Source organism: Vicia villosa, linkage group LG4, assembly GCF_029867415.1.
Source record: "Vicia villosa cultivar HV-30 ecotype Madison, WI linkage group LG4, Vvil1.0, whole genome shotgun sequence".
In the NCBI taxonomy this organism is placed as follows: Eukaryota; Viridiplantae; Streptophyta; class Magnoliopsida; order Fabales; family Fabaceae; genus Vicia; species Vicia villosa.
In genome coordinates, this window is record NC_081183.1 from 20,573,616 (window position 1) to 20,717,794 (window position 144,179).

The following is a 144,179-nucleotide window of genomic DNA, read 5'->3' on the forward strand; positions in this document are numbered from 1 at the left end:
ATTAGCAGAGCCTACGTTACTTCCGGCGTTGGTCTTGACACTAGCATCATCTACTTCTTCATCGTCTTTGAGGATTTCAGCTTCTTCAGCCTTTTTGGGAGGGCCTTTGAATCTTCTTCCCAGGTTGATCACAGCTACCGGTTTCTTGGTCTTCTTATTCTTCTTATTTAGAAGAGTTTTCAGTTCATTTTGTCCCTTAGACAAATTCAGGATCAAAGCTTGGAATTCAGTATTCCGAGCTTGGAGACTCTTGAAAGATTGTTCGAGATCCATTTTCTCACTGAAATAAACAGCAGAAAGATGAGACACTTTTTTTATAAATACCTGTGACGCTATGTTATGGATGATATGTTTATGAGTATGCAATGTTTTCAAGGACCTTGGAATTCAAATTTGTTTAAACCAAACAAGAAAAAAACTTTATTAATAACGCTTAAAGAAAAAATTGTAAATTGTTTTATTATCCTCTTTTACAAAAAAGAAGCCATAAAAATAAAAATAAAAATAAAATAATAACACAAAGTCTTCAAGTCTCCCATGGACGCTTCCTTTTTGAACCAATGTAAGCGTTGACCTTCTGTTCGTCTTGAAGTTGCCTCGTAAGCTCCAACACTTTCTTCTCTTTAGCGCGGAATTGCACTTCAAAAGTATATCTTTCTTCTTTTAGTTGGATCCAAGATCTCTTTAGTTCCTCGATATCAGTTGGCATGTCTGGACGAGAAATAACTTGAAGAACCTTTTCTTCGCACTCGATTCCACAAACACAGGTCGGACATATGGATAAGGCATGATGAAGCGTTGAGCACGAGTGCGCACCCATCTGAGGTAAGGCCCTAAAGGAATGGAGTTCCTTTTCCCCAAGCTCTTGCTATCAATTCTGTTTACCATATCCCATGCTCGTATAAATTTCCGGCGGTGACCTTGAGTATCATCTTCATAATCAAACACAACCCCTTGTATAAGCATCTGATGAGGACCATCTCTTCGAGCGTAACCAAACTGACGTAGGGCCAAGCAAGGATTATAATTAATACCCCCTCTTATGCCAAGTAAAGGCATATTAGGATATTGTCCACAGCAGTCGATGATAGTAATATTCTCCTCGGATAAGGAAAGCCAACGGATATCAGAATGAGAAAGTGACATTATCCTTTTATGCCATTTCAGCCCTTGGTCATTCCTCATTACTGAGTGAGGGAAGTGCGAAATAAACCACTTAGATAGCACAGGTATGCAACACATAAGAGTCCCTCGTTTCTTTATAGTACGAGTGTGAAGAGAGTGTAGGATGTCTCCAAGCAAAGTAGGCACTGGGTTGCGTGTCAGAAATATCTTTATAGCATGCACATCTATAAACTGATCAGGATTAGGAAATAGTACCAAACCATAAATGAGTAAAGCCAATATGTCTTTGAAAGCTTGATAACTCATGGTCTTCAAAAACATACGAGCTTTTCCGAATAAGAACTTAGTGAGGAAACCCTTGACTCCACTTCTGGTTTCCCAATGACCTTCAATTTCATATTTCTTAAGATGTAGAGCAGCGGCAATGACTTCCAGCTTCGGAGTCTCTTCCAAACCAGTGAACGGAATCTGATTTCGGATAGGGAGGCCAAGTATGTCAAGAAACTCCTCCATAGTAGGTACTAGCTGATAATCTGGGAAAGTAAAACATTGGTGTTCGGGGTCAAAGAATTGAAACATTACACTCACCATCTCTTCTTCGAAGCCTGATGTAACCAAACAAGGCAAGAGACCATGTCTTTCAGTGAAGCGGGAACCTCCAAGAATATCTAATACCAACTCTTTCAGCTCGGAAGGTATCTTCACAAAGTTAACTTGAATGGTGTTCCTAGTCTCCATGACCTACAAAATAGAACAAAGATGAATTCCTTGGTCCTTGCAACGGTTAGTGAAATGATATGTCATGATGTCATGATGCTTTATGATGTTATGATGTCAGGTAGATAACAAACACAAACAAGTCACACAATTGCCTTAGGGTTTAGGCTTGCATGTAGTCCAAAGGTACATACCCTCCCACTGAAGTTTAGTTGGTTCAACCTGTCCTATATAAAGATCGGGTTCTAGGAAGCTCATATCATTGACCTTTCTCGAAGGCGCTTATCTCAGTTCAGCAATTGAATCACCGACCGAAAATGTCCTGAAAGTCCAATCCATATGAGTGTAGCTTCGAGTATCAACCAACTTCAATCGGAACCAAAGCCAGCCATCTCGCTACTTTCTAATAGGCCAAAGTCAAGTTCAACTAGGGTTCTAAGGGAAAATTAGTGCTTAATGACACGACGCGGCAACCAAGTGTTTCCTCAAGCCGGATCCCAAGGAACACCAGGACAAACCAATGTGTCACACTAACGATGGTCACCATACCAACCACATTAGTATACGCTGTGCAGTCTCCTTGGTCTCATGCCATTTACCTAAGGTACTCAGATCCGGGTTAGGATCTTTCACACAAGTAAACCCAAACGGGCCCACAAATATAAAGCAAACAATACAAATAATTGAAAACATTTAAAGTGAATCCTAAACTTTAAGGTAACCCCTTTTTTATTCGAAAAATCCCCAACAGAGTCGCCAGTTCTGTAATACGGTGAACTGACTTTAAATATTTAAGCAAACAAATGTTGCGGTGAGCAAGAGTCGCCACCGACTTTTATTTTATCCAATTTAATAGAAAGGCTAAAAGAAAAGAAAAAAACATTTTAAAAATATTTTGAGTTCGGGGGGTAATTTATACAAAGGGAAGGTTTAAAGCACCCTTTGTATCCATGATTTTCCATGGGCTCTTAATTTCTTAGCTCATTTGTTTTCAAAAGTTTAGAAATGTATAGAAAAAAACATTTGAATAAGAACTTTAGCTTGTAAATAAGCGTAGCCTTTTTGAAGGTTTTTGATAAAAGGGTAAACTTAAATTTAAACCAGAGCAAGTAATTAGGAGGTAATTACCTTAAAGTTATAAAAATATTCTTTTAGTCTTTCAGGGCTATCCATACCATAGGAGGGTAGGAAGTCCTTGTATTGGATGTGAAGGGTCATCGAGGTTATCGTTCGCCATAAGACTGTCCCTGCCATGAAGAGTACGGGTAGTCAAAGGGAAGGATATAATAGTCATTAACTTTTCTTAGGCATCATGCGAGGATACCTTAGCAATGGGGACAAAATCATCACTTACCGAGGCAACGTCAAGGGACAAACTTGATGATGAATGAACTAAGGGCAACATTTGCTTTAGGTATCCTCGGAATCGATGGACTTGACTATTTTCACAAATTAAGGAAACAGTAATAAGGCAACAAGGCAACAATATAAGGCAACAAGGCAACAAGAGGGGTTACCCAAAAGTGTGTGTGTGTGACACAATCAGGTGGTTCAATTCAAATAATTTATCTTGTAATTAGTGAGCTACGTTAATTCAAGGCTTGCACTCCCTAAGATTACTAAACACGCGGTTAATATTAAGGCAAAACAAATAAAAGGCAGAATTTAAAATCCTACACTATTACAATAAACACCTGCGGGAAAGGGGAGAGAAAAGTAAAGGCAAAAAACATAAGAGGCAAACCAAATGCCAAAGCCTCGAGCCTTCGTCAGATTCCTGATTAACCCTGAAAAAGAAGAGAAATGTTAGTGCATTAAAGATTGTCAAGCCTAATTTATCGGGATAAATTAGGGTTGACAAAATAAAAAAAAATTAAAATTTAATATTTAACATGACCACTTAAAGGATAAAAAAACTAAGGTTCGATTAAATTTAATCAATTAAATAATTATTGGATTAATCCTAATTATTTAATTGATTAAAAATATATTTGAAAATTTATATTGAAAATAAAAAACAATTATTAATGGAATTATGAAAAAAAATTGAGTTTTTGATAAACAATAAATAATTATAAATTTATTATAAAAACCAATTTATTAGAATAAGTAAAAATAAATAAATAGAAAGCATTATAATTAAAATGAGAGAAAAGAAATAACCAAAATATTTATGTAATTAAAAAAATAAATTTTTTTGGAAAACTTAGCTTTTAATCTGGTGTGACATGACTGAGGGCGCATGATATGGTTGCAAGCTCCTGGGACGTCAGATCTGGAACGGATTAGATCATGTGGTTGGAGAGCGAGGATGTATGATACCCATGTGAGTCATAAAGCACTGAATCCATCTGATCCATAAATGACACGCGCGCGCCCTTTTTTGAATTGGGCCAATGGCTGGCTGCCACGCATTCATCCCTGACCTCCAGACGTTGCCAAAAGTCCAGCTTTTACCTACGATTTGCGCTTCCATGGCTATAGACCCTGCAATTTTACGAATACGCAAAAACACAAGAAAAATATTTCGCAAGGCCATGAACACGATCGTCCAGACCTCACGAATCCAACTATGCCTTTAATTGGGTCTAATTTCACCTGTAGTGAAAAACCCTAAAACAAACCCTAATATTCAACAATGGCATATCAATGTATATTCACGCAAACATCAAAACAACGACCCAGAAACGTTCCAAATAGCATGAGGATCAATAATACGCAATCAAATTTCAAGAATGATGCATGAATTAGCGTAATCGAATCCAAAAAAGTAACGACTTACCTTGCTAAAACAGAGGTAATTTTGGGGGTGTTGCTCGTGTGTGAGGATTGGAACAACTTCAGTGATCTCCTGAGAATCGTTTGGAACACTCACAATGCTTTGAATTGGCCTCAAACTCCAAAAACGATATTGAGATTTCTTGACTTTTGAATGTTCAAATTAGGGCTTTCTGATGCTGTAAAAACGTATCCTAGGGGTCTGAATTTGTTCACTACTTGTAGTAGTGTGAATTAGGTTAATAAAACAAGAAGAAATCTTATTGAATCATGGATTTGCAATCTTGAAAATTTGATTGGAATTTGGTTCATAATCTTTCTATTTTTGTCCAATATTTGATTCAATTGTTCCAAATAAGATATGCACGAAGTTTGATTGGTATTTTGGTGTGAATGGTGATTGGATTTGATTCCCATATGATTCCAAATCAAATATTTGATTTTCTATAATTTATATGAATTATTTATCATTTTTAATTAACTAATAATTCATAAAACATCAAATAAAAATCCATAATTCGTGGCAATCATGTTTGGGGCCTTGGATACCTTGGGGATCAAGCTTGGGCCAAAAAAGATTGGGTCTCTTTGCAAAAAGATTCATTTTGGAGCCTTTTATTTCACATTTTCCCCTTAAATTTGTCCAACTTTGACAAGGCATATCTTCCTCAATTTTTAAGGTATGGAGGAGTTCTATGACTTTTTGGAAACCTCAAGATGTCCTCTATGATCCACTTTGGAAGCTTTTTTCCATTTGAGGATTTTATCTTGATGATATTGGCTTTGACAAAATACTGCTTTTGGTTGACTTTCAAAAAGGACCTGTAATGTTTTAATCCATATCGCTCCAATGAAGCATTTTTAAACTTGGCTTGGAGAGACAAAGTTGTAGAGAATTTAATTTCCTTCAAAATGAGCTTTGGATGGGAAATTTCTGATGTTCCATGCGAAAGTTATGGCTGGTCAAAGTTTAGTTGTCTTTTAGTCAAAAAACCCTAATTTAGAAACTTTAGGTTTTGTTGATTTCTGGACTTTCCTTGATGAATCATGATCAATCCTTGATCAAATGATGAATGATACTTCAAAATAAGGATGTTGACACAAAATCAAGAGTTTTGACTGTACTTTGACCACAGTTGACTTTTAGGTAAAACTAGTCGACTGTTGACTTTCTGATCATTTGACTAGGCAATCCTTATAATTGAAGCTTATACTTTGCCATAGAGATAGTTTGAAGTATCATAGACCATATGAAATCCATTGGAGACTTTGATTCATTGATTTTCTTCAGAGAAATCAAAACCCTAGTTCATTGAGCCATTGTTTAGGAGGATGTGTCTTTGAGCCTTGAACTTTGGTACGAGCTTGAATAGGAGAAATGAGATGGGTAAATTTTGGGGTTGTCGCGGGTCAAAAAACCATCGCCACAAAATTGTATCGAACAGAGTCGCCACCAAATTTTATTTATTCCAATGGGAATGGGAAAATATTGATAAAACCCACAAATGAAATGAAATGGACAAAGATGGTCTTCGCAACCAAATTTGGATTCGGGAGTCGGTTAAGCAAGGGGAAGGTGTTAGCACCCCTTTACTTCCATCATTCTCGATGGGACCCATTTAGTTATTCTTGTGATTTATTGTTAGCTTATTATTTACTTGCGTTCTAATTATTATATGAGACACAAAAAGAAACGGGGTTTGGGTTTTTTATTATTGTGCTCGCCAAGATATTTGAATCTTGCGTCTACGTATTCCCTATGGGGAAAGTCAGAGCGTTCGTAGTTCAAGGCTACGAAATTATATTTTTTGTTAGTGTGCTCGCCAAGACATTTGAGTCTTGTGCCTACATATCTTCAATGGATGAATCAGAGCGATTGTAGTTCTAAAGAACTACGAATTTGTTGATAGATTTTATGTGTCTAATCGCACTTGGGCGGAAAAGACGAGTTTTTGAATGTGGTTCGCACTTGGGCGAGATTTTCACTTGGGCAAAGAAAAGGTGAGTTTGAAATAGGCGTTCTTATGAAAAAGTGGAATTCAAGTACTTAAACAATGGCTTAACGGTCATCGCCTAAAATACTTGAAGGAGCATTTGCTAAATTGAGCTGGATGAAGTTATTAATGGGATACAAGCATTCAAACAAAGGCTTAACGGCCATCGCCTAAATGCTTGAAAGAGCAACTTGTACAAGTACGTACAAACCCATCTTGGGTAGTGAGAGAGATTGGAGTGACTTGAGTTTTAGAGAAGTCCTTAATGAGATACAAACATTCAAACAAAGGCTTAACGGCCATCGCCTAAATGTTTTAGAACAACTTGTACAAGTACGTACAAACCCTTATAATTTCATACATTGTGGACTCAACTCAATTCGATTGTTTTTAAAAAAGCATTTTGATTGAAAAAGGAACTTGGTATTGACTAATGTTTATTTTGAAAAGATTCGCACTTGGGCAATGAAAGGAATTTGATGAGTTGAAATTTAATCGAGTTTGAAGGGAATCTTTAATGGAATTCAAGTATTCGAATAAAAGCTTAACGACCATCACCCAAATACTTTTAGGACAACTCGTACAAGTACGTACGAACCTTCCTTGGTTCATCCATTATCGACTAAACTCGATTTAACTAATGGAAGCTTTTTTTGAAGTTTTTGATTGTGACAAAAGAAATTTGAAAAAAAGAAAAAGATACTTGGTATTGACCAAAAATTATTATGAAATTATTTAAAGCGAGCTCGATGTTGGATCGAGAAAGTTTATTTGAATGAAAATTGTTTGTGAAAATGAATTGATTTTATTATGGTATTATCTTAATTAAACCAATTGAAATTATCTTTAATTAATTAAAATCAACTAACATCATTAATTAATTTTAATCAATTAACAATTTAATTAAAATTAAACAACATTAATTAAGAAAATATTTTAACTAGTTAAAGAAATAAAAGAGTGTGCATAGTTTTTGTAGAAAAGAAAATTTAAAAGGGCCAAAGGGGGTGCTAGATAGCCAAATGGGGTAAGGCCCAAACAACAACAAAACAAAACAAAAAAAAAAAGAGGTTAAAGGGCCGGTCGGGTAGTTTTATAGGGAAAAAACCGGATCCACCCATGTTTTTTATGCAAGGTTTGGTTGCAATGTAAAAAGCCCTACTTTTCCTTTTCAGCGGCTACTAGCAGAAAACGAAAACGAATCTCTCGCTTCTATTCTGTTTCCATGGCTTCGATCTACTACAAATATCTTTCACTTCAAAAAAACAAAACAAATCTCTGCTCAGCTTCTCCTCTAAACAATATCTCACCTCTCTACTCTCTCAGCGCTCACTCTCCGATATCTCTATCTCTCTCGGTTAAGCTCTCACGACACTACTCTCTCACGCTCCCATTTGCTCACGTCGCTCCGCTTCTCACTCGGTGTTCAACGGATCAAGCAAAAAAATACAAACAAGCAGTGGATCGATGAATCCACCATTCAATGGAATACATGTGCACAATGGAAATCGAAAACAGAATACAAGGAAAAACTTGCAAGAAAAAGATGAAGAAAAATTAACGAACAACAGATGATTTGCAGGTATGCGCTTTACTGTTCTCTCGATTTCGTCTCTTTGCTTTGTCCGCTACTTGCCTCTTTGTTTCTTTTTCTGAATAGTTTTTGTTGCTTCTGTGCGTATGCTTCTTTTTCTGTAGATCTGTGTGTTGTTATTCTGAGCTTTGGTCGTGTGTGGTTGATGAAGGTTGAGGGGCGGGTTTGAAGGGTGATTCAGTTATGTGGTTTGTAGTGAATGAAGGGAGGTTAGTGTTGCAAGAATGATTGAGTTAGGGTAGGGGTGACAATTGGATCCATTAAGCTAAAATCCATCCAATCCATCCACCAAAAAATTCATCCAATCCATCCACCAAATAAAAAATAAGTTAATGGATGGAATAAATCCATCCATTTATATACATGGATGGATCCAATCCATCCAACACATTTTGATAATCCAATGGATTATTTTTATTTTATACTTTAAATTGTTTAAATTATTAACGAGTTTTTTCAGAAAATTGAAAAATCGAGTTTTTTTCCGAAAAAACGAGAAAATCGTGTTTTTACGAAAAAAGAAAAAAATCAGTTTTTTCGGGAAGACAAAAAAATCGTGTTTTTTCAGAAAAACGAAAAATCGAATTTTTTCAAAAAAAACGAAAAAAACCGAGTTTTTTCCAAAAAACGAAAAAAAATAAGGTTTTTTCGAAAAAACAATAACGCCGGGTTTTTTTTCAGAAAACGGAAAAATTGAGTCTGTTTCGAAAAAACGAAAAAAGTCGAGATTTTTTGGGGAAAACAAAAAAACTCGAGTTTTTTTTCAGAAAAACGAAAAAACTCGAGTTTTTTCGAAAAACGGAAAAATCGAGTTTTTTTTCGAAAAAATAAAAAAAGTCGAGATTTTTTGGGGGAAACGAAAAAAATCGAGTTTTTTTCGGAAAAACAAAAAAAGTCGAGTTTTTTTCGAAAAACGGAAAAATCGAGATTTTTTGGGGAAAACGAAAAAAATCGAGTTTTTTTTCGAAAAAATGAAAAAGTCGAGATCTTTTGGGGGAAACGAAAAAAATCGAGTTTTTTCGGAAAAGGGAAAAATCGAGTTTTTTTCGAAAAAATGAAAAAATCGAGTTTTTTTGGGTAAAACGAAAAAATCGAATTTTTTTGGAAAAATGAAAAAAGTCGAGTTTTTTTGGGGAAAACGAAAAAATCGAGTTTATTTCCGGAAAAACGAAAAAAGTTGAGTTTTATTTCGAAAAACAAAAAAAATCGAGTTTTTTTCTCAGAAAAACGAAAAAAGTCGAGATTTTTTCGAAAAACGAAAAAATCAAGTTTTTTTTTCAGAAAAACGAAAAATCGAGTTTTTTTTAGAAAAACGGAAAAATGAAAAAATCGAGTTTTTTTCGGAAAAACGAGAAATCCAGTTTTTTTTTAAAAACAAAAATTCAAATTTTTTCGGAAGAACCAAAAATCAATTACTTTTCAAAAAAACGAAAAAACTATTTTAAAATATGTAAATTATTATTTTTATGAAAATTTTAAAACAATAAAATATTTTTAATTATCTTTTGGATGGATGGATATCCATCCATTAGACATTTGTTAATGGATGGATTAGGTGGATTTTATTCCTTAATGGATGGATTGGATTGAATTTTTATTTAGAGAGTTTAATGGATTGTAATGGATTAATTGATTAGTTTGATCCATCTATTAAAGATCCAATCCATATCCATCCAATCCATCCATTTTGCCACCCCTAAGTTAGGGTATCGATTTGAGGCTATGCGTGTGAGAGGTTTGTGTTTGGCTATGCTGTGTTGCTATGGTGTTTATTGTTTTTTCGTCTTTGCCCTCTCCTCCCTTTTGTTGATGATTTTTGTCTATTTTATAGAGGGATTTGAGGTGGTTCTGGGGGGAGTTTTGAGATCAATTTTGAACACTTATGGTTAACTATTCTTATGCTTTTGATTGCAAGTTTTTTTATGGATCAATTAGTGTAAATATTGGACATATTGGAGCAGGGTTTTGGACTGATTTGTTTGTTGTTTTGGTACAGGGCATATGTTGTGTGAAGGATGGTGCAGAGAAGCAAATTTGAAATCTTTTTTGGACTGGTTCGGTGAACTGGTGGTGACGGAAATGTTACCACTTTTTGTCTTGATCTGTATAATAATTGTTATTTTTTTAATTCTTTTTGTTATAGTGAATGCACTACATATTATGACTAAAGTTCTTTTGTTTTTTCCCTTTTATACTAAGTAACAGAATTAAAAAACTACATATCTATATAGACAAAAATATTCTCTAATTTTAATAAAAGAAAAAAAGAAATAAAAACATTCTTATTAAAGATAACAAAAATAAGAATACTAAATGCCAAAAGATTTGTCTTCTTATTTTATTATTCAATTTAATAAAACTACTTAATGACATTTAATCATTAAGTAATTGCAAGTTAAATCTCGTAATTAAGAGTAAAAGACTCAAATGTAGATCGACTAATTGATCATAAAAAAATGACAATGCAACTACGATTAAAACAACTTTGATGCAAGGATTTGACTTGACGTGCAAAAGTGATTGAAACGATTTTCGATTCAAAAAGGACTACTACATAAACAAATGAGAAATCAAAAGTGAATTCAATGCTATAGTGCAACGCGACATGGAAATGAGTGAAACAATTAACAATGAAGCCAATGCAAATGATTTACAAATATAGATGAATTGATTAAAAAATGAAAAAAAACTAGGGGGCAAAATTAGGGTATGACAAGTTTGAATACAAAAAATTCCGGTGTTTGATGGAAAGAATTATAATCGGTGGATGATTCATATATGTATGTTATTGTTTACGGTGATTTCCGCTAAACAACCGCTAGTCTTCCAAACTATAATAAATATGATTTGGTTACTCGCAGGATCGACTAGATTGATCCTAAGACACATAGTCAAAAAGATTGTTATCAATGTTCATTCGAATCATATTCATGATTCGTCCTCTTCAATAAGCGTTGTTCGATTAAAGAACCAATAATCTTGATAATCACTTTATTATATGTAATTGTGACTTCAACGAAAAGATAAGTAACATAACATATGAAACTAAAAGGGCTGTTAAAACATAAAGAATCTTAAACTGCAGAAACGTTAAAGATTTTGACAGTAAATAGCATGAAAGTAAATTCGAAAGTAAATGACATCAAAATAAGGATACAGAAATGTAAATGGCAAGAAGTAAATGGAATGCAGTAATTCTGAAATATATTCGAAAACGAAAGATAATACACATGTATTAAAATGGTGGTGTCATACGTACATTTTCTCAGCGAACTCTTTCTCTTAACGCTTGATACTTGAGTAAATATGTGAGTAATTTGTACAAAATGAACACACAGAATCCTAACATTAAGACTCCTATTTATACTAGTTTCGACCTTAACGGTCCTACACTAATCTGCTGCCACGTTTCTCATAAGAACTTCCAGCGATGCCATCTGATATTGGACAGTTACGAAACCGTCTTCGAATTTTAAATCTTCCCGCCTGAGTCCGTCTTCGACGCGTGGCAGTGTATTAAAAAACACTACGAAAACACGCTAAGTAGTAATACTTAAATATTTATAAATTTCGTCTAAGTCCCCGAAGACACATATTTTCACTAGCTTTCAGTATTCACTATCTTCATCGAACTTAGAAGTCTTTTATTCTCGAAGCATGACCATCAGTAGCCATTCTTTTTTCCTTAAGGGATGGCCATCAGTAACCATCTTTCCTTCGATTTTCTTCTTCTTCGAAGGACAAACACTACAAAACGAAATCTTCAGCTAACAGTTATTTGGTGCTCAAGATGTGCTTGATCTCGTCAACGACGGTTACACGTCGATTTCTGCGAATGCAGCGAAAGCACAAAGAAACGTGCAACGAATGACAAGGAAGAAGGGTAAAAAATGTCGTTCTATATCCATCAATGTGTGGATTCAAATGTGTTTGAGAAGATCTCTAATTCGACAATGGTGAAGGCTAGTACATGGAGAAGCTAAACTTCAGAAGCTTCAAACATTCGAGTTCTAAGAAGCTAGTATATGGTATTCCAAAGATTATGAAGCCTAAGAATTCATGTGAGGTGTGCATGAAAGGTAAACAACCTAGATTTCCATTTGCATTAGAAGTGGTTCCAAGAGCAAAGCATGATTTGGGAGTTGTGCATTCTGATGTGTGTCAAGTTGTATAGTTGCTGAATTTGTTGCAGGATTTGAAGATCAATATGAAGAAGCCTATGAAGTTGATGATTTAAAAAAAATCATCTATAAGCCTTTCTAAGAACCCATTACTGCATAGGAGAAGCAAGTACATTGACATAAAGTTCATTTTCTAAGGAATCAAATCAAGAATTGAGTGCTAGAAGTTGTTCTCTGTAGCATCCAGAAGCAACTTGTAGATGTTATGTTGAAAGTTGTCAAGACTGAACACTTCATCAATTTGAGGAATGGAATGGTGTTGTTGATTTTAGATCTAAATGTGAATTAAGGGATGGTGTTAAAGTGTAACTGCACATTCAGAGTATTTGTTGTTAGTTTGCTTTAGGCCTTGTGTCGGGATTAATTAGTTTGGCCCAATATGAGTTTAGTATATATAACATTTTTGTTTGTAATTGTAATAGAGTAGAATCATTCATTGTAGCCGTTTTTCAATTGAGTAAAAGTTAGTTACAATTTTTCTCTCTTTTTCTCTCTTCTTCCATGTTCATCTTGTTCATTATGTAGCGATAAATTGTAATTTGGGTTATTTATAGTGTGCTCTAAATGTTTAGTAGCTTTCATCATGACATCTAAGATTCACATCATTGGGTTTTATTTTTTCATTTTATTTATCTTTTCTTTCCGTGTAGGGCGTCTGAGGTAATATGCCACTAAACTTTATTTAAAGATTGATACATATTGCACAATAAATCTGCAATGCTGAATTTTTTATTTTCCAAGAAGAATGCTTACAGAGGCTTTAGAGTCGTATAAATGTTTCATATGATAGTTCTATCCCCGAACACTAGGTACCATTTCTATAAAAAAAACTTCAAGTCTAAGTATTGTGAGTTGTGATGTAAAATAAATATGAAGTCCATCAAAGAATTCAAGCCGCGTGCCTATAGTTTTAGGTTCAACTTATGGCCTATTATCATATGTACAAACTTATATTTCTTAGAGTCTTAAGAATATAACTTGCTTATTTTTATTTATTATCCTAGGACTCCCTAAGGGCTTTATGGAATGCTTCATTTCCTGAAGAAGAGTTCAAAGGCTCGATTTCATAGCAGTGAAAGACATGTGATGGCAATGGGAAGGGTTTCATCAAAAAAATTAGGTAGACATTATTCTTGTCAATTTCATCCCTTGTCTTCATTCTAATTTCTTGTCACTAATGATTTCTATATCTGCATATCATTGGCAGAGGTGGTGGTTACATATCCATATACCACAAGTGCACACAAAGTTTTACCTAACTAAATATCATTTAATGGCTGGAATCATAGAATGAAGTTGATCATGTTAGAGTGTATGAGGTAATTGGTTAAAAAGTTGTTTGAATTTGTAATTGTCTCAAGAATCAGACCATCATGTGGCCCCTCCTTTCTCTTAGGTTGCATATAAATTGAAGGGTCATCATATCACGTATTACGGGTTTATTTTTCTCAACTCATCTAAACATCTTGATTAGTTGACTTTTGAAGTTTGACTTTAGCGTGGGTTAGGCCCACACTAATAAATTTTTGTTGATTTTTGGAATTTTTATTTTTAAGGTTTTCTTCAATTTAGCCTAGGCATAGACTCGACCTAACCTTGGCTACCCTAGACACAACTCTTTTTGGTCGCCACTAAGTTGATACCTCTGAGCCATTTAACCTGCCCCGATATTGATACTAGGCCGACGCTAAAGTTGATTTAGCAACGATTTTCCTACTTATAATGTCGATAAACAACCGACGCTAAATAATTTCTTTTGAAGCTATACATGTTACTGTTGTGTGGAAAAGAGACTCGTTCTCGTTGTTGTATAGCTTGTGTGCTATTTCTATACGTCTCGTTATTATGAGGGATTTTAATTGTGTGGAAAAGAGACTTGTTCTCGTTGTTGTATAGCTTCTTAGGGGAAGGTTACTTGGGGTTGTGTGTGTTGAAATATGGTAGATTGATTTATTTAATAAACATTTATACTTCTTGCGATCATAAGGTGCGGAAGAGAACTTGGAAGAAGTTCGTTGATTTCAAAATTAACAATTTACCGGGCTTTTGGTGTGTGGGGGGATTTCAATTCTATATCTAGCGTTGATGAAAGAATTGGTATATCTAAAAGGAGTTACACAAAGGAGATTTTTTATTTCAAGGGGATCATGGAGGAGATGGAATTGGTGGTCGTTCCTACCATAGGAGGCAAGTTCACTTGATTTAATAGCAATGGTAGAGCCATGAGCAGAATTGATAGATTCTTGTTATTAGATAGTTTCATTGATGATTGGAATGTCACGGGGAAAGTTATAGGTGGGAGAGACATTTCTGATCATGCACCTATTTGGATAAAAAATAACAAGAAGGATTGGGGCCCTAAACCGTTTAAGTTCAAAAATTACTGGCTGAAACACAAAGATTTTAGTAAGTTTGTGGAAGAGGAGTGGGCCAAGATTCATGTGAAAGGGAGGGGAGATTTTTGTTTGGTGGAAAAGTTAAAAATTCTAAAAGGAAGACTTAGTTGGTGGAATAAAGTGGTGTATGGTTGGTTGGACCTCAACATTGACAATGCAAGTGAAGAGATGCAATTTTTAGAAAGAGGACAAAGGCGATGGAGGAGTTTTGGGTTAATCTAAATAAGAAAGAAGGTCTTCTTCGTTTAAAATTGAGACAAATGTGGCTATCGAAGGAGATCGAAACTCTCGTTTCTTTCATGATTCCCTTAGGAATAGAAAAGGTAGAACAGACTTTGCTCTATTTCTACAAGGAGGGGTAGGTTGGAGGAAGTTACCGAGATTAAAGATTTCATTTTTGATCATTTTAAGGGGTTTTTTAAGGAAAAGAAGGAGTGTAGACCAGAACCTTTGGATTTGGGATGGGGGAGTATTTCAAATACGGAGAGTATGGAAATGGATAATCCGTTTTAGGAATCAGAAGTGAAGGAGGCTACATGGTTTTGTGATGGGAATAAGAGTCCCGGACCGGATGGGTTTTCGCTTGAGTTTTTCAAGAGTTTTTGGACGCTTCTAAAAGAGGGTATTATGCAGTTTTGCTCCGATTTTCATTCTAAAGGGAAGCTTGTGAAATCAATCACCTCGTCCTTTATTGCTTTAATTCCCAAGACCAAGAATCCATAAGATTTGTTTGGGTATCGCCCTATTTTCTTTGTGGGAAGCCTATACAATATTATCGCAAAGTTGTTGGCCGCTAGAATCAAAAAGGTTATTGGCAATTTGGTCTCCTCAAATCAAACCGCGTTCGTCCAGGGAAGAAATATGATGGATGGTGTTTTGTTGGTGAATGAGTTATTAGATTGGTCTAAAAGAATGAAAAATATTGTTTTTTGCTCAAGGTTGACTTTGAAAAGGCATACGATTCTGTTTCTTGGAATTATCTTAGACTTGTGTTGAAGAACATGGGGTTTGGAGAGAAATGGATGAAGTAGATGGAAGCTTGTGTTTTCACTAGTCATATGTCCGTTTTGGTGAACGGTAGTGCTACTAGTGACTTCAAAGTGCAAAAGGGTTTACCACAACACTGCCAGCGGAGAAACCAAAAACCAGTGGCCGCAGCTTTCCACCATGCTGGCCGCGGTCAGCCCAAAGAAGGAGGAGAATGACCTCTTCATTTGGAGCTCCAATTTTGACAGTTAATTCTCGGTTGCAAGTATATCAGCCATGGTGTCGAACTTCAAAGAATTTACGTGGTTGCCTTTGACAGTGTTAATGTTGAATTCTTTGTGGAAGACATTAGTTCCGAGTAGAATAAAGATTTTTATATGGAGTTTGTCTATATTTAGATTACCAACTAAAGATATGTTGTTTACAAGAAGTGTTGTATTCAAGCCACCAAATTTTCTTTTTGAGTTTTGTGGGAATCATTCGGAGAATTCGACTCATTTGTTCTTCTCTTGTGATGTGTCGAAGCAAATTTGGGGTAAGATTTTTGTGTGGATGGGGGGACGATCTTCCTCTTACTTTCGAGGAGTTTTTGGATTTTGCTACTATCCAAGAGAAGGTGAAGAATATAAATGCTAAGATAAAGATCAATACCATTTGGATTGCTACCACATGGAGCTTTTGGATGATGAGAAACACTATGATATTTGAGAGAGATTCTTGTAGTTTTGATGTGGTATGTTCAAATGTTATGTTTTTTCTTGGAGTTGGTTGGTTAGTTGCAATCCTGTGTATTTTCATAGTTCTTATGATTGGCTTAAAATACCATTGAAATGTTTTAAATCTTTGTAACTATTCTGTGTTGTAAGGGTTGCACCCCTAGTGCGATTTCTTATATCAAATGGCTTATTGAAAGAAAAGAAAAGAAATAGTACACAAGATACAATGGCCCAAAAAATGCGCGACAACTTCTACTATTCATAAATTAATCCACAACGACTATATTCCCAACAAATATCTGCTACAACAATTCAACCAATGAAACACTAGTGGAAAAAACACTTTTTAAGTCGGTTAAGAATGACTTTTTAAGACGGTTCCGAACCTGACCTAAGAATTGCCGACATAAGAAGTTTTGACTTCTTAAGTCGGCTTTGGACCTGACTTAAGAAAATGTTGTTAGGTCGGTTAAATAGCACCCGACTTAATAAGTTTAGACTTTCAGAACCCCTTATGCCATTTGTGCCCGACTTAAGAAGTTTATATCTTAAATCGGATATATTTAACCGACCTAACAAGTTAAATTTTCATGCAATTTTTTTTTCATAAAAACCTAGAAATACAAATATTGTCTTATCAATTTTATTTTTTATAAAGACCTAGAAATACAAATATTATCTTATCAATTTTATTTTTTATAAAGACCTAGAAATACAAATATTATCTTATCAAATATTATGCAAAATGTCTAACCATATATAACAAGTAAAAAAAAGGGTACTGCAAATAATTGTCTAAAGATCATAGATAGAAACAAATCATAGTGTAAGACCTAAATTAAGGTTGAAATTAACTATGCCTAACCCAACAGCTAACTATTTGTCACTGTAGAAAACTAATTAGTACAAATCCCGACAGCAAAAATAAAAGAATATATCAGCAAAATTATACCATTATATTATAATAAATTAAAACTCATGAAGAGTAAAGACTACATAAGGAAAAAGATGCGAGCTAAGTTAAAAATATTTTATTACATGATAAAAATCATGTGAATACAAAAGCTTCAGTACAAGACATTCTAACCCAATCAACATGAAAATGGATTGCAGGAAGTTAGAAGTGGGGAGAACATGACTTAATTCCACAATTACTAGGAATAATACACTTCCTAACTTGTATATACCTACAGCAAAGAGAAATCATTGGTTATAAACAAACTTTCAGGATATATGCCACTTGAGCTCTATTATTTCTATTGATTACCTTAAGTGAGGCAAGTCTAGAGGCTATAATTGACAATTATTGACAATTATCAAATGGACCATCTTGTTTGTACATACTCCCTTGGCTCCAATGTATTGACTGCATTCGTTTTTTAGAGCAGCTTCATAGAAAGGGAGAAAACTGTTATGTCGCGACCAGATCGCAGTCATACCTTAATTTAAAACTGTGACAAAAAGGTTTGAAAATTATTTTACCTACTGTGACAAGGGAAGATTTAATTGCGGCGGGGCTCTAAGTTGGGTAGATAGTCTTTGCAGCAAATGCGACAATATCAGATATGTGGGGGCATGGCGTTGAAGTTACTGATTCAATTGTGAAGTTAATAGCAGATACACATCTTGACTTGAATAAGATTTTAGGCTAGAATAAGCAGGTGACAAGGCAGCCAGAATATTAACCCCACGAGCAACAATGTCAGGCTGCAATGCAACAATATGATGAATCATAAAAAGTTATATTTTTGTCAAAAGAAAATAACTCTATGTTGGAGGAATGTGACTAGAACCTATAAACTGAAGGAGAAAGAGAACTCAGTCCACGTGATGAAGAAGAATGTGACATCAGGAGACATTTGTTGCCCCACAACAGTTCTGATTAAACTTGATTACAAGATTCCTACAACAAGCAAGATTATATTATGAAAATAAAACTGCATTATTTAATATTTTATAGACTAAGCACAAAAAAATAGATGTTGGTTTTCAAAAGTATTTACCTAGTAGCTTCCAGGCATGATATAATTTTTGTTCCTGCTATGAAATCAACTTTGACAGAGGCTATATATCCCAACACATACAACATCTTTAGTATAGAAAAAAATGAAAAGGGGTATTATGAAGCTTAGCAAGAGCAACTAATAACAGGGGAATTTCAACATGAAGAAGGGTAGTTTCAAGCTCTATGTAATGTAATTTCACCATACATTTTCAAGCTCTTTCTCACAAGTGTTGTCACATAGTTTAGGTTTTTCTTCTGGTGGCAAACCAGCTCCATTGGCAGCATCAAATGAATGGATGAAAAGTGTATAGGCTCCTCCTAATGCTAATCCAAGAAAGTCTTTACGTGAATTAGTATTAAGCATGGCATTATCATTAGCATTATAACTGCATTGTCTTGTCTTTGAGGACTTCACTGTAAGAACAAACCTTCTAATAGAAATGCCTTCAGGAGCAGTAAGAGAAGGAATTTTACCACAAGTAGAATCTATCAAAAAGGAACAAATTAAATATAAAGTAAGAGTTAAATTGAAGAGTTGAAGCAAGCTATGTAAGAATAAAACTTGATTACAACAATCACATATATTTGCCTAGATGGAACCATTGTGAGAGAATATACTTATCCAATATGACACAAATACTATCAACATCAAGTTTTATGAACAAGCATTTTGAATCAAACTCTTTAATATTTGTTCAGGTTCGAAAATAACAATTTAATTGCCTTTACTGTTATACAAGTTTCGCAATAGTAGGATTATTTATTTTTAACTCTAACTCTACATCCATATTAGAGTTTATATTTTAACTCTAACTCTACACCTATACCAAAACATAGCAGAAATGCAATTTTAAAGTAACAATAAACCCAATTCCCTTATAATGGGATTCAAAGTTCGGGAGAGACGGACAAGCTAAGATTTCAACAAAATTGGTCCATCTACTTTTCAAAGTTTAAACTAAGGAATTTATGAAAGGAAGACACTCACCTGTTCATAGAGATATGAGAAACTCCGACGCGGTGGCTTTACTCCATCAGTTTCGCAACAGAGATGATGAAAGGGTGTCGACGGTAGTCCCAAACCGATGATTTCAATCCAGATGAAGGCTTAGGCGATGAAGATTATGAATTTCATCTTCATCTCTGTTGGAGGATTAAATGGCGGCTAGGATTCAATAAAATAAATATTTATACACATAATTGTTGAATCCTAACCTAAATTCTTAAATCAAACCTCAAATCTGTTTCTCACTGAAATCAAACCCTTTTACTATTCTGTAATTCTTCAATTAAGAGAGAAACTGGGATTTGTATGAAGGTTTGAGAAGAAGGAGTTTTAGGATTGAGTGAAACCCTAAATATTTATTAGAGAAGAGATAAAGAAGGATAAGCTTACCTTAACGAGAAAGACAATCTAAGTACAAGACAGTCGAGCAACCGGTGGTGGAAGGCCAACGACGGTGAATAACGAGCAGCAAGCGCACAGTGGTTTGTGAGTAGAGAGCAGCGAGAGGCGAGAAGCAGGAATATGTTTGTTTGGAGATTTCACGAGAAGATAGAAAATAGAAAAGTTTTGTTTCTTATTTATTAATTCTTTATACAAATAAATATAATTATATGTTTATAATTATAATATTATTATATTATATATAAAACTTTTGTTATGTGAAGGTTGGGAGTTCGATTCCTTCATAATATATGTTAGAATTTAATTTATTATAAGTAAAGTAAACTTCTTAAGTCAGTTGGGAAATACCTGACTTAAAAAAACGATTTCTTAAGTCAGTTAATGAATAAAGGCGACTTAAGAAATTTAATGTGAATTATATTATTTTTATTTAATGTTTGTTAAGTCGGTTTTAAATGCAACCGACCTAACTAAGTTACAAATATTTACGAAATTGCCACCGCGTCACTTCTTAAGTCAGGTGGCAGGTGAACTGACTTAACAACCTATGCTAAAAAGGTATTTTTGTACTAGTGAAATTACATAAATCAAAGGATGACTCAAGATTTATTTATTTTTCATATAGAATAATTCTTGAGAAAAATTGTAAAATGCAGTTTTTAAGCAAAGCTTATGAAAACTAGTTCCACACAAATCAAAAAGAAAGAAAAAAACGTTCAACGCATTTATTGATGAAGGATAGATACTTTGAATGAATGAATGAATATAAGCTTTTTTTACATTATTTGTTTGAGAGCAAACCAAACCAAGTTGATCCTGACGAACTCATAAGTGTGGGTAATATGACCAAAATATTTTTTTTAAGAGTTTTAAAGGTAGTGTACTGACAGTGTAAATTAATTTTATATATATAACAAATTAAAATTATTACACTTGTCATGTCATATTAATTTTTTTAAAGTAAACTAATTTTATACATACAACCAATTAAAATCATTACAATTGCCACGTCATATTAATTTTTTTAAATTAAAATTGTGTTTTAATTGGATATATGATTGTGATTTGTTGATAGTGTAAAAATTAAACTTTACATGTAGATTTTAAGATAGTATGTATTTTTCATTTTTATCAATTTTTTAAAAAGGTTGGTGGTACCTATTTAATTTTTTCATTTTTACCGTATTTTTTAAAATCTAGTAAAAACAAATACTTTTAAAAAAAATTCGACATTATGCATATTTTAATTGTTTGATTTTACTCTTTCGAAATTTTTGCTTCAAATTGTAAAATAAATTCTTTAAAAAAATGTCATTTGTGAATTTTTCTGATTTCTGAATAGATGTTGGAATGTAGACATAAACTGATAATCACTATGATAATCACTTTATCACTTTACCATTTCGTTAAGACGTTAAAAGTTAAGTATGTTATTAGTTTCTAAAATATCTCAATTTTGACTTTTAGTCTCTATAAAAAATATTAATTTTTAATTCCTATAGAATTACTTTTACACGCAGTTTTAGTCTTTTTAGAGGGATTAAAATTGCATGTAAAAATAATTTTATAGAAAATAAAAATTAATATTTTTTATAAGAACTAAAATAAAAAATAATAATTTTATAGGAACTAAAAACATATTTAACTTTTTGATAATTATAATTTTCCTAAATGACTAAGTTATAGCCATATTATTTAAGATGAAAGACTAAGATGTATTTTCTTAATTGTGTGGAGAAATCTAAGGCACACGTAAATTTTGGCCTAGAAAATATCTTACTAAATTTTTAATCAGTTGAATTATGGTAAAAGTCTATCAAGCGTGAGAAGGTAACAATGAATTATATAGTGAATTAAAATAATTATTTTCTTTTATTTCTACTATCTCCCCCCTCCCCCCCTTAACAATTTTGTTAAAACTTTTTATATTAAACCGACGATTAAAAAAAGTTTTCAACACAATTCAAACCATTTTTGTTCACACCTATGTATCATCATTTATGCTCTCCATCGTGCATGAACAATTCTTATATAGACACAACCATAATACATGACTTACACACAATAAATTATATTTTTTTATTAATTAAAAAATTAAAATAAAATTGTCTCTCTCCTCCATTAAACCCGCGACTCTCCATGATAGCAATTAAAAACGAAATTAAATTTTTAATAGAGGTCAATTTTCTCACTTTTAATTGGTTGTGCGTAAAAATATGGATTTAGATTCGTATCCATGCAAGTATTTCTCCTGAAGGAGTGTCTTGAAATTTTAATATTTAATATAATATGATTAATTAGGATCCTTGGAAATTACGAAGGTTTTGCAATCTAATTTTAATTATACCTCTCAACAATTGTTTGTTTCAAACGTTTCCTTTATAATAAAGATGTTTATATTCTCAAGTAAGAAAAAACTCAAGTTCAACCTTTGGTGCATGTGTAGTAAAATTATGTAATTTTAAAATAGAACAAACAATTTCTTGTGCGTGTGAAAATATAGAAATTAAGAGTTTAATTATAACAAGGAATAAGAGAGAAACTGAAATAATATATTACTGAAATATTAGAATGAATTCTAACAACCATCAAGAGACATTTGAAGAAATTTAAATTTTCACAGTATAAAATAAACATATAAATGTATACTTCAAAATGCATAAGATCAGAGAACATATGGCACAAATTCTTAAGTTTGTTAGTGTCATAATTATTCTTCTTTTCGAATTCGTTGTTGTAATGGATGGTATCATTGTAACAGATGGTAAATTCAATTTTTCAATTTATTTTCAAAAATTATTTTAATTTTAGGGTTAAATATGTTGTTGGTCCTCCTACATATCTTATATTTCTTTTATATTTTTAGCCGCTCCTGCAAATATTGTCGCTAATTCAGTCATTAAATAATAAATTGTCACTAAACCGTCGCTACAATTGTCGTTAATTTTGTCAATAAATTGTAAAAACCGTCACTAAATTGTAGGAGAGACTAAAAATATAGATGAAAAATTTTAAAAAGACTATTTTTCAAAAACTAAAACTAAAATATAAATATTTATGAGGACCACTAAATATTTAATCGTTAATTTCATATACAATGTTTCATTATTATTATTATTATTATTAATATTATTATTATTATTATTATTATTATTATTATTATTATTATTAATTTGACATCACACAGGAGCTGTTAAATGCTGGTCTGATGGAGAATGTCGTGAAGCAATGCCTGATTGCACTCTTCCTAAAGTTCCAAGGTGTATATCAGGGATATGTTATTGTGTGTGGTCTGTGTATAAATAAAATAATGGGTTCGAAATCCGCTAGGTCCAAATTGCTTATTAAAAAAAAGGAATAAAGTTCAAAATAATTAATTCTATAAAGTTATCTCGACCCGTAAAAAATGTATAGTTTAGTTCAAATATAAATAAAATAATTAATTAGTCATCTACCCGTGTGTTGGTACGGGTCGCACAATATCGTCAGAAATATTAAATAAATATAGTACTTATATGGATTGAAAAACTTATATTTTGTCGGCCCGTTACAACATATGATATATAATATCTGTTCAGTTAAAGTAAATATTTTGTCGGCCCGTTAGAAAAATAGGTTCGGCCCGTCGGACATGCCTATAATTTTTACATTTTTCTGAATGGTAAATTTATGGATTCTATTGATATTATATGATTTTATGATCGTATATTAATTAAATATTTAATGATATGTTTTAAAAATAATCATAATGAATGTGAGAATGAATTTAATTTATATATAATGATCGTTAATAAATATATATAAAAGATATGCAAATTAAAAAGAAAAAAATATTTAAAATTATAATTTTCATATAAATATTAATTTAATCTAATTAAAAATATATACTTTAGTAGAAAAATAAGTGAAAAATAATTAAGCAGTCATTTACCTGTGCATTCGCATGAATCATACAGTGTCGTTATAAATCTACCATGAGTAATTAATCACCTACCAGTGCATACGCACAAATTGTGCAATGTTATAAATAATAAATAAATATAATATATGTGATTATATTTATTTAATTTGGTAACAGGTACTAAATGATCTGATTTTTTAAATATAAAAAAAAATTGTCATCGTTAAAAATAAATATACTATCTTTCCCAAAATAATATATTATACTTATAATTATTAAAAGTCAAGATATTTTAAATCATAGGCTAGTTTATATATTAATAAGTGTAAATATGATTTGCATATTGTTAATACCAAATCAAAATATAAAATTAAATATTAAAAAGTAATTTGAATAAAATTATTTGAATAAAGTAATTGGAATAAATTAATTTGAATAAAATAACATACTACATATTTTATTCGTCAGAAGAAGCATTTGGGACTGTACATAATGATGGTAAAAAAAAATTTTAAAATATTCAAAACATTCAAATCAATTTGAATTAAGAAAATTAATGCCGCAATTTTATTTGTTATTTTAATCGATTTTAAAAATTCCAAAAACTAAATATTAATAATATTAATAATAATATATTATTATCCTTGAATAATAAGGATTAATAGTAATAAAAAATAGATATAATAAGGTTTAATATATATTATTAAACTTGATTAATAAAAAATAGAAAATAACTTAATATAAGTTTTCGATTTTTATAGAGGTTATAGTTCATTTAAAATCACGCCTAATTTTAATTAACCTCTCTAAATAGGTTTTATAGAGGTTTTTTATAGAGGTTATATAGTACATTTAAAACAGTCAAGATATTTTAAATCGTGGACTATTTTATATATTAATAAGTGTAAATATGATTCGCATATTGTTAAGAAATTGATGGCTTTAGTTCCAAATTTACCATATTAAATATTAAAAAGTAACTTGAATAAAGTATTTTGAATAACCATATTGTATAAAGAAATTGATGGCTTTAGTCCCAAATTTACCATATGTTGTAAAACAATCTCAGCTTCCTTCAATTTTTCATCCTTGCAAAGAAGACCTATGGTAGAACAAATTTTTTTTATGGATCAACATTAAATTTTCCTGTATATAAAAAATTGTTTATAAAAATATTTTACCTCATCAATGTATATCAATTAAATTATATAAATAATTAGTGAAACACCATCAACTTCTCATTTAGCACACATACAATAAACTCAATCAACAATGTTTAAAAATATGATTAAATTGCACTTCTACAATCTTTGTGTTTCCTATAAGCCAAATTGTAGAATGTCAAGTGACACGTTTTCAAGTTTGTTTTCTTCGACAATAGCTGCAACATTGTTCATAACATATGTTAATAAGAATTTGCACTCTGTCAAAGGAATACAAAATCAAGATATATGCCACTTTCAAATCAAAGTCAACATTAAAAAATTGAACACCTTTTTAAACAAATATGCATTAAAACTAATATGAATTAAAGTTTATAGAATCAATTCAAATAAATTGTAATAAAAGAAAATACATCAAAATAGTCTGGAAAACAAAATCAAATTCATGAATGCCATCAATATTTTACCTTTCAAAGCTATCAATAAATTTGTACAAACTTGTATATGACACACCGTAAAATCTTAAACAATTATATAAAAGTAATGAATATTGGGTAAATCAATAGTCTAAAATATTAATAAAATCTGATAATTAATATACACTATTAATTATACTGCAATTCAGATGAATATTATAATAAAAGAGTTTTAAAATAAAGAGAATAAAATTTATGTAATTGAAATGAATATTATAATTAAAAAAATTATATTAAATAAATCACTTATCTTAATCTTTATTAAAAATAAGATAATTATTTTATAATAAAAAGTACATATTTTTTCATTTTTTTTAAAATAGTTGAAAAATAGTAGTGCTAATGAATAGTCTAATCTAATTTTTAGATTAAAAATTATATAATAACACATAAAATTAACTCTCTTAAAGCATAGTTTTTTTTTTTGTAAGCAAATTGTATTGATAAGAACCAAAGTTCTAAGGGACTTGATTACAAGAGACAATATCAATAGCACCTCAAAAAAGAAGGCCACAAGCTACCCAACAAAAGAAAATTACCCTACCAATCGTTAGTTGGTCCAGTGGTGATTGGCGCTGGACTTGGTAGGGAGAACCACGGTTCGATCCCCCGCAACTGCGATCGGGAGGGGGATGGAACCACTTGATGCCAGAACTCGCCCCCGAACCGGACTAAACCGGTGGTATAAAGCCAAAAAAAAAAATTACCCTACCAAAAAGAACCTAACTTAAGTAAAACAAAGGGTTTTTGCTAAATAAGAACTCCATTCCCAAAAGCTCTCTTTGAAATCGAGCGTGACTTTAAAATTCATCCCAATCCAATCCGCCATATCTTTCCACACCTCCATCACCGAACGACAAGATAGGAAAGAATGGATTAAAGATTCACCTTCCTCATTACAAAAAGCACAAGAGATTTGAAGAAGAGTTAAGAATACCTCTTAGTTGAAGAGAGTCTTTTGTAGGAATTCTATTTAAGAAACATCTCCATCCAAAAGCCTTAACTTTAAGAGGAACATCCACTCTCCAAATAGTCTTCAAAACTCCATCAAATCTATTTTCCAGTCCACACGTATACAAGACCTTGCGCAGCTCTTCAAAACACGAAGAAACGGAGAAATCCCGACCCTCCGACGGCTTCCAAAACGCTGAGACAGCCGCTGCCCCACCACTCAAGGGCGCTGGCAGCAGCTCTGTTAATGTTGCCCTGTCAGTTTCAGCCCCCGAATAAGCACCGGGAACAACTCCGAAATCACCCCAATGCCATTCCCCTTCCAACCAACCTCCCATACCCGACACCGAGACCTCCTGCAAATGAGAAATAACATATAAATCCGGAAAAGAATTTTTAATTATTCCCACATTCGACCAATTAGCATGCCAAAAAGGAATTGTATGGCCTACTCCCACACTAAAATTGATATTCTCAACAAGAAAATCCTCCGGAATATTTTTCTCCATCGAAGTGATGTCCGCCCACCATATAGATTTATTATTACTATTTCCCGACTTCTTTTCACCGATTAAAGCTTTAGAATTAATATCACCGTATCTTGCTTTCAAGACCCTGTACCACAAAGAATCCGTAGCCTCTATTATTCTCCACCTCCACTTCAAAAGAAGCGCTATGTTAAACTCTTCCAAACTTCTTATGCCAAGACCACCTTTCTCCTCCGGAAGACACACATCTTTCCAACTCACCCAATGAATTTTCTTCTTATCTTCCAACCCTCCCCACAAGAAATTGCTTTGAAGTTTATTAATTTCGGTGATTATTTTCTTAGGGGCTTTATAAAAGGAAAGAGTGAAAATCGCTAAGCTACTCAACACGGACTTCAAAAGGGTGATCCTCCCACCGAAGCTAAGCCACCTCGTTTTCCAAGAATCCAATTTTTTTCTAAAACTATCCAATAGCGGTCTCCAAGATGAAACCCTTCTCGGATTCGAACCTATATAGATACCAAGGAATTTGAATTCTTTTGCCTCCGTGCTACACAAAAGGAAAGTTGTTGCCACTTCCAAACAATGCGGGTTTATGTTAATACCAATGATCTTACTTTTGTTGAAGTTAATGCCTATACCCGACACCATCTCGAAGCCTTTCAAAACCGACCTAATAGCCCAAAGGTGGTTCCAACTACCATCCCCCACCAAAAGAGTGTCATCCGCGAATTGGAGAATGTCGATGAAACACCTACCATTCAAATTGCATCCCTTAAAAACTCCGATTTGAACCGCCTTATTAACCAACGCTCTCAATCCTTCCACCACTACAACAAAGAGGAAAGGTGAAATGGGGTCACCTTGACGAAGACCCTTTTCCACTTCGAATTTCGTCGTGGGACTACCATTGACGAGAACCAACATCTTGCTAGAAAACACCAAAGCTTCCATCCAATTTATCCACAAAGAACCAAACCCCATTCTCCTCATCATATATCTAAGAAAATTCCAACTAACTTTGTCATAAGATTTCTCAAAATCCACTTTAAAAAGTAGACATTCCTTCTCTTCCCTAGTTGCATAGTCCACCAATTCGTTAGCCACTAGAACTCCATCCAACATTTGTCTTCCCGGAACAAAAGAACTTTGAAAATTAGAAATGATAGAAGAAAGAACACTCTTGATTCTACTAGCCAAAACTTTCGAAATAATTTTATGGATGCTACCCACAAGACAAATAGGGCGATACTCATCGAGTCCCATAGGGTTAGAGGACTTCGGAATTAAAGTAAGGAACGATGAGATGATAGATTTTGAAAGCTTTGCTCCATGATGAAAATCTCTAAAGCACTTTAGAACATCATCCTTAATGAAATCCCAACATCTCTTGAAAAATAAGAGAGAGAAACCATCCGGACCCGGACTCTTAGTACCATCACAATTCCACACCGCCTCCTTGACCTCCAATTCCGAAAAAGGAACCTCCAAACCGCTCCTTTCTTCCATACTCAACGAACTAAGAAAAACTCCGTCTGAGGTTGGTATATCAAAAATCTCTTCTTTAAATTTTTCTTCAAAATGTGTTTTAACCGCCTCCTTGACCTCCTTGACCGATTCCACCAAACCTCCGCTAGTACTTATGTTGCTTATATGATTCCTATTCCTCCTATCTTTCAAAACTCTATGAAAGTACTTGCTATTGTTATCACCATCATTTAACCACTTTAGTTTAGCCTTTTGAATAAGCATATTCTCCTTAATCTTAAGATTCAACCATATCTTCTTACTAGCCATTGATTTTCTAGCTTGCTCCTCTTCATCCCATCCCTCATTATCATCCGAAGTGTTCAAGAGCCTAACACCTTCCCCTACTTCCAAATAATACTTACCAAAGATATTTTTATTCCACCATCTCAACCTATCCTTAATAAGCCGAAGTTTCTCCTTCAAAACAAAGTCCCCTCTCCCATTTAACTTCAAAGCCAACCATTCTTTTTTCACAAAAGGGATAAAATATTTATCGGAGAACCACTCATTGTTGAACAAAAACGGTTTAGGTCCCCAATCCTCTTTATTAATGATCAACCAAACCGGACAATGGTCCGAAATATCCCTCGAACCAATCATTTGACCAACGACTCCCCAAGATGAAGCAATGATGTTGGATATAAGGAACCTATCTATTCTACTCTTTGATTTACCATTACCACAAAACCAACTATACTTCTTCCCTTTGCAAGGGACATCCAACAAACCACTATCATCTATAAATTCTGAAAATTCCCTCCATTCCACATTGTTTCCTCCTGAAAAAACACCAACTCTCTCGCTCCTTTTCTTAACCGCATTAAAGTCTCCCCCAAAGATCCACTCCCCATCTATGTGACATTGTTTCAATTCCAGTAATCTAGCCCATAAAGTACGTTTATCACGTAATGTACATGCAGAGTAGATGTTAACAATATAGTAAATACCTCCCTCCCACATAACTTTATTGCCGAGGTAGCCTTCTCCGGAAAAACTCGAAACAGCCGATAGTTTTTTTAAATAAATAAAACTTTGTAAAATTATTTTATTGTTATTGAAATAATTTTCTTGTTTTTTGTTGAATAGTATTTTATTTTTGAAGAATATAAAAAACAAATTTACCTAATAATTTTATAACATCATGGTCTTTGAAGATTAATTTCAGTAATTACGTAAATTGGTAGTATACTATTAATCATTAATTATTAGGTAAATTTGTTTGAAGACTAATAATTTACCTAATAATTTTTAGTATTTTATCTTTGAAGATTTGATATAATAATAAAATATTAATTATTAGTTTTTCATAAATATTAAGTACATAATAAAATATAGAATATAATTTATGCAATTCAAATGAATCATTATTGTTGTGTAAATAAAAATTATATATTTAATGAAAAAATGGGATAAGTCATTAATATTATGCAATTCAAATGAATCATTATTACATTATAAACCAAATATATATTAGGCGGGTATAGGAAACATCTGAAAAATTGGGCAAGTCCAGCCATAAAATTATGAAATTGTGTTTTAGAAAATCATGTTTTTCTATTTATAAAACATATATTTATTTACGACACATATTATATAGGAAATCACATTTAAAAACATATTTTTATTAAAAAAACATTTTTTTAATTATAAACAACATATCATAACCAAAACATTTTTTTAATCATAATTTCATCATTTAAAAATACATAAGTGAAATGTAGTTAATTCGAATTTGCACTTTTTCAATCACATAAGTGCAACGGCTAGTATGATTCATTGGAAGCTGTAAAAAATTGATTTTGGGAGGTGGAAAGAAGGAAAATACGCGCATGGGATATCTGAAAGAAGGTTGGGTATTGGAAAAGCCTATGTGATGATTGTATTAGGATTAATAATTAATAATAACATAAATAATTAATTAAAATGTAATTAACCCGTAATGACTGTTTTAACCTTAAAATATCATTAATCTACGGATTAGAATGGGATTTAAATGTAAATAAATGAGGCATTAGAATTCTTAATATTGTAGTTGATACACTAGACCTGTATATAATCGAGAAAAATCCATAAAAACCTTCTGCATTACTTCGGAAATGAGCTTTAACTTCCAGTTGAATTAGAACTTTAGCTTCAGTTGGATGGGAGAGGTAATATTGGGTGTAATGGAAAATGCGCTATTCTTTTCATAGACAACTGTGAATCGAATTGAAAAGTAAATTTGGTTATGGGTTTGATTTCTAATAATAACATTTTTAAGATGACATGTTAGACTTTTTCCCTCGGTTGAAAATTCCAATAACAGTCAAATACAACGCCCCACTTTTCCTCTCGATTGAAACTTTTAATTGAGAGAATAAGTGTTACGGAATCACTTTTTCTCAAGGTGACAAATTTTAATCGAGAGAAAATCCAATTAATCTTCTTTAAGTATTGTGTTCTTCCGATTTTGAGCTGAATGAAATTTATTTTAAACCATAAGTATTTGATTTTTTAAATTAAACTATGTATTTCATAAAAATGTAACAATTTGTTAAATAAAGAAGGAATTGCACCAAAAAGAAAATGGTGCATGATATAAAAGATTGAAAAAGAAGCAACACAATGTCTTGTTTCCTTTTCATTTTCTTATCATTCGCTATTTTCTTTTTGGGTTGTAACATCTTTATGTTGGGCCAGGAACGCGGATACATATGAGACTAGAGAGAAATTCGCAAAAGTTTTGTTCATGTAATTCAATCAAATTACCTATGTGTGTGACTATAGAGCATATATAGTTTCATCTTATTAATTTGTTCTGAATTACACAAATTAAGGTTTTAGTGTTACAAAAATATATAAGGATACTTATTATCCATATTAGAGTAATACCCGTACACATCTCCGCAACTCCGCCCGTTGCCCACTTGACATTACTTATGAGTCAAACTCAACACTTCACTATATGGTGCAATATCTTTTTTGTTAAGTGTTGAAGCAGGCATAGCGGCAAGCAACAAAAGTTTTGGAAATATTTATCCGAGATTTATCGTGTCCACGGAGATGGTGAGAATGCCATTCAACAGTTTCTACGGTTTCGAGCTCAGGTTTGGATGACAAAAGTATAAGAACGGAAAAGTAAAATATATGAACATAAAAGAATTCATTCTTCGGAAAGATAAAACTTATCAAGCTTTGCATATGATCTACTTATTACAAATTTAAACTTGTCGACCAGTTATACTCAACCCACGATATCTGCCTATGTTATAACGTATCTCTCACTTAAGTATTCATCTCTGAATCACCTACGAGACAATTCACAACTAAGATTACCTCTAACGCAAAGTTGCGAGAACATCTGTATTCTCGCTGCTCAAACACCAAAGCATTAAGTACAGATACCCACAGAGATTGTTAGCTCCAAATTTATCTCTAGAGTTCAAAAACTAACATTTAAGTATCCTATATAAGGATTCATGAAGTTTATCTCTAAAACAACCCAAATCCAAAGCACAAAGAAAAAATCTAAGACAACAATCAACACAGATTTATAAAGCAAGTTTTATATAATGCCATGGGCGACAAATATACACGAGCTCAAAGTAAATACATACACAAAACCCAACTATAAAAGAAAACACAAAGAGGAAGAGAAATGAACCGAAAATATCACTACGCCAAAATTAAGCTGTAGCAGCGCAGCTACTAAAGCGCTTTTAGCAAAAAGCGCTCTCGTAGGGTTCGCTAAAAACAAAATTAATAAACAAAGGGAAAATGATGAAAATAAGCGCTCTGGTAGGGGGGGGGGGGTATGAGAGCGCTTTTAAAAAGCGCTCTGGTAGGGGGGTGTATGAGAGCGCTTTTGAAAAGCGCTTTGTTAAGGGGGGGGGGGGGGGGGGGTATGAGAGCGCTTTTCAAAGCGCTGCTATAGGGGAGTTTAATGAGAGCGCTTTTTGCTAAAAAGCGCTGGTATAGACCAGGCTATGAGAGCGCTTTTCAGAAGCGCTTTAGTAGCCTTTATTACTAAAAATTAAAAACTAAAACACGCTTCTCACTAATTACTGTTTCTCACTTTCTCTCTTTCGTTTTCTGTTCTGCAACCGAAAAACCCTCCGTATCATCCTCCATTGCCCTTCCGTCCACCACCATCGGTGCCAGCCACCACCGTCGGCGTCCCTCCGTCAATCGTTCTCTCCTCCGTCGGCGTCCCTCCGTCACTCGTTTTCTCCACCGCCGGTTAGTTTAGTTTAGTTTATATTTCCATTAGTTTTATAAACTGACTGTGCAAGGTAAAGAAAAACAACTAAGGGTTTACATTCTCAAACATGTAATATGATTTATGGGTTTAGTTTTAAGGGTTTCAACTAAGGGTTGCACTACAATTTGAGAATGAAGCATATTACATGTTTGATTAAATGTCTTTAGAGTGTATTGTCTTTAGAGTGTTTAATTTTCATTGAATATTTTCTTACTTTTATGATATTTTCTTACTTGAGATTGTGATTGTGTGAGAGGTGGAGCCATTTTTTGAAGGGCTAGTGTAAATATGAATGAAGAAGAAAATCAAATGATGTTTATATATATAATGCTATGTATGAATATAAGTTGATAATTTCTTTATTGCTTTGGGAATTTCTTGCATAAACTCAAGAGATCTATGAGATTCTTGATGCTAAGAGATTGTTCTTTACTTGAGATTCAAGTGTCAGTCACAAAAAAAATTGGTAACATACTATTGCAAGTTATATAGGTGTCGGTATAAAGTGTCAATTTTATTTATTGAAATGGAAATTTATAATATATTTTCCTTTTTTGAGTCCTTATTATCGGTAAAGTGAGAGTATCTAATTTGGATGGGCCTTATCATGATGGATGAGAAAAGTCATGTTGTCCACAAATTTGCAAAGATGATGCTTTTCTTGCTTGTGTTATGAAGGTTGAACCCAAACTAATAAAAGTAAAAGAATGTTTCTTAATTGAAAAAAAAATAAAGAGGGTGGATTGAGAATACAATCTAACTACTTAATGTGTATAAAGTAAAGGATTAAAAATTTCATATGAAATATTTTCTCACTTTTATGATATTTGTATTTAACTGCATCGTGTGTGTGTGTTTAATTTCACAGTTACTTTGAAGTCTCTGGTTTCTACTTGTACAACGCCGATTCAAACCTACCATCTCCCACATCAAGTCTAACTCAGGTTACTATCCCTTTCTTCTTGCTTATAGTTTGTTATTTTCTGCTTATAGTTTATTGTTTATGGTTCTATTTAATATCAATTTAGTGTCTCTCAACCAATTTTTTGGTTTGTGGACTTATATTACCTTGAAATAAGGTAATGTCTTCTTTAAGAATTCGGGTATTCTGATTAGGTATTCTGACTAGGTATTCTATTATGATGATAGCTATTTATTATCTTGACAGAATTCCTTAGTACCTGATAGAGAAACCAAGAAGCATTTGTTTAGCTTAATTAAGACATGGATAAGACATGGATGAATTCAAACCGATTGTCGAAAGAGTACGAGAAAGGGGTATGGGAATTCGTTGAGTTTGCGGTTGCATACTCCAAAGACCCGCTTCGATGTCATGTCCTTGCTTGGGTTGCTGTTATGGGGGTAAGTTTGACGGGAATAAGTTGGCATCCCATTTACTACGGTTTGGAATTGATAGAAGTTATACATGTTGGACAATGCATGGTGAGAAAAGTAACGGGAATGCTGAGTCGAGTTGTAATAAGAAGTATGCTTCAAACGACGATTGCATAGACACATACGATTGCGATCGAGTCGAAGAGATTGCAGAAGCGCTTGAAGAAGATCTTGCGGATTGTCCCAAAATGTTTGAGAGGTTGGTAAGCGATGCAGAGAAACCGTTGTATGATGGTTGTTCAAAATTCACAAGATTGTCTGCGGTGTTAAAGTTGTACAACTTAAAGGCGGACAATGGATGGTCGGATAAAAGTTTCACAGAGTTATTAGCCCTTATGAAAGATATGCTACCAGAGGATAATGTTCTTCCCAATCGAACGTATGAAGCCAAAAAGATGTTGTCCTCTATTGGCATGAGCTATGATAAGATACATGCATGTCCAAACGATTGCGTTTTGTTTCGAAACGAGTATGCAGCGTTGAATGAGTGTCCTAAATGTGGTGCCCCTCGATATAAGAAAAAGTTGTCTCCTGCTAAAGTTTTATGGTATTTTCCTATAATTCCGAGATTTAGACGCATGTATCGTAGTGAGACCGATTCAAGACACTTGACTTGGCATGCAGATGAAAGAATTATTGATGGAAAGTTGCGACATCCGGCAGACTCACCATAATGGATGAAAGTTGATACTGATTATCCTGAATTTGGAAAAGAAGCAAGAAACCTTCGGTTGTCATTGTCTACTGATGGAATGAACCCGCATGGTATTCAAAGTATCTCGCATAGCACATGGCCTGTGATTCTTATGATCTATAACCTACCTCCGTGGCTATGTATGAAGCGCAAGTACATGATGTTATCTATGCTAATTTCTGGGCCTAAACAACCAGGGAATGCCATAGACGTATACTTGGCACCGTTAATCGAAGATTTAAAGTTTTTGTGGGATAACGGTGTGGAGGTTTACGATGGGTATAGGAAGGAAAGTTTCAACTTGAGGGCGATGTTGTTTGGAACAATTAATGATTTTCCAGCATACGGAAATCTATCCGGGTACAGCAATAAAGGTCAAAAGGCGTGTCCCATTTGTGAAGATGAAACCGATACGACACGATTGGAGCTTTGTCAGAAGAATGTCTTTCTCGGCCATCGTAGATTCTTAAATTCTAATCATCACTACCGTGGGTGGTGTAGCGGGGAAAATCTGATATCGAAGCCATTATATTGACTCGACTCAATATTCCGTTTGAAATCGCCACCGCGCTTTATTTTTTCAAAGGAAAAGGGAAAAGAACGTAAAACCCAAAGTTTTGTTTTTAAAACAAGAAAGAGATCTCAGGTACGGGTGTTGATTATATGAGGGGAAGGTTTTAAGCACCCCTCATATCCGTGGTACTCCACGGGAACCTTTTTGAAAATCTGTGTGTGTGTGCTAAAAACGGTTTGTTTTATTTTTAAAATAAGCTCGGCAAAGCGTTAAGCTTTGGGCCTACATACCTCCTCGGTGCAATGGAGAAGTCAGAGCTAATGTAGTTCCGCTTTTGGGAAAAGCGTTTTAAAACGAATAAACACTTTGTTGTCGTTAGAGAGAAATACTCAGCCATTGATCTTGAGCATGAGAACAAACAAGTTCTTTGCATCGCAAATGAAAGAAGGGCTCCAACTCGGATAAAATCAACGAGTATGCCACTAGCTCTCTCACGCGGAAAAGATCTCATTATTATCAATCAATTTCAAAATCGTGGGGTATAACCACTCGTTTCGACAATTAACGGTGTCTAAGCTTTTGAAGAAAAGCCACTAAGGGCGAAATATATTTTTTGAGAAAAGGTTTTGAAAAGGTTTGCAAACATAAGAATATTTTGGAAAAAGGGAGAAGATTTTGAAAATCTAAGAAGTGGGAGGAGATGAAGAGGCTAACCTAGTGCATAAAATAAAAGCTAAGGAAAGAAACGGTCTAACCAAATAAGAAGCCAACACTTGACATTAAGAGTCAATGTAGTTTTCCCATCCTTTGGAATTATCAATACCAACACATTAACACTTGGGGATCCAGATGAACTTATTGTCTTAGCACCACCTTGCATTAAGCACATTAAAATTCTGACGAAAATCGGGCAGAGTAACGGCTGTTTTCGGGTAAAATCCTTATATCAATGCCTTGGAATTAACCATCAAGGGCTTTCAAGGAAATACCTGCACACATAAGCATACAACAGAACAATGCCAGACAGACAGAACAATCACCGGATAGTAATAGAATGAGTCCAGAGGTACTAGGTCCATAAGTCCGAATCTCCAAAGTGCTAGGGATAGTAACCGATAGTCCAAAGAGAACCTTATGTATTTTTTAGATTTTCGGTTGTTTATTAGTGTTTTAGCAAAAAAAGTAAAGTATGGTCCAAGTGGACAAAAGAAAAAATAACGGAAGCATAAACATATGTCCAAGTGGACAAAGAGAAAATGACGGAAAGTAAATATGATGAAATGATAAAATAAAGCGATAAAGTGAGAAATATAAAGAGCGGTATAGTAAAGGTGCGGAAATTAAAGTTAGTTGTTAAATGTTAAAGATAACCATCTTGAAACTTGTCAAGTATGTTATCAAAGTTAGTAGGAAGATCTATGGTGAGTGAATGATGTACTCGGATTTAAATTCAATGGGGTTTATCAGAAGCTTGATAAAATCATAGCGACTACACGATAAAAACCTCCACAAGTCTTAAATCAACCGCATATAATTCTCTTCCATATTGGATCTTTTTATTCGGGACACGAAATATTGCGCTATGTTAAGCAGATCGCCAAGTGATTTATGTAGAAATCACCCTACAACGAGGCCGGTCAAAACTTTATGTGCTAATGCATGCGAGAAGAACGATATGTAGATCGCCTTCCGAAAGCAATACCGCACGAAAAGAAAATAGGTAACGATCTAGTCTTTACTAAGAATCCATAAGAATTCTCAAAGTATTAAGACTTTCATCGATCAAAAGAAAAAAGGGAGAAGGAGAAGATAAAATGCATAAAGATAATCAACTCACACTATCATTAATATCATTCATCTAATATTATGGATTTGGTTCTTTCAAACCCATCAACATCCTAGATCCAATGATATTAATGAAATGGAGGAATAAGAATAAAATTCACAAAAGATAATCAACTCACACTATCATTAATATCATTCATCTAATATTATGGATTAGGTCATTTCAAACCTATCAACATCCTAGATCCAATGATATTAATGAAGTGGAGGAAGTAGGAAGCCAAAACAAACATAAAAAAGGCAAAAAAACACATTCTGCCAGCAGGAAATCGATTTACCTCTGTAGGAAATCGATTTCCTGAGTGCAGAGTTCAAATTTTGAAAAAAAATAAGGTGGAAATCGATTTCCTACAGAGGGAAATCGATTTCCTGCACGCAGCATTCAAAAAATCAGCATTAGGAGGCATAAAACTTGACTTAAGCAAACATACAAACACCTTATGATCACACATCAATTGGAGCACGAATTTTCCATCAATTCACCATCAAATAGGACCAATATAGCATCAAAGATGCATCACACACAAGCACAAAAGAATCACATTATGATAGATGAAAAAGGATGAAGAAAATTACCAAATCTTGAACAAAACTTAGATCTACTTCAAGAATCACCAACACAAATCTTGATCTCTGAACAATTGAAGAAAAAAGAGTGAAATGGATGGTGGTTTAGCTCAAAGTTTGTGAGGTTCAAGGTGTGACTCACAAACTTTATGAAAGAACAAAGAGCTTTGGTGAATTTGGTAGGGATGAGGAGAGAAATTGCAAGGGGTTTTTTGGCTCTCAAAGCTTCAGAAATGAGAGAGGCAAGGCCTCTATTTATAGGATGGGAGCAAGAGTAGTGGCAATTTGGTCATCTTGTGTTTGGTAATTAGCTTGTGTTTAATTGGTGATTAAAGTGGTATTTAAATGGTAAGAAGTGGTAAAATGAGGTTTAAGTGGGTTTAATGAATGAGTTAATTTTGATGAGGTGGAAAATTGATAAAATGATCAAAGAAAAAGGTGTCAAAATGATGTCAAGCTTCCCTCCTTATATTTTTTGAATTTTGCCTTAAGGAAATCGATTTACCCAGGAGGGAAATCGATTTCACTCTGTTCCAGAAGAGAAATTGGCGCAAAATACACTAGGGAAATCGATTTACCCAGGAGGGAAATCGATTTCATGCTGTCGAGAATGTGATTTTGGTGAAGATTGCTGCAGGGAAATCGATTTACCCAGTAGGGAAATCGATTTCATCAGTCAAAAATGTGAAAAATGCCTTGTTTATTGCATGTCTTGGCTTGGTACCTACAAAACAAAAGCCTACAAAGAAACAAAGCAATATTTTTGGTATTTGGGTTAGTAAAATATGCAAACAAGATAAACAATCATTGGTGCTTGATGATCCCTCTCATTGATGAGGTGAGTGCAACACCACAAACAAAACTTCCAAGTGAAGCTCTTGATTAATGATTGAGATGCAAATGATGTATGATCTTAGGGTCAAAAATTGGGGTATGACAGATGCCCCTATTTAAGTTTCTTCTATCCGGAGATGTGAGGGTTAAAATCCTCAGCTCGACGTAATTGAAGAGACTTAAATATAAAACACACAATTTTTGAACCTAAGGTATAATGCGATGCTAATGGATGCATCAAGTATGATTATGGAATAGAGAGGAGTATAACACCACTGGGGAGATAAGAAAGGATTCCACTGGGGGAAAGGTATACGTCATCTAGGAATAGAATCGGACTTCACAAAAGAAAGAAACTCTCGACAGAAGCTTTCAAGATAAAACATGATTGAACTTCGAGAAGAGAATATCTGAGGCCTACATGAATGTGGCTACATCAAAATGAATATCAAGGTAAAACATGATTGGACAACATCAAATGACAACCAAGGTAAAACGTGATTGGATATCGTCAAAGGATAATCAAGGTAAAACATGATTGGATAATCATCGATGGACAATCAAGGTACAACATGATTAGGTAACCATCACATGTCCATCAAGGTAAAACATGATTAGATAATCATCACAGGTCCATCAAGGTAAAACATGATTGGATGTCATTAAGGGATAATCAAGGTAAAACATGATTGGATAACATCAAATGACAATCAAGGTAAAACATGATTGAAAAATACCAAATGACAATCAAGGTAAAACATGATTAGATAACCAAGATAAAACATGGTCGAAGGCGATCAGGATAAAGCATGATTGGAGACAATCAAGATAAAACATGATTGAAGGGAACCAAGATAAAACATGGTGCAAGCGATCAGGATAAAGCATGATCAGAGACAATCAAGATAAAACATGATTGAAGGGGACCAAGATAAAACACGGTCGAAAGTGATCAGGATAAAGCATGATTAGAGACAATCAAGATAAAACATGATTGAAGGGAACCAAGATAAAACATGGTGTAAGCGATCAGGTGCCAAGTAAGTTGGACTTTGATCTCAAGGTGAAGATGTTGACAGCAACAGAACCTCGAAAAATGCAAATGAGTATGAAATTTGCTTCAATGCATGATGTTGAATTTTTCTATGCATGATATATGATTAATGCAATGCAAATGTTTGTTACAACTGAGGGAGACTCTTTTGTGAGGCACGATAGGAACTCGATTCCTCAACACGGGAACTCTGCCAATTCTGCTTACGAAGAAGATGCTTGGACATACTTCTATTACACTGGTAACTGTATCAAAACAATGATCCTTTGAGAAGGGCTGATAAAACTGCTTGGGGATTGCTGAAGAAGATTTCCCCTGATTCACTAATTGTTGCAAGTTAACTGATCATGGCTTCAGTTCTTGAAATGCATGTTGGGATGGCTTGCCCCAGTACAAGTATTGAAATGATATTCTGATCAACAAATCTTGAATTGAACATCTGAAAAACAGAATCTTGAAATAACGTGCCCCTGATAGGATCACTGATCAAGTTTCTCGACTGTTTGAACTTCCTGAAAGGTGAGTGCTTACTTGCAAATAAAATGTTCATTCAAGAATGGTAATTTTAATGCAATGCTCAAAGAATATTTTTGAAATCAAAATCATTTTTGGAAAGATGTTATTGATGTAAAGCAAATGGAATCATTGGTAAAAACAAAGGGTTAAGACATTCAAAGTGAAAGATAAAGCAAAGGCATGATATCAAAACAAATGATTGGAGAATCTCATGGGAGTCAGCTTACGCAACCTTGTTGTAGTATGCTTTCAAACAAACCTTGCTTCAATTAGGTCTTTTAAAGGTTGTAACGTGGCCTGGTTCACGGTTTCAGAAATAAAGGATATAAGGCTCAAAATTTGATTGTTCCCACCCCTTCGTGATGATCTCCAGTCCTACAACTCAGTTAATTCAACTTATGCATTCAGGTTCCAAGAGGCTTCTGGAATTGTACCTTTCATAATGATGATAGTTCACAAGCAAAGAGAACTTTTGAGATTGCACTCACTTCTTCCTTTTGATATCACAACATTTTGTTGTTTAGGAATTATTGACTTCTCTTTTTTTTCATCTTTTCTTTTTATATATCCCTAACTTTTGCCTGAACTGTTTATTTTTGAACTTACAGTCAGCGGGATGCCTTGATTCTTGCCTAAGTCGTTTTTGGTTTTGACTTAGCAGGCTTTTCTTTGTATATATATATTTTTTTTTGATACATTTTTTTTTTGAAAGATAGTGACTGCCTTGCTTAATGATTAATGAACCATCATTGGCTTTTGATTGACATCTCCAACATTTCTTTGATGTATGCGGAGGAAAGCTTGCGATTGAAGCACTTGTTGAAAGGTGTACTGAATGATTCTCTTAAAATAGAATGCACTACCAAATTAACTGAGAACTACCCTGCCCCAGGTTAAAAATGCGGGTTTTTTCATACAGAAAGAAACACCAACTTCGAAGGCTCAAAGGGGTTGACAAGGGATTAACTTCCTTATTTCTCTAGTGTTTGGGAATTGAAACAATGCCTGTACATCATCAGCAGAGTTTTATTTGAAAGCATACAGTTCAACAACTTGGGTATTTCGTTGTCATCATCCTCCCTCCAATCTTTGCATAAAACACAAGTTTGATAGAGAAAGAAAATGGAAGAAAAAGTTTTGTAAAAGAAAGCATGAACATAAACAGTGTGGATGTTAATGAATTCAAAATATGCAATGTTCATTTCATTACAATTACCATTCAGAAACAAACAAAGTCTAAAAGTAAACAGAACAATAAAGGAAATGCAAACAGTAAAGAAACAAGGCCCAGTGACTAATCAGCAACAAAGATGAGCTATCTCGTCTGAAACACTTGGCTTTAGGAAAATCGGGCTTTGACTTGTCTTCAGCCACTCTGATCTGGTAAAGGATTAGTGAAAACATTAGGACCCATATCCTTGAAAGAGAGCATCTTTGATCTCACCAACTCTTGCACTAAGGCCTTCAAAGCATAGTAACCTTCTAAATCATGGCCAGCACCACCCTGATGAAACTCACAATGAAGATCAGATCTGAAACCATCAGGGAGAGAATTTCGAGGAGGCGGCATAGCTCTTGTTGTAATCAACCCTTTCTGGACCAAAGCAGGATATAGTTCAGTATAAGTCATGGGGATAGGATCAAAGTCGACCCTATTACGGTTCTGATCTTGTTTTTGCTTTTTGTTACCTTGAGAAGGAACAGACAATGGATGTTGATGCAGATTCCTATGAAGCACTGATTGAGAAAAGCAAACAGGTGTTTCCTTCTCTACTTCAAAATATGAATTACATGACATAACAGATGGTTGCCCTTGAGTTGGAGTAGCAACGGAAAAGGCTAAAGGAGTACCCACTTTCTTTGTAACAATCGGAGGAATGTTGCATTCTTTCTTCAACAAGACTTGCAGGATTTCCATAATCTGATCCATCTGGCTTTTCAACTGGCTAACCTCTGCTCTTAGCAACTCTTGGTCTTGTTAAAGTTCTTCCATACTCTTTAGATACATGTTTCTAGTTCAATGTGTCGAGGAATCAGCTTGACAGATAAGCAAACCACTTTGAAGATGGAGACAGACGGGAATAAGTTTTCTGGACAACCTGGATGTATGTATGAAGATGATGCAATTGTTGTTGTCTCTTTTTATTTTATTTGATTTTCAAGGAATTCAAGTTATTAATTTGTAAACATGAAAACATGAAGGAGGTAAATCCTATATTGGATCAAAGCTTTGATCAAGTTATCATCAAGATCAATCATCCATTTTGGTGGATTAAGGTTTTCACCCCATCAACACCCAAGATCCATTGAGTTTGATGAAACTTATGATGTTTACAAAGAAAGACCTATGAGTTCCTTGGAAATCAAATGAATGCATGGATGCATGGTTTATGCATCAATCACAATCAAGATCACACATGGTCGCACAAACAGGGTTCAAAGGTTCGACGTCACGAGCATGGAGTCAAAGTTAAGAACCACCCATAAAGGTATGTACTAGGGAATTTTGTACCTGCCGAACGGGTTCTACAAAGGTTCCCAGAGTTTTCAATCTTCTATCGGATACTACCGGCACGCACAATTGCTCATGGGCGCCAATAATATGCCTAAAAAGACCTCGTCTGAGCGTAGCATCGCATGACAACAAGCTCAAATTGGTACTTGATCTTGTTTCTGCACTACATCCTAAAAAGGCTTAGATTGGTTAAAAAGGTTCTAGGCCATTCAGCTTCTACGGACACTCACTATTGAAAGTAATAGCGTTATCACGATGATTCGTAACAACATTTACTACCTTCCATGAGGCCTCCACTGATTGGGGTTCCACCATATGACGCTCATGGTAAGGATTGCTCCTGACATGCGACTATTGGTCTTACCACCTCCTATCTCAAGTTACTCACCAAAGTTCGGGTTAGAACTTTATCTCATCACAGAAGAACCATCGAGCACAAAAAAGAAAAAGAAAATAAACAAACAAAGCACACAATAATATATACAAACACACAGATAAACAAAAATAGGCTTAACACACTTAAAACTGGATCCCCAGTGAAGTCGCCATTTTTTCTGTGGCGGGGAAAATCTGATATCGAAGCCATGGGATTGACTCGAATCAATATTCCGTTTTGAAATCGCCACCGCGCTTTATTTTTTCAAAGGAAAAGGGAAAAGAACGTAAAACCCAAAGTTTTGTTTTTAAAACAAGAAAGAGATCTCAGGTACGGGTGTTGATTATATGAGGGGGAGGTTTTAAGCACCCCTCATATCCGTGGTACTCCACGGGAACCTTTTTGAAAATCTGTGTGTGTGTGCTAAAAACGGTTTGTTTTATTTTTAAAATAAGCTCGGCAAAGCGTTAAGCTTTGGGCCTACATACCTCCTCGGTGCAATGGAGAAGTCAGAGCTAATGTAGTTCCGCTTTTGGGAAAAGCGTTTTAAAACGAATAAACACTTTGTTGTCGTTAGAGAGAAATACTCAGCCATTGATCTTGAGCATGAGAACAAACAAGTTCTTTGCATCGCAAATGAAAGAAGGGCTCCAACTCGGATAAAATCAACGAGTATGCCACTAGCTCTCTCACGCGGAAAAGATCTCATTATTATCAATCAATTTCAAAATCGTGGGGTATAACCACTCGTTTCGACAATTAACGGTGTCTAAGCTTTTGAAGAAAAGCCACTAAGGGCGAAATATATTTTTTGAGAAAAGGTTTTGAAAAGGTTTGCAAACATAAGAATATTTTGGAAAAAGGGAGAAGATTTTGAAAATCTAAGAAGTGGGAGGAGATGAAGAGGCTAACCTAGTGCATAAAATAAAAGCTAAGGAAAGAAACGGTCTAACCAAATAAGAAGCCAACACTTGACATTAAGAGTCAATGTAGTTTTCCCATCCTTTGGAATTATCAATACCAACACATTAACACTTGGGGATCCAGATGAACTTATTGTCTTAGCACCACCTTGCATTAAGCACATTAAAATTCTGACGAAAATCGGGCAGAGTAACGGCTGTTTTCGGGTAAAATCCTTATATCAATGCCTTGGAATTAACCATCAAGGGCTTTCAAGGAAATACCTGCACACATAAGCATACAACAGAACAATGCCAGACAGACAGAACAATCACCGGATAGTAATAGAATGAGTCCAGAGGTACTAGGTCCATAAGTCCGAATCTCCAAAGTGCTAGGGATAGTAACCGATAGTCCAAAGAGAACCTTATGTATTTTTTAGATTTTCGGTTGTTTATTAGTGTTTTAGCAAAAAAAGTAAAGTATGGTCCAAGTGGACAAAAGAAAAAATAACGGAAGCATAAACATATGTCCAAGTGGACAAAGAGAAAATGACGGAAAGTAAATATGATGAAATGATAAAATAAAGCGATAAAGTGAGAAATATAAAGAGCGGTATAGTAAAGGTGCGGAAATTAAAGTTAGTTGTTAAATGTTAAAGATAACCATCTTGAAACTTGTCAAGTATGTTATCAAAGTTAGTAGGAAGATCTATGGTGAGTGAATGATGTACTCGGATTTAAATTCAATGGGGTTTATCAGAAGCTTGATAAAATCATAGCGACTACACGATAAAAACCTCCACAAGTCTTAAATCAACCGCATATAATTCTCTTCCATATTGGATCTTTTTATTCGGGACACGAAATATTGCGCTATGTTAAGCAGATCGCCAAGTGATTTATGTAGAAATCACCCTACAACGAGGCCGGTCAAAACTTTATGTGCTAATGCATGCGAGAAGAACGATATGTAGATCGCCTTCCGAAAGCAATACCGCACGAAAAGAAAATAGGTAACGATCTAGTCTTTACTAAGAATCCATAAGAATTCTCAAAGTATTAAGACTTTCATCGATCAAAAGAAAAAAGGGAGAAGGAGAAGATAAAATGCATAAAGATAATCAACTCACACTATCATTAATATCATTCATCTAATATTATGGATTTGGTTCTTTCAAACCCATCAACATCCTAGATCCAATGATATTAATGAAATGGAGGAATAAGAATAAAATTCACAAAAGATAATCAACTCACACTATCATTAATATCATTCATCTAATATTATGGATTAGGTCATTTCAAACCTATCAACATCCTAGATCCAATGATATTAATGAAGTGGAGGAAGTAGGAAGCCAAAACAAACATAAAAAAGGCAAAAAAAACACATTCTGCCAGCAGGAAATCGATTTACCTCTGTAGGAAATCGATTTCCTGAGTGCAGAGTTCAAATTTTGAAAAAAAATAAGGTGGAAATCGATTTCCTACAGAGGGAAATCGATTTCCTGCACGCAGCATTCAAAAAATCAGCATTAGGAGGCATAAAACTTGACTTAAGCAAACATACAAACACCTTATGATCACACATCAATTGGAGCACGAATTTTCCATCAATTCACCATCAAATAGGACCAATATAGCATCAAAGATGCATCACACACAAGCACAAAAGAATCACATTATGATAGATGAAAAAGGATGAAGAAAATTACCAAATCTTGAACAAAACTTAGATCTACTTCAAGAATCACCAACACAAATCTTGATCTCTCAACAATTGAAGAAAAAAGAGTGAAATGGATGGTGGTTTAGCTCAAAGTTTGTGAGGTTCAAGGTGTGACTCACAAACTTTATGAAAGAACAAAGAGCTTTGGTGAATTTGGTAGGGATGAGGAGAGAAATTGCAAGGGGTTTTTTGGCTCTCAAAGCTTCAGAAATGAGAGAGGCAAGGCCTCTATTTATAGGATGGGAGCAAGAGTAGTGGCAATTTGGTCATCTTGTGTTTGGTAATTAGCTTGTGTTTAATTGGTGATTAAAGTGGTATTTAAATGGTAAGAAGTGGTAAAATGAGGTTTAAGTGGGTTTAATGAATGAGTTAATTTTGATGAGGTGGAAAATTGATAAAATGATCAAAGAAAAAGGTGTCAAAATGATGTCAAGCTTCCCTCCTTATATTTTTTGAATTTTGCCTTAAGGAAATCGATTTACCCAGGAGGGAAATCGATTTCACTCTGTTCCAGAAGAGAAATTGGCGCAAAATACACTAGGGAAATCGATTTACCCAGGAGGGAAATCGATTTCATGCTGTCCAGAATGTGATTTTGGTGAAGATTGCTGCAGGGAAATCGATTTACCCAGTAGGGAAATCGATTTCATCAGTCAAAAATGTGAAAAATGCCTTGTTTATTGCATGTCTTGGCTTGGTACCTACAAAACAAAAGCCTACAAAGAAACAAAGCAATATTTTTGGTATTTGGGTTAGTAAAATATGCAAACAAGATAAACAATCATTGGTGCTTGATGATCCCTCTCATTGATGAGGTGAGTGCAACACCACAAACAAAACTTCCAAGTGAAGCTCTTGATTAATGATTGAGATGCAAATGATGTATGATCTTAGGGTCAAAAATTGGGGTATGACAGGTGGAGAAAAGCATTCAACGGAAAGGCCGAACATGGTACAGTCCCGCCTTTTTTGTCAGGTGATCAAATTTTTGAAAAGGTGAAAGATGTGAGCACTCAGTTTGGCAAGCCTTTTGCACATTCACTTGTCAAGGGTGGGTGGAAGAAGAAGTCCATTTTTTTTGAACTTCCATATTGGAAGTCGTTGTACGTAAGACATTTCCTAGATGTTATGCATATTGAAAAAAATGTATTTGACAGCGTCATAGGTACGTCACTCAATATACAAGGAAAGTCTAAGGATGGCCTTAACATAAGGAAGGACATGGTAAACATGGGAATGAGAACTGAATTGGGACACGTGACGAAAGGAAGACGAACATATCTGCCACCTGCTGTTTACACTCTATCTAGAAAGGAGAAGAAAACATTGTGTAAGTTCCTCAGTGAAGATAAAGTTCCAGAAGGCTACTCTTCAGATATTAGAAGACTTGTGTCCATGAAAGACCTCAAGTTAAAGAGTTTGAAGACGCATGATTGTCATGTTATAATGGAACATTTTTTACCAATAGGTATACGTTCTATTCTGCCAGAAAAAGTAAGAAGCGCAATAACTAAGTTGTGTTTCTTCTTCAGGTCAATTTGCAGTAAGGTGGTCGATCCCGCGATCTTACCAACATTGCAAAAATAGATAGTTGTTACTTTATGTGATCTTGAAATGTATTTTCCTCCCTCGTTTTTTGACATAATGGTTCATCTAGTCGTTCATCTTGTGAAAGAGACACAATTGTGCGGACCAGCTTATATGAGATGGATGTACCCTGCTGAACGTTATATGAAAATATTAAAAGGGTACGTGAAAAACAGAAGTCGACCGGAGGGTTGTATTGCCGAACGATACGTTGTTGAAGAAGCGGTTGAGTTTTGTACTGAATATCTGTCAAATGTTCAATCAATTGGACTCCCCAAATCTCATATTGTCGAAAAAAAGAAGGAAAAAGGATAATTGGAAATAAAGTTGTGACAGTATCAATGGTCGAACGGGATCAAGCGCACTTGTATGTTCTGCACAATGAGATTGAGGTTGAGCCGTATGTTGAAATGCACAAGGTTGTTCTCCGAGATTTAAATCCAAATAGAAATGAGAACTGGATAGTACGAGAGCACAATCGAAGTTTCATACAGTGGTTTAGGGATCATATTTATTCAAAGTATCGTTCAGATCCTGCTTCAGTAACAGAAAGGTTGAGATGTTTAGCCTATGGTCCAACTGTAATTGTGCTTTCTTATAGCGCATACGCTATTAATGGATACACATTTTATACCAAAGAACAGGATGATAAAAGTACTATGCAAAATAGTGGTGTTACCTTGGTAGCTGAAGCAATGCACATATCAAGTGCGAATGACTTAAATCCGAAATTTGCAAATTTGTCATATTTTGGGCTTATCGAGCGCATTTTGGTGTTTGATTACGCGAAGTTTCAGATTCCTGTATTTAGTTGCAAGTGGGTTGAAAATAATAGTAGAATACGAATGGATAAGTCAGGATTTTTGCAAGTGGATCTCAATAGGGTAGGGTACAAAGATGAGCCTTTCATTCTAGCCTCTCAAGCTAAACAAGTGTTCTATGTCAATGATCCGACAAGTACGAAATGGTCTATAGTGCTTTTGTCTAACAAAATAGTTGATGAAAACATTGAAGATCAAGGTGATATTGGTGTTGGCATTGAATCTTGTACAAGAAACGATCATAATGAGAATGAATCTTGTACTAGAAATGATCATAATGAGGGTATTTGGATCAATCCAACCGTCCGCGTTGTTAAGAGACGCGTAGAACACAATCCTACCAAGAAAAGAAAGAGACGTTAGTGATAAAGGTAATAGTATACATATTCCGACTAATTTGTTTTATTCAATTTGTACCGATTGTTTTAATCAATAGTATAGTACTTATTCAATTTTGGTGCATATTCTCGTTTTGTACATAACTTTTGAACATGCATGGTTTGACTTCCATTTGACTTGTATAGATTGTTAGCTTATTAATAGTGTACTAATGTGCTTTAGTTTGTTTGATACAGGTTAAATGGCTCCGGATAGAGATGCTCCACCTGAAAACTCACAAGAAAGAGATAATCAAGAAAGAGATGCTCCAGATACAAATGCTCCACCTGATACTGAAGCAAAAGAAGTTGCACGAGGCATCACCATTATGAAGGGAATCATTCGACATAGAGACCAAGGATTAGTATACCCTTTGAAATGGAATTCTGAATTACAGCCAATTGGTCCTAATTCTGCAAAGTTGACAAGCTACATTGGTACACTTGTTCGTATGCATATTCCAGTCTCCGTAGCTAAATGGAATCTAAAAAGCGAAGACTTGGATGCAAAAAAAAAAGCGATTTGGGAAGAGCTTCAGGTATATACCATATATGGTTGTTGTTATTATCTTGACGATAAATTGTTTACATTACTTATACTAACACACTATGCGTATGTTTTTTTGCAGAGGACTTTTGACATACCAGATGAGCATGGACGCTACATACTTAGTTTAGCCGGAAAAAGATATAAATGGTGGAAAGCTTTTTTGACAAATAACTATCTTAAGGATAAAGATGGAAACTTTCTTGAAGAGGCGCCGGGACGGCCAAAAACGTATGAGATCTTCATTGATGAAGAAGATTGGGTTAAGTTTGTAAATCAAAGAGATGAAGATTTTCGGAAAAGGAGTGTCACAAATAGCGCGAGAGCATCAAAACCCACATATCCATACAAAAAAGGGCGTTTGGGATATGCACGCTTGGAGGATAAAATTGTAAGTAAATAGAAATGCATTTTAATTAATTGTCTAAATGTGTTTTATTTGACGATTTTATCATTTGTGTCAATGCATAGTTAGAGGAGACTAAAAGTGAGGAAACCTCACTTCCTGTACATGTGTTGTGGAGGGAAGCTCGTGTGGGCAAGAATCAAGCTGTCGATCCCGAAGTTCAGAGAGTTTTTACTGAATGTGTAAGTATAATACTGTGTCTTTAATTAAATCAAATGTTTTTTAATATATAAATGATTTTTTAATGTAAATGAATTACAGGAGACCTTGTCGCAATCGGCATCCACCGGTGAGGGGAGCGTACTTAGTAGAGCACTAGATGCTCCTGAGTATCCCGGTCGGGTGAGGGGTAAGGGTCATGGTGTGACTCCAACCTCTTTTTACAAGAGTCCTAGGAGAAGAAATCCTACCAATGAAGAAGTGTTGCAAATGTTGCAGGAATTGCAAGCACAAGTCTCTGAATTGCAAAGAGATAAAGAGATGTATATGAGAGAAAAGTGCAACACTTCATCGGTGAAAGAAACTAGTGATAAGGCTAGTATCAACTATCAAAGGAAATTTCCCGAGGTAATTATAATTTTTCTTCCTTTTAAATTGTTCTATTTTATTAATGATAATGACTTATATTTACTATTGGTTTAGGGCATTTCATCTTGCCAACTATACTTATCGGAACCGAATTATCGACTAGTTGGCTAGGGAAAAGTGCACAACACTTTGGGAGATTTACTTCATCATAGACCGCTCCTGGATGGACACCTGAAAGTATCGGTGGATGTTGTAGTAGATCATGATGCGATGCTACCGGTACCTGACATGGTCTCAGAGACGACATTGCTGCGAGATGCAATAGGATCATTTGTTGCATGGCCCTCGGAGCTCATTACCATTAGTGATGAGGTATATTGAAAACGATTATGAATCATTTAGTTTTTGAATGTCAATTCTAAACCGTTTATTAATTATTTTTTACATTTTAATTTTAGACTGCTCCTATAAAACCCGCAATTAAGGGTAAAGGGATTTTACAGGAGGAGGAGTCTGTTGCATCACTAAAAGAGGTACATTTAAAGTGTTAATAATTAATCTGAATCTAAATCTGCATGATTTTATATTTTACCTAACTTATATGATTTTTAGGCATCCGCTCGGGAGTCACAACAAGTGACGCAGCAAGTTCGTACCGTACCACCCACTGGTCCTCCGAAGCCAGCGGCAAAAAAAGGCGGTGCTTTTGTGCCTCGATACCGGTCAACGCTCGCAACAATGGTTGATATGTCCGATTTGAAGGATGGTGCTTTACGTGAAATCGATATGGATGAAAGTGTCTTCGGTATTGAATTCAAGTCACTTATTACAATTGATGACTTGGAGGAGATTTTTAGGCATGATCAACTAGGCGTCAGTAACATGCACTCATACATCCGGTAATATTCACTCATCCGATATATTATTTAATTAGTCCCACAATATAATTTATTTACACATTTCAATGAAAATAATCTAATGTTTATTATGTTTTTATTTAAGGTTGTTGTATGACAGAGTGTTGCGCGGGAATCCATTGTCTAACAAATTCCGTTTCGTGTCTTCCGCCCATTGCAGCCGAATGGCAATTGCTTCGGAACCGGAATCAGTTAGACAGCGCTTAGTCGATAGATTCATGTCCACCGGCAATACAGAAAGTCTGCATCTTTGGGCGTATAATACCCGACCAGTAGGGTTAGTTTCTCATTCTTTGTTCATCTAATCTCTGTTTCTTTTGTGTATAGCAAAATTTTCATATAACCTATTGTTTTAATTTATAGAGCACACTGGTTGCTGCTTGCTATTAACCCTATAAGGGAAGTCGTGTATTATCTGAATTCGGTAAATGGTGAATGGACCAATTATCCGGCTATGAAGGACATCGTTGATTTGTTAGTGGGATCGTTCTAAATATATATTCGTGTATATTTATATATTTACTTATTTGTGGGATTGATCTAAACATATGCTTTTATATATTTGTTAATTAGATCAATACAAGTGTTCCGAAGTCAACGGGACGCACAGGTATCCTGAACTAAATCTAACAACATTACTTGGATCCAAGTGCAGGTACATTATTTTTCACAATTTTGCTTATAATATATTTATGCTACTTGATAAAACAAGACAACTATAGAATCTTATTTGTTTTTCTATGTAGTGTCCGCAACAGCGAAACAGTTACGATTGCAGTTGTATTGAGGTTTATGAAAGAAATCCTTCAGGCAAATCAATTAGAGATTCCGCTCACGGTATGAATTTATAACTTAAGATAATTTCATATAATTTATTACATTTAACTAAATATATCATTCATATTATGTTTTTGTTTTGTAGTACCTTGACGAATTCCGTGCTGCTGGGTACCCGAGACTTAAGTTGGAAGAAATAAAAGAGGATTTGTGTCAATTTTATATTAAGCAATTTTTCATGTAGGATTTGTGTCGATTTGAACTATAATATTATTGATGTTGTAATGATGTATATATATAATTTTGGATATTATAATGGTATTATATTAGTATATATATTGTCTTACTGATGGCGGAAATAATATCGTCGAAAATAAATTACAGGTCGAAAATATTACAGGTTGAAAACATATTACAGGTCAAAAATATTACAGGTTGAAAACATATTACAGGTCAAAAATATTACAGGTCGACTGGGAGGATTAAATTACAGGTTGCACATTAAAATACCTCATTTAGCAACGACAGCGCTTTTAAAAAGCGCTCTTAAAGGTCCACCTACCAAAGCGCTTCTTAGTAAAAGCGCTGCCAAAGATTAATAAAAAAGCATAAAAAATAAAAAAAAACGCAACATACGAAAGCACTTTTGAAAAAGCGCTCTTATAGGTGGGGCTATCAGAGCGTTTTTCCAGAAAAAGCGCTCTCATAGGGGGGGCTATTAGAGCGCTTTGCTGGAAAAAGCGCTCTTAAAGGGGGGTCTACAAGAGCGCTTTTTCCAGGAAAGCGCTCTTATAGGGGGGCCTACCAGAGCGCTTTTTCCAGAAAAGCGCTCTTATAGGGGGGGCCTACCAGAGCGCTTTCTGAAGCGCTTTTGTTACCTACGCCAGCGCTGCCTTTCACAGCGCTTTTAAGCGCTTTTAAAGCCCATAAAAAGCGCTTTTAAAGCCCTTCCGTGTTGTAGTGTATCCTGGTTTGTCAGTTCTTATCAATGATCAATCCACCTCCAATTATCCAAATGCAAGCTCCTTAGTTGTTTTCTAACCTAATCTATCATAAGAATGAAGGTTTGGTGAGTTGGGAACAAATACCCCCAAAACATCACCTAAAAAATGTGATTTCCCCCTTTTAAACAGGTAGCAGAAAAAACCAAATTTTGTTTTCGCCATAACTTGAGAACTGTGACTCTGAATTGCGCCTGGTTCGAAGCGTTGGAAAGATTATTCAATGCTCTATCTAACAATGACTAAATAGAAACCAAATTGATCATTTTTATCATCCTTATTTTGAGCCTTATTCTTTGATGAATTTGTAAAATTTGCATTCTTGAAGCTTAGCCTTTGATCTTTATTACTCAATATTTCAAATATGCATGAATACCTATAAAATGAATGGAAAACTATTAATTGGTATAAAAATTAATCAAAAAGACAAGTATGCACATATTTACACAAAAGTTAGGATTTTATTACAAAAACATAAGAATAGAATCGATAAGTGCCACAAATATATACTCAAAATATCGATATTTTGGCACTTATCACTAAGCAAATGATTATGCTTTTATGTAATATATAAATTAATAAAAAATGTTTATGCTTTAAAATAAATTTCCGTAATTAATTGTTGATTACTTGAACAACTTTCATTACTTAAACCAAAGATGTATAGGGTGTGGTACCCCAATTTTGTTCCGCATAGAAAAAGCTTTCCTTCAAACGTGCACGCTTTGATTGCTTTAATATTGCAAATTTGATAAAAACTAAAATTAATAATTGAGTTCGAATAATTTATATATTCTGTTAGTTAAGAGAAAATTCCAAAAAAATTGAGTAAATTAGGTTATCACATTTAGATAAGGAGACAAAATCTAAGAAAATATTTAGTTTAGGATTAATTTTAATTTCCTAAAAAATAATAATTGACACAAAGGTAGAATGGGTATGGGATCAAATTTGCAAAACTTAAATAATTATAACTAGTATCTGAGTGGATAATTGAGGAAAAAGGCAATGAAAAAAAAAAGGAGGCGGAGTTGCTATGAATATGTACTTAACCCCTAGGTACATGGTTCGATTCCTGCGGGAGGCAAAAAACAATATTTCTTGGGTAGCCGATAAGCGGACCTAGGGAGGATTATTGATTAAGCCGATAACATGCTCGGTTGGCCGACACGGTTGATGCGTGCAGCGGATATTGGGGTGTTACATTTAAAAGGCGCCTTTTTAATGTAACAGCCCGAGCCTTCGGCGTTCCCGGCACTACTACCTCACGATCTCCTGTACCCTGGGGTTCAAGTACATGTTCAATCCATTCCCACTACCACTTGAGCTAGTAGCTCAATTGGTCTCCGATTGCATTTTCGATTGGGCACCATGAAATCTTCAAGTTCATTCCTCTTCTCCAAGATTCGCCTCTTTCTCTTCAATCTTTGTTTCCCCCAAAATGACAACTACACTTCATAACTCTAAAACCCTAGTTTATCACTTGCAATTGGGCTTAGTCTTTCACTTCTTTTTCACAAACTAATTTAGGCCCAATAAGAATAATAACTCAAAATAACAATGTATCACTTTAAATAATATTCCACCGATATAATAATTCCGACTTATAAATAATATTATTCTTAATATTATTTTCCGACATCAATTTTATAATTCCAAATATGCCCTTAAATAACACTGATAATCCAAATTCGACTAAATCGAATATTTTCGGTCTAATCTTAATTACTCAGAAAATTCCCAAAACTTCAACTATTATTCCAATAATATTTCTAATACTGAAAATATCAGAACTGTTGATTAAATATCAATCCGCTATCAACTGACCAAAATTGTTCATCTAATAATCTCTAATTAATCAAATATATCTCGCGTCACTTTCGATTATCTAATTTCCGGTTAAATTCTTAATATTCACGACTTTATGAGTTTTCGGGTTATACTTCCGAAGTCACTAAAATCACGGCTCAACCGGTTAATTCGGATACAATTCTATTCTTCACCGGTTATTCGATTCATTCAATTAAATACTCAAGATATCGTAATTTACCGATAAACCGAATAGTTAATCTAAGTTCACATTTATTCTAATTAAATATGCTTATTGAAAGGTAAATTCAACCATAAATATAATCGACCGATTAATGTCACAATTTCGACAAACTAACACCACCACGTTAATGTACTAATTAAACTTAGCTACCACGTCAATTTTCATCAAATTCCGGACAACTAAATATACCGCTTAATTCGGCTATTTCGATCAAACAGGACTGTTTTGTATTTGTTAAACAATTCTACTCAGTGCTAAATTAACAAACCTATTAATATATATTTAAACAATATTGTACTTTATTTTATGTTATACTTTATGTTATTAAAATTAAAATAATGTTATTATTATATTATAATTAACCAAGCCACACAAAATGAAACAAGCTGAAACGAAATAAGGAAATCTTGTGCCTTTCATCATCATTGGCATGAATCCGCAGGCCGTCGTCCGTCATATATATATATATATATATATATATATATATATATATATATATATATATATATATATATATATATATATATATATATATATATATATATATATATATATCAATGCTCACGAATAACAACACAAACAACAGCAACATTAAGGCAACAACAACAAGCAGAAACGGCAGTTAAGTTTTCAATTTCTAGAACTAACTTAACACGGCAACATCAAACAACAGTAGCAGCAATTAACATAAACAATATCTCATAGGTTCTAAATTTCCATCAACTATTTAATATAACCATTGCAATAAATCTATACACCCAATTCCCAGTACGATGTGGTTCGAGGACGAACCATGCGAAAGCTGGTGGGCATGTAACACCCGGGGCCGAAGAAGGCGAGGGATGGTTGCACCGCATGTAACACCTGAGGCCAATGGGGGCTAGGGTGGTCGCCACATGAGAATGAGAGTGATCCTGAGGCTGCGCAAGGAAGTGACTGCATAGTTGAAGGAATGCATATAAGGATTGGTAGGTACTACCTATACCAACAAGATGCATCTTCTTTTCGGTAACTCATTCCATAAGAACTTCACAGTTAAGCGTGCTTGACTTGGAGTAGTCTTGGGATGGGTGACCTTATGGGAAGTTTCCCAGAAAGCTGTGAGTGAGGTCAAAGCATGCTGAAAAGACCCGTGTTGGTTTGTGGGGTCAGTCGATCATCCCGAAAGCTGTCTGGGGCGTTACAAATGGTATTAGAGCCAGACCTCTCCCAGTACGATGTGGTTTGAGGATGAACCATGCCGAAGCTGGTGGGCATGTAACATCTGAGGCCGAAGAAGGCAAGGGGTGGTTACACTGCATGTAACACTCGAGGCCGAATATGGCAACGAGTGGTCGCCACATCGGAATGAGAGGGAGCCTAAGGCTGTGCAGGTATGAGACTGTATGGTTAAAGGAAAGCTTATAAGGATTGATGGGTACTACCTATACCAACAAGATGCATCTTCTTTTCGGAAGCCCGTTGAATAAGAACTCCATAGTTAAGCGTGCTTGACTTGGAGTAGTATTGGGATGGGTGACCTTCTGGGATGTTTCCCAGAAAGCGTGCGAGTGAGGTCAAAGCATGCTGAAAAGACCCGTGTTGGTTTGTGGGGTCAGTCGATCATCCCGAAAGCTGTCTGGGGCGTTACACAAATGATTGTTATATCTTGTGCCACAACCTTAACATAGACACCATACACAAATTTTCATTTTAAGAATCCCAATTCTATTAAGTATGAGTCGATCTTCTTGTTCCATGCCCTAGGTGCCTACTTGAGGCCATAGAACGCTTTGTGCAACTTATACACCTTACTCGTTTCATCATGAATCACAAACCCATGAGGTTGTATGACATAGACCTCTTCGTCTAAATGACCATTCAAAAATGCTGACTTCACATCTAAGGGAAATGTCAACTAGCCTTGCTTGTATGCCAAGGCGACAACCAATCTGACATTCTCCAATCTAGCGACAATGTGCAAATACTTCAGATTAGTCGAGTCCTGCCCTCTAAGGAAATCCACGAAATACAAATCCTTCCTTATGTCTTGCTATCGACCCATTAGCATTGTGCTTCAACTTGAACACCCATTTCATATTGATAGCTCTAAATGTAATTTGGGTTATTTAAAGTGTGCTCTAAATGTTTAGTAGCTTTCATCATGACATCTATGACTAACATCGTTGTGTTTTATTTTTTTCTTTTTATTTATCCTTTCTTGCCATGTAGGGCATCTGAGATAATATGCCACTCTACTTTATTTAATGATTGATACATATTGCACAATAAATCTGCAATGTTGAATTTTCTATTTTCCAGGAAGAATTTCTATAGAGGCTTCAGAGTCGTATAAATGTTTCATATGATAGTTCTATCCCCAAACACTAGGTACCATTTCTATAAAAAAAACTTCAAGTCTAAGTGTTGTGAGTTATGATGTAAAATAACTATGAAGTCCATCATAGAATTCAAGCCGCGTGCCTATAGTTTTAGGTGTAACTTATGGCTTATTATCATACAAACTTATAATTCTTAGAGTCTTAAGAATATAACTTGGTGCTTTTTATGTATTATCCTAGGACTCCCTAAAGGCTTTATGGAATGCTTCATTTCCCGAATAAGAGCTCAAAGGCTCAATTTTATAGCAGTGAAAGACATGGGATGGAAACAGGAAGGGTTCATCAAGAAATTTTAGATAAACATTATTCTTGTCGATTTCATCCCTTGTCTTCATTCTAATTTTTTGTCAATAATGATTTCTATATCTGCATTTCATTGGCAGGGGTGGTGGTTACATATCCACATACCACAAGTGGAGACAAAGGTTTGTTACCTAACTAAATATCATTTAATGGCTGGAATCATAGAATGAAGTTGATTATGTTAGGGTGGATGAGGTAATTAGTTAAGAAATTGTTTGAATTTGTAATTGTCTCAAGAATCAGATCATGATGTGGCCCCTCTTTTCTCTTAGGTCACATATAAATTGAAGGGTCATCATATCACGTATTACTGGTTTATTTTTCTCAACTCATCTAAACATCTTAGTTTCATCTTTAGTCGATGATCGTGTATGCTCAGGTACACCCATGCAAGCCATGTTATGTTGACTTTTGAAGTTTGAAATTAGCGTCAGTCAGACCCACTATACACAATTTTGTTGACTTTTGAAGTTTGAATATAGCGTCCGTCAGCCCCTGCTAAAAATAATTAGTTGACTTCTAAAGTTTGACTTTATCACGGGTTTGGCACACACTGTTGTATTTTGTTGATTTTTGAAGTTAGACTCTAGTGTCGGACATCCCCCCGCTAAATATGATTTGTTCACTTCTTAAGTTTAACTTTAATGTGGGTTTTTCCCATGCTATTGTATTTTTTATTTTTTATTTTTGACTTTAGAATCGGTCAAGCCCCTGCTAAATAATTTGTTTACTTCTGAAGCTTGACTTTAGCGTGGGTGTGGCCAATACTATTGTACTTTTTTACTTTTGAAGTTTGACTTTAGCGTCAGATAACCCCTGCTAAACATGATTAGTTGACTTTTGAAGTTTGACTTTAGCGTTGGTTAGGCCCACACTAATAATTTTTTTTTTACTTTTGGAATTTGTATTTTTAACGTTTTCTTCAGTTTAGCCTCGGCATAGACTCAGGCTGGCCTTGGCTACCTTAGACACGACTCTTTTTGGTCGACGCTAAATTGATACCTCTGAGCCATTTAACCTTAGACACGATTTTTCTACTTATAGTGTCAAAAAACAGCCAACGGTAAATACTATTTTTTCTAATAACGAGACATAAAAATAACACACAAGATACAATGGCTCAAAAAGTGCTCGACAATTTCTACTATTCATACAAGGTTGTAAGGGATTAACCTGACATAATAAAATAATACTCAACGACTATATTCCCAACAAATATCTGCTACAATAATTCAACCAATGGATTTACTTAAATCAAAGGATGACTCAAGGAAAAAAAAATCAAATAGAATAATTCTTGAGAAAAATGTAAAATGTAGTTTTTAAACAAGCTTATAAAAACTAGTTCCCCACAAATCAAAAAGAAAGAAAAAAAAAATTCATTAAAATCAAACGATTAATTAAAAAGGATAGATATTTTGAATGAATATAAGCTTTTTTTACATTATTTGTTTGAGAGTAAACCAAGTTGATCATGACGAAATCATAAGTGGGGTAATACGACCAAAATATTTTTTTAATAAAAACTGTTAAATTATTGTGTTTTTTATTTTATTTTTAATTGTTTGATTTTAATTAATTATAAAATTTGTTGCCGATTGTATCAAAATTTTCAGAATAAATGCATTTATTCGTTGTTATCAGATTTTTTAAGAATCAATACTAAACTTTATCCGGTTTTCAAATATTCAATAATATATTGTATACTTTTGAATATTTTTTTAATTGTCTGATTTACCTGAATAATTTTTTGCATATTGTATACAAAGTTCTGCAAGAAATACTTTACATGTAGTTTCAAAATATATGTATTTTTCATTTTTATCAAATTTTTAAAAGGTTGGTGGTACCTAATTAATTTTTGCATTTTTACCGAATTTTCTAAAATCTAGAAAAAAAAAATTTTTAAAAAAAATTGACATTATGCATATTTTAATTGTTTGATTTAACTCATGCGAAATTTTTGCTGCAGATTGTAAATAAATTCTGGAAAAAAATGTTATTTGTGGATTTTTCTGATTTCTGAATAGATGTTGGAATGTAGATATAATCTGATAATCACTTTATCACTTTATCAACAACAGTGCAGCGCAGGAATGGCATGACATGAAGGAGCTGCTAGACCGAGTTACTCCAAGGAGAGGCATCAAGGACTCTTTTAATTGGTGCATTAACAAGGAGGAGAATTTCTCAGTAAAATCTTGCTATCACTAGTTTTTTTTCAAAATTGTCTGGTCCGCCCCTTAATGATGAATTGATAAAGGCTGCAAATTTCTTGTGGAGCATTAATGCCCCTTCTAATTTCCTGTTCTTTGGTTGGAGAATAATACATGATAGGATTGCTACTAAAGATAATTTGTTCAAAAGGGGTATTGTAGATGTCAACAATTCTTTTTGTGTGTTTTGTTCGTCTTCGGAGGAATCTTTACTCCACTTATTAGGAGGTTGCCGGGTGATCGGAGAAATTTGGGCGAAGGTGTTTGCGTGGATAGGAGCCATGCCGGAATTTTTTGTGGAGGATTTTTTGTTATTTCCTTTCTCCTTTGATAAAGTTGAGAGCATGGTCAATAGGAGGATTGTGGGTGCGATTTGGCTTGCGACGTGCTGGAGTATTTGGACAAGTCGCAATAACATCGTTTTCAGAAGTGGGTGTTTTAGCTTCCTTGATTGTATGATAGAGCTAGTCTTCTGGTCGTGGTCTTGGTTACAATCAAGTCTTAAGCTTGTTTCAAATTGTAATTTTCATTCTTGGCATGTTTTGCCGCTTAGTTGTTTCGAGTAGCGGTTTTCTTTAGCTTGCACTATGGAGGAGCATCCCTTTTGCTCTACATCAATTCCATTGCCTATTAAGAAAAAAAAACTTTATTATTTCAATAAGGGTTAAATATGTTATTAGTCCCTATAAAGATTTCAATTTTGACTTTTAATCTCTATTAAAAATATTGATTTTTAGTCTCTATAAAATTATTTTTACATGCAATTTTAGTCTCTGTAGAGAAATTAAAACTGCGTACAAAAATAATTTTATAAAAATTAAAAGTTAATATTTTTTTATAAGAATTAAAAGTCATGATAATTTTATAATATTTAATCTTTCATTAATTATGATTTTCCCAAATGACTAAGTTATATCCATATTATTTAAGATGAAGGACTAAGATATATTTTCTTAATTGTGTAGGGAAATCTAAGGCACGCGTAAATTTTGGCCTAGGAAATATCTTACTAAATTTTTAATGAGTTGAGTTATGGTAAAAGTCTCTCAAGCGTGAGAAGGTAACAATGAATTATAGGGTGAATTAAAATAATTATTTTCTATTATTTCTACTATCTCTCTCTAACAATTTTGCTAAAACTTATTTTTATATTAAACCAACGATTAAAAATGTTAAAAATAATTTCAACACAATTCAAACCATTTTTGTTCACACCTTTAATATGTATCATCATTTATTCTCTCCATCTTGGAGTGTGTTGAAATTTTAATATTTAATATAATATGATTAATTAGGATCCTTGGAAATTATGAAGGTAATGCAATCTAATTTTAATTATACCTCTCAAAAATTGCTTGTTTCAAACGTTTCTTTTATAATAAAGATGTTTATATTCTCATGTGAGAAAAAACTCAAGTTCAACCTTTGGTGCACGTGTAGTAAAGTTATGTAATTTTAAAATAGAACAAACAATTTCTTGTGCGTGTGAAATTATAGAAATTAAGAGTTTAATTATAACAAGGAATAAGAGAGAAACTTGAAATAATGTATTCCTCAAATATTAGAATGAATTCTAACAACCATCAAGAGACATTTGAAGAAATGTAATTTTTCACAGTATAAAATAAATATATAAATGTATACTTCAAAATGCATAAGATCAGAGAACATATGGCACAAATTCTTAAGTTTGTTAGTGTCATAATTATTTTTCTTTTCGAATTCGTTGTTGTAATGGATGGTATCATTGTAACAGATGGTAAATTCAATTTTTAAATTTATCTTCAAAAATTATTTTGATTTTAGGGTTAAATATGTTGGTCGTCCTCCTAAATATTTTATAATTTTTTTTTAGGCTTTTAAATTTTTTTGTAAAGATTGGTTCTCTTAAATATTTTCATCCATATTTTTAGCTGCTCCTGCAAATATTGTCGCTAATTCAGCCGTTAAATAGTAAATTGTCACTAAACTGTGGCTAAAATTGTCGGTAATTTTGTCAATAAGTTGTAAAAATTGTCATTAAATTGTAGGAGAGACTAAAAATATAGATGAAAAATTTTAAAAAGACTATTTTTCAAAAACTAAAACTAAAATATAAATATTTATGAGGACCACAAAATATTTAATCGTTAATTTCATATACAATGTTTCATTATTTATTATTATTATTATTATTATTATTATTATTATTATTATTATTATTATCATTATTATTATCATTATTATTATTATTATTATTATTATTATTATTATTATTATTATTATTATTATTATTATTATTATTATTATTAATTTGACATCACACAGGAGCTATTAAATGCTGGTCTGATGGAGAATGTCGTAAAGCAATGCCGGATTGCACTCTTCCTAAACGTCCAAGGTGTATATCAGGGATATGTGATTGTGTGTCATAGTAGGAATAAAGTTCAAAAATAATTTCATGTATTTGCAACTCTAATATTGATGCTTTTTAATTCTCTCAAAGTTCAATCTATTTCTCTTTTATCTGAACCTTAAAATAAATTTGATCTCTTTTAGAAATTAAAATATCCACTTTGTTATGATAAATTAAATGTGATGAAATAACTATATTATTTAGAAACAAATAACAAATAATTCTATACAACTTCTTACTCTCTTTAACTCTACTACTTTAAGATTGATATTTAACAATGAGAGAGAAAGCTAGAGAGAGAGCGCGCTAGGGTTTAAACTTCTTTTGTTACTCACTTAGCATCTTCATGGACAAAACGAATTCTGGGGTTTCAGGCAAGTGGATTCCTGTTCGTAGCAATCATGGGAAGGTAGGTTTGTCCACGAGATGGGACATTATGAAGAACGTGGAAGGAGGGGTTAAAGGATCAATTTCTACGTACTTTTTTACTGAGTTCGGAGAAGATTGGAGGGCTAAGGACTTTTCTTCGAGTTCAAAGATTTAGGTGTTCTTGATGAGATTGTTATTCCACCAAAAAGAGACTGGAAGGGACAAAGGTATGGTTTTGCGAGATTTGTAGGAGTCCCGGATGAAAGGTTGCTGGAAGTCAAGATGAACAATCTGTGGTTGGATAACAGGAAGTTGAAGGCAAATGTTTCGAAGATCAAAAGGAAAGAAGTGACCCCCAGATTCGGAGAGGGGGGTAAAAACTCCAAGCCTTCGTCAAATTCTAGGTTCAATACTAGGAGATTTAATGGAGGGATGGCTTCTTCTGGCCCCTCTATAAAACCTTCGGGAAATTTGTGTGGGAAGTCTTTTGCGGAAGTTCTTAAAGGTGGCGGTATGGGTGGTCAAATCTCGGAGAAGGAGGCGTGCTGTTCTTTCGTATACAACACTTCTGAGAAGGAGAAGAAGTGGAAGGATGGGAAGGCTATGGTGGGGGTTGTTGCTGAACAAGGAGCGACGTATGGGGTGGGGGGAAGTCTAGAAGTTGAAGGTATTTTTTCGGTTAAAGCAATTCCTTTAGGGCCAAATTTGTGCTTGTTGGAGGAATTGGAAAAGGGTGCGCTGAGTAATTTTTTAGAAGATGGAGAGTGGTTTAAGAGATGGTTCAAGGAGGTGCGGTGGTGGAAATCCTCTAACGTGGAATGCGTGAGGGTAGCGTGGTTATCTATCTACGGTGTTCCTTGTCATGTTAGGAATGCTTCCTTTCTTAAAGTTTTGCTGTCTGATATTGGTGTGTTTACTAATAGTGACGTGCTGGAAGAGGAGATTGAGAGGTTTGATGTTATAAATGTTATGGTGTTCACGAAGTGTTTGGAATTAATTAGGACTAAGCTTTCGGTGTGTCTGGACGGAGTTTGGGTGGAGGTAATGGTGATTGAAGATCAAACGTTCAAGAACGTCAAACACGGTGGTTTTAACGGTGAGGTATCAGGATCTAGCAGTTCCGGCGATAGCTTGTACGAGTCGGAAAATGAGACTAGGGAGGAGGTTTCAGCTAGGGAAGAGGGTGTTTTTCGAGAGAAGCTGGAAGTAGGGTCTGTGGGTTGTAGCCTATCCGAGGTTGACAAAAGTACTGTTGCGTTTTCAGAAAGTAAAAAGGTGAGAGATGCTTATTGGAGGAGAGAGAAGAGAAGCAGGATGCAGATACGTTGATGGCTAAGCAAGTCCATCAAAAGGAGAGTATATGTCCGTCGGATGATATATCTAATAGCTTCTCTAGAAACGTAAGATGTTCGCTAGAGTCAGCTACAAGTGTTGACTCAGTCTCCAAAGTGGATGGAAAGTGGGGCCCAGGAGGAGTTTTTATTTTAGATAAATCGGGATCTGAAACAAGACACTATTTTGACAAAGAGTATGTTGTTGGGCCAGTTAGTTGTAAGGGGGTGGACAGGGCTGATGGGCTGAACTATGTGAAGGCCCAAGGAGGTTCTAATGCCTCCAGGACGGAAGTTTTGCAGTCCAGGGAGATTGAAAAGGTGGTAGACTTAGATAGTAATAAAGAATTCTCTTTTGATGAACAGTGCACTAGGGTGAAAAATTCGAAGGTGGTTAGAAAGAAATTAAGAGAGGTATTTGATCTTGGTACCAAGGCGGAGGATTTCTGTTACCCAGTTGAGGAGAGACTACCTTCAGAGCAACTTTTCGATATCAAAATTCCAGGTAATGCCCCTTATTGCTCTAACTCCAGGTTGGTTTCCGTTGATAGTCAATTGTCGAGTGGTTCACTAACACACTCAGATATTTTGAACTGCAATAAAAGAATTCTAAACAGAGGTATGGGGAAGGTGTCAGAAGGTTTGTGGAGATCTATGTCGAGTCTAGGTATGGTTAACAACTCAAGGGAGGTTTTTGACCCAATTCAGAAAATTGTGGAGTTAGAAAATAGAGATCGTCACGAAGGGAGGAGTACCAAGGCGAACAACTCTGTGGTTAAATGATTGTTTTATCCTTTAATATTAGAGGAGGGGGAAGCAAAATGAAAAGAAAAAGAATCGGGTTTATGAATAGAACAGGGGAAGCGGATGTCTGTTTTATACAGGAGACTAAGCTGTCAGGTATAAATGAGGGCATGTGGGGAGAGGACAGGTTTGAGTTCTCATATCTGGACGCAATTGGGGCTTCGGGAGGGATTTTAACGATATGGAGGAAGAACTTTTTCAAGGTTTTGTTCAGCTTTAGAGGAGAGGGTTTTCTTGGGCAGTGCGTGGAGAAGGAGGGTAAGCTGATATATCTGGTTAACGTTTATGCTTCTTGCGTTAATTCAAATAGAAGGGTCACGTGGAAGAAGCTGGTAGAGTATAGCCGTAAGTTTCAACAGGGAGATTGGTGTGTCGGGGGCAATTTTAATGCTGTGTCAGCCCAAGAAGAAAGAGTGGGGGTTGCTGGAAGTAGACATAGGAAGGAGATATCTCAGTTCCAGGATTTTATAACTGAGATGAAGTTGGTGGACATCCCTACAATAGGAGGCAAATACACTTGGTTCAACAGTAATGGCAAGTCTATGAGCAGGATTGACAGATTTTTACTTTCAGAGAGTTTCATAGAGGATTGGAACATCGAGGGGCAATATATAGGTGCTAGAGACATTTCTGATCATGCGCCAATTTGGATTAAAAACAACAGGAAGGACTGGGGGCCGAAACCTTTCAAGTTCAACAATGGTTGTTTAAAACATCCGGATTTTGAAAATTTCGTTAAGGAAGAATGGGGTAAGATAGTTGTCAAAGGGAGAGGGGATTTCTGTTTGGTTGAAAAGCTGAAGATTCTTAAGGGCAGGCTGGCTTGGTGGAACAAATTTGTTTTTGGATGGATTGACTTAAACATTAAAAGTGCGCAAGAGGAGCTGAGTTTTTTAGATGACGTGTTTGCTAATTTTGCAGGTACGGTGCATGAAGAGGAGGTGAGAAGGAGGGCTAAAGTGGTGGAAGTTTTTTGGGAAAATCTTTATAAGAAGGAGTTATCTAAGGCTCAAATCTAGACAGACGTGGCTTGCCGAGGGAGACAATAACACGAGGTTTTTCCACTGTTCTCTAATAGGTAGAAGAAGCAAGAACAAGTTGTGTTCTATTCAATTCAATGGTAGGAGGTTAGAGGAAGTGTCAGATATTAAGGAAGCTGTCTTTAATCATTTCAATGGATTCTTTATGGAGCCGGAGCTTAACAGACCTGTGTGTTCTTTTCCTAATCTGAATTCTCTCTCTATGTCTGAATCTCTGGAGCTTGAAAGTCCGTTTTCTTTGGAAGAACTGAAGGAGGCGCTTTGGGAGTGTGATGGAAACAAGAGTCCTAGCCCGGACGGTTTTTCGATTGATTTCTTCAAAACTTTCTGGTTGATCCTCAAGGAAGATTTGCTTAAGTTCTGTTCTGACTTTTATTCTAGAGGCAAGCTGGTCAAGTCCATCTCTTCGGCTTTCATTGCACTTATTCCCAAAAATCATAACCCCCAAGATCTAACGGAGTACAGACCGATTTGCTTGGTTGGAAGTCTTTACAAAATCTTATCAAAAATGCTGGCAGCTAGGGTCAAAAAAGTGATGGGGAGACTTATTTCGTGTAACCAATCAGCATTTGTGCCCGGAAGGAATATGCTGGACGGTGTCTTGTTGGTCAACGAGGTTATCGATTGGGCTAAACGGAATAAGTCAAGTTGTCTCCTTTTGAAAGTCGATTTCGAGAAAGCTTATGACTCTTTATCGTGGAATTTTCTTAGAGATATGCTGGTGAGGATGGGATTTGGCAAGAGGTGGTTGATGTGGATGGACGCGTGTATTTTTTCTAGCCATTTGTCTGTTCTTGTTAACGGGAGTGCCACTCATGATTTTATGGTTCATAGAGGGTTGCATCAAGGAGATCCGTTGTCCCCGTTCCTCTTCGTAATTGCAATGGAAGCCCTTACAACTTTGATTAGAAATTCTGTTGCGGTGGGTGGTTTCAAACCGTTCCAGTTTGGGATCGAAGAGGGAGTCGACATTCTTCAGTTTGCCGACGACACCGTTATTTTTGGGGAAGCATCTACTGCAAATTTGTGGAATCTGAAAGTTATTCTGAGAGGTTTTGAGTTAATTTCAGGTCTAAAAGTTAATTTCTCAAAAAGCAGTGTTATGGGAGTGAATGTGGGAGATTGGATACTGGTTGCGGCAACAAATTTCCTAGCTTGTAAGAGAGGTAATTCTTCCTTTTTGTTTCTTGGAATTATGGTGGGAGTTAATCCTAGAAATAAGAAGGTGTGGTCTAAAGTCCTAGATAACTTTAAGAAAAGGTTGGATTCTTGGAAGGGTCGGAATATATCTATAGGAGGTCGGGTGACGCTCATAAATTTGGTGCTAAATGCTATTCCTTCCTATACGTTTTCATTTTATAAAGCTCCGCTTAAAGTTTTGAATCAAATTAGAGGAATCCAACGTAATTTCTTGTGGAGCGGGAAAGCAAACAAGAGGAGTATAAACTGGGTGAAGTGGGATACGATTTGTAAGCCAAAGTATAAAGGGGTTTAGGAGTCAGAGACGTCGGAGAATTCAATAGAGCACTTCTATTAAAGTTGAAATGGAGGCTTTTGAAGGATGACGGGGCTGTTTGGAAGAGATTTGTGCAGTGGAGGTACAAGAATATTAGACTTAAAGTGTTCCTGCCAGCGGGTGAAGGTGTTAACGCGAAAGATTCGAAATGGTGGCGTGATGTTCTTTCCATTGATATATTAAGGGACAATTCGGAAGAAGGTTTCAGCTCTTGTGTTCATTGTATAGCTAACAATGGTTCTAGCATTTCTTTTTGGTATAGCATTTAGTTGGGAAATCAATCGCTCCGAACAACTTTCCCGGATTTGTTTGATCTCTCAACCAATAGATATGCATCAGTTGGGGATATAGTAGAGTGGGAAAATGGCACTCCAAGATGGAAATTTGAAAATCTTTTGGAATGTGGCTCTTATTTCCAGGTTGTTCATACAGTAGGAGGGCTGCAGTCGGCTAACTGGCAGCAGTTTCTGGATATTGTTAACGCGTATTTGCTGGATTCATCTGCAGAGGACAGCTTCGTGTGGACACCCAGGCAAGATGGTGTTTTTACAGTAGCCAGCGTGGCTGTTTTGCAAGAGGAGCATAAGGAATTTGCTTGGGGTTCGGATATTAATAGAAGGCTCAACATTATGTGGAAATCGTCTGTTCCGCTAAAAATTAAAATTTTTGCTTGGCGGTTGTTGATTTCTAGGCTGCCATTGAAAGATATGTTGGTGCTTAGAGGAATGGTAGCAAACATCATAGATCCTAAATGCCCTTTTTGTGACATGCATGAGGAATCCTTGGACCATTTGTTCTTCTTGTGCCAAGCTTCTAAGAATATTTGGGATAAGGTTCTGGCGTGGATTGGCTTTAGTTCAGGTTCTTTTTGGGAGGTGTTTTTGGGCCTAGACGATATTCAACTCAAGGTGACAAACTCACATATTCGGAATAAAGTTAATGTCATTTGGTTGGCGACTACGTGGAGCTTATGGCTTATGAGGAATGATAATGTCTTCAACAACGTCCCTTTCAGCTTTGAGACGGTGTTTAACAGAATTGTGTTTCTGTCATGGAGGTGGTCGGAGTGTAGTTTTTTGTTACCTAGATCTAGTTTCTATGATTGGTATAAGTTACCCTTATAGTGATCTAGTTCTCTGTTTTTTCTTTCCCGTTTGTAAGGGTTGCACCCCTAGTGCGTTTTCCTTTCAATCAATTGCTTATTGAAAAAAAAAACTCTACTACTTTAAATGAATACACTAGACCTGTATATAATCGAGAAAAATGCATATAACCTTCTGCATTACTACGGAAATGAGCTTTAAATTCCAGTTGAATTAGAACTTTTGCTTCAGTTGGATGGGAGAGGTAATATTGGGTGTAACGAAAAATGCGCGATTCTTTTCATAGACAACTGCGAATCGAATTGAAAAGTGAATTTGGTTATGGGTTTGATTTCTAATAATAACATTTTTAAGATGACACGTTAGACTTTTTTCCTCGGTTGAAAGTTCCAATAACAGTCAAATACAACGCCCCACTTTTTCTCTCGATTGAAACTTTTAATCGAGAGAATAAGTGTTACGGAATCACTTTTTCTCACGGTGACAAATTTTAATCGAGAGGAAATCCAATTAATCTTCTTTTAGTATTGTGTTCTTCCGATTTTGAGCTGAATGAAATTTATTTTACACCATAAGTATTTGATTTTTTTAAATTAAACTATGTATTTCATAAAAATGTAACAATTTGTTAAATAAAGAAGGAATTGCACCAAAAATAAAATGGTGCATGATATAAAAGATTGAAAAAGACGCAACACAATGTCTTGTTTCCTTTTTATTTTCTTATCATTCACTATTTTCTTTTTGGGTTGTAACATCTTTATGTTGGGCCAGCAACGCGGATACATATGAGACTACAGAGAAATTCGCAAAAGTTTTGTTCACGTAATTCAATCAAATTACCTATGTCTGTGACTATAGAGCATATATAGTTTCATCTTATTAATTTGTTCTGAATTACACAAATTAAGGTTTTAGTGTTACAAAAATATATAAGGATACTTATTATCCATATTAGAGTAATACCCCTACACATCTCCGCAACTCCGCCCGTTGCCCACTTGACATTACTTATGAGTCAAACTCAACACTTCACTATATGGTGCAATTTCTTTTTTGTTAAGTGTTGAAGCAGGCATAGCGGCAAGCAACAAAAGTTTTGGAAATATTTATCTGGGATTTATCGTGTCCACGGATATGGTGAGAATGCCATTCAACAATTTCTACGGTTTCGAGCTCGGGTTTGGATGACAAAAGTATAAGAACGGAAAAGTAAAATATATGAACATAAAAGAATTCATTCTTTGGAAAGATTAAACTTATCAAGCTTTGCATATGATCTACTTCTTACAAATTTAAACTTGTCGGCCAGTTATACTCAACCCACGATATCTGCCTATGTTATAACGTATCTCTCACGTAAGTGTTCATCTCTGAAGCACCTACGAGACAATTCACAACTAAGGTTATCTCTAACGCAAAGTCGCGAGAACATCCGTATTCTCGCTGCTCAAACACCAAAGCATTAAGTACAGATACCCACAGTGATTGTTAGCTCCAAATTTATCTCTAGAGTTCAGAAACTAACATTTAATTATCCTATATAAGGATTCATGAAGTTTATCTCTAAAACAACCCAAATCCAAAGAACAAAGCAATAATCTAAGACAACAATCAACACAGATTTATAAAGCAAGTTTTATATAATGCCATGGGCGACAAATATACACGAGCTCAAAGTAAATACATACACAAAACCCAACTATAAAAGAAAACACAAAGAGGAAGAGAAATGAACCGAAAATATCCTGGTTTGTCAGTTCTGATCAATGATCAATCCACCTCCAGTCATCCAAATGCAAGCTCCTTAGTTGTTTTCTAACCTAATCTATCATAAGAATGAAGGTTTGGTGAGTTGGGAATAAATACCCCCAAAAAATCACCTAAACAATGTGATTTCCCCCTTTTAAACGGGTAGCAGAAAAAACCAAATTTTGTTTTCGCCATAACTTGAGAACTGTGACTCTGAATTGCGTCTGGTTCGAAGCGTTGGAAAGCTTATTCAATGCTCTTTCTAACAATGACTAAATAGAAACCAAATTGATGGTTTTTATCATCCTTATTTTGAGCCTTATTCTTTGATGAATTGGTAAAATTTGTATTCTTGAAGCTTAGCCTTTGGTCTTTATTACTCAATGTTTCAAATATGCATGAATACCTATAAAATGAATGGAAAACTATTAATTGGTATAAAAATTTATCAAAAAGACAAGCATGCACATATTTACACAAAAGTTAGGATTTTATTACAAAAACATAAGAATAGAATCGATAAGTGCCACAAATATATACTCAAAATATCGATATTTTGGCACTTATCACTAAGCAATTGATTATGCTTTTATGTAATATATAAATTAATAAAAAATATTTAAGCTTTAAAATAAATTTTCGTAATTAGTTGTTGATTACTTGAACAACTTTCATTACTTAAACCAAAGATGTATAGGGTGTGGTACCCCAATTTTGTTCCGCATAGAAAAATTTTCCTTCAAATGTGCACGCTTTGATTGCTTTAATATTCCAAATTTAATAAAAACTAAAATTAATAATTGAGTTCGAATAATTTAGATATTCTGTTAGTTAAGAGAAAATTCCAAAAAAAATGAGTAAATTATGTTATCACGTTTAAATAAGGAGACAAAATCTAAGAAAATATTTAGTTTAGGATTAATTTTAATTTCCTAAAAAATAATAATTGACACAAAGGTAGAATGGGTATGGGATCAAATTTTCAAAACTTAAATAACTATAACTAGTATCTGAGTGGATAATTGAGGAAAAAGGCAATGAAAAAAAAAGGAGGCGGATGTTTTAAAAAATATCATATCTTCCTTTTTTCACTTAAATTCATAAAACAAAAAATAGAGATTCATCCCCCTCTCTCTCTCTCTCTCTCTCTCTGAAACACCTCCGCAAGTCTCACTCTCTTTTCGCTTCTCACAACCAATCTCTTATCTATGTCTCTCTATTCATCGGCGGCCACCAAACAACAACCAGTGAACACCCTCCTTCCTTTAACCACACAAACTTTCACTAAAAGTCTTCCCTCCGCCAGCACTTCGACATCACCAAGTCAACCACTACTTCCATCTATTAGTCCCAACGTAAATCACCGCAAAATAGTTTGAAACACCACCAACCAACACGATTTCCTCCGCAACACAGGTGGTATATCAGTTTTTTCTTTTACGATTTTTGATTCATTTCTTTTTAGATTTTGATTCACTTGTTTGGTTTAAAAGAATTTCTGACTGTGGTGTTTGAAGAGTTGTATTGGTTTCGATTGTGATTATGTTGCATCATTTGTAAGGTTGTAAATATGCATGATATGGTGCTACTGATTTTGTTTCTTATTGTGTTGAAATTGGTTCGAAATGTATTACGCACGTTCGACATTGTATGTTGGTTGTCGTGGGGTTGTGTGTTGGTAAGCGACATTATGTTTCGCATGTTGTATTGCGTCGTGACGATATTGCGTGCATTATTCCAACTCTCGCATTATGTGAATTCGTGCGTGTTAAAAATATGCGCGTTACATGTTGTATGTTTTTTATTTGATTGTAATAAGCGCGTTTTGCGTTAGCAATTTGCAGTTGATTTTTTTGTTTACGCGCGACATTTTGAATCCGTTGTCATCGCGTTTAACTCAAATATTTATATACTATTGGTAGTTTTGTATGGCATCAATTTGCATTTGCTTTTGCTATTATGTTTTTCGTCACGTGACATTGCTTTTCGTTATGATACGATACAATGCGTTTTGTTTTATTCGCATTTCAATTTGACTGTAATGATTGCTTTTTGCGCTTGTGGCTTGCTGTTGATTTGTGTTTACATGCAACATTTTAATTCCATCGCATTTAAATAGGATTTAAATTTTATGTTTACGACTTTGTATTTGTGCCCTCTCCCTACGTCAACTCAATTCACGTCCATGCGTAACGTGAACTCAATTCGCGTCCTCACGTTAACTCAATTTGCACGAAACGCCTTTGCGTACGTTAACCCACCATATGCGACTAACGTGTTGTGAATTTTTTCTATTCAATTGAGATAAATGCATGTTGGCTCTGATTATTTTGTATGCGTGTTTATTTTTCTAGTTGTTAGCTTGCAAGTTTGCATCAACATTGCCTTACTGACCACTAGAGATTTCATCACTTCGACCCCGATCTCTTCCAACACAGATTTGACCCAAATTTCTTGACATGCAGCATAGGATCTTTCTATATATTCAGCCTCATACAATGACAATGTCACCACAGGTTGCTTTCTCGAGCACATGAGATTGGGGCACCAAAAGACTTGAAACCTTCATGTGTGACATCCTTTGTTCACTCATGTATCTTCTTAATAATCCAGCTCCAAAACCTATATCAACTCGACTTTTGCACACATACCTCAGAGATCCAAAAATTTGTTTAAACAAAGTTACATCAACTTTGTCTTCCTCTTCATGCTTCTCCAATTTCAAATTCGGTTTGACAGGCAAAGATGTAGGATTCAAATCATCCATCTTGAATCTGTTGAGTATCTCTTTGACATACTTCCTTTGATGTAGAAACATACCTTGCTTCGACATTTGAAATTCCATGCCTAAAAAATAAGATAACTTTCCTAGATCCAAAATTTCAAATTCTCTCATCATCATCTCTTTGAACTTCGACAAGTTCTCCAAGCTATTTCCAGTTACCAATAAGTTATTTACATACAAGCAAATGATTGTTATATCTTGTGCCACAACCTTAACATACACACCATACTCAGATTTTCATTTTAAGAATCCCAATTCTATTAAGTATGAGTCGATCTTCTTGTTCCATGCCCTAGGTGCCTATTTGAGGCCATAGAACGCTTTGTGCAACTTATACACCTTACTCGTTTCCTCCTGAATCACAAACCCATGAGGTTGTGTGACATAGACCTCTTCGTCTAAATGACCATTCAAAAATGCTGACTTCACATCTAAGGGAAATGTCGACTAGCCTTGCTTGCATGCCAAGGCGACAACCAATCTGACATTCTCCAATCTAACGACAATGTGCAAATACTTCAGATTAGTCGAGTCCTGCACTCTAAGGAAATCCACGAAATACAAATTCTTCCTTATGTCTTGCTATCGACCCATTATCATTGTGGTTCAACTTGAACACCCATTTCATATTGATAGCTCTAAATGTAATTTGGGTTATTTAAAGTGTGCTCTAAATGTTTAGTAGCTTTCATCATGACATCTATGACTAACATCGTTGTGTTTTATTTTTTTCATTTTATTTATCCTTTCTTGCCATGTAGGGCATCTGAGATAATATGCCACTCTACTTTATTTAATGATTGATACATATTGCATAATAAATCTGCAATGTTGAATTTTCTGTTTTCCAGGAAGAATTTCTACAGAGGCTTCAGAGTCGTATAAATGTTTCATATGATAGTTCTATCCCTGAACATTAGGTACCATTTCTATAAAAAAAACTTCAAGTCTAAGTGTTGTGAGTTATGATGTAAAATAAATATGAAGTCCATCATAGAATTCAAGCCGCGTGCCTATAGTTTTAGGTGTAACTTATGGCTTATTATCATATGTACAAACTTATTTTTCTTAGAGTCTTAAGAATATAACTTGGTGCTTTTTATGTATTATCCTAGGACTCCTAATGAGGGAAAGTAATGTTTTGAGGGAATTTAAAATGATTTGACCAAAATCCATTGTTTGGATACAAAAATGAAGAATTGTTAAAATGATGGAAATTTATGGAGTATTTCATCTAAGTTAAATTTAATCATTTTGAAATGACACCAAAAACCAAAGAATTTGAAATTCCTCTCATGTTCCATAAAATGTATTTGTTATTATTATTTCTTCAAATTTTACAAATTGGTCCTCATATTTTCCAAAATTATAAAATTGACCCCACAAATTTTTAAAAAATTGCAAATTAGTCCTTAATAATTTTTAAAATTTACAATTTTGTCCTTCAAATTTTTAAAAATTACAATTTGGTCCCTACTTTTCAATTTTTTAATTTGGTCCAAAAAATTTATATTTTATAAAAAAATACCCAAAAAATCTAACAATGAATTACCTTAATACTTCATCCAAACAAAATAATTTAAAATGAATGGATTTCAATTGAATCATTTGAATTGCTTTAACTAAGGGCTTTATGGAATGCTTCATTTCCCGAATAAGAGCTCAAAGGCTCAATTTTATAGCAGTGAAAGACATGGGATGGAAACAGGAAGGGTTCACCAAGAAATTTTAGATAGACATTATTCTTGTCGATTTCATCCCTTGTCTTCATTCTAATTTTTTGTCAATAATGATTTCTATATCTGCATATCATTGGCAGGGGTGGTGGTTACATATCCACATACCACAAGTGCAGACAAAGGTTTTTTACCTAACTAAATATCATTTAATGGCTGGAATCATAGAATGAAGTTGATTATGTTAGGGTGGATGAGATAATTAGTTAAGAAATTGTTTGAATTTGTAATTGTCTCAAGAATCAGATCATGATGTGGCCCCTCTTTTCTCTTAGGTCACATATAAATTGAAGGGTCATCATATCACGTATTACTGGTTTATTTTTCTCAACTCATCTAAACATCTTAGTTTCATCTTTAGTCGATGCTCATGTATGCTCAGGTACACCCATGCAAGCCATGTTATGTTGACTTTTGAAGTTTGAAATTAGCGTCGGTCAGACCCACTCTACACAATTTTGTTGACTTTTGAAGTTTGAATATAGCGTCCGTCAGCCCCTGCTAAAAATAATTAGTTGACTTCTAAAGTTTGACTTTATCACGGGTTTGGCACACATTGTTGTATTTTGTTGATTTTTGAAGTTTGACTCTAGTGTCGGACATCCCCCCGCTAAATATGATTTGTTCACTTCTTAAGTTTAACTTTAATGTGGGTGTTGCCCCTGCTAAATAATTTGTTTACTTCTGAAGCTTGACTTTAGCGTGGGTGTGGCCAATACTATTGTACTTTTTTACTTTTGAAGTTTGACTTTAGCGTCGGATAACCCCTGCTAAACATGATTAGTTGACTTTTGAAGTTTGACTTTAGCGTTGGTTAGGCCCACACTAATAATTTTTTTTACTTTTGGAATTTGCATTTTTAACGTTTTCTTCAGTTTAGCCTCGGCATAGACTCAGGCTGGCCTTGATACCTCTGAGCCATTTAACCTTAGACACGATTTTTCTACTTATAGTGTCAAAAAACAGCCAACGGTAAATACTATTTTTTCTAATAACGAGACTTAAAAATAGCACACAAGATACAATGGCTCAAAAAGTGCTCGACAATTTCTACTATTCATACAAGGTTGTAAGGGATTAACCTGACATAATAAAATAATACTCAACGACTATATTCCCAACAAATATCTGCTACAATAATTCAACCAATGGAATTACTTAAATCAAAGGATGACTCAAGGAAAAAAAAATCAAATAGAATAATTCTTGAGAAAAATGTAAAATGTAGTTTTTAAACAAGCTTATGAAAACTAGTTCCACACAAATCAAAAAGAAAGAAAAAAAAAGTATTTTTAAAATCAAACGATTAATTAAAAAGGATAGATATTTTGAATGAATATAAGCTTTTTTTTACATTATTTGTTTGAGAGTAAACCAAGTTGATCATGACGAAATCATAAGTGGGGTAATACGACCAAAATATTCTTTTAATAAAAACTGTTAAATTATTGTGTTTTTTATTTTATTTTTAATTGTTTGATTTTAATTAATTATAAAATTTGTTCCCGATTGTATCAAAATTTTCATACAGTTATTTGCAGATTTCAGAATAAATGCATTTATTCGTTGTTATCAGATTTTTTAAGAATCAATACTAAAAACTTGATCCAGTTTTCAAATATTCAATAATATATTGTATATTATTGAAAATTTTTTTAATTGTCTGATTTACCTGAATAATTTTTTGCATATTGTATACAAAGCTCTGCAAGAAATACTTTACAGGTAGTTTCAAAATATATGTATTTTTCATTTTTATCAAATTTTTAAAAGGTTGGTGGTACCTAATTAATTTTTGCATTTTTACCGAATTTTCTAAAATCTAGTAAAAAAAAATAATTTAACAAAAAATTGACATTATGCATATTTTAATTGTTTGATTTAAGTCATGCGAAATTTTTGCTGCAGATTGTAAATAAATTCTGGAAAAAAAATGTTATTTGTGGATTTTTCTGATTTCTGAATAGATGTTGGAATGTAGACATAATGTGATAATCACTTTATCACTTTATCATTTCGATAAGGGTTAAATATGTTATTAGTCCCTATAAATATTTCAATTTTGACTTTTAGTCTCTATTAAAAATATTGATTTTTAGTTTCTATAGAATTACTTTTACACGCAACTTTAGTCTCTGTAAAGAATTAAAACCGCGTACAAAAATAATTTTATAAAAATTAAAAATTAATATTTTTTTATAAGGATTAAAAGTCAAATGTGATAATTTTATAATATTTAATCTTTCATTAATTATGATTTTCCCACATGACTAAGTTATATCCATATTATTTAGGATGAAAGACTAAGATATCTTTTCTTAATTGTGTGGGGAAATCTAAGGCACACGTAAATTTTGGCCTAGGAAATATCTTACTAAATTTTTAATCAGTTGAGTTATGGTAAAAGTCTCTCAAGCGTGAGAAGGTAACAATGAATTATAGGGTGAATTAAAATAATTATTTTCTATTATTTCTACTATCTCTCTCTAACAATTTTGTTAAAACTTATTTTTATATTAAACCAACGATTAAAAATGTTAAAAATAATTTCAACACAATTCAAACCATTTTTGGTCACATCTTTAATATGTATCATCATTTATTCTCTCCATCTCGAAGGAGAAACAATTCTTATATGGACACAACCATATACATAGATTTACACACAACCAATTATATTTTTTATTAATTAAAAAACTAAAATAAAATTATTTCTCTCTATTAAACTAACCACCCTCTATGATAGTAATTAAAAACGGAAATAATTTTTTTTAATAAATATCAATTTTCTCACTTTTAATTAGTTATGCCTAAAAATATGGATTTAGGTTCGTATCCATGCAAGTATTTTTCATTGAAGAAGTGTGTTGAAATTTTAATATAATATGATTAATTAGGATCCTTGGAAATTATGAAGGTATTGCAATCTAATTTTAATTATACCTCTCAAAATTTGCTTGTTTCAAACGTTTCGTTTATAATAAAGATGTTTATATTCTGAAGTAAGAAAAAACTCAAGTTCAACCTTTGGTGCATGTGTAGTAAATTATGTAATTTTAAAATAGAACAAACAATTTCTTGTGCGTGTGAAAATATAGAAATTAAGAGTTTAATTATAACAAGGAATAAGAGAGAAACTTGAAATAATGTATTCCTGAAATATTAGAATGAATTCTAACAACCATCAAGAGACATTTGAAGAAATGTAATTTTTCACAGTATAAAATAAATATATAAATGTATACTTCAAAATGCATAAGATCAGAGAACATATGGCACAAATTCTTAAGTTTGTTAGTGTCATAATTATTTTTCTTTTCGAATTCGTTGTTGTAATGGATGGTATCATTGTAACAGATGGTAAATTCAATTTTTCAATTTATTTTCAAAAATTATTTTAATTTTAGGGTTAAATATGTTGGTGGTCCTCCTAAATATTTTATAATTTTTTTTTAGTCTTTTACTTTTTTTTTTTCAAAGATTGGTTCTCTTAAATATTTTCATCCATATTTTTAGCTGCTCCTGCAAATATTGTCGCTAATTCAGACGTTAAATAGTAAATTGTCACTAAACTGTCGCTAAAATTGTCGTTAATTTTGTCAATAAATTGTAAAAATTATCATTAAATTGTAGGAGAGACTAAAAATATAGATGAAAAATTTTAAAAAGACTATTTTTCAAAAACTAAAACTAAAATATAAATATTTATGAGGACCACAAAATATTTAATCGTTAATTTCATATACAATGTTTCATTTTATTATTATTATTATTATTATTATTATTATTATTATTATTATTATTATTATTATTATTATTATTATTATTATTATTATTAATTTGACATCACACAGGAGCTGTTAAATGCTGGTCTGATGGAGAATGTCGTAAAGCAATGCCGGATTGCACTCTTCCTAAACGTCCAAGGTGTATATCAGGGATATGTCATTGTGTGTCATAGTAGGAATAAAGTTCAAAAATAATTTCATGTATTTGCAACTCTAATATTGATGCTTTTTAATTCTCTCAAAGTTCAATCTATTTCTATTTTATCTGAACCTTAAAATAAATTTGATCACTTTTAGAAATTAAAATATCCACTTTGTTATGATAAATTAAATGTGATGAAATATCTATATTATTTAGAAACAAATAACAAATAATTCTATACAACTTCTTACTCTCTTTAACTCTACTACTTTAAATGAATACACTAGACCTGTATATAATCGAGAAAAATGCATATAAACCTTCTGCATTACTACGAAAATGAGCTTTAACTTCCAGTTGAATTAGAACTTTTGCTTCAGTTGGATGGGAGAGGTAATATTGGGTGTAACGGAAAATGCGCGATTCTTTTCCCAGACAACTGCGAATGGAATTGAAAAGTGAATTTGGTTATGGGTTTGATTTCTAATAATAACATTTTTAAGATGACACGTTAGACTTTTTTCCTCGATTGAAAGTTTCAATAACAGTCAAATAGAACGCCCCACTTTTTCTCTCGATTGAAACTTTTAATCGAGAGAATAAGTGTTACGGAATCACTTTTTCTCACGGTGACAAATTTTAATCGAGAGGAAATCCAATTAATCTTCTTTTAGTATTGTGTTCTTCCGATTTTGAGCTGAATGAAATTTATTTTAAACCATAAGTATTTGATTTTTTAAATTAAACTATGTATTTCATAAAAATGTAACAATTTGTTAAATAAAGAAGGAATTGCACCAAAAAGAAAATGGTGCATGATATAAAAGATTGAAAAAGAAGCAACACAATGTCTTGTTTCCTTTTCATTTTCTTATCATTCACTATTTTCTTTTTGGGTTGTAACATCTTTATGTTGGGCCAGGAACGCGGATACATATGAGACTAGAGAGAACTTCGCAAAAGTTTTGTTCACGTAATTCAATCAAATTACCTATGTCTGTGATTATAGAGCATATATAGTTTCATCTTATTAATTTGTTCTGAATTACACAAATTAAGGTTTTAGTGTTACAAAAATATATAAGGATACTTATTATCCATATTAGAGTAATACCCCTACACATCTCTGCAACTCCGCCCCTTGCCCACTTGACATTACTTATGAGTCAAACTCAACACTTCACTATATGGTGCAATTTCTTTTTTGTTAAGTGTTGAAGCAGGCATAGCGGAAAGCAACAAAAATTTTGGAAATATTTATCCGGGATTTATCGTGTCCACGGAGATGGTGAGAATGCCATTCAACAGTTTCTACGGTTTCGAGCTCGGGTTTGGATGACAAAAGTATAAGAATGTAAAAGTAAAATATATGAACATAAAAGAATTCATTCTTCGGAAAGATAAAACTTATCAAGCTTTGCATATGATCTACTTCTTACAAATTTAAACTTGTCGACCAGTTATACTCAACCCACGATATCTGCCTATGTTATAACGTATCTCTCACGTAAGTGTTCATCTCTGAAGCACCTACGAGACAATTCACAACTAAGGTTATCTCTAACGCAAAGTCGCGAGAACATCCGTATTCTCGCTGCTCAAACACCAAAGCATTAAGTACAGATACCCACAGTGATTGTTAGCTCCAAATTTATCTCTAGAGTTCAGAAACTAACATTTAATTATCCTATATAAGGATTCATGAAGTTTATCTCTAAAACAACCCAAATCCAAAGAACAAAGCAATAATCTAAGACAACAATCAACACAGATTTATAAAGCAAGTTTTATATAATGCCATGGGCGACAAATATACACGAGCTCAAAGTAAATACATACACAAAACCCAACTATAAAAGAAAACACAAAGAGGAAGAGAAATGAACCGAAAATATCCTGGTTTGTCAGTTCTGATCAATGATCAATCCACCTCCAGTCATCCAAATGCAAGCTCCTTAGTTGTTTTCTAACCTAATCTATCATAAGAATGAAGGTTTGGTGAGTTGGGAATAAATACCCCCAAAAAATCACCTAAACAATGTGATTTCCCCCTTTTAAACGGGTAGCAGAAAAAACCAAATTTTGTTTTCGCCATAACTTGAGAACTGTGACTCTGAATTGCGTCTGGTTCGAAGCGTTGGAAAGCTTATTCAATGCTCTTTCTAACAATGACTAAATAGAAACCAAATTGATGGTTTTTATCATCCTTATTTTGAGCCTTATTCTTTGATGAATTGGTAAAATTTGTATTCTTGAAGCTTAGCCTTTGGTCTTTATTACTCAATGTTTCAAATATGCATGAATACCTATAAAATGAATGGAAAACTATTAATTGGTATAAAAATTTATCAAAAAGACAAGCATGCACATATTTACACAAAAGTTAGGATTTTATTACAAAAACATAAGAATAGAATCGATAAGTGCCACAAATATATACTCAAAATATCGATATTTTGGCACTTATCACTAAGCAATTGATTATGCTTTTATGTAATATATAAATTAATAAAAAATATTTAAGCTTTAAAATAAATTTTCGTAATTAGTTGTTGATTACTTGAACAACTTTCATTACTTAAACCAAAGATGTATAGGGTGTGGTACCCCAATTTTGTTCCGCATAGAAAAATTTTCCTTCAAATGTGCACGCTTTGATTGCTTTAATATTCCAAATTTAATAAAAACTAAAATTAATAATTGAGTTCGAATAATTTAGATATTCTGTTAGTTAAGAGAAAATTCCAAAAAAAATGAGTAAATTATGTTATCACGTTTAAATAAGGAGACAAAATCTAAGAAAATATTTAGTTTAGGATTAATTTTAATTTCCTAAAAAATAATAATTGACACAAAGGTAGAATGGGTATGGGATCAAATTTTCAAAACTTAAATAACTATAACTAGTATCTGAGTGGATAATTGAGGAAAAAGGCAATGAAAAAAAAAGGAGGCGGATGTTTTAAAAAATATCATATCTTCCTTTTTTCACTTAAATTCATAAAACAAAAAATAGAGATTCATCCCCCTCTCTCTCTCTCTCTCTCTCTCTGAAACACCTCCGCAAGTCTCACTCTCTTTTCGCTTCTCACAACCAATCTCTTATCTATGTCTCTCTATTCATCGGCGGCCACCAAACAACAACCAGTGAACACCCTCCTTCCTTTAACCACACAAACTTTCACTAAAAGTCTTCCCTCCGCCAGCACTTCGACATCACCAAGTCAACCACTACTTCCATCTATTAGTCCCAACGTAAATCACCGCAAAATAGTTTGAAACACCACCAACCAACACGATTTCCTCCGCAACACAGGTGGTATATCAGTTTTTTCTTTTACGATTTTTGATTCATTTCTTTTTAGATTTTGATTCACTTGTTTGGTTTAAAAGAATTTCTGACTGTGGTGTTTGAAGAGTTGTATTGGTTTCGATTGTGATTATGTTGCATCATTTGTAAGGTTGTAAATATGCATGATATGGTGCTACTGATTTTGTTTCTTATTGTGTTGAAATTGGTTCGAAATGTATTACGCACGTTCGACATTGTATGTTGGTTGTCGTGGGGTTGTGTGTTGGTAAGCGACATTATGTTTCGCATGTTGTATTGCGTCGTGACGATATTGCGTGCATTATTCCAACTCTCGCATTATGTGAATTCGTGCGTGTTAAAAATATGCGCGTTACATGTTGTATGTTTTTTATTTGATTGTAATAAGCGCGTTTTGCGTTAGCAATTTGCAGTTGATTTTTTTGTTTACGCGCGACATTTTGAATCCGTTGTCATCGCGTTTAACTCAAATATTTATATACTATTGGTAGTTTTGTATGGCATCAATTTGCATTTGCTTTTGCTATTATGTTTTTCGTCACGTGACATTGCTTTTCGTTATGATACGATACAATGCGTTTTGTTTTATTCGCATTTCAATTTGACTGTAATGATTGCTTTTTGCGCTTGTGGCTTGCTGTTGATTTGTGTTTACATGCAACATTTTAATTCCATCGCATTTAAATAGGATTTAAATTTTATGTTTACGACTTTGTATTTGTGCCCTCTCCCTACGTCAACTCAATTCACGTCCATGCGTAACGTGAACTCAATTCGCGTCCTCACGTTAACTCAATTTGCACGAAACGCCTTTGCGTACGTTAACCCACCATATGCGACTAACGTGTTGTGAATTTTTTCTATTCAATTGAGATAAATGCATGTTGGCTCTGATTATTTTGTATGCGTGTTTATTTTTCTAGTTGTTAGCTTGCAAGTTTGCATCAACATTGCCTTACTGACCACTAGAGATTTCATCACTTCGACCCCGATCTCTTCCAACACAGATTTGACCCAAATTTCTTGACATGCAGCATAGGATCTTTCTATATATTCAGCCTCATACAATGACAATGTCACCACAGGTTGCTTTCTCGAGCACATGAGATTGGGGCACCAAAAGACTTGAAACCTTCATGTGTGACATCCTTTGTTCACTCATGTATCTTCTTAATAATCCAGCTCCAAAACCTATATCAACTCGACTTTTGCACACATACCTCAGAGATCCAAAAATTTGTTTAAACAAAGTTACATCAACTTTGTCTTCCTCTTCATGCTTCTCCAATTTCAAATTCGGTTTGACAGGCAAAGATGTAGGATTCAAATCATCCATCTTGAATCTGTTGAGTATCTCTTTGACATACTTCCTTTGATGTAGAAACATACCTTGCTTCGACATTTGAAATTCCATGCCTAAAAAATAAGATAACTTTCCTAGATCCAAAATTTCAAATTCTCTCATCATCATCTCTTTGAACTTCGACAAGTTCTCCAAGCTATTTCCAGTTACCAATAAGTTATTTACATACAAGCAAATGATTGTTATATCTTGTGCCACAACCTTAACATACACACCATACTCAGATTTTCATTTTAAGAATCCCAATTCTATTAAGTATGAGTCGATCTTCTTGTTCCATGCCCTAGGTGCCTATTTGAGGCCATAGAACGCTTTGTGCAACTTATACACCTTACTCGTTTCCTCCTGAATCACAAACCCATGAGGTTGTGTGACATAGACCTCTTCGTCTAAATGACCATTCAAAAATGCTGACTTCACATCTAAGGGAAATGTCGACTAGCCTTGCTTGCATGCCAAGGCGACAACCAATCTGACATTCTCCAATCTAACGACAATGTGCAAATACTTCAGATTAGTCGAGTCCTGCACTCTAAGGAAATCCACGAAATACAAATTCTTCCTTATGTCTTGCTATCGACCCATTATCATTGTGGTTCAACTTGAACACCCATTTCATATTGATAGCTCTAAATGTAATTTGGGTTATTTAAAGTGTGCTCTAAATGTTTAGTAGCTTTCATCATGACATCTATGACTAACATCGTTGTGTTTTATTTTTTTCATTTTATTTATCCTTTCTTGCCATGTAGGGCATCTGAGATAATATGCCACTCTACTTTATTTAATGATTGATACATATTGCATAATAAATCTGCAATGTTGAATTTTCTGTTTTCCAGGAAGAATTTCTACAGAGGCTTCAGAGTCGTATAAATGTTTCATATGATAGTTCTATCCCTGAACATTAGGTACCATTTCTATAAAAAAAACTTCAAGTCTAAGTGTTGTGAGTTATGATGTAAAATAAATATGAAGTCCATCATAGAATTCAAGCCGCGTGCCTATAGTTTTAGGTGTAACTTATGGCTTATTATCATATGTACAAACTTATTTTTCTTAGAGTCTTAAGAATATAACTTGGTGCTTTTTATGTATTATCCTAGGACTCCCTAAGGGCTTTATGGAATGCTTCATTTCCCGAATAAGAGCTCAAAGGCTCAATTTTATAGCAGTGAAAGACATGGGATGGAAACAGGAAGGGTTCACCAAGAAATTTTAGATAGACATTATTCTTGTCGATTTCATCCCTTGTCTTCATTCTAATTTTTTGTCAATAATGATTTCTATATCTGCATATCATTGGCAGGGGTGGTGGTTACATATCCACATACCACAAGTGCAGACAAAGGTTTTTTACCTAACTAAATATCATTTAATGGCTGGAATCATAGAATGAAGTTGATTATGTTAGGGTGGATGAGATAATTAGTTAAGAAATTGTTTGAATTTGTAATTGTCTCAAGAATCAGATCATGATGTGGCCCCTCTTTTCTCTTAGGTCACATATAAATTGAAGGGTCATCATATCACGTATTACTGGTTTATTTTTCTCAACTCATCTAAACATCTTAGTTTCATCTTTAGTCGATGCTCATGTATGCTCAGGTACACCCATGCAAGCCATGTTATGTTGACTTTTGAAGTTTGAAATTAGCGTCGGTCAGACCCACTCTACACAATTTTGTTGACTTTTGAAGTTTGAATATAGCGTCCGTCAGCCCCTGCTAAAAATAATTAGTTGACTTCTAAAGTTTGACTTTATCACGGGTTTGGCACACATTGTTGTATTTTGTTGATTTTTGAAGTTTGACTCTAGTGTCGGACATCCCCCCGCTAAATATGATTTGTTCACTTCTTAAGTTTAACTTTAATGTGGGTGTTGCCCCTGCTAAATAATTTGTTTACTTCTGAAGCTTGACTTTAGCGTGGGTGTGGCCAATACTATTGTACTTTTTTACTTTTGAAGTTTGACTTTAGCGTCGGATAACCCCTGCTAAACATGATTAGTTGACTTTTGAAGTTTGACTTTAGCGTTGGTTAGGCCCACACTAATAATTTTTTTTACTTTTGGAATTTGCATTTTTAACGTTTTCTTCAGTTTAGCCTCGGCATAGACTCAGGCTGGCCTTGATACCTCTGAGCCATTTAACCTTAGACACGATTTTTCTACTTATAGTGTCAAAAAACAGCCAACGGTAAATACTATTTTTTCTAATAACGAGACTTAAAAATAGCACACAAGATACAATGGCTCAAAAAGTGCTCGACAATTTCTACTATTCATACAAGGTTGTAAGGGATTAACCTGACATAATAAAATAATACTCAACGACTATATTCCCAACAAATATCTGCTACAATAATTCAACCAATGGAATTACTTAAATCAAAGGATGACTCAAGGAAAAAAAAATCAAATAGAATAATTCTTGAGAAAAATGTAAAATGTAGTTTTTAAACAAGCTTATGAAAACTAGTTCCACACAAATCAAAAAGAAAGAAAAAAAAAGTATTTTTAAAATCAAACGATTAATTAAAAAGGATAGATATTTTGAATGAATATAAGCTTTTTTTTACATTATTTGTTTGAGAGTAAACCAAGTTGATCATGACGAAATCATAAGTGGGGTAATACGACCAAAATATTCTTTTAATAAAAACTGTTAAATTATTGTGTTTTTTATTTTATTTTTAATTGTTTGATTTTAATTAATTATAAAATTTGTTCCCGATTGTATCAAAATTTTCATACAGTTATTTGCAGATTTCAGAATAAATGCATTTATTCGTTGTTATCAGATTTTTTAAGAATCAATACTAAAAACTTGATCCAGTTTTCAAATATTCAATAATATATTGTATATTATTGAAAATTTTTTTAATTGTCTGATTTACCTGAATAATTTTTTGCATATTGTATACAAAGCTCTGCAAGAAATACTTTACAGGTAGTTTCAAAATATATGTATTTTTCATTTTTATCAAATTTTTAAAAGGTTGGTGGTACCTAATTAATTTTTGCATTTTTACCGAATTTTCTAAAATCTAGTAAAAAAAAATAATTTAACAAAAAATTGACATTATGCATATTTTAATTGTTTGATTTAAGTCATGCGAAATTTTTGCTGCAGATTGTAAATAAATTCTGGAAAAAAAATGTTATTTGTGGATTTTTCTGATTTCTGAATAGATGTTGGAATGTAGACATAATGTGATAATCACTTTATCACTTTATCATTTCGATAAGGGTTAAATATGTTATTAGTCCCTATAAATATTTCAATTTTGACTTTTAGTCTCTATTAAAAATATTGATTTTTAGTTTCTATAGAATTACTTTTACACGCAACTTTAGTCTCTGTAAAGAATTAAAACCGCGTACAAAAATAATTTTATAAAAATTAAAAATTAATATTTTTTTATAAGGATTAAAAGTCAAATGTGATAATTTTATAATATTTAATCTTTCATTAATTATGATTTTCCCACATGACTAAGTTATATCCATATTATTTAGGATGAAAGACTAAGATATCTTTTCTTAATTGTGTGGGGAAATCTAAGGCACACGTAAATTTTGGCCTAGGAAATATCTTACTAAATTTTTAATCAGTTGAGTTATGGTAAAAGTCTCTCAAGCGTGAGAAGGTAACAATGAATTATAGGGTGAATTAAAATAATTATTTTCTATTATTTCTACTATCTCTCTCTAACAATTTTGTTAAAACTTATTTTTATATTAAACCAACGATTAAAAATGTTAAAAATAATTTCAACACAATTCAAACCATTTTTGGTCACATCTTTAATATGTATCATCATTTATTCTCTCCATCTCGAAGGAGAAACAATTCTTATATGGACACAACCATATACATAGATTTACACACAACCAATTATATTTTTTATTAATTAAAAAACTAAAATAAAATTATTTCTCTCTATTAAACTAACCACCCTCTATGATAGTAATTAAAAACGGAAATAATTTTTTTTAATAAATATCAATTTTCTCACTTTTAATTAGTTATGCCTAAAAATATGGATTTAGGTTCGTATCCATGCAAGTATTTTTCATTGAAGAAGTGTGTTGAAATTTTAATATAATATGATTAATTAGGATCCTTGGAAATTATGAAGGTATTGCAATCTAATTTTAATTATACCTCTCAAAATTTGCTTGTTTCAAACGTTTCGTTTATAATAAAGATGTTTATATTCTGAAGTAAGAAAAAACTCAAGTTCAACCTTTGGTGCATGTGTAGTAAATTATGTAATTTTAAAATAGAACAAACAATTTCTTGTGCGTGTGAAAATATAGAAATTAAGAGTTTAATTATAACAAGGAATAAGAGAGAAACTTGAAATAATGTATTCCTGAAATATTAGAATGAATTCTAACAACCATCAAGAGACATTTGAAGAAATGTAATTTTTCACAGTATAAAATAAATATATAAATGTATACTTCAAAATGCATAAGATCAGAGAACATATGGCACAAATTCTTAAGTTTGTTAGTGTCATAATTATTTTTCTTTTCGAATTCGTTGTTGTAATGGATGGTATCATTGTAACAGATGGTAAATTCAATTTTTCAATTTATTTTCAAAAATTATTTTAATTTTAGGGTTAAATATGTTGGTGGTCCTCCTAAATATTTTATAATTTTTTTTTAGTCTTTTACTTTTTTTTTTTCAAAGATTGGTTCTCTTAAATATTTTCATCCATATTTTTAGCTGCTCCTGCAAATATTGTCGCTAATTCAGACGTTAAATAGTAAATTGTCACTAAACTGTCGCTAAAATTGTCGTTAATTTTGTCAATAAATTGTAAAAATTATCATTAAATTGTAGGAGAGACTAAAAATATAGATGAAAAATTTTAAAAAGACTATTTTTCAAAAACTAAAACTAAAATATAAATATTTATGAGGACCACAAAATATTTAATCGTTAATTTCATATACAATGTTTCATTATTTATTATTATTATTATTATTATTATTATTATTATTATTATTATTATTATTATTATTATTATTAATTTGACATCACACAGGAGCTGTTAAATGCTGGTCTGATGGAGAATGTCGTAAAGCAATGCCGGATTGCACTCTTCCTAAACGTCCAAGGTGTATATCAGGGATATGTCATTGTGTGTCATAGTAGGAATAAAGTTCAAAAATAATTTCATGTATTTGCAACTCTAATATTGATGCTTTTTAATTCTCTCAAAGTTCAATCTATTTCTATTTTATCTGAACCTTAAAATAAATTTGATCACTTTTAGAAATTAAAATATCCACTTTGTTATGATAAATTAAATGTGATGAAATATCTATATTATTTAGAAACAAATAACAAATAATTCTATACAACTTCTTACTCTCTTTAACTCTACTACTTTAAATGAATACACTAGACCTGTATATAATCGAGAAAAATGCATATAAACCTTCTGCATTACTACGAAAATGAGCTTTAACTTCCAGTTGAATTAGAACTTTTGCTTCAGTTGGATGGGAGAGGTAATATTGGGTGTAACGGAAAATGCGCGATTCTTTTCCCAGACAACTGCGAATGGAATTGAAAAGTGAATTTGGTTATGGGTTTGATTTCTAATAATAACATTTTTAAGATGACACGTTAGACTTTTTTCCTCGATTGAAAGTTTCAATAACAGTCAAATAGAACGCCCCACTTTTTCTCTCGATTGAAACTTTTAATCGAGAGAATAAGTGTTACGGAATCACTTTTTCTCACGGTGACAAATTTTAATCGAGAGGAAATCCAATTAATCTTCTTTTAGTATTGTGTTCTTCCGATTTTGAGCTGAATGAAATTTATTTTAAACCATAAGTATTTGATTTTTTAAATTAAACTATGTATTTCATAAAAATGTAACAATTTGTTAAATAAAGAAGGAATTGCACCAAAAAGAAAATGGTGCATGATATAAAAGATTGAAAAAGAAGCAACACAATGTCTTGTTTCCTTTTCATTTTCTTATCATTCACTATTTTCTTTTTGGGTTGTAACATCTTTATGTTGGGCCAGGAACGCGGATACATATGAGACTAGAGAGAACTTCGCAAAAGTTTTGTTCACGTAATTCAATCAAATTACCTATGTCTGTGATTATAGAGCATATATAGTTTCATCTTATTAATTTGTTCTGAATTACACAAATTAAGGTTTTAGTGTTACAAAAATATATAAGGATACTTATTATCCATATTAGAGTAATACCCCTACACATCTCTGCAACTCCGCCCCTTGCCCACTTGACATTACTTATGAGTCAAACTCAACACTTCACTATATGGTGCAATTTCTTTTTTGTTAAGTGTTGAAGCAGGCATAGCGGAAAGCAACAAAAATTTTGGAAATATTTATCCGGGATTTATCGTGTCCACGGAGATGGTGAGAATGCCATTCAACAGTTTCTACGGTTTCGAGCTCGGGTTTGGATGACAAAAGTATAAGAATGTAAAAGTAAAATATATGAACATAAAAGAATTCATTCTTCGGAAAGATAAAACTTATCAAGCTTTGCATATGATCTACTTCTTACAAATTTAAACTTGTCGACCAGTTATACTCAACCCACGATATCTGCCTATGTTATAACGTATCTCTCACGTAAGTGTTCATCTCTGAAGCACCTACGAGACAATTCACAACTAAGGTTATCTCCAACGCAAAGTCGCAAGAACATCCGTACTCTCGCTGCTCAAACACCAAAGCATTAAGTACAGATACCCACAGTGATTGTTAGCTCCAAATTTATCTCTAGAGTTCAGAAACTAACATTTAATTATCATACATAAGGATTCATGAAGTTTATCTCTAAAACAACTCAAATCCAAAGCACAATGCAAAAATCTAAGACAACAATCAACACAGATTTATAAAGCAAGTTTTATATAATGCCATGGGCGACAAATATGGATTTTTATCATCCTAAAAATAGAACACATAAAAATAGAACACAAGATAAAATGGCTCAAAAAGTGCTCGACAATTTCTACTATTCATACAAGGTTGTAAGGGATTAACCTGACATAATAAAATAATACTTAACGACTATATTCCCAACAAATACTTGCTACAATAATTCAACCAATGGAATTACTTAAATCAAAGGATGACTCAAGGAAAAAAAAATCAAATAGAATAATTCTTGAGAAAAATGTAAAATGTAGTTTTTAAACAAGCTTATGAAAACTAGTTCCACACAAATCAAAAAGAAAGAAAAAAAAGTATTTTTAAAATCAAACGATTAATTAAAAATGATAGATATTTTGAATGAATATAAGCTTTTTTTACATTATTTGTTTGAGAGTAAACCAAGTTGATCATGACGAAATCATAAGTGGGGTAATACGACCAAAATATTCTTTTAATAAAAACTGTTAAATTATTGTGTTTTTTATTTTATTTTTAATTGTTTGATTTTAATTAATTATAAAATTTGTTGCCGATTGTATCAACATTTTCATACAGTTATTTGCAGATTTCAGAATAAATGCATTTATTCGTTGTTATCAGATTTTTTAAGAATCAATACTAAACTTTATCCAGTTTTCAAATAATCAATAATATATTGTATATTATTGAATTTTTTTTAATTGTCTGATTTACCTGAATAATTTTTTGCATATTGTATACAAAGTTCTGCAAGAAATACTTTACATTTGAAAGCATAAAAAGAACGTTATGAAGAGAGAGAAAGGTTTACGCTCTCCCACCTCTCTCTAGCTTTTGATTTTGTTTTTTCGTTTAATGGAGTGGAAGAAGACAAATAGGAAGATTTTCAGAGGGTTTTCCTCTAAATGGGACGTTTTCCCTTATGGAGGTAAGCAAGGCGCCACGGCGGAGATATTGGAAACAATTTTCTTTTCGGATTTTCCTGAAATAATCAGGGCAAAAGATGTATTCGGACTTTTCGGTTGTCATGGTAATGTGGCTGAGGTGATGATATCCCCAAGGAGGAATAAGTTTGGTAGGCGTTTTGGCTTCGCAAGATTCAGAGGAGCGGACGATGTTAGAATGTTGGCAGTCAGACTCGACAATATCTTGATAGATGGGAAGAAAATCCATGCAAACCCTCCCAGATATGAACGAAACGATACAGTAGACAAGACAAGGGCTAAACAGTTTAACTCCACAAGTGTTAACATTGAGAGGTTTCATTTCAAGAAGGGTGATGTAGGAGGTCCGGGGGCGGGTGTTGGAAGGCCGAAGAGCACCAGATCATATGCTGAAACAATGGTTTTGGGGGCATCACGTGGGAACTCTGAGGCTCTAGCTTCGGTTAATTATTCTTCTAAACTTGAGGATAGAGATAGATGGAGTAAGGCGTACATCGGTGAAGTTCTGTTCCCAGGAGAGTCATACAATATCCAAACTCATTTTGAGATTGAGGGTTTTTTCTCAATAAAGGTTATCCCGCTGGGAGCGAATCTTTGCTTGTTAGAAGAAATGGAGGAGGGTGTGATCTCAGATTTGATGAGTGAAGGCAATACTTGGTGGAAAAAATGGTTTAGAACCATTAAACCTTGGCAACAGGAAGCGGTTGATGCGGAACGAGTCACGTGGATACGGGTTCATGGCGTGCCTTGCCATGCTTGGAACATCGACTTCTTTGAAGCTCTAGCCAACTCCTTTGGCTGCTTTGTCAACATGGACGAGAACTTCAAAGAGGGCAAGAACATGGATATAGCAAGGATTCTTATAAGGGTTCCTCTGTGTTTTTCTTTGGCAGAGAGAATATCGGTGAATATAGACGGGGAGCTTTTTAGTCTTGTACTCCGGGAAGATGCGTACGGGCCGTTTAGACTCATAAACAAGGAGGCTGCTACCAAGGCAAATAGTTGTTCTCTTTCCAACTCTGAGGAGTCTTGGTCGGTGCCGGCAGGAAGCGAAGAAGGGGAGATGGACGGCGACAAGCTTTGGGAAGTGAACTCCACGGAGTCCATCAACAATGACGTTAGTAGTGTGGGGAGATGCAAAAATCCGGACAAAGGAAAGAACCATTGTGGAAACGTAGAATGTGGAAAGCTAGCTGAGGGTAGTAAAGATTTGGACCTTAATCTTTGCTTCTCTTCTTTCGATGAAGCTTTACTGACAGCAAAAGGAACAAACAATAAAGAAACTGAAGGCGCTTTACATGAAAAGGTTTGTTTTGGAGCTGACTCTATATCCGACCCTATATCAGACTTTAACTCTTTGGGAACAAGAGTCAAAGATTCTTTTTATCAAACACCTGCTGGGCCCTTTAACGTGGTTTGTGGTCCCACTTTGGAAGTAAATGTAACACCCCAAATCTACCCGATAATTTATACAGAAAATCAGAGTATCTTAAAAAAAAATCATACGATGAAATAGGATGTCACATTCGTCATTTAATTCACTTACGGCAATTACGCCTCCACATAGATACGTAGCACTTAAACAAAAGCGGACAAATCCTAACATTAATTTAATCCTCAAAAACACCTCATCAAATAATTTACTTCGCAGCGGAATCATCAAACTTCATAAATATTTAAATCAAGTCGTAGCATCTTTGCACGGTAACTTTAAGTTACAATTTAAATCAAAACTAAATAAAATTCAGCAATTAAAAACAATAATAAAAACAATCGTTTTATCCCCCCGAGTGCTACGTATCAGAGCGACAACCGACTCAACTCGCGACAGCTAATCCTTCACTCACTAGCATCACCTGCACGTTACCAGTATAAAGGCAACGGTGAAAACAAGCAAAGGGTGAGATATCAAACAATATAAATAAAGTCATGATAAAGAGTATATTACGGTTCAAGTCATAATATATATATCTCACGTCTCAATTTCAATCACAAACAATTCAAAAATCAAAATCATATAATCACGCACAACGTCACAATAAAGCACATGGATGAGACACGACTAATGCATCATGCATGTGGTACCCAGGGCTTCAGCCCCCATCGCCAATTGCCAGATAAAAGAGGCATCAAAAACAGGCATAGGCCTTCGTCGCTGTTTTGCCAATCCAGGTCGTCGCTACAACATGCAATTTATGAGACACTATGAAATGCAACAACCACAATCGATCACAAAACAACGTCGCATAAGGCATTTGCCTACGTCGCCAATATATATCATTCATTATTGATAATTACTCGTCACTTTAATTTCCTGCAACATCGCAAAATTCACAATATCTCAAAATATGCAACAAGTCAAAACATCCCCGAAAACGTCGCCCAAAAATACTCTACTGACAACTCTTACCTATAAGGGTAACTCTTATGAACCTAATTGACTAATGGTCTGACTCAAGTAATAATGAAACAATTCTAAAAGGTCAACTACCTTTAATTTTAATCTTTACAACTTATCAGATTTAACTCTAAACAATTCGAAAGTAACTCTAACAACCCTATTGACAACTCTAACAGGATTGAAAATTAATTTAAATTAACTTTTATCTCTAATTCATATCTCTCAAAATTATTATTATTATTATTATTATTATTATTATTATTATTATTATTATTATTATTATTATTATTATTATTATTATTATTATTATTCATACTAATAAAATACTTATAAAATGTTATAAATTAGTAAACTGAAATAAGATTTTTAATTTAAACGTGAGTTTATATAAGTGCCAAAACTATAAACATGATCCTATCCATTGTTATGTAAATGACGCTATAGTGTTTTACCAATTCCCATATCTATTAATTGTACTATCTACCCAATTGTTATGTCTAACAAAATATAGGCTGCTACAGTGTCAACTCGTTACATACCAATGGTTATATCTATTAAAACATGGGCGGTACAGTGCTAATAGAAAAATGATAATAGTACAACATATATATATTGATGAACTAAGAACATGATGTACCAATACTACCAATTGAAACGTGGTATAACTCATGTATTGCTACAGTATGCATATGAGGGTGTTCCCCTCGGCACTATGATAGGTGTTTCTCGTCATAGCAAGGGGACGGTCGTTCCTCTACGGCGTCTCAATTCCAGAAAATTATTATTACAACATCACAAATTTGTCCTCACCACAGAGAATATTCGTCAATCATAATTTCAATTCAGGCAAGGTAGTCACCGAACACTAACCAGCAATATCATTAAAACAGAGAAATTTCCAACCCAAGAACACAAAATTATTCATACATAGCAGACAAGTTTTCAATCAAAACACAGAGAATAAAATTCCCCAAATCCACATACAATCCATCATGTCTCTATTTATAGAGCAAGAACCCCACCCTTACCTTTGGATCGAAGGTTGCTCTAAATCGTCCCGATCGAAAATCCCCATGATTCCTCTTCCTGAGTTCACTGCTATGCTCTCCTAATTTCTCCCTCTTTTGCTGGTTGTTCTTCTAATTGGTGTTATGACTCAATGTTTCTAAACCTAATATAATACTTCTCTAATATTCAATTTGGGCCACCTCTCAAAACACACGTGCACACTTACAGCCCAATAATTTTATTTTATTAAAACTCCAAATTTACTCGTTAACTCTTATTTTACGGTCTAATTTTATTTGCTCTGAAAATTCCCAAAATAATACTCGACACTCTAATAATATTTCTAATACAAAAAATATTAAAAATCTCGATTAATTGTCGAACCGCTATCCCGAACTAATACTGACTAAATTGTCCTAAAATACGAAAATTTCACTAAATACTCCAAACGTCTAAATTAAGCGAATAATCGATTTTTCGGGCGTTACAACTCTCCCCCACTTAAAAGATTTTCGTCCTCGAAAAATCATCCGATACCACCATCCTTAACTTCGTTCTAGTTTCCGACTCTCCGATTCCCAAATTGTGCTTGGCAACACTCTAACTACCATTCCTTCGAAACGAGCAAACTCAACAAGGTTTAAATCTAACATACTAATCATTCAACACAATTAGGAACATTGAAACAACTAGCAGCACCAATAATCAACGATAGTAATTAAAGTATTACTAATGAAATACGCACCTCCGGTATTCCTGTCCTCATTAGCTGTTTGAGTCCCAGCTAAAGCGAATACTTTTCCACTTCCTGGTTCCCTTTTCGGTTTCTGACACTTGCTACTAATATGCCCTTCTTCACCACAGTTGAAACAAATAACTTCCTTATGTCTACAATCAGTAGTTACGTGTCCTGTCTTACCACAACGGAAACATCTTTTCTCCCCAGCAGTACATACATCACTCTTGTGGCCAGGTTCTCCACATTTGAAGCAAATCACGCTAGCAGGAGCTCCTCCCCCACTAGTTCTCTTGCCATTAGCCACTTCTGCTTTTCCCTTTCCAACTGGAGCATCATAAGGTGTGCTACGGTTCTGCTTACCTCTCCTATCCTTGACAAGCTTGTAATGTGCATTATGATCTTCTTCATAAATCCTGCAACTATCAACCAAATTAGGAAAGATACGAATCTTCTGATACCCAACAGCTTTCTTGATCTCAGAGCGTAATCCGTTCTCAAACTTAATGCACTTTGAAAACTCAGCACCCGCCCCATTATAATACGGGTAGAATTTAGCCAACTCAGTGAACTTTGCAGCATACTCTGTCACTGACATACTCCCCTGTTTCAGCTCAAGGAACTCAATCTCTTTCTTTCCCCGAACATCTTCAGGATAATACTTCCTCAGAAACTCTCTGCGGAACACATCCCAAGTGATCTCTTCACCCGCCACCTCCAATCTCTGACGAGTCTCTAGCCACCAGTCGTCAGCTTCGACTGTCAACATATGAGCTCCATACCGAACCTTCTGCACCTGAGTGCAGTCCATCACGCGGAAGATTCTCTCAATCTCCTTCAACCACTCCAATGCGCCGTCGGGGTCATGCTTGCCTTTGAAGACCGGCGGATTCTCCCTCTGAAAAGTCGCCAAACTGCGGGATCCAGCATTCTCATTAGCATTTGGCTGATTTGCCAAAGCCTGAGCCATAGCCTCCAAGGCGGCAGCAATCGCAGCATCGTTTCTCCCAGCCATCTTAACTTAGCACTGCAACAGAAATAACAGTCAGATAAAAGTAATTAACAATACTCGATTGTTAACTAACTAGTAGCAGGAATTGTTATGAATATGTACTTAACCCCTAGGTACATGGTTCGATTCCTGCGGAAGGCAAAAACAATATTTCCTGGGCAGCCGATAAGCGGACCTAGGGGGGATTATTGATTAAGCTGGTGACATGCTTGGTAGGCCGGAAGCCCTGCGGGGTAAGCGGAAATCCAGGGTGTTACAGTAAACAAGGAGGCAGCTGTGAGTAATAGATTTAGAAGGAGGAAAGTGGTGGTATCCAAGTCTCTAAGGCATTTGTGTGGGCCAGTCTTTCCAAAGAAATCTAGGCCCAAGAAATTTGGTAATTTAACTCAGGCCCAAAATCCTGTTCATACGGATCATTTTCCCTCTGGCCTAGTTTCTGGGGAGGACATGACTTTGGTTACTCTTTTTCTCCATCGGTTGGTGCTGCGGGTGGTTTACTGATCCTGTGGAAATTGTCTACAGTTTCGGTCGAGTCGAGTTTTCGCGGATTCGGATACTTGGGGGTTAAGGTCAGTTGCCAGAATTTCTCTTTTTATGTCGTGAATATTTATTCATCCTGTGCCTTGGCTGAGAAGAGGATTTTGTGGAGAGATTTGCTGAACCTGAAAAATAAACACACTGATGGTGAATGGTTTTTTGGGGGAGACTTTAACACCGTGAAATCTAGAAATGAGAGGGTTGGAAGATCTGCTGCCAGCACCGATTCTGAGAGGAGATATTTTTCGGAGTTCATAGATAGTTCTGGCCTTAATGATGTTCCGTGTAATGGTCGCAAATTCAGTTGGTATAGTGGGGATGGGAGATCAAAGAGCAGGATAGACAGGTTCCTAGTATCCGATACTTTAGTTTCTATGTGGGGAGTTGTTGGCCAATTCATCGGTTCCCGGGATATTTCCGACCATTGCCCGATTTGGTTAGAAGTCGATAAAGAGGATTGGGGGCCTAAACCTTTTAAGTTCAACACCGAATGGTTTTCAAACAAGAATTTCTTGCCGTTTGTCGAAAAGGAGCGGAAGGAGATGGAGGTGTTTGGAAGGGGAGATTTTGTCTTGAAAGAAAAAATCCGGCTTTTGAGAGATAAATTGAGATGGTGGAATAAAAATGTGTTTGGTAGGTTCGACTTGGCGGTGGAAGAGGGGATTAAGGAGTTAAATGAGATGGAGGATTTGGAGGATTTGAATGCGGAAGACTTGGCTAGGAGGAAAGAGGCTAGTAAAAACATTTGGATGAATCTTAGAATAAAAGAAAACATGCTTATTCAAAAGTCGAGATTGAAGTGGTTGAATGACGGCGATTCGAATAGTAGATTCTTCCATAAAGTTATGAAGGAGAAAAGGAGAAGGAATCACATTAGTAGCTTAGTCACTAGTAATGGGGTAGTGCGCTCGGTTTTAGAGGTAAAAGAAGCGGTGAAGAGGCACTTTGAAAGCAAATTTCATGAAAGTTTGAAAGATAGACCGATTTTGGAAAATGTCTCTTTCAATTGCTTAAATTCGGAGGCTAGTCAAGGTTTGGAAGAACCTTTCTCGGAGGAGGAAATAAAAGGCGCGATTTGGAGTTGCGATGGGGCGAAGAGTCCGGGACCGGATGGTATGTCTCTTCTCTTTTTCCAAAAGTGTTGGTCTTTTATCAAAAGGCATGTGTGAGCGTGCATTAAGGATTTTCATACCGGGGCTGTTTTGTCTAAATCCATAACTTCATCATTTCTTACCCTTATCCCGAAATTTTCTAATCCTTTGGGATTAGACGATTATAGACCCATTTGTTTGGTTGGTTGCATATACAAAATCTTGGCGAAGTTGTTGGCTAATAGGATCAAAAAGATAATGCCTTTTATTATTTCCTATAGTCAAACCGCTTTTATCCCGGGTAGGAATCTTGTGGATGGGGTTCTTGTGGCTAACGAATTGGTGGATTTTGCTTCTAAGGAGAGAAGGGAGTGTCTCCTTTTCAAAGTCGACTTTGAGAAGGCTTATGACAAAGTCAATTGGAATTTTCTAAGATTCATGATGAGGAGCATAGGATTTGGGGACACATGGATGAGGTGGATGGAGGTTTTAATTTTTTCTAGCAAGATGTCGGTCTTGGTCAACGGTAGCCCAACGGGGGAATTTGAGGTGGAAAGAGGGTTACGTCAAGGAGATCCTATCTCCCCGTTTCTTTTCGTGATTGTGGCGGAAGGCCTTAAAATCTTGATTGATAAGGCGGTGGAAAATGGGGATTACGCGGGATTCAAAGTTCAAGGGAGTTGTTTTATTGATGTTCTTCAATTTGCCGACGACACCTTATTGGTTGGTGACGGTAGTTGGAATCACTTATGGGCCATCAAGACGGTGTTGAAAGGTTTCGAGATTGTTTCGGGTCTTAGCATCAATTACCATAAGAGCAAGCTTATAGGAATTAATGTTAATGATCGGTTCATGGAGTTGGCTACGGTTTTCCTTGGTTGTCGGGAGGAGTCGAAGCATTTCAAGTTTCTTGGCATTAACATAGGTTCCAATCCTCGTAGAATCATTTTTTGGAAGCCTTTGGTTGACGGAATGAGGAAGAAGTTATCTTCGTGGAAGAGTAGGTGGGTGAGTTTCGGCGGTAGAATAACTCTTATAAAATCGGTTTTGTCAAGCTTGGCTATATTTACTCTATCCTTCTATAAAGCTCCGGTGAAAGTCATAAGAGAAATGAACAAGATCCAAAGTAATTTTTTGTGGGGAGGAACGGAGGAAAGACGAAAGATGCATTGGGTCGGGTGGAATGAAGTTTGTTTACCGGTGGAAAATGGGGGTCTAGGAATCAAAAGATTGGATGTTTTCAACAAGGCTCTTCTATACAAATGGCGATGGAGGATATTAGAAGAATCTAATGCTCTTTGGTATCGTTTGTTGAAATCTCGATACGGAGATATTAATCTTGATGTCATTCATGGGAGACGTAATTTAAATCACAACCGTTCTTGTTCTGTTTGGTGGGCGGACATATGCTCGCTAGGAAATAACCATTCGGTAAATTTCTTTAATTAAAATTGCAGGTTCAGCTTGGGCAACGGATATTCAATCTCTTTTTGGCATTCATCGTGGCATAAGGGAGAACCTTTTTTATACCGTTATCCGGAGGCGTATGCAGCGTCTGGATTGAAGGAGGTATTCGTTGCTTGTATGGGGGGGAGGCTGGACGGTTTATGGAGTTGGGGCAGCTTCGGAATTTCGAACGCAGCTGTTGGTTCGGTTGCTGCAGAGATTGCAGGTCTGCAGAGGGAGCTGGAAACCGCTGTCCCAGCCATTCTTTCTGCTGCTGCTGTCCGCGACAGCACTGTCTCAGCTGAGGCTGTCCGCGACAGAATCGTTTGGTTGCCTTCGGGTGCGGCTGCATTCACCGTTTCGTCTTGCTATGCGGCCTTGTGCAAGATGCATATTCCGTATGGTCCACCGGGAGCTTTTGACGTTTCCTACAAGTCCATTTGGAGGGTGGATGTCCCCCTTAAAATTAGAGCTTTCGGTTGGCGGTGCTTTGCTAACGGAATTCCGTCTAAGGCCTTGCTCCTCAAAAGAGGTATCCTTTCTCCTAACTCTGATATCTCTTGTGTTTTTTGCAGTTGTAATCCCGAATCTTCTGTTCATTTGCTGTTGGAATGTCATGAAGTGGAGTTAGTTTGGAAGGAAATTGCAAATTGGTTGGGAACGATCAATTGTAAGGTTATTGATTTTAAGGAAAGTTTCTCTTCCTGGTACATCACTTGTAGAAAGCTGAACATTAAAAAGGGAAAGGAAGGAGGTATATGGTTGGCAATCATTTGGAGCCTTTGGTTGCGTAGGAACGAAATCATTTTTAAGAATGGTGTTTGGAATGTTAGAGACGTCGTTTGGGGGTGTAAAGCGCTCCTCTGGAGGTGGTCATTTATAGGGAATATTACTCAGCCCAATTGTAATTTCTATGAGTTTAGCAAAAAACCCTTTGCTTTATCTAGCTTAGATACTATTTGGTGGGTAATTTTCCGCTGTTGTTTTTTCGGCTTCCGTTTGTATCTTGTAACACTTTTGTTCTGTTATTAATAAAATCTTGCTTACTGAAAAAAAAAGAAATACTTTACATTACATGTAGTTTCAAAATATATGTATTTTTCATTTTTATCAAATTTTTAAAAGGTTGGTGGTACCTAATTAATTTTTGCATTTTTACCGAATTTTCTAAAATCTAGTAAAAAAAATTTTTTTAAAAAAATTTTGACATTATGCATATTTTAATTGTTTGATTTAACTCATGCGAAATTTTTGCTGCAGATTGTAAATAAATTCTGAAAAAAAATGTTATTTGTGGATTTCTCTGATTTCTGAATAGATGTTGGAATGTAGACATAATCTGATAATCACTTTATTACTTTATCATTTCGATAAGGGTTAAATATGTTATTAGTCCCTATAAACATTTCAATTTTGACTTTTAGTCTCTATTAAAAATATTGATTTTTAGTCTCTATAAAATTACTTTTACATGCAATTTTAGTCTCTGTAGAGAAATTAAAACTGCGTACAAAAATAATTTTATAAAAATTAAAAGTTAATATTTTTTATAAGGATTAAAAGTCAAATGTGGTAATTTTATAATATTTAATCTTTCATTAATTATGATTTTCCCAAATGACTAAGTTATATCCATATTATTTAAGAAGAAAGACTAAGATATATTTTCTTAATTGTGTGGGGAAATCTAAGGCACACGTAAATTTTGGCCTAGGAAATATCTTACTAAACTTTTAATCAGTTGAGTTATGGTAAAAGTCTCTCAAGCATGAGAAGGTAACAATGAATTATATAGGGTGAATTAAAATAATTATTTTCTATTATTTCTACTATCTCTCTCTAACAATTTTGTTAAAACTTATTTTTATATTAAACCAACGATTAAAAATGTTAAAAATAATTTCAACACAATTCAAACCATTTTTGTTCACACCTTTAATATGTATCATCATTTATTCTCTCCATCTTGGAGTGTGTTGAAATTTTAATATTTAATATAATATGAATAATTAGGATCCTTGGAAATTATGAAGGTATTGCAATCTAATTTTAATTATACCTCTTAAAAATTGCTTGTTTCAAACGTTTCTTTTATAATAAAGATGTTTATATTCTCGTGTAAGAAAAAACTCAAGTTCAACCTTTGGTGCATGTGTAGTAAAATTATGTAATTCTGAAATAGAACAAACAATTTCTAGTGTGTGTGAAAATATGGAAATTAAGAATTTAATTATTACAAGGAATAAGAGAGAAACTGAAATAATATATTATTGAAATATTAAATTCTAACAACCATCAACAGACATTTGAAGAAATGTAATTTTTCACAGTATAAAATATATATATAAATGAATACTTCAGAATGCAAAACGAGAGAACATATGGCACAAATTCTTAAGTTTGTTAGTCTCATAATTATTTTTCTTTTCAAATTCGTCATTGTAACACACGGTATCGTTGTAACTGATGGTAAGTTTAATTTTTTAATTTATTTTAATTGTAGAGTTATATATGTTTGTGTTCTTCTTAAATTTTTTTATTTAGTCTCTCAAAATTTTTTTTTAAAGAATGGTTCTCATAAATATTTCCATTCATATTTTTGGTTCATTCTGTAAAAATTGTTGCTAATTTAATCGTTAAGTAGTAAATTGTCGCTAGACCGTCGTTAAAACCGTTGTTAATTCTGTCAGTAAATTGTAAAAACCGTCACAAAGTTGCAGAAGGAATAAAAAAGTGTATAAATATGAAAACTATTTTCTAAAAGAAAATTTTTTAAAAACTAAAACTGAGTTATAAATGTTTACGAGGACCACAACCATATTTAAACTCATAGTTTCATATATAATGTTTCATTATTTATTATTATTATTATTTAACTTGACATGACACAGGAGCTATTAAATGCTGGTCTAATAGAGAATGTCGTAAAGCAATGCCTGATTGCATTCGTCCTAAACTTCCAATGTGTGTATCAGGGATATGTGATTGCCTGTAATAGTAGGAATAAAGTATGAGAAATAATTTCATGTATTTGTAACTCTAATATTGATACTTTTGTTAGTATTGTGTTCTTCCGATTTTGAGCAGAATGAAATTTATTTTAAACCATAAATATTTGATTTTTTTTAGTTAAAATATGAATTTCATAAAAATGTAACCATTTGTTCAACAAAGAAGGAATTACACCAAAAAGAAAATAGTGCATGATATAAAAGATTGAAAAGGAAGCAATACAATGTCTTGTTTCCTTTTCATTTTCGTATCATTGACAATTTTCTATTTGGGTTGTAATATCTTCATGTTGGACCTAAAAACGCAAATACATATCAGACTAGAGAGAAATTCGCCAAAGCTTTGTTCACGTAATTCAATCAAATTACCTACGTCTCTGACGATAGAGCATATATAGTTTCATCTTATTAAATAGTTCTGAAATACACAAATTAAGGTTTTAGTGTTACAAAAATATATAGGATACTAATTATCCATATTAGAATAATACCCCTAAACCGCTCCGCAGCCCCACCCCTTACCAGTTGACATTACTTATGAGTCAAACTCAACACTTTACTATATGATACAATTTCTTTTTTGCTAAGCAAATCATTATGCTTTTATGAAATATATAAATTAATAAAAAATGTTTATGCTTTAAAATATATTTCCTTCACTATATGATGCAATTTTCATTTCGTTCAGCTTAAGATGTATAGTGTGTGGTACAGTGTGGTACTCTAATTTTGTCCAGGACATCAACCAAAACCCTATCACAAATTGACAAACCTAAAGAATTGTAGCCCAGGCCTATTCTTTACATAATGTGATAATCACTTTATCACTTTATCATTTCGATAAGGGTTAAATATGTTATTAGTCCCTATAAATATTTCAATTTTGACTTTTAGTCTCTATTAAAAATATTGATTTTTAGTTTCTATAGAATTACTTTTACACGCAACTTTAGTCTCTGTAAAGAATTAAAACCGCGTACAAAAATAATTTTATAAAAATTAAAAATTAATATTTTTTTATAAGGATTAAAAGTCAAATGTGATAATTTTATAATATTTAATCTTTCATTAATTATGATTTTCCCACATGACTAAGTTATATCCATATTATTTAGGATGAAAGACTAAGATATCTTTTCTTAATTGTGTGGGGAAATCTAAGGCACACGTAAATTTTGGCCTAGGAAATATCTTACTAAATTTTTAATCAGTTGAGTTATGGTAAAAGTCTCTCAAGCGTGAGAAGGTAACAATGAATTATAGGGTGAATTAGAATAATTATTTTCTATTATTTCTACTATCTCTCTCTAACAATTTTGTTAAAACTTATTTTTATATTAAACCAACGATTAAAAATGTTAAAAATAATTTCAACACAATTCAAACCATTTTTGGTCACATCTTTTTTTTTTGATAAACAATGATCTTTTATATAAACAGAGCCAAACAGTGGAGAGAATTAGAAGTTCTCAACCAGTTACAGACATAAACAAGCCTTTCCAACTAGCAAACACCTAAGCACCTTAATACTACATATAATCTAGAGGAGAATGACTCCATTCATAAAAATTACAGTAGATTTTCTGTTTGTTACCAATTGCTAACCACCACCATGTAAACATTTTCACATTGTGAACAATTTCATCTAAGTCAACAACACCATTGTTGAATATCAAACAGTTTCGTTGTTTCCATATACACCAACAAACTGTCACCCAAATCACTCCCACCCTCCTCTTTGCGCAGCTCCTTTTCAACACTCCCACCATATGCAGAAAATCTTCGCAACATGCAGTGTGAGCATGCTGGACAATCCCAAGCTATCATCATTTATTCTCTCCATCTCGAAGGAGAAACAATTTTTATATGGACACAACCATATACATAGATTTACACACAACCAATTATATTTTTTATTAATTAAAAAACTAAAATAAAATTATTTCTCTCTATTAAACTAACCACCCTCTATGATAGTAATTAAAAACGGAAATAATTTTTTTTAATAAATATCAATTTTCTCACTTTTAATTAGTTATGCCTAAAAATATGGATTTAGGTTCGTATCCATGCAAGTATTTTTCATTGAAGAAGTGTGTTGAAATTTTAATATAATATGATTAATTAGGATCCTTGGAATTTATGAAGGTATTGCAATCTAATTTTAATTATACCTCTCAAAATTTGCTTGTTTCAAACGTTTCGTTTATAATAAAGATGTTTATATTCTGAAGTAAGAAAAAACTCAAGTTCAACCTTTGGTGCATGTGTAGTAAATTATGTAATTTTAAAATAGAACAAACAATTTCTTGTGCGTGTGAAAATATAGAAATTAAGAGTTTAATTATAACAAGGAATAAGAGAGAAACTTGAAATAATGTATTCCTGAAATATTAGAATGAATTCTAACAACCATCAAGAGACATTTGAAGAAATGTAATTTTTCACAGTATAAAATAAATATATAAATGTATACTTCAAAATGCATAAGATCAGAGAACATATGGCACAAATTCTTAAGTTTGTTAGTGTCATAATTATTTTTCTTTTCGAATTCGTTGTTGTAATGGATGGTATCATTGTAACAGATGGTAAATTCAATTTTTCAATTTATTTTCAAAAATTATTTTAATTTTAGGGTTAAATATGTTGGTGGTCCTCCTAAATATTTTATAATTTTTTTTTAGTCTTTTACTTTTTTTTTTCAAAGATTGGTTCTCTTAAATATTTTCATCCATATTTTTAGCTGCTCCTGCAAATATTGTCGCTAATTCAGACGTTAAATAGTAAATTGTCACTAAACTGTCGCTAAAATTGTCGTTAATTTTGTCAATAAATTGTAAAAATTATCATTAAATTGTAGGAGAGACTAAAAATATAGATGAAAAATTTTAAAAAGACTATTTTTCAAAAACTAAAACTAAAATATAAATATTTATGAGGACCACAAAATATTTAATCGTTAATTTCATATACAATGTTTCATTATTTATTATTATTATTATTATTATTATTATTATTATTATTATTATTATTATTATTATTATTATTATTATTATTATTATTATTAATTTGACATCACACAGGAGCTGTTAAATGCTGGTCTGATGGAGAATGTCGTAAAGCAATGCCGGATTGCACTCTTCCTAAACGTCCAAGGTGTATATCAGGGATATGTCATTGTGTGTCATAGTAGGAATAAAGTTCAAAAATAATTTCATGTATTTGCAACTCTAATATTGATGCTTTTTAATTCTCTCAAAGTTCAATCTATTTCTATTTTATCTGAACCTTAAAATAAATTTGATCACTTTTAGAAATTAAAATATCCACTTTGTTATGATAAATTAAATGTGATGAAATATCTATATTATTTAGAAACAAATAACAAATAATTCTATACAACTTCTTACTCTCTTTAACTCTACTACTTTAAATGAATACACTAGACCTGTATATAATCGAGAAAAATGCATATAAACCTTCTGCATTACTACGAAAATGAGCTTTAACTTCCAGTTGAATTAGAACTTTTGCTTCAGTTGGATGGGAGAGGTAATATTGGGTGTAACGGAAAATGCGCGATTCTTTTCCCAGACAACTGCGAATGGAATTGAAAAGTGAATTTGGTTATGGGTTTGATTTCTAATAATAACATTTTTAAGATGACACGTTAGACTTTTTTCCTCGATTGAAAGTTTCAATAACAGTCAAATAGAACGCCCCACTTTTTCTCTCGATTGAAACTTTTAATCGAGAGAATAAGTGTTACGGAATCACTTTTTCTCACGGTGACAAATTTTAATCGAGAGGAAATCCAATTAATCTTCTTTTAGTATTGTGTTCTTCCGATTTTGAGCTGAATGAAATTTATTTTAAACCATAAGTATTTGATTTTTTAAATTAAACTATGTATTTCATAAAAATGTAACAATTTGTTAAATAAAGAAGGAATTGCACCAAAAAGAAAATGGTGCATGATATAAAAGATTGAAAAAGAAGCAACACAATGTCTTGTTTCCTTTTCATTTTCTTATCATTCACTATTTTCTTTTTGGGTTGTAACATCTTTATGTTGGGCCAGGAACGCGGATACATATGAGACTAGAGAGAACTTCGCAAAAGTTTTGTTCACGTAATTCAATCAAATTACCTATGTCTGTGATTATAGAGCATATATAGTTTCATCTTATTAATTTGTTCTGAATTACACAAATTAAGGTTTTAGTGTTACAAAAATATATAAGGATACTTATTATCCATATTAGAGTAATACCCCTACACATCTCTGCAACTCCGCCCCTTGCCCACTTGACATTACTTATGAGTCAAACTCAACACTTCACTATATGGTGCAATTTCTTTTTTGTTAAGTGTTGAAGCAGGCATAGCGGAAAGCAACAAAAATTTTGGAAATATTTATCCGGGATTTATCGTGTCCACGGAGATGGTGAGAATGCCATTCAACAGTTTCTACGGTTTCGAGCTCGGGTTTGGATGACAAAAGTATAAGAATGTAAAAGTAAAATATATGAACATAAAAGAATTCATTCTTCGGAAAGATAAAACTTATCAAGCTTTGCATATGATCTACTTCTTACAAATTTAAACTTGTCGACCAGTTATACTCAACCCACGATATCTGCCTATGTTATAACGTATCTCTCACGTAAGTGTTCATCTCTGAAGCACCTACGAGACAATTCACAACTAAGGTTATCTCTAACGCAAAGTCGCGAGAACATCCGTATTCTCGCTGCTCAAACACCAAAGCATTAAGTACAGATACCCACAGTGATTGTTAGCTCCAAATTTATCTCTAGAGTTCAGAAACTAACATTTAATTATCCTATATAAGGATTCATGAAGTTTATCTCTAAAACAACCCAAATCCAAAGAACAAAGCAATAATCTAAGACAACAATCAACACAGATTTATAAAGCAAGTTTTATATAATGCCATGGGCGACAAATATACACGAGCTCAAAGTAAATACATACACAAAACCCAACTATAAAAGAAAACACAAAGAGGAAGAGAAATGAACCGAAAATATCCTGGTTTGTCAGTTCTGATCAATGATCAATCCACCTCCAGTCATCCAAATGCAAGCTCCTTAGTTGTTTTCTAACCTAATCTATCATAAGAATGAAGGTTTGGTGAGTTGGGAATAAATACCCCCAAAAAATCACCTAAACAATGTGATTTCCCCCTTTTAAACGGGTAGCAGAAAAAACCAAATTTTGTTTTCGCCATAACTTGAGAACTGTGACTCTGAATTGCGTCTGGTTCGAAGCGTTGGAAAGCTTATTCAATGCTCTTTCTAACAATGACTAAATAGAAACCAAATTGATGGTTTTTATCATCCTTATTTTGAGCCTTATTCTTTGATGAATTGGTAAAATTTGTATTCTTGAAGCTTAGCCTTTGGTCTTTATTACTCAATGTTTCAAATATGCATGAATACCTATAAAATGAATGGAAAACTATTAATTGGTATAAAAATTTATCAAAAAGACAAGCATGCACATATTTACACAAAAGTTAGGATTTTATTACAAAAACATAAGAATAGAATCGATAAGTGCCACAAATATATACTCAAAATATCGATATTTTGGCACTTATCACTAAGCAATTGATTATGCTTTTATGTAATATATAAATTAATAAAAAATATTTAAGCTTTAAAATAAATTTTCGTAATTAGTTGTTGATTACTTGAACAACTTTCATTACTTAAACCAAAGATGTATAGGGTGTGGTACCCCAATTTTGTTCCGCATAGAAAAATTTTCCTTCAAATGTGCACGCTTTGATTGCTTTAATATTCCAAATTTAATAAAAACTAAAATTAATAATTGAGTTCGAATAATTTAGATATTCTGTTAGTTAAGAGAAAATTCCAAAAAAAATGAGTAAATTATGTTATCACGTTTAAATAAGGAGACAAAATCTAAGAAAATATTTAGTTTAGGATTAATTTTAATTTCCTAAAAAATAATAATTGACACAAAGGTAGAATGGGTATGGGATCAAATTTTCAAAACTTAAATAACTATAACTAGTATCTGAGTGGATAATTGAGGAAAAAGGCAATGAAAAAAAAAGGAGGCGGATGTTTTAAAAAATATCATATCTTCCTTTTTTCACTTAAATTCATAAAACAAAAAATAGAGATTCATCCCCCTCTCTCTCTCTCTCTCTCTCTCTGAAACACCTCCGCAAGTCTCACTCTCTTTTCGCTTCTCACAACCAATCTCTTATCTATGTCTCTCTATTCATCGGCGGCCACCAAACAACAACCAGTGAACACCCTCCTTCCTTTAACCACACAAACTTTCACTAAAAGTCTTCCCTCCGCCAGCACTTCGACATCACCAAGTCAACCACTACTTCCATCTATTAGTCCCAACGTAAATCACCGCAAAATAGTTTGAAACACCACCAACCAACACGATTTCCTCCGCAACACAGGTGGTATATCAGTTTTTTCTTTTACGATTTTTGATTCATTTCTTTTTAGATTTTGATTCACTTGTTTGGTTTAAAAGAATTTCTGACTGTGGTGTTTGAAGAGTTGTATTGGTTTCGATTGTGATTATGTTGCATCATTTGTAAGGTTGTAAATATGCATGATATGGTGCTACTGATTTTGTTTCTTATTGTGTTGAAATTGGTTCGAAATGTATTACGCACGTTCGACATTGTATGTTGGTTGTCGTGGGGTTGTGTGTTGGTAAGCGACATTATGTTTCGCATGTTGTATTGCGTCGTGACGATATTGCGTGCATTATTCCAACTCTCGCATTATGTGAATTCGTGCGTGTTAAAAATATGCGCGTTACATGTTGTATGTTTTTTATTTGATTGTAATAAGCGCGTTTTGCGTTAGCAATTTGCAGTTGATTTTTTTGTTTACGCGCGACATTTTGAATCCGTTGTCATCGCGTTTAACTCAAATATTTATATACTATTGGTAGTTTTGTATGGCATCAATTTGCATTTGCTTTTGCTATTATGTTTTTCGTCACGTGACATTGCTTTTCGTTATGATACGATACAATGCGTTTTGTTTTATTCGCATTTCAATTTGACTGTAATGATTGCTTTTTGCGCTTGTGGCTTGCTGTTGATTTGTGTTTACATGCAACATTTTAATTCCATCGCATTTAAATAGGATTTAAATTTTATGTTTACGACTTTGTATTTGTGCCCTCTCCCTACGTCAACTCAATTCACGTCCATGCGTAACGTGAACTCAATTCGCGTCCTCACGTTAACTCAATTTGCACGAAACGCCTTTGCGTACGTTAACCCACCATATGCGACTAACGTGTTGTGAATTTTTTCTATTCAATTGAGATAAATGCATGTTGGCTCTGATTATTTTGTATGCGTGTTTATTTTTCTAGTTGTTAGCTTGCAAGTTTGCATCAACATTGCCTTACTGACCACTAGAGATTTCATCACTTCGACCCCGATCTCTTCCAACACAGATTTGACCCAAATTTCTTGACATGCAGCATAGGATCTTTCTATATATTCAGCCTCATACAATGACAATGTCACCACAGGTTGCTTTCTCGAGCACATGAGATTGGGGCACCAAAAGACTTGAAACCTTCATGTGTGACATCCTTTGTTCACTCATGTATCTTCTTAATAATCCAGCTCCAAAACCTATATCAACTCGACTTTTGCACACATACCTCAGAGATCCAAAAATTTGTTTAAACAAAGTTACATCAACTTTGTCTTCCTCTTCATGCTTCTCCAATTTCAAATTCGGTTTGACAGGCAAAGATGTAGGATTCAAATCATCCATCTTGAATCTGTTGAGTATCTCTTTGACATACTTCCTTTGATGTAGAAACATACCTTGCTTCGACATTTGAAATTCCATGCCTAAAAAATAAGATAACTTTCCTAGATCCAAAATTTCAAATTCTCTCATCATCATCTCTTTGAACTTCGACAAGTTCTCCAAGCTATTTCCAGTTACCAATAAGTTATTTACATACAAGCAAATGATTGTTATATCTTGTGCCACAACCTTAACATACACACCATACTCAGATTTTCATTTTAAGAATCCCAATTCTATTAAGTATGAGTCGATCTTCTTGTTCCATGCCCTAGGTGCCTATTTGAGGCCATAGAACGCTTTGTGCAACTTATACACCTTACTCGTTTCCTCCTGAATCACAAACCCATGAGGTTGTGTGACATAGACCTCTTCGTCTAAATGACCATTCAAAAATGCTGACTTCACATCTAAGGGAAATGTCGACTAGCCTTGCTTGCATGCCAAGGCGACAACCAATCTGACATTCTCCAATCTAACGACAATGTGCAAATACTTCAGATTAGTCGAGTCCTGCACTCTAAGGAAATCCACGAAATACAAATTCTTCCTTATGTCTTGCTATCGACCCATTATCATTGTGGTTCAACTTGAACACCCATTTCATATTGATAGCTCTAAATGTAATTTGGGTTATTTAAAGTGTGCTCTAAATGTTTAGTAGCTTTCATCATGACATCTATGACTAACATCGTTGTGTTTTATTTTTTTCATTTTATTTATCCTTTCTTGCCATGTAGGGCATCTGAGATAATATGCCACTCTACTTTATTTAATGATTGATACATATTGCATAATAAATCTGCAATGTTGAATTTTCTGTTTTCCAGGAAGAATTTCTACAGAGGCTTCAGAGTCGTATAAATGTTTCATATGATAGTTCTATCCCTGAACATTAGGTACCATTTCTATAAAAAAAACTTCAAGTCTAAGTGTTGTGAGTTATGATGTAAAATAAATATGAAGTCCATCATAGAATTCAAGCCGCGTGCCTATAGTTTTAGGTGTAACTTATGGCTTATTATCATATGTACAAACTTATTTTTCTTAGAGTCTTAAGAATATAACTTGGTGCTTTTTATGTATTATCCTAGGACTCCCTAAGGGCTTTATGGAATGCTTCATTTCCCGAATAAGAGCTCAAAGGCTCAATTTTATAGCAGTGAAAGACATGGGATGGAAACAGGAAGGGTTCACCAAGAAATTTTAGATAGACATTATTCTTGTCGATTTCATCCCTTGTCTTCATTCTAATTTTTTGTCAATAATGATTTCTATATCTGCATATCATTGGCAGGGGTGGTGGTTACATATCCACATACCACAAGTGCAGACAAAGGTTTTTTACCTAACTAAATATCATTTAATGGCTGGAATCATAGAATGAAGTTGATTATGTTAGGGTGGATGAGATAATTAGTTAAGAAATTGTTTGAATTTGTAATTGTCTCAAGAATCAGATCATGATGTGGCCCCTCTTTTCTCTTAGGTCACATATAAATTGAAGGGTCATCATATCACGTATTACTGGTTTATTTTTCTCAACTCATCTAAACATCTTAGTTTCATCTTTAGTCGATGCTCATGTATGCTCAGGTACACCCATGCAAGCCATGTTATGTTGACTTTTGAAGTTTGAAATTAGCGTCGGTCAGACCCACTCTACACAATTTTGTTGACTTTTGAAGTTTGAATATAGCGTCCGTCAGCCCCTGCTAAAAATAATTAGTTGACTTCTAAAGTTTGACTTTATCACGGGTTTGGCACACATTGTTGTATTTTGTTGATTTTTGAAGTTTGACTCTAGTGTCGGACATCCCCCCGCTAAATATGATTTGTTCACTTCTTAAGTTTAACTTTAATGTGGGTGTTGCCCCTGCTAAATAATTTGTTTACTTCTGAAGCTTGACTTTAGCGTGGGTGTGGCCAATACTATTGTACTTTTTTACTTTTGAAGTTTGACTTTAGCGTCGGATAACCCCTGCTAAACATGATTAGTTGACTTTTGAAGTTTGACTTTAGCGTTGGTTAGGCCCACACTAATAATTTTTTTTACTTTTGGAATTTGCATTTTTAACGTTTTCTTCAGTTTAGCCTCGGCATAGACTCAGGCTGGCCTTGATACCTCTGAGCCATTTAACCTTAGACACGATTTTTCTACTTATAGTGTCAAAAAACAGCCAACGGTAAATACTATTTTTTCTAATAACGAGACTTAAAAATAGCACACAAGATACAATGGCTCAAAAAGTGCTCGACAATTTCTACTATTCATACAAGGTTGTAAGGGATTAACCTGACATAATAAAATAATACTCAACGACTATATTCCCAACAAATATCTGCTACAATAATTCAACCAATGGAATTACTTAAATCAAAGGATGACTCAAGGAAAAAAAAATCAAATAGAATAATTCTTGAGAAAAATGTAAAATGTAGTTTTTAAACAAGCTTATGAAAACTAGTTCCACACAAATCAAAAAGAAAGAAAAAAAAAGTATTTTTAAAATCAAACGATTAATTAAAAAGGATAGATATTTTGAATGAATATAAGCTTTTTTTTACATTATTTGTTTGAGAGTAAACCAAGTTGATCATGACGAAATCATAAGTGGGGTAATACGACCAAAATATTCTTTTAATAAAAACTGTTAAATTATTGTGTTTTTTATTTTATTTTTAATTGTTTGATTTTAATTAATTATAAAATTTGTTCCCGATTGTATCAAAATTTTCATACAGTTATTTGCAGATTTCAGAATAAATGCATTTATTCGTTGTTATCAGATTTTTTAAGAATCAATACTACAAACTTGATCCAGTTTTCAAATATTCAATAATATATTGTATATTATTGAAAATTTTTTTAATTGTCTGATTTACCTGAATAATTTTTTGCATATTGTATACAAAGCTCTGCAAGAAATACTTTACAGGTAGTTTCAAAATATATGTATTTTTCATTTTTATCAAATTTTTAAAAGGTTGGTGGTACCTAATTAATTTTTGCATTTTTACCGAATTTTCTAAAATCTAGTAAAAAAAATAATTTAACAAAAAATTGACATTATGCATATTTTAATTGTTTGATTTAAGTCATGCGAAATTTTTGCTGCAGATTGTAAATAAATTCTGGAAAAAAAATGTTATTTGTGGATTTTTCTGATTTCTGAATAGATGTTGGAATGTAGACATAATGTGATAATCACTTTATCACTTTATCATTTCGATAAGGGTTAAATATGTTATTAGTCCCTATAAATATTTCAATTTTGACTTTTAGTCTCTATTAAAAATATTGATTTTTAGTTTCTATAGAATTACTTTTACACGCAACTTTAGTCTCTGTAAAGAATTAAAACCGCGTACAAAAATAATTTTATAAAAATTAAAAATTAATATTTTTTTATAAGGATTAAAAGTCAAATGTGATAATTTTATAATATTTAATCTTTCATTAATTATGATTTTCCCACATGACTAAGTTATATCCATATTATTTAGGATGAAAGACTAAGATATCTTTTCTTAATTGTGTGGGGAAATCTAAGGCACACGTAAATTTTGGCCTAGGAAATATCTTACTAAATTTTTAATCAGTTGAGTTATGGTAAAAGTCTCTCAAGCGTGAGAAGGTAACAATGAATTATAGGGTGAATTAAAATAATTATTTTCTATTATTTCTACTATCTCTCTCTAACAATTTTGTTAAAACTTATTTTTATATTAAACCAACGATTAAAAATGTTAAAAATAATTTCAACACAATTCAAACCATTTTTGGTCACATCTTTAATATGTATCATCATTTATTCTCTCCATCTCGAAGGAGAAACAATTCTTATATGGACACAACCATATACATAGATTTACACACAACCAATTATATTTTTTATTAATTAAAAAACTAAAATAAAATTATTTCTCTCTATTAAACTAACCACCCTCTATGATAGTAATTAAAAACGGAAATAATTTTTTTTAATAAATATCAATTTTCTCACTTTTAATTAGTTATGCCTAAAAATATGGATTTAGGTTCGTATCCATGCAAGTATTTTTCATTGAAGAAGTGTGTTGAAATTTTAATATAATATGATTAATTAGGATCCTTGGAAATTATGAAGGTATTGCAATCTAATTTTAATTATACCTCTCAAAATTTGCTTGTTTCAAACGTTTCGTTTATAATAAAGATGTTTATATTCTGAAGTAAGAAAAAACTCAAGTTCAACCTTTGGTGCATGTGTAGTAAATTATGTAATTTTAAAATAGAACAAACAATTTCTTGTGCGTGTGAAAATATAGAAATTAAGAGTTTAATTATAACAAGGAATAAGAGAGAAACTTGAAATAATGTATTCCTGAAATATTAGAATGAATTCTAACAACCATCAAGAGACATTTGAAGAAATGTAATTTTTCACAGTATAAAATAAATATATAAATGTATACTTCAAAATGCATAAGATCAGAGAACATATGGCACAAATTCTTAAGTTTGTTAGTGTCATAATTATTTTTCTTTTCGAATTCGTTGTTGTAATGGATGGTATCATTGTAACAGATGGTAAATTCAATTTTTCAATTTATTTTCAAAAATTATTTTAATTTTAGGGTTAAATATGTTGGTGGTCCTCCTAAATATTTTATAATTTTTTTTTAGTCTTTTACTTTTTTTTTTTCAAAGATTGGTTCTCTTAAATATTTTCATCCATATTTTTAGCTGCTCCTGCAAATATTGTCGCTAATTCAGACGTTAAATAGTAAATTGTCACTAAACTGTCGCTAAAATTGTCGTTAATTTTGTCAATAAATTGTAAAAATTATCATTAAATTGTAGGAGAGACTAAAAATATAGATGAAAAATTTTAAAAAGACTATTTTTCAAAAACTAAAACTAAAATATAAATATTTATGAGGACCACAAAATATTTAATCGTTAATTTCATATACAATGTTTCATTATTTATTATTATTATTATTATTATTATTATTATTATTATTATTATTATTATTATTATTATTATTATTATTATTATTATTATTATTATTAATTTGACATCACACAGGAGCTGTTAAATGCTGGTCTGATGGAGAATGTCGTAAAGCAATGCCGGATTGCACTCTTCCTAAACGTCCAAGGTGTATATCAGGGATATGTCATTGTGTGTCATAGTAGGAATAAAGTTCAAAAATAATTTCATGTATTTGCAACTCTAATATTGATGCTTTTTAATTCTCTCAAAGTTCAATCTATTTCTATTTTATCTGAACCTTAAAATAAATTTGATCACTTTTAGAAATTAAAATATCCACTTTGTTATGATAAATTAAATGTGATGAAATATCTATATTATTTAGAAACAAATAACAAATAATTCTATACAACTTCTTACTCTCTTTAACTCTACTACTTTAAATGAATACACTAGACCTGTATATAATCGAGAAAAATGCATATAAACCTTCTGCATTACTACGAAAATGAGCTTTAACTTCCAGTTGAATTAGAACTTTTGCTTCAGTTGGATGGGAGAGGTAATATTGGGTGTAACGGAAAATGCGCGATTCTTTTCCCAGACAACTGCGAATGGAATTGAAAAGTGAATTTGGTTATGGGTTTGATTTCTAATAATAACATTTTTAAGATGACACGTTAGACTTTTTTCCTCGATTGAAAGTTTCAATAACAGTCAAATAGAACGCCCCACTTTTTCTCTCGATTGAAACTTTTAATCGAGAGAATAAGTGTTACGGAATCACTTTTTCTCACGGTGACAAATTTTAATCGAGAGGAAATCCAATTAATCTTCTTTTAGTATTGTGTTCTTCCGATTTTGAGCTGAATGAAATTTATTTTAAACCATAAGTATTTGATTTTTTAAATTAAACTATGTATTTCATAAAAATGTAACAATTTGTTAAATAAAGAAGGAATTGCACCAAAAAGAAAATGGTGCATGATATAAAAGATTGAAAAAGAAGCAACACAATGTCTTGTTTCCTTTTCATTTTCTTATCATTCACTATTTTCTTTTTGGGTTGTAACATCTTTATGTTGGGCCAGGAACGCGGATACATATGAGACTAGAGAGAACTTCGCAAAAGTTTTGTTCACGTAATTCAATCAAATTACCTATGTCTGTGATTATAGAGCATATATAGTTTCATCTTATTAATTTGTTCTGAATTACACAAATTAAGGTTTTAGTGTTACAAAAATATATAAGGATACTTATTATCCATATTAGAGTAATACCCCTACACATCTCTGCAACTCCGCCCCTTGCCCACTTGACATTACTTATGAGTCAAACTCAACACTTCACTATATGGTGCAATTTCTTTTTTGTTAAGTGTTGAAGCAGGCATAGCGGAAAGCAACAAAAATTTTGGAAATATTTATCCGGGATTTATCGTGTCCACGGAGATGGTGAGAATGCCATTCAACAGTTTCTACGGTTTCGAGCTCGGGTTTGGATGACAAAAGTATAAGAATGTAAAAGTAAAATATATGAACATAAAAGAATTCATTCTTCGGAAAGATAAAACTTATCAAGCTTTGCATATGATCTACTTCTTACAAATTTAAACTTGTCGACCAGTTATACTCAACCCACGATATCTGCCTATGTTATAACGTATCTCTCACGTAAGTGTTCATCTCTGAAGCACCTACGAGACAATTCACAACTAAGGTTATCTCTAACGCAAAGTCGCGAGAACATCCGTATTCTCGCTGCTCAAACACCAAAGCATTAAGTACAGATACCCACAGTGATTGTTAGCTCCAAATTTATCTCTAGAGTTCAGAAACTAACATTTAATTATCCTATATAAGGATTCATGAAGTTTATCTCTAAAACAACCCAAATCCAAAGAACAAAGCAATAATCTAAGACAACAATCAACACAGATTTATAAAGCAAGTTTTATATAATGCCATGGGCGACAAATATACACGAGCTCAAAGTAAATACATACACAAAACCCAACTATAAAAGAAAACACAAAGAGGAAGAGAAATGAACCGAAAATATCCTGGTTTGTCAGTTCTGATCAATGATCAATCCACCTCCAGTCATCCAAATGCAAGCTCCTTAGTTGTTTTCTAACCTAATCTATCATAAGAATGAAGGTTTGGTGAGTTGGGAATAAATACCCCCAAAAAATCACCTAAACAATGTGATTTCCCCCTTTTAAACGGGTAGCAGAAAAAACCAAATTTTGTTTTCGCCATAACTTGAGAACTGTGACTCTGAATTGCGTCTGGTTCGAAGCGTTGGAAAGCTTATTCAATGCTCTTTCTAACAATGACTAAATAGAAACCAAATTGATGGTTTTTATCATCCTTATTTTGAGCCTTATTCTTTGATGAATTGGTAAAATTTGTATTCTTGAAGCTTAGCCTTTGGTCTTTATTACTCAATGTTTCAAATATGCATGAATACCTATAAAATGAATGGAAAACTATTAATTGGTATAAAAATTTATCAAAAAGACAAGCATGCACATATTTACACAAAAGTTAGGATTTTATTACAAAAACATAAGAATAGAATCGATAAGTGCCACAAATATATACTCAAAATATCGATATTTTGGCACTTATCACTAAGCAATTGATTATGCTTTTATGTAATATATAAATTAATAAAAAATATTTAAGCTTTAAAATAAATTTTCGTAATTAGTTGTTGATTACTTGAACAACTTTCATTACTTAAACCAAAGATGTATAGGGTGTGGTACCCCAATTTTGTTCCGCATAGAAAAATTTTCCTTCAAATGTGCACGCTTTGATTGCTTTAATATTCCAAATTTAATAAAAACTAAAATTAATAATTGAGTTCGAATAATTTAGATATTCTGTTAGTTAAGAGAAAATTCCAAAAAAAATGAGTAAATTATGTTATCACGTTTAAATAAGGAGACAAAATCTAAGAAAATATTTAGTTTAGGATTAATTTTAATTTCCTAAAAAATAATAATTGACACAAAGGTAGAATGGGTATGGGATCAAATTTTCAAAACTTAAATAACTATAACTAGTATCTGAGTGGATAATTGAGGAAAAAGGCAATGAAAAAAAAAGGAGGCGGATGTTTTAAAAAATATCATATCTTCCTTTTTTCACTTAAATTCATAAAACAAAAAATAGAGATTCATCCCCCCCTCTCTCTCTCTCTCTCTCTCTCTGAAACACCTCCGCAAGTCTCACTCTCTTTTCGCTTCTCACAACCAATCTCTTATCTATGTCTCTCTATTCATCGGCGGCCACCAAACAACAACCAGTGAACACCCTCCTTCCTTTAACCACACAAACTTTCACTAAAAGTCTTCCCTCCGCCAGCACTTCGACATCACCAAGTCAACCACTACTTCCATCTATTAGTCCCAACGTAAATCACCGCAAAATAGTTTGAAACACCACCAACCAACACGATTTCCTCCGCAACACAGGTGGTATATCAGTTTTTTCTTTTACGATTTTTGATTCATTTCTTTTTAGATTTTGATTCACTTGTTTGGTTTAAAAGAATTTCTGACTGTGGTGTTTGAAGAGTTGTATTGGTTTCGATTGTGATTATGTTGCATCATTTGTAAGGTTGTAAATATGCATGATATGGTGCTACTGATTTTGTTTCTTATTGTGTTGAAATTGGTTCGAAATGTATTACGCACGTTCGACATTGTATGTTGGTTGTCGTGGGGTTGTGTGTTGGTAAGCGACATTATGTTTCGCATGTTGTATTGCGTCGTGACGATATTGCGTGCATTATTCCAACTCTCGCATTATGTGAATTCGTGCGTGTTAAAAATATGCGCGTTACATGTTGTATGTTTTTTATTTGATTGTAATAAGCGCGTTTTGCGTTAGCAATTTGCAGTTGATTTTTTTGTTTACGCGCGACATTTTGAATCCGTTGTCATCGCGTTTAACTCAAATATTTATATACTATTGGTAGTTTTGTATGGCATCAATTTGCATTTGCTTTTGCTATTATGTTTTTCGTCACGTGACATTGCTTTTCGTTATGATACGATACAATGCGTTTTGTTTTATTCGCATTTCAATTTGACTGTAATGATTGCTTTTTGCGCTTGTGGCTTGCTGTTGATTTGTGTTTACATGCAACATTTTAATTCCATCGCATTTAAATAGGATTTAAATTTTATGTTTACGACTTTGTATTTGTGCCCTCTCCCTACGTCAACTCAATTCACGTCCATGCGTAACGTGAACTCAATTCGCGTCCTCACGTTAACTCAATTTGCACGAAACGCCTTTGCGTACGTTAACCCACCATATGCGACTAACGTGTTGTGAATTTTTTCTATTCAATTGAGATAAATGCATGTTGGCTCTGATTATTTTGTATGCGTGTTTATTTTTCTAGTTGTTAGCTTGCAAGTTTGCATCAACATTGCCTTACTGACCACTAGAGATTTCATCACTTCGACCCCGATCTCTTCCAACACAGATTTGACCCAAATTTCTTGACATGCAGCATAGGATCTTTCTATATATTCAGCCTCATACAATGACAATGTCACCACAGGTTGCTTTCTCGAGCACATGAGATTGGGGCACCAAAAGACTTGAAACCTTCATGTGTGACATCCTTTGTTCACTCATGTATCTTCTTAATAATCCAGCTCCAAAACCTATATCAACTCGACTTTTGCACACATACCTCAGAGATCCAAAAATTTGTTTAAACAAAGTTACATCAACTTTGTCTTCCTCTTCATGCTTCTCCAATTTCAAATTCGGTTTGACAGGCAAAGATGTAGGATTCAAATCATCCATCTTGAATCTGTTGAGTATCTCTTTGACATACTTCCTTTGATGTAGAAACATACCTTGCTTCGACATTTGAAATTCCATGCCTAAAAAATAAGATAACTTTCCTAGATCCAAAATTTCAAATTCTCTCATCATCATCTCTTTGAACTTCGACAAGTTCTCCAAGCTATTTCCAGTTACCAATAAGTTATTTACATACAAGCAAATGATTGTTATATCTTGTGCCACAACCTTAACATACACACCATACTCAGATTTTCATTTTAAGAATCCCAATTCTATTAAGTATGAGTCGATCTTCTTGTTCCATGCCCTAGGTGCCTATTTGAGGCCATAGAACGCTTTGTGCAACTTATACACCTTACTCGTTTCCTCCTGAATCACAAACCCATGAGGTTGTGTGACATAGACCTCTTCGTCTAAATGACCATTCAAAAATGCTGACTTCACATCTAAGGGAAATGTCGACTAGCCTTGCTTGCATGCCAAGGCGACAACCAATCTGACATTCTCCAATCTAACGACAATGTGCAAATACTTCAGATTAGTCGAGTCCTGCACTCTAAGGAAATCCACGAAATACAAATTCTTCCTTATGTCTTGCTATCGACCCATTATCATTGTGGTTCAACTTGAACACCCATTTCATATTGATAGCTCTAAATGTAATTTGGGTTATTTAAAGTGTGCTCTAAATGTTTAGTAGCTTTCATCATGACATCTATGACTAACATCGTTGTGTTTTATTTTTTTCATTTTATTTATCCTTTCTTGCCATGTAGGGCATCTGAGATAATATGCCACTCTACTTTATTTAATGATTGATACATATTGCATAATAAATCTGCAATGTTGAATTTTCTGTTTTCCAGGAAGAATTTCTACAGAGGCTTCAGAGTCGTATAAATGTTTCATATGATAGTTCTATCCCTGAACATTAGGTACCATTTCTATAAAAAAAACTTCAAGTCTAAGTGTTGTGAGTTATGATGTAAAATAAATATGAAGTCCATCATAGAATTCAAGCCGCGTGCCTATAGTTTTAGGTGTAACTTATGGCTTATTATCATATGTACAAACTTATTTTTCTTAGAGTCTTAAGAATATAACTTGGTGCTTTTTATGTATTATCCTAGGACTCCCTAAGGGCTTTATGGAATGCTTCATTTCCCGAATAAGAGCTCAAAGGCTCAATTTTATAGCAGTGAAAGACATGGGATGGAAACAGGAAGGGTTCACCAAGAAATTTTAGATAGACATTATTCTTGTCGATTTCATCCCTTGTCTTCATTCTAATTTTTTGTCAATAATGATTTCTATATCTGCATATCATTGGCAGGGGTGGTGGTTACATATCCACATACCACAAGTGCAGACAAAGGTTTTTTACCTAACTAAATATCATTTAATGGCTGGAATCATAGAATGAAGTTGATTATGTTAGGGTGGATGAGATAATTAGTTAAGAAATTGTTTGAATTTGTAATTGTCTCAAGAATCAGATCATGATGTGGCCCCTCTTTTCTCTTAGGTCACATATAAATTGAAGGGTCATCATATCACGTATTACTGGTTTATTTTTCTCAACTCATCTAAACATCTTAGTTTCATCTTTAGTCGATGCTCATGTATGCTCAGGTACACCCATGCAAGCCATGTTATGTTGACTTTTGAAGTTTGAAATTAGCGTCGGTCAGACCCACTCTACACAATTTTGTTGACTTTTGAAGTTTGAATATAGCGTCCGTCAGCCCCTGCTAAAAATAATTAGTTGACTTCTAAAGTTTGACTTTATCACGGGTTTGGCACACATTGTTGTATTTTGTTGATTTTTGAAGTTTGACTCTAGTGTCGGACATCCCCCCGCTAAATATGATTTGTTCACTTCTTAAGTTTAACTTTAATGTGGGTGTTGCCCCTGCTAAATAATTTGTTTACTTCTGAAGCTTGACTTTAGCGTGGGTGTGGCCAATACTATTGTACTTTTTTACTTTTGAAGTTTGACTTTAGCGTCGGATAACCCCTGCTAAACATGATTAGTTGACTTTTGAAGTTTGACTTTAGCGTTGGTTAGGCCCACACTAATAATTTTTTTTACTTTTGGAATTTGCATTTTTAACGTTTTCTTCAGTTTAGCCTCGGCATAGACTCAGGCTGGCCTTGATACCTCTGAGCCATTTAACCTTAGACACGATTTTTCTACTTATAGTGTCAAAAAACAGCCAACGGTAAATACTATTTTTTCTAATAACGAGACTTAAAAATAGCACACAAGATACAATGGCTCAAAAAGTGCTCGACAATTTCTACTATTCATACAAGGTTGTAAGGGATTAACCTGACATAATAAAATAATACTCAACGACTATATTCCCAACAAATATCTGCTACAATAATTCAACCAATGGAATTACTTAAATCAAAGGATGACTCAAGGAAAAAAAAATCAAATAGAATAATTCTTGAGAAAAATGTAAAATGTAGTTTTTAAACAAGCTTATGAAAACTAGTTCCACACAAATCAAAAAGAAAGAAAAAAAAAGTATTTTTAAAATCAAACGATTAATTAAAAAGGATAGATATTTTGAATGAATATAAGCTTTTTTTTACATTATTTGTTTGAGAGTAAACCAAGTTGATCATGACGAAATCATAAGTGGGGTAATACGACCAAAATATTCTTTTAATAAAAACTGTTAAATTATTGTGTTTTTTATTTTATTTTTAATTGTTTGATTTTAATTAATTATAAAATTTGTTCCCGATTGTATCAAAATTTTCATACAGTTATTTGCAGATTTCAGAATAAATGCATTTATTCGTTGTTATCAGATTTTTTAAGAATCAATACTAAAAACTTGATCCAGTTTTCAAATATTCAATAATATATTGTATATTATTGAAAATTTTTTTAATTGTCTGATTTACCTGAATAATTTTTTGCATATTGTATACAAAGCTCTGCAAGAAATACTTTACAGGTAGTTTCAAAATATATGTATTTTTCATTTTTATCAAATTTTTAAAAGGTTGGTGGTACCTAATTAATTTTTGCATTTTTACCGAATTTTCTAAAATCTAGTAAAAAAAAATAATTTAACAAAAAATTGACATTATGCATATTTTAATTGTTTGATTTAAGTCATGCGAAATTTTTGCTGCAGATTGTAAATAAATTCTGGAAAAAAAATGTTATTTGTGGATTTTTCTGATTTCTGAATAGATGTTGGAATGTAGACATAATGTGATAATCACTTTATCACTTTATCATTTCGATAAGGGTTAAATATGTTATTAGTCCCTATAAATATTTCAATTTTGACTTTTAGTCTCTATTAAAAATATTGATTTTTAGTTTCTATAGAATTACTTTTACACGCAACTTTAGTCTCTGTAAAGAATTAAAACCGCGTACAAAAATAATTTTATAAAAATTAAAAATTAATATTTTTTTATAAGGATTAAAAGTCAAATGTGATAATTTTATAATATTTAATCTTTCATTAATTATGATTTTCCCACATGACTAAGTTATATCCATATTATTTAGGATGAAAGACTAAGATATCTTTTCTTAATTGTGTGGGGAAATCTAAGGCACACGTAAATTTTGGCCTAGGAAATATCTTACTAAATTTTTAATCAGTTGAGTTATGGTAAAAGTCTCTCAAGCGTGAGAAGGTAACAATGAATTATAGGGTGAATTAAAATAATTATTTTCTATTATTTCTACTATCTCTCTCTAACAATTTTGTTAAAACTTATTTTTATATTAAACCAACGATTAAAAATGTTAAAAATAATTTCAACACAATTCAAACCATTTTTGGTCACATCTTTAATATGTATCATCATTTATTCTCTCCATCTCGAAGGAGAAACAATTCTTATATGGACACAACCATATACATAGATTTACACACAACCAATTATATTTTTTATTAATTAAAAAACTAAAATAAAATTATTTCTCTCTATTAAACTAACCACCCTCTATGATAGTAATTAAAAACGGAAATAATTTTTTTTAATAAATATCAATTTTCTCACTTTTAATTAGTTATGCCTAAAAATATGGATTTAGGTTCGTATCCATGCAAGTATTTTTCATTGAAGAAGTGTGTTGAAATTTTAATATAATATGATTAATTAGGATCCTTGGAAATTATGAAGGTATTGCAATCTAATTTTAATTATACCTCTCAAAATTTGCTTGTTTCAAACGTTTCGTTTATAATAAAGATGTTTATATTCTGAAGTAAGAAAAAACTCAAGTTCAACCTTTGGTGCATGTGTAGTAAATTATGTAATTTTAAAATAGAACAAACAATTTCTTGTGCGTGTGAAAATATAGAAATTAAGAGTTTAATTATAACAAGGAATAAGAGAGAAACTTGAAATAATGTATTCCTGAAATATTAGAATGAATTCTAACAACCATCAAGAGACATTTGAAGAAATGTAATTTTTCACAGTATAAAATAAATATATAAATGTATACTTCAAAATGCATAAGATCAGAGAACATATGGCACAAATTCTTAAGTTTGTTAGTGTCATAATTATTTTTCTTTTCGAATTCGTTGTTGTAATGGATGGTATCATTGTAACAGATGGTAAATTCAATTTTTCAATTTATTTTCAAAAATTATTTTAATTTTAGGGTTAAATATGTTGGTGGTCCTCCTAAATATTTTATAATTTTTTTTTAGTCTTTTACTTTTTTTTTTTCAAAGATTGGTTCTCTTAAATATTTTCATCCATATTTTTAGCTGCTCCTGCAAATATTGTCGCTAATTCAGACGTTAAATAGTAAATTGTCACTAAACTGTCGCTAAAATTGTCGTTAATTTTGTCAATAAATTGTAAAAATTATCATTAAATTGTAGGAGAGACTAAAAATATAGATGAAAAATTTTAAAAAGACTATTTTTCAAAAACTAAAACTAAAATATAAATATTTATGAGGACCACAAAATATTTAATCGTTAATTTCATATACAATGTTTCATTATTTATTATTATTATTATTATTATTATTATTATTATTATTATTATTATTATTATTATTATTATTATTATTATTATTATTATTATTATTATTAATTTGACATCACACAGGAGCTGTTAAATGCTGGTCTGATGGAGAATGTCGTAAAGCAATGCCGGATTGCACTCTTCCTAAACGTCCAAGGTGTATATCAGGGATATGTCATTGTGTGTCATAGTAGGAATAAAGTTCAAAAATAATTTCATGTATTTGCAACTCTAATATTGATGCTTTTTAATTCTCTCAAAGTTCAATCTATTTCTATTTTATCTGAACCTTAAAATAAATTTGATCACTTTTAGAAATTAAAATATCCACTTTGTTATGATAAATTAAATGTGATGAAATATCTATATTATTTAGAAACAAATAACAAATAATTCTATACAACTTCTTACTCTCTTTAACTCTACTACTTTAAATGAATACACTAGACCTGTATATAATCGAGAAAAATGCATATAAACCTTCTGCATTACTACGAAAATGAGCTTTAACTTCCAGTTGAATTAGAACTTTTGCTTCAGTTGGATGGGAGAGGTAATATTGGGTGTAACGGAAAATGCGCGATTCTTTTCCCAGACAACTGCGAATGGAATTGAAAAGTGAATTTGGTTATGGGTTTGATTTCTAATAATAACATTTTTAAGATGACACGTTAGACTTTTTTCCTCGATTGAAAGTTTCAATAACAGTCAAATAGAACGCCCCACTTTTTCTCTCGATTGAAACTTTTAATCGAGAGAATAAGTGTTACGGAATCACTTTTTCTCACGGTGACAAATTTTAATCGAGAGGAAATCCAATTAATCTTCTTTTAGTATTGTGTTCTTCCGATTTTGAGCTGAATGAAATTTATTTTAAACCATAAGTATTTGATTTTTTAAATTAAACTATGTATTTCATAAAAATGTAACAATTTGTTAAATAAAGAAGGAATTGCACCAAAAAGAAAATGGTGCATGATATAAAAGATTGAAAAAGAAGCAACACAATGTCTTGTTTCCTTTTCATTTTCTTATCATTCACTATTTTCTTTTTGGGTTGTAACATCTTTATGTTGGGCCAGGAACGCGGATACATATGAGACTAGAGAGAACTTCGCAAAAGTTTTGTTCACGTAATTCAATCAAATTACCTATGTCTGTGATTATAGAGCATATATAGTTTCATCTTATTAATTTGTTCTGAATTACACAAATTAAGGTTTTAGTGTTACAAAAATATATAAGGATACTTATTATCCATATTAGAGTAATACCCCTACACATCTCTGCAACTCCGCCCCTTGCCCACTTGACATTACTTATGAGTCAAACTCAACACTTCACTATATGGTGCAATTTCTTTTTTGTTAAGTGTTGAAGCAGGCATAGCGGAAAGCAACAAAAATTTTGGAAATATTTATCCGGGATTTATCGTGTCCACGGAGATGGTGAGAATGCCATTCAACAGTTTCTACGGTTTCGAGCTCGGGTTTGGATGACAAAAGTATAAGAATGTAAAAGTAAAATATATGAACATAAAAGAATTCATTCTTCGGAAAGATAAAACTTATCAAGCTTTGCATATGATCTACTTCTTACAAATTTAAACTTGTCGACCAGTTATACTCAACCCACGATATCTGCCTATGTTATAACGTATCTCTCACGTAAGTGTTCATCTCTGAAGCACCTACGAGACAATTCACAACTAAGGTTATCTCCAACGCAAAGTCGCAAGAACATCCGTACTCTCGCTGCTCAAACACCAAAGCATTAAGTACAGATACCCACAGTGATTGTTAGCTCCAAATTTATCTCTAGAGTTCAGAAACTAACATTTAATTATCATACATAAGGATTCATGAAGTTTATCTCTAAAACAACTCAAATCCAAAGCACAATGCAAAAATCTAAGACAACAATCAACACAGATTTATAAAGCAAGTTTTATATAATGCCATGGGCGACAAATATGGATTTTTATCATCCTAAAAATAGAACACATAAAAATAGAACACAAGATAAAATGGCTCAAAAAGTGCTCGACAATTTCTACTATTCATACAAGGTTGTAAGGGATTAACCTGACATAATAAAATAATACTTAACGACTATATTCCCAACAAATACTTGCTACAATAATTCAACCAATGGAATTACTTAAATCAAAGGATGACTCAAGGAAAAAAAAATCAAATAGAATAATTCTTGAGAAAAATGTAAAATGTAGTTTTTAAACAAGCTTATGAAAACTAGTTCCACACAAATCAAAAAGAAAGAAAAAAAAGTATTTTTAAAATCAAACGATTAATTAAAAATGATAGATATTTTGAATGAATATAAGCTTTTTTTACATTATTTGTTTGAGAGTAAACCAAGTTGATCATGACGAAATCATAAGTGGGGTAATACGACCAAAATATTCTTTTAATAAAAACTGTTAAATTATTGTGTTTTTTATTTTATTTTTAATTGTTTGATTTTAATTAATTATAAAATTTGTTGCCGATTGTATCAACATTTTCATACAGTTATTTGCAGATTTCAGAATAAATGCATTTATTCGTTGTTATCAGATTTTTTAAGAATCAATACTAAACTTTATCCAGTTTTCAAATAATCAATAATATATTGTATATTATTGAATTTTTTTTAATTGTCTGATTTACCTGAATAATTTTTTGCATATTGTATACAAAGTTCTGCAAGAAATACTTTACATTTGAAAGCATAAAAAGAACGTTATGAAGAGAGAGAAAGGTTTACGCTCTCCCACCTCTCTCTAGCTTTTGATTTTGTTTTTTCGTTTAATGGAGTGGAAGAAGACAAATAGGAAGATTTTCAGAGGGTTTTCCTCTAAATGGGACGTTTTCCCTTATGGAGGTAAGCAAGGCGCCACGGCGGAGATATTGGAAACAATTTTCTTTTCGGATTTTCCTGAAATAATCAGGGCAAAAGATGTATTCGGACTTTTCGGTTGTCATGGTAATGTGGCTGAGGTGATGATATCCCCAAGGAGGAATAAGTTTGGTAGGCGTTTTGGCTTCGCAAGATTCAGAGGAGCGGACGATGTTAGAATGTTGGCAGTCAGACTCGACAATATCTTGATAGATGGGAAGAAAATCCATGCAAACCCTCCCAGATATGAACGAAACGATACAGTAGACAAGACAAGGGCTAAACAGTTTAACTCCACAAGTGTTAACATTGAGAGGTTTCATTTCAAGAAGGGTGATGTAGGAGGTCCGGGGGCGGGTGTTGGAAGGCCGAAGAGCACCAGATCATATGCTGAAACAATGGTTTTGGGGGCATCACGTGGGAACTCTGAGGCTCTAGCTTCGGTTAATTATTCTTCTAAACTTGAGGATAGAGATAGATGGAGTAAGGCGTACATCGGTGAAGTTCTGTTCCCAGGAGAGTCATACAATATCCAAACTCATTTTGAGATTGAGGGTTTTTTCTCAATAAAGGTTATCCCGCTGGGAGCGAATCTTTGCTTGTTAGAAGAAATGGAGGAGGGTGTGATCTCAGATTTGATGAGTGAAGGCAATACTTGGTGGAAAAAATGGTTTAGAACCATTAAACCTTGGCAACAGGAAGCGGTTGATGCGGAACGAGTCACGTGGATACGGGTTCATGGCGTGCCTTGCCATGCTTGGAACATCGACTTCTTTGAAGCTCTAGCCAACTCCTTTGGCTGCTTTGTCAACATGGACGAGAACTTCAAAGAGGGCAAGAACATGGATATAGCAAGGATTCTTATAAGGGTTCCTCTGTGTTTTTCTTTGGCAGAGAGAATATCGGTGAATATAGACGGGGAGCTTTTTAGTCTTGTACTCCGGGAAGATGCGTACGGGCCGTTTAGACTCATAAACAAGGAGGCTGCTACCAAGGCAAATAGTTGTTCTCTTTCCAACTCTGAGGAGTCTTGGTCGGTGCCGGCAGGAAGCGAAGAAGGGGAGATGGACGGCGACAAGCTTTGGGAAGTGAACTCCACGGAGTCCATCAACAATGACGTTAGTAGTGTGGGGAGATGCAAAAATCCGGACAAAGGAAAGAACCATTGTGGAAACGTAGAATGTGGAAAGCTAGCTGAGGGTAGTAAAGATTTGGACCTTAATCTTTGCTTCTCTTCTTTCGATGAAGCTTTACTGACAGCAAAAGGAACAAACAATAAAGAAACTGAAGGCGCTTTACATGAAAAGGTTTGTTTTGGAGCTGACTCTATATCCGACCCTATATCAGACTTTAACTCTTTGGGAACAAGAGTCAAAGATTCTTTTTATCAAACACCTGCTGGGCCCTTTAACGTGGTTTGTGGTCCCACTTTGGAAGTAAATGTAACACCCCAAATCTACCCGATAATTTATACAGAAAATCAGAGTATCTTAAAAAAAAATCATACGATGAAATAGGATGTCACATTCGTCATTTAATTCACTTACGGCAATTACGCCTCCACATAGATACGTAGCACTTAAACAAAAGCGGACAAATCCTAACATTAATTTAATCCTCAAAAACACCTCATCAAATAATTTACTTCGCAGCGGAATCATCAAACTTCATAAATATTTAAATCAAGTCGTAGCATCTTTGCACGGTAACTTTAAGTTACAATTTAAATCAAAACTAAATAAAATTCAGCAATTAAAAACAATAATAAAAACAATCGTTTTATCCCCCCGAGTGCTACGTATCAGAGCGACAACCGACTCAACTCGCGACAGCTAATCCTTCACTCACTAGCATCACCTGCACGTTACCAGTATAAAGGCAACGGTGAAAACAAGCAAAGGGTGAGATATCAAACAATATAAATAAAGTCATGATAAAGAGTATATTACGGTTCAAGTCATAATATATATATCTCACGTCTCAATTTCAATCACAAACAATTCAAAAATCAAAATCATATAATCACGCACAACGTCACAATAAAGCACATGGATGAGACACGACTAATGCATCATGCATGTGGTACCCAGGGCTTCAGCCCCCATCGCCAATTGCCAGATAAAAGAGGCATCAAAAACAGGCATAGGCCTTCGTCGCTGTTTTGCCAATCCAGGTCGTCGCTACAACATGCAATTTATGAGACACTATGAAATGCAACAACCACAATCGATCACAAAACAACGTCGCATAAGGCATTTGCCTACGTCGCCAATATATATCATTCATTATTGATAATTACTCGTCACTTTAATTTCCTGCAACATCGCAAAATTCACAATATCTCAAAATATGCAACAAGTCAAAACATCCCCGAAAACGTCGCCCAAAAATACTCTACTGACAACTCTTACCTATAAGGGTAACTCTTATGAACCTAATTGACTAATGGTCTGACTCAAGTAATAATGAAACAATTCTAAAAGGTCAACTACCTTTAATTTTAATCTTTACAACTTATCAGATTTAACTCTAAACAATTCGAAAGTAACTCTAACAACCCTATTGACAACTCTAACAGGATTGAAAATTAATTTAAATTAACTTTTATCTCTAATTCATATCTCTCAAATAAATTATTATTATTATTATTATTATTATTATTATTATTATTATTATTATTATTATTATTATTATTATTATTATTATTATTCATACTAATAAAATACTTATAAAATGTTATAAATTAGTAAACTGAAATAAGATTTTTAATTTAAACGTGAGTTTATATAAGTGCCAAAACTATAAACATGATCCTATCCATTGTTATGTAAATGACGCTATAGTGTTTTACCAATTCCCATATCTATTAATTGTACTATCTACCCAATTGTTATGTCTAACAAAATATAGGCTGCTACAGTGTCAACTCGTTACATACCAATGGTTATATCTATTAAAACATGGGCGGTACAGTGCTAATAGAAAAATGATAATAGTACAACATATATATATTGATGAACTAAGAACATGATGTACCAATACTACCAATTGAAACGTGGTATAACTCATGTATTGCTACAGTATGCATATGAGGGTGTTCCCCTCGGCACTATGATAGGTGTTTCTCGTCATAGCAAGGGGACGGTCGTTCCTCTACGGCGTCTCAATTCCAGAAAATTATTATTACAACATCACAAATTTGTCCTCACCACAGAGAATATTCGTCAATCATAATTTCAATTCAGGCAAGGTAGTCACCGAACACTAACCAGCAATATCATTAAAACAGAGAAATTTCCAACCCAAGAACACAAAATTATTCATACATAGCAGACAAGTTTTCAATCAAAACACAGAGAATAAAATTCCCCAAATCCACATACAATCCATCATGTCTCTATTTATAGAGCAAGAACCCCACCCTTACCTTTGGATCGAAGGTTGCTCTAAATCGTCCCGATCGAAAATCCCCAAGATTCCTCTTCCTGAGTTCACTGCTATGCTCTCCTAATTTCTCCCTCTTTTGCTGGTTGTTCTTCTAATTGGTGTTATGACTCAATGTTTCTAAACCTAATATAATACTTCTCTAATATTCAATTTGGGCCACCTCTCAAAACACACGTGCACACTTACAGCCCAATAATTTTATTTTATTAAAACTCCAAATTTACTCGTTAACTCTTATTTTACGGTCTAATTTTATTTGCTCTGAAAATTCCCAAAATAATACTCGACACTCTAATAATATTTCTAATACAAAAAATATTAAAAATCTCGATTAATTGTCGAACCGCTATCCCGAACTAATACTGACTAAATTGTCCTAAAATACGAAAATTTCACTAAATACTCCAAACGTCTAAATTAAGCGAATAATCGATTTTTCGGGCGTTACAACTCTCCCCCACTTAAAAGATTTTCGTCCTCGAAAATTCATCCGATACCACCATCCTTAACTTCGTTCTAGTTTCCGACTCTCCGATTCCCAAATTGTGCTTGGCAACACTCTAACTACCATTCCTTCGAAACGAGCAAACTCAACAAGGTTTAAATCTAACATACTAATCATTCAACACAATTAGGAACATTGAAACAACTAGCAGCACCAATAATCAACGATAGTAATTAAAGTATTACTAATGAAATACGCACCTCCGGTATTCCTGTCCTCATTAGCTGTTTGAGTCCCAGCTAAAGCGAATACTTTTCCACTTCCTGGTTCCCTTTTCGGTTTCTGACACTTGCTACTAATATGCCCTTCTTCACCACAGTTGAAACAAATAACTTCCTTATGTCTACAATCAGTAGTTACGTGTCCTGTCTTACCACAACGGAAACATCTTTTCTCCCCAGCAGTACATACATCACTCTTGTGGCCAGGTTCTCCACATTTGAAGCAAATCACGCTAGCAGGAGCTCCTCCCCCATTAGTTCTCTTGCCATTAGCCACTTCTGCTTTTCCCTTTCCAACTGGAGCATCATAAGGTGTGCTACGGTTCTGCTTACCTCTCCTATCCTTGACAAGCTTGTAATGTGCATTATGATCTTCTTCATAAATCCTGCAACTATCAACCAAATTAGGAAAGATACGAATCTTCTGATACCCAACAGCTTTCTTGATCTCAGAGCGTAATCCGTTCTCAAACTTAATGCACTTTGAAAACTCAGCACCCGCCCCATTATAATACGGATAGAATTTAGCCAACTCAGTGAACTTTGCAGCATACTCTGTCACTGACATACTCCCATGTTTCAGCTCAAGGAACTCAATCTCTTTCTTTCCCCGAACATCTTCAGGATAATACTTCCTCAGAAACTCTCTGCGGAACACATCCCAAGTGATCTCTTCACCCGCCACCTCCAATCTCTGACGAGTCTCTAGCCACCAGTCGTCAGCTTCGACTGTCAACATATGAGCTCCATACCGAACCTTCTGCACCTGAGTGCAGTCCATCACGCGGAAGATTCTCTCAATCTCCTTCAACCACTCCAATGCGCCGTCGGGGTCATGCTTGCCTTTGAAGACCGGCGGATTCTCCCTCTGAAAAGTCGCCAAACTGCGGGATCCAGCATTCTCATTAGCATTTGGCTGATTTGCCAAAGCCTGAGCCATAGCCTCCAAGGCGGCAGCAATCGCAGCATCGTTTCTCCCAGCCATCTTAACTTAGCACTGCAACAGAAATAACAGTCAGATAAAAGTAATTAACAATACTCGATTGTTAACTAACTAGTAGCAGGAATTGTTATGAATATGTACTTAACCCCTAGGTACATGGTTCGATTCCTGCGGAAGGCAAAAACAATATTTCCTGGGCAGCCGATAAGCGGACCTAGGGGGGATTATTGATTAAGCTGGTGACATGCTTGGTAGGCCGGAAGCCCTGCGGGGTAAGCGGAAATCCAGGGTGTTACAGTAAACAAGGAGGCAGCTTTGAGTAATAGATTTAGAAGGAGGAAAGTGGTGGTATCCAAGTCTCTAAGGCATTTGTGTGGGCCAGTCTTTCCAAAGAAACCTAGGCCCAAGAAATTTGGTAATTTAACTCAGGCCCAAAATCCTGTTCATACGGATCATTTTCCCTCTGGCCTAGTTTCTGGGGAGGACATGACTTTGGTTACTCTTTTTCTCCATCGGTTGGTGCTGCGGGTGGTTTACTGATCCTGTGGAAATTGTCTACAGTTTCGGTCGAGTCGAGTTTTCGCGGATTCGGATACTTGGGGGTTAAGGTCAGTTGCCAGAATTTCTCTTTTTATGTCGTGAATATTTATTCATCCTGTGCCTTGGCTGAGAAGAGGATTTTGTGGAGAGATTTGCTGAACCTGAAAAATAAACACACTGATGGTGAATGGTTATTTGGGGGAGACTTTAACACCGTGAAATCTAGAAATGAGAGGGTTGGAAGATCTGCTGCCAGCACCGATTCTGAGAGGAGATATTTTTCGGAGTTCATAGATAGTTCTGGCCTTAATGATGTTCCGTGTAATGGTCGCAAATTCAGTTGGTATAGTGGGGATGGGAGATCAAAGAGCAGGATAGACAGGTTCCTAGTATCCGATACTTTAGTTTCTATGTGGGGAGTTGTTGGCCAATTCATCGGTTCCCGGGATATTTCCGACCATTGCCCGATTTGGTTAGAAGTCGATAAAGAGGATTGGGGGCCTAAACCTTTTAAGTTCAACACCGAATGGTTTTCAAACAAGAATTTCTTGCCGTTTGTCGAAAAGGAGCGGAAGGAGATGGAGGTGTTTGGAAGGGGAGATTTTGTCTTGAAAGAAAAAATCCGGCTTTTGAGAGATAAATTGAGATGGTGGAATAAAAATGTGTTTGGTAGGTTCGACTTGGCGGTGGAAGAGGGGGTTAAGGAGTTAAATGAGATGGAGGATTTGGAGGATTTGAATGCGGAAGACTTGGCTAGGAGGAAAGAGGCTAGTAAAAACATTTGGATGAATCTTAGAATAAAAGAAAACATGCTTATTCAAAAGTCGAGATTGAAGTGGTTGAATGACGGCGATTCGAATAGTAGATTCTTCCATAAAGTTATGAAGGAGAAAAGGAGAAGGAATCACATTAGTAGCTTAGTCACTAGTAATGGGGTAGTGCGCTCGGTTTTAGAGGTAAAAGAAGCGGTGAAGAGGCACTTTGAAAGCAAATTTCATGAAAGTTTGAAAGATAGACCGATTTTGGAAAATGTCTCTTTCAATTGCTTAAATTCGGAGGCTAGTCAAGGTTTGGAAGAACCTTTCTCGGAGGAGGAAATAAAAGGCGCGATTTGGAGTTGCGATGGGGCGAAGAGTCCGGGACCGGATGGTATGTCTCTTCTCTTTTTCCAAAAGTGTTGGTCTTTTATCAAAAGGCATGTGTGAGCGTGCATTAAGGATTTTCATACCGGGGCTGTTTTGTCTAAATCCATAACTTCATCATTTCTTACCCTTATCCCGAAATTTTCTAATCCTTTGGGATTAGACGATTATAGACCCATTTGTTTGGTTGGTTGCATATACAAAATCTTGGCGAAGTTGTTGGCTAATAGGATCAAAAAGATAATGCCTTTTATTATTTCCTATAGTCAAACCGCTTTTATCCCGGGTAGGAATCTTGTGGATGGGGTTCTTGTGGCTAACGAATTGGTGGATTTTGCTTCTAAGGAGAGAAGGGAGTGTCTCCTTTTCAAAGTCGACTTTGAGAAGGCTTATGACAAAGTCAATTGGAATTTTCTAAGATTCATGATGAGGAGCATAGGATTTGGGGACACATGGATGAGGTGGATGGAGGTTTTAATTTTTTCTAGCAAGATGTCGGTCTTGGTCAACGGTAGCCCAACGGGGGAATTTGAGGTGGAAAGAGGGTTACGTCAAGGAGATCCTATCTCCCCGTTTCTTTTCGTGATTGTGGCGGAAGGCCTTAAAATCTTGATTGATAAGGCGGTGGAAAATGGGGATTACGCGGGATTCAAAGTTCAAGGGAGTTGTTTTATTGATGTTCTTCAATTTGCCGACGACACCTTATTGGTTGGTGACGGTAGTTGGAATCACTTATGGGCCATCAAGACGGTGTTGAAAGGTTTCGAGATTGTTTCGGGTCTTAGAATCAATTACCATAAGAGCAAGCTTATAGGAATTAATGTTAATGATCGGTTCATGGAGTTGGCTACGGTTTTCCTTGGTTGTCGGGAGGAGTCGAAGCATTTCAAGTTTCTTGGCATTAACATAGGTTCCAATCCTCGTAGAATCATTTTTTGGAAGCCTTTGGTTGACGGAATGAGGAAGAAGTTATCTTCGTGGAAGAGTAGGTGGGTGAGTTTCGGCGGTAGAATAACTCTTATAAAATCGGTTTTGTCAAGCTTGGCTATATTTACTCTATCCTTCTATAAAGCTCCGGTGAAAGTCATAAGAGAAATGAACAAGATCCAAAGTAATTTTTTGTGGGGAGGAACGGAGGAAAGACGAAAGATGCATTGGGTCGGGTGGAATGAAGTTTGTTTACCGGTGGAAAATGGGGGTCTAGGAATCAAAAGATTGGATGTTTTCAACAAGGCTCTTCTATACAAATGGCGATGGAGGATATTAGAAGAATCTAATGCTCTTTGGTATCGTTTGTTGAAATCTCGATACGGAGATATTAATCTTGATGTCATTCATGGGAGACGTAATTTAAATCACAACCGTTCTTGTTCTGTTTGGTGGGCGGACATATGCTCGCTAGGAAATAACCATTCGGTAAATTTCTTTAATTAAAATTGCAGGTTCAGCTTGGGCAACGGATATTCAATCTCTTTTTGGCATTCATCGTGGCATAAGGGAGAACCTTTTTTATACCGTTATCCGGAGGCGTATGCAGCGTCTGGATTGAAGGAGGTATTCGTTGCTTGTATGGGGGGGAGGCTGGACGGTTTATGGAGTTGGGGCAGCTTCGGAATTTCGAACGCAGCTGTTGGTTCGGTTGCTGCAGAGATTGCAGGTCTGCAGAGGGAGCTGGAAACCGCTGTCCCAGCCATTCTTTCTGCTGCTGCTGTCCGCGACAGCACTGTCTCAGCTGAGGCTGTCCGCGACAGAATCGTTTGGTTGCCTTCGGGTGCGGCTGCATTCACCGTTTCGTCTTGCTATGCGGCCTTGTGCAAGATGCATATTCCGTATGGTCCACCGGGAGCTTTTGACGTTTCCTACAAGTCCATTTGGAGGGTGGATGTCCCCCTTAAAATTAGAGCTTTCGGTTGGCGGTGCTTTGCTAACGGAATTCCGTCTAAGGCCTTGCTCCTCAAAAGAGGTATCCTTTCTCCTAACTCTGATATCTCTTGTGTTTTTTGCAGTTGTAATCCCGAATCTTCTGTTCATTTGCTGTTGGAATGTCATGAAGTGGAGTTAGTTTGGAAGGAAATTGCAAATTGGTTGGGAACGATCAATTGTAAGGTTATTGATTTTAAGGAAAGTTTCTCTTCCTGGTACATCACTTGTAGAAAGCTGAACATTAAAAAGGGAAAGGAAGGAGGTATATGGTTGGCAATCATTTGGAGCCTTTGGTTGCGTAGGAACGAAATCATTTTTAAGAATGGTGTTTGGAATGTTAGAGACGTCGTTTGGGGGTGTAAAGCGCTCCTCTGGAGGTGGTCATTTATAGGGAATATTACTCAGCCCAATTGTAATTTCTATGAGTTTAGCAAAAAACCCTTTGCTTTATCTAGCTTAGATACTATTTGGTGGGTAATTTTCCGTTGTTGTTTTTTCGGCTTCCGTTTGTATCTTGTAACACTTTTGTTCTGTTATTAATAAAATCTTGCTTACTGAAAAAAAAAGAAATACTTTACATTACATGTAGTTTCAAAATATATGTATTTTTCATTTTTATCAAATTTTTAAAAGGTTGGTGGTACCTAATTAATTTTTGCATTTTTACCGAATTTTCTAAAATCTAGTAAAAAAAATTTTTTTAAAAAAAATTTGACATTATGCATATTTTAATTGTTTGATTTAACTCATGCGAAATTTTTGCTGCAGATTGTAAATAAATTCTTGAAAAAAAATGTTATTTGTGGATTTCTCTGATTTCTGAATAGATGTTGGAATGTAGACATAATCTGATAATCACTTTATTACTTTATCATTTCGATAAGGGTTAAATATGTTATTAGTCCCTATAAATATTTCAATTTTGACTTTTAGTCTCTATTAAAAATATTGATTTTTAGTCTCTATAAAATTACTTTTACATGCAATTTTAGTCTCTGTAGAGAAATTAAAACTGCGTACAAAAATAATTTTATAAAAATTAAAAGTTAATATTTTTTATAAGGATTAAAAGTCAAATGTGGTAATTTTATAATATTTAATCTTTCATTAATTATGATTTTCCCAAATGACTAAGTTATATCCATATTATTTAAGAAGAAAGACTAAGATATATTTTCTTAATTGTGTGGGGAAATCTAAGGCACACGTAAATTTTGGCCTAGGAAATATCTTACTAAACTTTTAATCAGTTGAGTTATGGTAAAAGTCTCTCAAGCATGAGAAGGTAACAATGAATTATATAGGGTGAATTAAAATAATTATTTTCTATTATTTCTACTATCTCTCTCTAACAATTTTGTTAAAACTTATTTTTATATTAAACCAACGATTAAAAATGTTAAAAATAATTTCAACACAATTCAAACCATTTTTGTTCACACCTTTAATATGTATCATCATTTATTCTCTCCATCTTGGAGTGTGTTGAAATTTTAATATTTAATATAATATGATTAATTAGGATCCTTGGAAATTATGAAGGTATTGCAATCTAATTTTAATTATACCTCTCAAAAATTGCTTGTTTCAAACGTTTCTTTTATAATAAAGATGTTTATATTCTCGTGTAAGAAAAAACTCAAGTTCAACCTTTGGTGCATGTGTAGTAAAATTATGTAATTCTGAAATAGAACAAACAATTTCTAGTGTGTGTGAAAATATGGAAATTAAGAATTTAATTATTACAAGGAATAAGAGAGAAACTGAAATAATATATTATTGAAATATTAAATTCTAACAACCATCAACAGACATTTGAAGAAATGTAATTTTTCACAGTATAAAATATATATATAAATGAATACTTCAGAATGCAAAACGAGAGAACATATGGCACAAATTCTTAAGTTTGTTAGTCTCATAATTATTTTTCTTTTCAAATTCGTCATTGTAACACACGGTGATAGGAAGATTCCTATCAAGACACTAAAATTAGGGTTTTCTAACTAAAGGGGAAGAACACTACAAGCTAAGAGAATAAAAGATAAAATAAACTTTGATTTTCATTGATTGATTCAAATGTCTCTATGAGACTACATTATATAACATTCTTAATGGATAATAATAACATAAAAGCCCAAACACTACTAAAAGCCCAATAACCATACTAATAATATAAATCCTATTATTATCCTTCTATCATTGCCGCGGGGTTCACTCGATCCTTGTCCTCAAGGTTCTAAAATAAAACTTAAGATGCTAAATTAATCTTTCCTGGATCCCACACAATGAAGGTAAAAACTCCTCGAATGTAAATAAGACGGAAGTAGAAAACACAATGAAGTTTATACAACTTCTGTGCGACCATAATTTCTCCAAACAAAAGAAGAGTATTTGCATCACGGAAATCAAAAGATCTGTCCAGCACACTGTACAAACAGCAATTTGTAGCAAACGTTTCGATCACAAAACTCCGGAAACCAGGACCCTTTTCTTCATATGGCTGGGCACACCAATCTCTAATAAAAATCTGCACACATGCCTTTCTTATAAGAACATCCTTATGATTACATGAGGAGTAAAAAAGCAATTGCATCACTGGATCCAGGTATGCTTTACATTTTGGGGAAATAAATACAGTTGACAAATCATGTGTAGCAATCACATGAAGAAATGTATACAATGTTCGCTGAAGTTCTTGCAACTCACGAATTTCCTCAGTGACTGTATCAAGACCTGAAGGCAATCCCTCTCTTGGAATAACACTAAATATCCGGTCAGCGACAAATGGAAAAATTTCCTCCAAAATGTCACGTACCAAAATATTGAACTTGCAGATAGATTGATCGGGCAACAAAAGAAAACCAGACATTTGCTTTGGCTCAGTTTCTGCAAGTAAATGCTCAAGTGCCTTTGGAAGGTAAGGAATGACATGTGCACCTAATCTATCCACCATGCAGTGTATAAATGATGTAACCTTGTTTTGCAGAAGTTCTACTCGTGGAAATCTAACAAGAACATGGAGAAGTACATCTAATGTCTGCTTAAACATGTTTAAGCCCTTGCTGAGAGAATTAATTGCCACAATAATTTGCTGGATTACAGCAATCTCACATGCCCCATTCCCACGCCATTTTGGTGGCACTAGACCGTAGCCGGTACCGCATCTTGTAACCTTATAAATCAGATATTCCCACATCTTGAAAGAAGGTGGTGGAAGCATGGTAGAATTGTTCAGCCAAAAACAAGGATCCGGCGGTTTCGGCGGAAATGGTATAGACGAAAGCAATTGAATGATTGACAGAGGTATTTCAACAAACATATGGTGGCAGATATTTGAGAATCCAGTTTCAGTATACTTTCTATATTCACTTGTTCCACAACACAAAAATTCAGCAACAATTTGATCAACCATAACAAAATATTTCCCCAATGTGATCATAACTTGAAAATTAAATGAATTTTTAGAATTGAGGATGAATTGAGATGGGATTCTAGATAAGATATTCAATGAAAATTGTGGAGATTCATAACGAGAGTATACCGTGGTAGGAGCTGGTGGAGGCAAGACGCTATTGGCATAGTTAAGATTGAAATCCGGTGATTTCGGAGGGACCAAAAAATCGACATCAACATGAAACTTGTCGTCGTTGAAGGGACCTGGATGAAACTTCCCAGAGCATGCTTTGACAACCTCTTGTCCAACAATTCCACCAAACATTGCAGCCGTAGGGTTCAATACAGCCCTAGTCTCCAACGCAAATTGTTGCAAAAGTTTTGGATTTATATCGTCTATTTTCTCATCACCTGAGATGTCATTCATATGACTAGCAATGGCTATAAGCTTTTGAGCATCATCCTCTACACCAGGAATAGGGAAGCGGCCTAGCTCATAAGTGAACTTAACCAAAGCCTGGAATGCTAAGAGAAGGAGAGGTGGGCGATCAAATTTTGAAAAATCACTCAAAAGAAAATTACCTGGATCACTGAGTGCGACAATACCACCTTTTTCATAGCTACCATAATGTGTGGTGTCTTTTTCAAGGTTACATGAATAAGTTCTAGAAACAATGCAACTCTCGTTACAAAAATCAAATCCCACCACACTCATCGGCTTGCCACTAGGGCCAGGAGTCACCTCAGAAGGAAGTTGAAAGAGCGAAGCTTCTTCGATTTCTTCCGTTTCCGCTTTTGTTTCTTTCGTACCTGAAATTTGATCCAAGGTTTCACCTTTAGGAAATTTTCTGCACAGATCCAATGTTTCTTTGTCATCATCATTTGAAACCCTTAAAACTCCAATTTGATTTCCCTTTTTCAAATTAAGTTCCGATTTCTTAATCAACTCAGACACGATCTGTTTCCCTTTTTCCGGTGGAATCGGCAAACAACTCACACCATTATCAATCGGGAAATCCGAATCACAATACGTAGCTGGATTGTACGATTGATTGGGATTAGATTCGTTGAAGACATCGGAAACAAGACCACCGCCGGTGATGGATTGAAGGATGTTGTTATTCACGGTTACGATTCTGGCGCCTTCTTGGCCACTGTGTTGGAGAGCATGTAGGGCTAAGTAATAGAGACGGGAAGCTTCTAAGTCGCCATATATGCCGACAACGCCGCACTCTTCACGAGGCTTGTCGTAGTCGATGAAAACATAGTTTTTTTGTGGGGATGTTTGGTTTTTGTGTGAGATGATGATGTCGGAAATTGGGTTTTTGAAGGAGAGTGTGAAAAGGGGTTTTGTGGTGTTGGTTGATTTGGATTTGGTGAGAATGATTTTTGAACTTTTTTGTGAGTATTTCTTAAAACAGGGATGGGTCACTTGCAGATACCTATCAGAATCTCTTCTATTTTTAAAATGGGTTTGATATTGATTACAAACTGTAGAAGAGGAGTTTGTTGGTTGAAGTTGTGGATGATAATAATTAGGGTAGTAGTATGAATCATGAGAAGATGAATAGGATGAATATGAGTTAGGTGGTGGTGGATATGAGGTAGGTGTATGAGGTGAATATCCATGATTTAGATAAAATTTTGGTGATGAAGATCCATGAGTGTAGTAAGGTGTAAAGAGTTCCCATGGGAATGATGGAAATGAAGGTGGTGGTGTGGGTGAGGGATAGGTAGGAGGAATGCTCCATTGATGAGATGAAGGTGTATGATAAGCATAATCCATAGAAGGATTTGAGTACATGGATGAAAGCACCAATTGATAGGAAGATTCCTATCAAGACACTAAAATTAGGGTTTTCTAACTAAAGGGGAAGAACACTACAAGCTAAGAGAATAAAAGATAAAATAAACTTTGATTTTCATTGATTGATTCAAATGTCTCTATGAGACTACATTATATAACATTCTTAATGGATAATAATAACATAAAAGCCCAAACACTACTAAAAGCCCAATAACCATACTAATAATATAAATCCTATTATTATCCTTCTATCACACGGTATCGTTGTAACTGATGGTAAGTTTAATTTTTTAATTTATTTTAATTGTAGAGTTATATATGTTTGTGTTCTTCTTAAATTTTTTTATTTAGTCTCTCAAAATTTTTTTTTAAAGAATGGTTCTCATAAATATTTCCATTCATATTTTTGGTTCATTCTGTAAAAATTGTTGCTAATTTAATCGTTAAGTAGTAAATTGTCGCTAGACCGTCGTTAAAACCGTTGTTAATTCTGTCAGTAAATTGTAAAAACCGTCACAAAGTTGCAGAAGGAATAAAAAAGTGTATAAATATGAAAACTATTTTTTAAAAGAAAATTTTTTAAAAACTAAAACTGAGTTATAAATGTTTACGAGGACCACAACCATATTTAAACTCATAGTTTCATATATAATGTTTCATTATTTATTATTATTATTATTTAACTTGACATGACACAGGAGCTATTAAATGCTGGTCTAATAGAGAATGTCGTAAAGCAATGCCTGATTGCATTCGTCCTAAACTTCCAATGTGTGTATCAGGGATATGTGATTGCCTGTAATAGTAGGAATAAAGTATGAGAAATAATTTCATGTATTTGTAACTCTAATATTGATACTTTTGTTAGTATTGTGTTCTTCCGATTTTGAGCAGAATGAAATTTATTTTAAACCATAAATATTTGATTTTTTTTAGTTAAAATATGAATTTCATAAAAATGTAACCATTTGTTCAACAAAGAAGGAATTACACCAAAAAGAAAATAGTGCATGATATAAAAGATTGAAAAGGAAGCAATACAATGTCTTGTTTCCTTTTCATTTTCGTATCATTGACAATTTTCTATTTGGGTTGTAATATCTTCATGTTGGACCTAAAAACGCAAATACATATCAGACTAGAGAGAAATTCGCCAAAGCTTTGTTCACATAATTCAATCAAATTACCTACGTCTCTGACGATAGAGCATATATAGTTTCATCTTATTAAATAGTTCTGAAATACACAAATTAAGGTTTTAGTGTTACAAAAATATATAGGATACTAATTATCCATATTAGAATAATACCCCTAAACCGCTCCGCAGCCCCACCCCTTACCAGTTGACATTACTTATGAGTCAAACTCAACACTTTACTATATGATACAATTTCTTTTTTGCTAAGCAAATCATTATGCTTTTATGAAATATATAAATTAATAAAAAATGTTTATGCTTTAAAATATATTTCCTTCACTATATGATGCAATTTTCATTTCGTTCAGCTTAAGATGTATAGTGTGTGGTACAGTGTGGTACTCTAATTTTGTCCAGGACATCAACCAAAACCCTATCACAAATTGACAAACCTAAAGAATTGTAGCCCAGGCCTATTCTTTACAAAATATGTCCTTAGACTAACCGGGATGGAATCAAAGAAAGAATAATCAGTAAGATTAAGACCTATGTTAGCAAGCTCATCGGCACAACTATTACCCTCCTTAAAAATATGAGAGACTACAACGTTCCAATTAGTGATTGAATTTATACAATTCACCCATCTATTTCTATTTATCCACGGAACCAAGTAAGGAGAATTAAAAGCCTTGACCACCGCCATGAAATCAGATTCTAACCAAAGCCTATGCCAATTTCTCTCATGGACGAACTCAATAGCAAATATTGCACCGATAAATTCAGCGATGAGCGAATTAGACACCTCCAAACCGACAGCAAAAGCCCCAAAAAATCACCATTACAATTTCTCGCAAAGCCATCGCAAGCGGAGTGACCGGAAGAAAATGCCCCATCATAATTGATTTTGGTCCAATACACCGGAGGAGGTTTCCAAATAACCTCGACAATATTAAGAGCTTTGGGAGGACGGATAACTATTCGAAACCTTTTAAGAATTTCAAAGTCAAACATATCCAAAAACGAACCTTTCGTGTTACTAGTAGCCAAAGCAACAATGTCTAAAATGTACGCAACAGAAGAATTGAAACTATACTTGATATCATGAAATTTGACCTGGTTCTGAGCGGATCAAATAGAATATAGAATATAAATAACTGCAGCAATGATGGCAGCCTGATCAGAAAAATAGCAAGTGTACTATTTTCACCGATGTAGTAATAATGGGTTTTACCCCAAGTATCGATCACGAGGATTGCGTGGGAAATGTAAGTTATTGTAACTAGTCAATTAAACAAAATAGCTTATGGGTATTTTTCTTATATAGAAATAACTGAATTAAAATAAATAAGCTGAAAGTAAAGTTAAGCTTTTGTGTATAAATTTAGAGTAATGCCAAGGTAGGTGTATGATTTG

At 33.8% G+C, this 144,179-nt stretch overlaps 3 protein-coding genes and 10 long non-coding RNA genes across 16 annotated transcripts; 10 read left to right on the forward strand and 3 right to left on the reverse strand.

Annotated features, from left to right (window-relative positions):
• Positions 1–16,751: 16,751 nt before the first annotated feature.
• Positions 16,752–20,049, reverse strand: LOC131598939 (uncharacterized). Of its 4 annotated transcripts, XR_009282440.1 has the most exons (8): positions 19,890–20,049; positions 19,482–19,636; positions 18,699–18,979; positions 18,492–18,552; positions 18,282–18,391; positions 17,971–18,195; positions 17,756–17,876; positions 16,756–17,675 (listed from the first exon to the last, which is right to left on the reverse strand). It is a non-coding gene; the product is annotated as an uncharacterized LOC131598939 (long non-coding RNA). The 4 variants fall into 4 exon arrangements; XR_009282441.1 differs by having other exon boundaries at positions 16,752–17,675; positions 17,975–18,195; positions 18,492–18,979; XR_009282438.1 differs by having other exon boundaries at positions 18,492–18,979.
• Positions 20,050–21,652: 1,603 nt separating this feature from the next.
• On the forward strand, positions 21,653–23,584 carry LOC131598940 (uncharacterized). Its single transcript, XR_009282442.1, has 2 exons — positions 21,653–22,665; positions 23,089–23,584. It is a non-coding gene; the product is annotated as an uncharacterized LOC131598940 (long non-coding RNA).
• A 27,333-nt stretch (positions 23,585–50,917) lies between these two features.
• Positions 50,918–51,553, forward strand: LOC131598941 (uncharacterized). The gene is made up of 4 exons (XR_009282443.1): positions 50,918–51,054; positions 51,141–51,251; positions 51,351–51,432; positions 51,524–51,553. It is a non-coding gene; the product is annotated as an uncharacterized LOC131598941 (long non-coding RNA).
• A 9,502-nt stretch (positions 51,554–61,055) lies between these two features.
• LOC131598942 (uncharacterized) lies at positions 61,056–61,992 on the forward strand. The gene is made up of 2 exons (XR_009282444.1): positions 61,056–61,267; positions 61,816–61,992. It is a non-coding gene; the product is annotated as an uncharacterized LOC131598942 (long non-coding RNA).
• A 2,432-nt stretch (positions 61,993–64,424) lies between these two features.
• On the forward strand, positions 64,425–68,087 carry LOC131596860 (uncharacterized). Its single transcript, XM_058869596.1, has 4 exons — positions 64,425–65,328; positions 65,486–66,897; positions 67,008–67,178; positions 67,233–68,087. The coding sequence occupies exons 1-4, from the start codon at positions 64,425–64,427 to the stop codon at positions 68,085–68,087; spliced, it is 3,342 nt and encodes a 1,113-aa protein (XP_058725579.1).
• An 8,283-nt stretch (positions 68,088–76,370) lies between these two features.
• Positions 76,371–78,409, forward strand: LOC131598944 (uncharacterized). Its single transcript, XR_009282445.1, has 2 exons — positions 76,371–77,699; positions 78,194–78,409. It is a non-coding gene; the product is annotated as an uncharacterized LOC131598944 (long non-coding RNA).
• Positions 78,410–86,220: 7,811 nt separating this feature from the next.
• On the forward strand, positions 86,221–88,243 carry LOC131598945 (uncharacterized). Its single transcript, XR_009282446.1, has 2 exons — positions 86,221–87,549; positions 88,028–88,243. It is a non-coding gene; the product is annotated as an uncharacterized LOC131598945 (long non-coding RNA).
• Positions 88,244–94,940: 6,697 nt separating this feature from the next.
• On the reverse strand, positions 94,941–96,002 carry LOC131596861 (uncharacterized). The gene is made up of 2 exons (XM_058869597.1): positions 95,703–96,002; positions 94,941–95,591 (listed from the first exon to the last, which is right to left on the reverse strand). Exons 1-2 carry the CDS (start codon positions 96,000–96,002, stop codon positions 94,941–94,943), a joined length of 951 nt encoding a protein of 316 aa, XP_058725580.1.
• Positions 96,003–100,721: 4,719 nt separating this feature from the next.
• Positions 100,722–102,185, forward strand: LOC131598946 (uncharacterized). Its single transcript, XR_009282447.1, has 2 exons — positions 100,722–101,542; positions 101,965–102,185. It is a non-coding gene; the product is annotated as an uncharacterized LOC131598946 (long non-coding RNA).
• A 783-nt stretch (positions 102,186–102,968) lies between these two features.
• LOC131598947 (uncharacterized) lies at positions 102,969–105,386 on the forward strand. Its single transcript, XR_009282448.1, has 2 exons — positions 102,969–104,675; positions 105,171–105,386. It is a non-coding gene; the product is annotated as an uncharacterized LOC131598947 (long non-coding RNA).
• A 7,810-nt stretch (positions 105,387–113,196) lies between these two features.
• Positions 113,197–115,243, forward strand: LOC131598948 (uncharacterized). The gene is made up of 2 exons (XR_009282449.1): positions 113,197–114,525; positions 115,028–115,243. It is a non-coding gene; the product is annotated as an uncharacterized LOC131598948 (long non-coding RNA).
• Positions 115,244–123,056: 7,813 nt separating this feature from the next.
• Positions 123,057–125,106, forward strand: LOC131598949 (uncharacterized). Its single transcript, XR_009282450.1, has 2 exons — positions 123,057–124,385; positions 124,891–125,106. It is a non-coding gene; the product is annotated as an uncharacterized LOC131598949 (long non-coding RNA).
• A 6,694-nt stretch (positions 125,107–131,800) lies between these two features.
• On the reverse strand, positions 131,801–132,862 carry LOC131596862 (uncharacterized). The gene is made up of 2 exons (XM_058869598.1): positions 132,556–132,862; positions 131,801–132,438 (listed from the first exon to the last, which is right to left on the reverse strand). The coding sequence occupies exons 1-2, from the start codon at positions 132,860–132,862 to the stop codon at positions 131,801–131,803; spliced, it is 945 nt and encodes a 314-aa protein (XP_058725581.1).
• Between the last annotated feature and the right edge of the window lie 11,317 nt (positions 132,863–144,179).

Bases quoted from the DNA above. Each gene is read 5' to 3' on its own strand.
- LOC131596860 (XM_058869596.1), top strand. From the start codon at position 64,425: ATGAAAAGAAAAAGAATCGGGTTTATGAATAGAACAGGGGAAGCGGAT. The intron at 66,898-67,007 runs GTGAAGTGGGAT...AGGCTTTTGAAG, and splicing joins ACAAGAGGAGTATAAACTGG to GATGACGGGGCTGTTTGGAA. The intron at 67,179-67,232 runs GTTCATTGTATA...TATAGCATTTAG, and splicing joins AAGAAGGTTTCAGCTCTTGT to TTGGGAAATCAATCGCTCCG.
- LOC131596862 (XM_058869598.1), bottom strand. From the start codon at position 132,862: ATGGCTGGGAGAAACGATGCTGCGATTGCTGCCGCCTTGGAGGCTATG. The intron at 132,439-132,555 runs GTGAAGAGATCA...GGAGTATGTCAG, and splicing joins TCAGAGATTGGAGGTGGCGG to TGACAGAGTATGCTGCAAAG.
- LOC131596861 (XM_058869597.1), bottom strand. From the start codon at position 96,002: ATGGCTGGGAGAAACGATGCTGCGATTGCTGCCGCCTTGGAGGCTATG. The intron at 95,592-95,702 runs GTGGCGGGTGAA...GAGCTGAAACAG, and splicing joins AGACTCGTCAGAGATTGGAG to GGGAGTATGTCAGTGACAGA.